At 44.9% G+C, this 144,179-nt stretch overlaps 1 protein-coding gene across 1 annotated transcript; it reads right to left on the bottom strand.

Moving 5' to 3' along the window:
- Positions 1-41,889: 41,889 nt before the first annotated feature.
- On the bottom strand, positions 41,890-114,950 carry LOC115466749 (keratin, type II cytoskeletal 80-like). The gene is given in 10 exon segments (XM_030198218.1): positions 41,890-44,635; positions 45,095-45,147; positions 52,057-52,220; positions 52,222-52,278; positions 52,370-52,495; positions 56,935-57,099; positions 67,105-67,200; positions 73,211-73,271; positions 91,773-91,990; positions 114,496-114,950. Coding segments are annotated over 10 exon segments (1,362 nt in total). The 5' UTR covers positions 114,793-114,950; the 3' UTR covers positions 41,890-44,510.
- Positions 114,951-144,179: the final 29,229 nt, after the last annotated feature.

The following is a 144,179-nucleotide window of genomic DNA, read 5'->3' as shown; positions in this document are numbered from 1 at the left end:
GTATGTTTTGGGTCATTGTCGTGCTGGAAGACCCAGCCACGACCCATTTTTAAGGCCCTGGCGGAGGGAAGGAGGTTGTCACTCAGAATTGTACGGTACATGGCCCCATCCATTCTCCCATTGATGCGGTGAAGTAGTCCTGTGCCCTTAGCAGAGAAACACCCCCAAAACATAACATTTCCACCTCCATGCTTGACAGTGGGGACGGTGTTCTTTGGGTCATAGGCAGCATTTCTCTTCCTCCAAACACGACGAGTTGAGTTCATGCCAAAGAGCTCAATTTTTGTCTCATCTGACCACAGCACCTTCTCCCAATCACTCTCGGCATCATCCAGGTGTTCACTGGCAAACTTCAGACGGGCCGTCACATGTGCCTTCCGGAGCAGGGGGACCTTGCGGGCACTGCAGGATTGCAATCCGTTATGTCGTAATGTGTTACCAATGGTTTTCGTGGTGACAGTGGTCCCAGCTGCCTTGAGATCATTGACAAGTTCCCCCCTTGTAGTTGTAGGCTGATTTCTAACCTTCCTCATGATCAAGGATACCCCACGAGGTGAGATTTTGCGTGGAGCCCCAGATCTTTGTCGATTGACAGTCATTTTGTACTTCTTCCATTTTCTTACTATGGCACCAACAGTTGTCTCCTTCTCGCCCAGCGTCTTACTGATGGTTTTGTAGCCCATTCCAGCCTTGTGCAGGTGTATGATCTTGTCCCTGACATCCTTAGACAGCTCCTTGTTCTTGGCCATTTTGTAGAGGTTAGAGTCTGACTGATTCACTGAGTCTGTGGACAGGTGTCTTTCATACAGGTGACCATTGCCGACAGCTGTCTGTCATGCAGGTAACGAGTTGATTTGGAGCATCTACCTGGTCTGTAGGGGCCAGATCTCTTACTGGTTGGTGGGGGATCAAATACTTATTTCCCTCTGCAGAATGCAAATAAATTCATATACTTTCCACAATGTGATTTTCCGGATTAAATTTGTGATGTGCTATCTCTCACTGTTACCAATAACCTACCCTTCAATTATGGGCTGCTCATGTCTTTGTCAGTGGGCAAACTTACAAAATCAGCAAGGGATCAAATACTTATTTCCCCCACTGTAGATCGCCGGCGACGTTCGATTATGCCCCTCCATGTCAAACGCACTAGACATGTCGAATTGGAGGAGTAGAACATTATTGCCAGCTGCGATAATTTGTTTGAGTTTAGTTAGGAGTGTTAGAAGAACTGTTTCAGTGCTGTGGTTAGCACGAAATCCGGATTGGAACACATGTAATACTGAGAATTTACTCAAGTAATCATTAAGTTGTTTCGTTACTAAGCTTTCCATTAATTTGACTACAAGAGGGATGGATGCAACTGGGCGATAGATATGTCATTTAATTTTTTCTTCTGGTCTTTGGGGATTGGAGTAAGTAATATATTACCTTTGTCAGCAGGAAAGGATCCATGTTGGAACATATGGTTTAAATAGGCGGTGAGATTGATTAAAAAATGTTGAGCAGATTTTATTAAATGACTAGGGCAAGCATCTAGTTTACAATGGGATTTGGTAAATCTATTGATCATTTGGGTGACTATCCTCAGTTAGGGAGTTAAAATTTGTCTATATTCGGTCAGCTGGATATTCGTCAGTAATTGGGTCTAAGTAATCAATAAATGTTTTGTAATTAGAAGAGTTAGTTGATAAGGTGGATCTTAATTTGATGATTTTCTGATTGAAATAAGTGGTTAGATCATTTGCTGATGGAGTATCAGAATTAGTTGAGGTGACCGGCGTAACATCTAGTAGGTTATGAACAGATTGGAATAACTTGTGTAAATCTTTGTAATGTGGTCCAATTTTGGATTTATAGAATGAGCTTTTAGTCTGTCTGATGGTGTATTTGTATTTCCTTAACATTAGTTTCCACGCGGTGAACGTTTGCTCATTTTTCATTTTATTCCATGCACGTTCGAGTCTTCTTGTTTGAGTTTTTAATTTTTTTAGCTCATCGTTGAACCAAGGAAGTGAGTTATGTCTTTGTGATGTTTTTATTTGTAATGGTGCTATTGCTTCAAGTATGTATTTGCATCTGTTATCCCAATTTAGAAGGCATTGGTTGGAATCAGTTTGAGTAATCCAGTCATTCGCATAGAATTTCTACCAAAAAAGTGTCGGATCGTTTTGACCCCTTGTGATGAAAGTTTGTCGCTCCTGCTTCTGGATCATATGTGCCGCAGCACCTGTTAATATCAACAGATGAAAAAAATAACCAGAAGGCAGCCATAATACAGGGGCAGTGTATGTTTTAGACATCAGTTCTCCTATGGCAAGAGCTGTTACGTATTAAAATTATTCAGAGCTATGTTGTAGCTTTATGCTCTGAGACAGGGACTAGAACCTCAGTAACCTGAGACAAAAGGCCTATGAATACTATGATGTCCTAAGTCAAAAAGTTTCTTGTTTTGTAGTTTCCTGTTAAAATTGAATTTGGAAGTGATGTAAATGAAAAGTATATTAATTGTTTTATTTTATTGAAACTTACTATACACTGTCAGTTGTTTTGTAAGGATTGTATGCCACATTGATTTTTAAATGTGGCTAAGGCATGGGCTTGTTGGCTCACTGATCACCTTCCAAGACTGACAGTTTTGCCACAGTTTTTGGATGGTCAAATGCAGTTATGTGAGGCATTCCGGTATTTAGATATCATCTTGGATTCTGGGTTGCATTTGTATCTCGAGTAGTATGTGTGGGTTTCTGTATTTTGTGGATATTACATGCAATGAAGCCTTATTTTGATCATGCTATGTTTCATGTCTTTTTGCTTGCTTTAGTAGTTTCAAAATTGGCCAATGCTAATATGGTTTATGTTGGACTTGCACGTTGCCTCCAGAAGAGGATGCGGACATTGCAGAATGCGGCTATTGGGGGACATAGAGTGGAGATTTCATGTGACCCCTTTGTACATTCGGTATCATTGGCTGCCTATAGAATATAGGTCAATGTATAAGATCTTGACTTTGATGCATAGAGTTTTGCATAAGGGAGTGCCTGCTTATCTGGTACCCATGGTACGTCCTTATGTTCTAGTTCAGACATTGTGGTCTACTACATTGTTGGCTGTTCCTTAGGTGACTTGGGCTTGCCTTATGGTAACTCAAGAAAGGGCATTTTTTTTTGGTAAGCGCCACTTTCGTGGAATCGGCTCTCCCCGGAATTGCGGGAGGAAGTGTCTTTCAGACAGTTTGTAAAAACTGTTTTTTTTTCGACAAGTGTTTGGGTTAGCTAACCTGTGTAAGCATTATTTCAGACCTGCAGGAGGTTGGATGATTGGCCTGAGTTTATTCTGTTTGTGTAAGTGGTGAATGTGTTCTGTCCTATTTTATTTTGGCGTTCTTTTCTGACTTTTATTTCATTTTAAATTGTAAAGCACTCTGACTAGTTTTTTTTTTTTTTAGAAGAGTGGTATATCAAATCTTTTAAAACTATTGAACTATTATAGGCTAATGTGGGATATGTTTTCTCTTACAAACCAAAAAAGAATAGAGTTTTACAATTTTATTATAAATTTGTGCAATTACTACAAATATTCTCACAATTGTCAAAAATCTCTGGAACAGTCAACTATCCGTTTAACCTGTATTGACTCTATAGAATATGAAGTCTCTAAAACCTATCCAAAGCTTTGTTCAAATATTCCTGTATTGATGTGTCCACCAATCATCTTCACAGTCAAAGCCGTGGTGGGGTATGTGCCAGTAAATGTTAAATACATGGGATAGGATGTGGACACTCTCCAGCTTATAATCGAAAGACAAAAACGCCTATATTGCGACCTAAATCGGGAGATAGGCGTTTATCTCCCAAAAACGAATAACGCGGTATAATCGAAAGCCAAACTTGGACGTTTTCAACTGCACTCCATTGCGGAAGCGTACAAAGTTGACAGGGGCGTGTCAGAGGCATGGTGAAGGCGGGACTGGGGCGTGGTTATCACCCAAACAGAGATGGGCGCCTTTCGCCGATAATTGAAAAAAAGTATGCGTTTGTAGCTAGAATTTAGGGCACTTTTCCTGGACCCTGTTTTTTCACGAATAAGGCCCCAAAAAGTGCCCTAAATGACCAGATTACCACCAGAGGGAATCGGGGATGACCTCCCCTGAACCCCCCAGTGGTCACTAACCCCCTCCCACCACAAAAAATGATGTTTCACAACTTTTTATTTTCACCCTCAAATGTCATACCCACCTCCCTGGCAACAGTATGCAGGTCCCTGGAGCAGTTATTATGGGGTGCAGTGGACTTCAGGCAGGTGGACCCAGGCCCATCCCCCCCTACCTGTTACAATTGTGCTGCATAAAGCTTAGTCGGCCAACCCCCCCCAAACCCACTGTACCCACATGTAGGTGCCCCCCTTCACCCCTTAGGGCTATAGTAATGGTGTAGACTTGTGGGCAGTGGGTTTTGAGGGGGATTTGGGGGGCTCAACACACAAGGGAAGGGTGCTATGCACCTGGGAGCTCTTTTACCTTTTTTTTTTGTTTTTGTAAAAGTGCCCCCTAGGGTGCCCGGTTGGTGTCCTGGCATGTGAGGGGGACCAGTGCACTACGACTCCTGGCCCCTCCCACGAACAAATGCCTTGGATTTATTCGTTTTTCAGCTGGGCGCTTTCATTTTCCATTATCACTGAAAAACAAAAACGCCCAGCTCACAAATTGTCGAATAAAACATGGACGTCTATTTTTTCCGAAAATACGGTTCGGTCCGCCCCTTCACGGACCCGTTCTCGGAGATAAACGCCCATGGAGATAGACGTTTTCGTTCAATTATGCCCCTCATTGCCTACTAGTGCCTGATGGGTCTATGCTCAGAACTCCTGTGCTATAGGGAACAGCGCTAAACTTAGCTTCCCGATGCTCAATGCTAATGGTATGCAAATAGTATGTACACTGTGAGACTGAAAGTAAGGGGGAGGAACATGTCTGGTGCATGTGTAGAAGAATGTTTTGGTAAGCACAGCTTTTGTGTGCATTCCCAGGCAAACCAAGAAGTGAAAAACATATCAGCGTCATTCTTCTGCGCCTTTAAATATAAGCTTTTCAAATTTTCACTTGAAAGGCTTATATTTAAGTGCAGAAAACAGGCACCAATGTGTGCTTCCACTTTCAGGTGTGCTCAGACCCACACACATTTGTTTTTCACTCCCAGCACTTAGAGGCTTGAATGGGCTTCCATCTGCTTCTGAAATAAATCAAAACCAGCAGATTTTAAGCTGAAAACAATTAGAAATCCTCTCTTCAAACACCTCAATGCCCAGCTCTGTCAAGAGAGGTTTGCCTTTTTTGTGAGTGAAACCAAAATGTGCAATGGGGTCAGTTCTAGCTCTGTGAGGATGTCAGGAGAGGTTTGCCTTTTTGTGAGTGAAACCAAAATGGGTAGAGACCCTGGAAGGTATAGAAAACAGGCAGGATCTAGTGAAACTTTTAAGAATGGTCTAGAATTTAGTACCTTAAGGTTAAAAAATACAGTCATGCATTTGAGCTGCAGAAACCCATGGGAGCGATCTGGTATAGGGGCTGAAGTTCTGTGCATGAAACAAGGGTGTTCATATGTAATGATCTTAAGGAGGACAAACAAATAGATAAAGCAATGACAAAAGGCAGGATATTTGGTTTCACATGAAGAAGACTGGCCAGCAGGAAAAAGGACGTGATTGTGCTTCTGTATAAGTCTGGTGAGACCTTAGTTGGATGTATTGTTTCCTGTCACGCTTAATGGCGTTCCTTTCTATTTGTGATTTTTGATTAATTTTAGATTGTACACCACCTTGATCTGTATGCCGGAAAAGGCAGTGTAGAATAGTTTTAATAAACATAAACATTGGTACATTCTTTTTCAGTAATTCAAGGCAAATTACATTCAAGTACATTATTTTCCTGTCTTTGGAGGGCTTACATTCTAAGGGGGCAATTCTACAACTGGGTGCCCCTATTTAGGTGCCCAGAGGACACATGGTGGCAGCCTGTCCTATAAGGGCATCTGGGCACCCAGATTCCATTATAGAATACTAGCTTAACTGGTATCAGCACGCTTAACATTTACATGCATGTGGCTTAACTGTAGGTGTGTAAGTGTGGCATGGATGTGCATAACTTACAATATTCTGTAAGGTACACACATAAGTGGGAGTCCCACCTATGCTGTGCCCATGTAAATGGTCCCCATACACTTTTGTATGCAATTCTGGTCACCGCATCTCAAAAAAGATATAGTGGAATTGGAAAAGGTACAGAGAAGGGCAATGAAAATGATAAAAGGGTTGGGGTGACTTGGAGTAGAACAGGTAGACGTGAATCACATATTTACTTTTTCTAAAAATATTAGGTCTAGGGAGCACACAAAGAAGCTACAAAGTAGTAAATTTAAAACAAATCGGAGAAAATATTTCTTCACTCGACATGTAATTAAACTTTGGAATTCGTTGCCAGAGAATGTAGTAAAAGCAGTTAGCTTAGCAGGGTTTTAAAGGTTTGGATAGCTTCCTAAAAGAAAAGTCCATAAGCCATTATTGAAATGGACATGCGGAAAATCCACTGTTTATTTCTAGAATAAGCAGCATAAAATGTACTGTTTTGGGATTTTACCAGGTACTTGTAATCTGGATTGGCCACTATTGGAGATGGGCTTGATGGACCTTCGGTCTGTCCCAGTATGGCAGTACTTATGTTCTTAACAATGATCCTAATTGCACTATTCTGGCTGAGACAGATCTGGTTCCCTCTTCTTCTGGAGTTGTCCTCCAAAAAATCGTGGAGATTGGAGTGTTTTCTGACCCTCATCACACAGAACGAGGGGTCCCTTCTGCACCTCGACCTCCAGTCTCTGGCCCTCATGGCCTGGATGTTGAAAGCATAGAATTTCACTCCTTAAATCTGCCTGAAGGTGTCTTCAGAATCTTGCTTGCTTTCGGGAAAGATTCCACTAAGCGATGTTTTTCTTTTAAATAGAGGAGGTTTGCCATCTGGTGTGATGGCAAAGCCCTAGACCCTCTTGCCCTACACAAAAACTGCTTGAATACCTCCTGCACCTTTCTGAGTCTGGTTTGAAAACCAACTATATAAGGGTACACCTCAGTGCAATCCGTGTTTACCATCTACATGTGGTGGGTAAACCCATCTCTGTACAGCCTCTAGTATGAAAGGTTTATTGTTGACAAAGCCCTTGGTCAAACCTCCTACCACGTCATGGGATGTGAGCTTCATTCTCAACCAGTTTATGAAGCACCTTTTGAGACACTGGATTCCTGTAATCTGAAGTATCTGATCTGGAAGGTTGCATTTTTGGAGGCAGTCACTTCAGCTCACAGAGTCAGTGAGCTTCAGGCCCTAGTAGCTGATTCACCTTACACTAAGTTTCATCACAACAGAATAGTGCTTCACACACACCCTAAGTTCTTTCCTAAGGTGGTGTTGAGTTTCCATCTTAACCAGTCAATTTTTCTGTCAACATTTTTCCCAAAACCTCATGCCATCCTGGCACTGCATACCTTGGACTACAAGCGAGCCTTAGCCTTCTATTTGGAGCAGACTAAAGCCCATGTACAGTTCACCCAGTGTTTTGTTTTCTTTTGACCCAAACAGGATGGGAGTAGCCATTGGCAAATGCACTCTTTCCAACTGGCTAGCAGATTTCATCTCCTTCACTTATGCCCAACCTGGGCTGACTCTTGAAGGTCATGTCATGGGTCATAATGTCAGAGCCATGGCTACATCGTTAGCTCACTTGAGTACAACCTCCATTGAGGAGATAGCAAAGCTGTGACGTGGTCTTTGGTCTACACATTCGCATCTCACTACTGCCTTGAGCAGGATACCAGACATAAACAGCCTGTTCAGTCAGACAGTCTTGCAGAATTTATTTGGTGTCTATAATCTAACTCCTCTCTCATACTCCCGGTTTTGTTCTGTTCCAGGCTGCACCTTCACAACCAGTTTATGTATAGTTTCAGGTTTAATTGACTACAGGGCCCCGATGTTTCGAGTCCCTATTGTCCTAACACTGTTTTTGATGAGTCTGATAGCTAGGGATTCCCACATGTGAGAATACATTGGGCCTGCTTGTCCTCAGAGAAAGCAAAGTTACCTGTAGCAGGTGTTCTACGAGGACAGTAGACCCAGTGTTTTCACATACCCTCCCTCCTCCCCTTGGAGTTGACTTCTGCAGCTATACCATCAGATGGACGTCAGGCAGGCAGGCACCTGCGCATGCGTGGGCAGAGCTTAAAGCTATGCGTGCTAGGCAGCGTCCGCTCTTGGCTTCTTCGGATGATGTCACCCTACATGTGAGAATACCGGGCCTGCTGTCCTCAGAAAACACCTACTACAGTTGAGTTACTTTGCTTTTCTTGGTGGCGTTTCTCAAGTCCTAGGACCTAGGCTGTAGTAGGGTTAGATGGGTAATGGTGGCTATTGCTGTAAATTTTTAATCTTAATGCTATAGTTCTCTTTTTGCTCTTCTTTCTGCTATTTATTTTTTATTCTTTGTTTTTTAGAATTATAAAAAAAACACTGATTTGAGTCACTTCAAGAGGATTGAGTAGAACAAGATTTTAAATAAACGTATTCATTTTCAGGTCTCAAATATCTTCTCGTATGTCTTCTTGCGCAGCCCCCATGACATTTTGACTACCTTCCTCTGAACTACATTGAAAGGTTCTTTTACTAAGCTGCATTAGGCAACTAGTGTGGGTTTTACTACGTGTTAGATTAGCATGGAACTGCACTAATGTCTAATACACATTAAAATAGCCAGTGTGATAAAAATCTTGTGCTAGCTCCATAACATAGGTAGGGGGCAGAGATTGGATGTAACAGGTGGAGCAGAGAAGTAGTCATCAGTGACAGCGCACAGTGCAGTACTGCATGCTAGCTGTCATGACTGCTGATAGCTCAGCTGCACTTAGAGCCACATGAAGAGGATGTACTAAGCACAACCATGCTACTGACAGTCCAATAGCACTGTTGCTGTGAAAACTAGTTCTGTGGTGGTTCCACCTCACTTACATCTGATCCCTCCTACAGCCAACCCCATCCCCCAAGACACCCCTCCCCCTGATCTGATCCTCCCCAAAGACCCAAACCCTGCTTCTGAGATTTTAAAAAACATCCATGCCCCAGAGCTCCTGTCCTTCCCTGACATCCCTGGGATGTACGCGGGAGTTGCATTGGTAAATCAAATGGGACTAGCCAGGAGTGGTGCTCCTCCACTCCCACCCAGGACTGTGCTGGGGTCGACAATGGCATTGATGACCCCTAGGGGTAGTAGACTTCAGTCCCAAGGATCTGTTAAATACTTCCAGAAATTCTCTGACAGTACCTGAATTCAAGAAAGCAGGAGAAATGCACAGAGGATCTCTAAAGGAAAGCAAAGGATTGTAGAGTTGAGCATCTAATGTGGGTAAGCAGGTAGGATAGGCTGTATGGTCTTTTTTGCTGCCTTGTGCTCCATCTTATATTTAAGGATAGAAATAGGTTGAAAAAGCAGAAGATGAGGAGGAGGAGGAGGCTGATGATGAACCATACTATTTGCAACTCCATTATTAGTACGATTTTTCCCCCTTTATAATTTGTCTGAGAAAAAGAGATAGGTATATGTTTTCCTAAGCCTGATGTAGAATGATTTATTCAAAAACTGTACCATCAATACCAGCCTTGTGGCAAGTTCTGTGTACTGCCATTTGGAAGACCTGAGTTCAGTTATTGGGTCAGGACTTCTGTCTCCTAGGCTGGCCATGGCTGGAGATGCTGCAGAGTAAGTGTTCACAACTGAGAGGAAGATCCAGTCACTGCAATGGCAACACCTATGGACAACTTCAAGAGAGAGACACAGTTTATGGACCCTGACTAGAGATTGATTCTCAGACGGGGTATGGAGGCCTGTGAGATCTAGCTTCCATGCTCTGATACTTGATGCATATCTTTTCCACTTGAGGCAGTACAAGACTATCTGCTAGGATCACTAGATCTCATTACTGTCTCAGAAAGGAATGTATGTAGTAGTAGGTTCAGCACTTTCAAAGCCTCAGCCGGTCTTTCTAAGCCATAGCATTCAGCAAGCCAGGGTTACCACAGCAACCTTTCCCTTGTTTGAAAAATAATCCAATAAACAAGACAGTGCAAGGAAAGGAGTTTATCATGAAAGCTGCCCTGAGCTCAAGGATGCACTTACAAAAATTAATTGATCAGTGAGTCATTGCTGACACTGAGCCAGAGAGGTAAACACTGATAGGACTCCAAGGTCACACATTCACAAAACACACCCAGTTCCTCTCTCACACTCACAAGACATATGCAGTTTCTCATTTTTATATGCTTTTTCTCACAGGGCTGATGTTAGACATGTTGGGGACCACCGCAGAATATAGAGAGAAGGCCCCCTCCAATCTGAGGTCTTCCGAAACCTAACCCCAGGTCTTCTCATCGTGGCTTCTTCCCTTCTTTCCCCTAACCCCAACTATGGTTCTTAATAAGCTTCCAACCTGAATCACAATCCTCTTTCTCCTGCTCCCACCTGATCTCCCTGTCCTCATCCACTCATCCCAGGCCCAATGCATATTTTTAGGTGGTGGAAGGTAGTGTCAGGAGCAAGAATGAGCATGAGACTTGAAAGAAAGCGTTCATTCACTGGCCCTGCACTGACTCTGCTTCCTCTTTGCACAACCTTTCAGTTAGAAAGAATCCAGCGTTGATCCATGTTTGTGGTCATGACCTGGGTGGGTGTCTTATAGGGCATCAGTGTACTGCACCACCCAGGGTTCACGTGATCTGGGGTCACAGCCACAGAAAGATTGGTAAGCACTGCTTTAGGGTAGGGTTACCATATGTTCAGGTTTCCACAGACATATCCTCTTTTTGAGGGCAGCATCGGGTGTCCGTGTGGGTTTTAAAGTTTTTCTTATTTTTTCGGGTTTCTGGCAACTCCGCAACAGACACACACATATTCACCAGTGTCACCTGATCTACTGTGCGTGTGAGAGTCGGTCCTGCACCAGCAAGATCCTCATACAGTGCATGCATTGCCAGGAGAGAGAGGAGAGGAAGTGCGTAAATATGTGATGCGTATGTGTGTGAGTGAGAGAGAGGCGGCAGAGGCCGGGACCAGATTTGTCTGCAGATTGCAGGATTTGTCGTCGATCAAAGCTGAAGCAGGTCCAACAGAGAGATGCCGGGACTTGGGAGTGATTTGAAGTGCTCAGCTGCCTGCTGCTGTCTAAAAGCTGCAGGCAGGCTGCAGGCTCAACTAAGCCAAAGACAGAGTGTGGGAAGCTGCCGCTGGCCCTGCTGTGCTGGGTCTTTTGCAGACTGCACACAGCAGACTAGACAGCACAGCAGACACAAGCTTGATTGAAGCCATTAGCTGGGCTGGTTCATTGCTGCGGTGCTCCCCCCTCCTCACCACCAGTGACACACACCATGATGGGCTGGGCCGGGCCTTGCTGAGAAGAAGGATAGGGAAGCAAGCAAGCTGCAACCCCAAGCCAGAGCCTGAAACTCTAGCCAGCCCTGGAGGAGTCAGAAAGCAGACCAACTGAGTTTGACCAGTACTGTCCAGGACCATTCCTGCACTGTTGTGACTCTTGAGAGTCGTCCCCCCCTCCCTTCAGTGACACACATCACAAGGCTGACGGAAGAAGAAGGGAAGCAAACCTGAGCCCTGATATTGTAAAGCCTACCAGGAGCCAGTCCTTCTTCTTGGAGGACCAGCTGACCAGGAGGACCATTCCTACAGAACTCTGCTGCTGCTCCCTCCTCCTCCCTCCCGCACACCACCACCGCAACTGTCTGGCAAAGCACAGCCAGCACACGTAGGAAAGATTGTGATGTGCAGTGCACTCAAGGTGAGGAATTGGGAGATGTTTGGACTCAAGGCTGGAATTGGGCCCGTGGGAGGGGAGGGGAATGGAAGAGGGGTTGAACATGGGTGAATATGTATGCTGGTTAAAATCCAGGATCAGCAGCTGTTCCTTGATACCCAAAGAGTCCACTATGTACTAATTGGACTCATAATTAGGTATCATTGAATGGCTGCTGTGATCCTGTATACTGATTGTGTGATTTTCATAAAAACTTTTAAATTGGTAGAGAATAGTTGAGGATATGCCAGGAGACAGGGATAGGGAGGAGCGACCACACCAGGGAGACAGAGCAGGAATGCTGGACATACAGGGAATAGATGCTGATTCACACTCAAAGTAGGTGCTATAAAAACATAAGCATTGCTATATTGGGACAGACTGAAGGACCATCAAGCCCAGCATCCTGTTTCCAACAGTGGTCAATCCAGGTCACAAGTACCTGGCAAGATCCCAAAAGAGTATGGAAGAAAATGCATTTCTGTTACTTTTGCCAATATTTTCACTGCTTATAGAATCTGGCTTTCTTGGGGGGGGGGGGGGGGGAGGTGACTGTGGGGCGGGTGCAGCATGCAGCGGGACAGGGACGAGATATTAATATTTTGTGTCCTCTCTTTTGTCTCCACAAATATGGTAACTACTTTAGAGAGTATTTTGTTCCCTTCAGCTGTGGACCAGAGGCAGCATACTTTCAGAGATAACAAGATCCTTTGCGGCATGGGGGCCTAGGACTGTTGTCCTGGTTGTGACTCTTCCCTTCCTTCTCCCCCCCCAAAAAAAATACGACGGGTCATATTACAGCACTATGAATAGTCAAATGGATGCACACCAACACACAGCACAGAATCTCAAACACATACAAACATACAAATTCGACATGTCAAGTGCCTTCGACATGGTCGACCACGGAATCCTATTACATATACTTGAATACTTTGGCATTGGAGGAAATGTCCTAAACTGGTTCAAGGGGTTCCTAACCCAATGATCATATCAAGTCACATCAAATTCAAACACGTCTGCTGCATGGACACCTGAATGTGGAGTACCACAAGGATCACCCCTCTCACCAACCATTTTCAACCTAATGATGATCCCCTTGGCGAAACTCCTATCAAACCACAACCTCAACCCATATATGTACGCCGATGATGTAACAATATACATCCCTTTCAAACAAGACATTAAAGAAATCTTCAATGAAATCAACCAAAGTCTACACATCATGAACACCTGGGCAAATGCTTTTCGCTTGAAACTAAATGCAGAAAAAACTCAATGCCTGATACTTCCAGTACAACACAAATGAATTCACCGCTATAAACACACCAAAACTAAACCTTCCAATCTCAGAAATGTTAAAAATCCTTGGAGTCACTATCGACCGCCACCTAACACTCGAAACTCATGCAAACAACACAACCAAAAAGATGTTCTTCTGCATGTGGAAACTGAAAAGAATAAGACAATTCTTCCCAAGATCCGTCTTTCGCAGCCTAGTGCAATCCCTCGTTCTCAGCCATCTGGATTACTGCAACTCACTATACGCAGGTTGCAAAGAGCAAATACTGAGAAAACTCCAAACAGCCCAGAATACAGCAGCCAGACTCATCTTCGGAAAACCAAAATATGAAAGTGCAAAACCCTTACGAGAGAAGCTACACTGGCTCCCACTCAAGGAACGCATTACTTTTAAAGTATGCACATTAGTCCACAAAATCATTCACGGTGAAGCCCCAGCCTACATGTCTGATTTAATAGACTTACCACCCAGAAACGCTAAAAGATCATCCCAAACTTTCCTCAACCTCCACTTCCCTAATTGCAAGGGCTTGAAATACAAGGCGCGGCACGCGTCAACCTTTTCCTACATTACTACTACTACTACTACTATTTAGCATTTCTATAGCGCTACAAGGCATACGCAGCGCTGTACAAACATAGAAGAAAGACAGTCCCTGCTCAAAGAGCTTACAATCTAATAGACAAAAAATAAATAAAGTAAGCAAATCAAATCAATTAATGTGAACGGGAAGGAAGAGAGGAGGGTAGGTGGAGGCGAGTGGTTACAAGTGGTTACGAGTCAAAAGCAATGTTAAAGAGGTGGGTTTTCAGTCTAGATTTAAAGGTGGCCAAGGATGGGGCAAGACGTAGGGGCTCAGGAAGTTTATTCCAGGCGTAGGGTGCAGCGAGATAGAAGGCGCGAAGTCTGGAGTTGGCAGTAGTGGAGAAGGGAACAGATAAGAAGGATTTATCCATGGAGCGGAGTGCACGGGAAGGGGTGTAGGGAAGGACGAGTGTGGAGAGATACTGGGGAGCAGCAGAGTGAATACATTTATAGGTTAGTAGAAGAAGTTTGAACAGGATGCGAAAACGGATAGGGAGCCAGTGAAGGGTCTTGAGGAGAGGGGTAGTATGAGTAAAGCGACCCTGGCGGAAGATGAGACGGGCAGCAGAGTTTTGAACCGACTGGAGAGGGGAGAGGTGACTAAGTGGGAGGCCAGCAAGAAGCAGATTGCAGTAGTCTAAACGAGAGGTGACAAGGGTGTGGATGAGGGTTTTGGTAGAGTGCTCGGAAAGAAAGGGGCGGATTTTACGGATGTTGTAAAGAAAGAAACGACAGGTCTTGGCGGTCTGCTGGATATGAGCAGAGAAGGAGAGAGAAGAGTCAAAGATGACCCCAAGGTTTCGAGCTGAGGAGACAGGGAGAATGAGAGAGCCATCAACAGAAATAGAAAACGGGGGGAGCGGGGAGGTGGGTTTGGGGGGGAAAATGAGAAGCTCGGTTTTGGTCATATTTAATTTCAGGTGGCGTTGAGACATCCAGGCAGCAATGTCAGACAAGCACGCTGAAACTTTGGTTTGGATGCAAGGTGAGATATCAGGGGTAGAAAGGTAGATTTGGGAGTCATCAGCATAGAGGTGGTAGGAAAAGCCATGGGATGAGATTAATGAACCAAGGGAAGAAGTGTAGATAGAAAAGAGGAGGGGACCAAGAACAGAACCCTGAGGTACACCGACAGGCAGAGGGATAGAAGTAGAAGAGGATCCACCAGAGTGAACACTAAAGGTGCGGAGGGAGAGGTAGGAAGAGAACCAGGAAAGGACAGAGCCCTGGAATCCAAGTGAGGACAGGGTATCGAGAAGTATGCTGTGATCGACAGTGTCAAAAGCAGCGGAAAGATCAAGAAGAATAAGGATGGAATATTGACCTCTGGATTTAGCCAGTAATAGGTCATTGGAGACTTTAGTAAGCGCAGTTTCAGTTGAGTGGAGAGGGCGAAAACCAGATTGTAATGGGTCAAGAATAGCATGTGAGGAGAGAAAATCAAGGCAGCGGCGGTGAACAGCACGCTCAAGTAATTTGGAGAGAAAAGGAAGGAGGGAGATGGGTCGGTAATTAGAGGGACAAGTAGGGTCAAGTGAAGGCTTCTTAAGGAGAGGTGTGACCACAGCATGTTTAAAGGAAGCAGGGACAGTCGCAGTGGAAAGTGAGAGGTTGAGAATGTGACAGATAAAAGGAATAAGAGTAGGAGAGATGGCATTAAGAAGGTGGGTGGGAATGGGATCAGAGGAACAGGTGGTACATTTTGAGGAAGAAAGGAGAAGTGTAGTTTCCTCAATAGTAACTTCAGGAAAGGAGGAAAGGGAATGAGGGGAAGGAGAGAGAGGGGAACGGACTAGTGGAGGGAGAGCTGGTGAGGTAGAGAAAGCAAGGTTTATCTTTTGAACCTTGTTGTGAAAGAATTCAGCAAGGGTCTGAGGAGATAATGAAGGGGGAGTTGGGGGAGGGGGCACCTTGAGGAGAGAGTTCAATGTGGTGAAGAGAAGTCGAGGATTAGAGCCAAGAGAGTTGGTCAGTTGGATATAATAATCCTGTTTGGCACGTAAAAGAGCAGATTGGAAGGAGGTCAGCATGAACTTAAAGTGTAAGAAATCAGCAAGGGCCCGAGATTTCCGCCAGAGGCGTTCGGCGGAGCGGGTACAGGAACGTAGGTAGCGGATATTAGAAGTCAGCCAAGGTTGGGGTTTTGTACGCCTTACAGGGCGGGTCATCAAAGGTGCAAGAGTGTCTAAGGCAGAGGATAGAGTATTGTTGTAAGAAGAAACAGCCTCGTTGACAGACGTGGATGGTGCCACAGTAGAGAGGAGGTTTGAAACATGGGAGGATAGAGATGAAGGGTCAATGTCGTGAAGATTCCTAGATAAATTAGATAGGATAGGACGGGACTGGGAGGGAGGAGATTTAAGTGTGAAAGTTATAAGATGGTGATCAGAGAGGGGAAGATCGGAGGCAAGGAAACTAGAGGGTGAACAGTTGGAGGAGAAGATGAGATCAAGACAGTGACCATTTTGATGAGTGGGGGAGGTGGAGCATAGTTGGAGATTAAAGGACGACGTTAAAGCGAGTAACTTGGAAATATAAGAGTTGGAAGGATCATTAGCAGGAATATTAAAGTCACCAAGGATGAGAGAGGGGGAGGAAGGATCATGGAAGAAGGCAAGCCAGGCATCAAAGTCACTGAGAAAGGATGAAAGGGACTTATCAGGGGGACGATAAATGACCGCTATTCGAAGAGGCAGAGGAGAGAAAAGGCGGATAGAGTGGACTTCAAAGGAGGAAAAACAGTGAGATTGAGGTGGAAGAAGGGGTTGAAATCTGGAGGAGGGAGAGAGAAGTAGTCCAACACCGCCCCCACGGCCAGCAGAGCGAGGAGTATGTGAAAATAGATAACCGCCATGGCACAGGGCTGTGACTGAAGCAGAGTCATCAGGGCAGAGCCAGGTTTCTGTTATGGCGAGCAGATGGAGGTGACGCGAGATAAAGAGGTCCTGGATATAGGGGAGTTTGTTACAGATAGAGCGGGCATTCCATAGGGCGCAAGAGAAGGGCAGAGAAGAGGAGGGGAGTAGAGGAATAGAGATGAGGTTAGAGAGGTCACGGTGAGATCTGTAGAGTTTGGATAATAGTTGGTGAGGAGGGCCAGGATTGGGATTGATGTCACCAGCTGAGAGTAAGAGAAGGAGTAAAAGAGAGCGGAGGAGAGTAGGAGAGGTGTGGCCACGAAGGCGTCGAAGGCACGCAGTTCTGGAATTCACTGCCGCGCAACCTGAAAACGATCTACGAGCAAGCCACCTTCTGCAAACTACTGAAGACCCATCTTTTTGAGAAAATTTACGGAAAGAACCAAAACACATAAAGCCCACACTCACTGTTCAATAATGCATCATTACAGCCACTCTGAATTCTTATCCCCCCTAATCTCACCTTCTCATCCCCCGTAATCTCACCACACTCATACCTTTACTCACAGAAAATGTATACCAAATGCTTTCCTGTCATTATATATTGCCCCTTTTAGTTTCCCGTTGTTTCCTTTCCAATGTTTCAATGATCTTTCCCATTGTTATATTCCTTAATGATACTTGACTTTGTCTCACATAACTCCTCACAATGTAATCCATAACTGAGTTGTAACAAACTGTATTTCCATCTTTCATAACGTATTGTAAGCCACACTGAACCCGCAAAAAGGTGGGAAAATGTGGGATACAAATGCAATAAATACATAAATAAATAAATAAATAAATTCACATGGTGATTAAAAAAACAAAAATTGTTGTGGTATTCATTAAGTTGCAGGACCATGGTCATTTACACTGCACCGCAGCCACAGTAACAGACAAATGTGGGACTCCACCCTGGCTGCCAGATTTAAAGAGACTTCTAATGATTAAAAAGCCATCCTAGCCCCCTTAGAAAAAATGTTTCTGGTGGATCATGAACCCTGACCTCTTTCCAACCTTCTCCCATCCTGTTTTGTCACATAAGCTTCACAATAATGTCTTTTTGAAGCCTATTTGAGACTAAATTATAGACTCTACAAGTTCACTTGTGTTTAATTAACAAGAGAAAAAAGGACCTCAGACATCGCAAGATAATCACACCCAACAGGGTAGTTCGATCACTGATCGTATCTTTAGTGACAATTCAATCACTGGTCCAAAAACCCCCTTTTTTAATATTCAAAATCAAATGTGAAAACTTCATACAAACCTGTGCAATTCTCATATTTTTTTTCATTTTCCTGAAAGGTTCATTACCAGCTCCAAGAGGGTTAAACAATGTGGCACTTATCTTAAAGAGAAGATTCCTGTCAGGGTGCTCAGTTTGCCCAATATTGCTTCTTCAGAGATCTTCTTTGAGCTCACCATCCATAATTCAATTCCCTCCTCTCTATCTAAGTTTCTCTCAATTGGAGCTGAATTGCTTTCTTTCCCTGTAGCTTCCTTGAATGTCTCTTACCTTACCAGATAGCTCTTGAAGGGGCAGGAGATACCCCCACTTGCTACTGTCCTGCTGGAACCATCTTTCAAATTGGTGCCAGTTGACTTGTGGCTCCCATGTGCCCCTCACTTGAAAGGCAAAAGGGAACTTCAGGTCATTTGGTTCCATTTTGAAAGATAATGGTGGGGGAGGAATAAGTCCCCACAAGGACCTTTTGGTTATTAGTAATGTGGGAGAATATCTGAGGGGCCAACCAAAATAGCTAGGAACTAGACTTGAGAGCAGAGACTTTTTTAATGACATTTGTAGACCAGAACAGGATGGGCAAGGTGAGGATTGGAAGAAGGGCAGTCAAGATCATAGACTACCAGGAGCATTTTTCCAAGGACATTGGAGACCTTTTTTAATCATTTGTGGCCCTATTAACTGTCAGCCCTAGGAACATTGCCAAGTGCATCAGTTTGGCAATGCTCCTGGTGGAAAGTGAGCTACACCACTTCCTCTGAGGTGTATAAGTGCCTGCAGCAAGGTGCAGCTGTAAATTCCAAAGTCTGTGTTCGCCCTCAATCACACCACCGATGGTCATCCCTCATGATCATTCTCCTGACATCTGATCCCAGCCCAACACCACCACGGCATCCAATTCCTCCCCTCATGGCACTCCTCCACAACAACCCTCCTCCATGCCAGAAATACCCTTACATCAATCTCCCCCCCAGGCTACAACCTTCCAGTGCAGCAACCCCCCCTCCTCTAGTAGTAAACTTCCCCATGAAGGACCCCCCCTCCCCACACATGTGACAACAACTCCCATGACATGGCAACTCACAAGAGCACAATTCCCCCAGGCCACAACACTCCTTTGAGGTGCCCCTCCTGGCAGACCCCTCACCCCCGATCCCCACCCTGGCCTTACTAGGGTGCCGCTCCTGCCACGATGATCCCAACTCTCAAAATGGCCACAGATCTCTGGTGGTAAGGCTGGGATGGGGATCAGGAGGTTGGGGCTAGAGGGATCTGCTGGGTGGAGCTGCTTGGAGGGGGGGGGGGGGGTGGCAGTTGTTGGCACATGGGGTAGGTCCTGCATGGGAGATGGGAGATTATTGCCGTAGGGAGAGGGGGGTTTGCTGCATAAGAGGGTTGCAGCCTCAAGAGTTGATTTAATTGTGGGGGGGTTGCCTCGGCTAGGGGGGGGGGGTTGTTTGGCCATGAGGGTTCATGCTATTGGGGAGGGACAGTCACCCTGCGGTGGTGCTGATACTGGGATCATGGCTCTTTACAGAGGGAGCACCAATTTTAGAAAGCTCCTTCCCTGTTTATGTGGTCCATGGGCCATATTTGGTTTGTGGCTCTTTCTCATGTGGTCTACTGGCAGCCCACAATCAGTATGAGGAGGCAGATGCAGAACACAGAACACCATCCCTGCTCTGCATGCCACTGAATGCCCAGGCATTCTTCACTGCTAAAGTTGGTGCAGTCAAGGATCCTCCTTTGAATTGGCCATACATAGCCCTGCTGCTGCTCTCTCTTGTCTGGCCTACCAGCGCTGCCTTCTAGCTACATCCTGCAGTCAAGCCGAGGTGACAGGCAGAGGCACAAAATGAAGTAGGAGCATGCAGGACATCAAGCCATTGTGCCTATCAATAATACTGCTCTGCACATCACAGCCACTGGATGCTCAATAAGTGTTCTTCAGCCTTCCTCCTGGTGCAATCCCAAGCTGCAGGCCAGAAACTTGTTAAGTTACATGCCGGTATGAGTGCCAATATTACAGAAAGAAAGACTGCAGATAGTCTTTTTAGGAGGAGAGACTCTAGAGACTGCTTTGTGGTGATGGGCGAGAAAGACAGAAATAAGTGTGGGGCGAGAAGACAGAGGGACCACCCACCCCCAAAGTATTGGAAGAAAGGGATAAAATTCCGTTTAGCTTGACAGACAGAATCTATATAATGGCAGACATTGTGATTGCATTTAAACACTGCCACTGTTGATGTAATCATGGGCTGCCTCTCGTGCAAAATATCACGGAGAGCAAAGCACTTGTTCTTCAAAATGTCAGAATTATAAACTAGTCTTACAGGAGGAAGAGGAAAGAGGAAGGTAGAAGCCACGGCCTACTGGCTGTTCTGATAAGCACTGTGCATTTCCAAGCAGATGGTCCCTGGTTCAGTCACATGCATTTACCAGGTTAGCTGTAGATGCTGTGAAGAAGGTATTTACTTCCACAGGGAAGAGGGGGAAAGTTGTGGCCTACTATCTGAAGTGATGCCTAGACAGTTAAATTAGAGCTTGAAAATATACCAGACTTCCACACCCTTCAGGCCAGGATGAAACATAAAACATGATGGTGGAAAAAGATTTTGTTGCTTTTGGCATGATTTTGAATTCTGTGTTGATAAGGCATGAACAAGTAAGGAAAGTAATCAGCAACATTTTTTTTAGATTGAAAATGGTGAGGCATCTTAAAGATTATTTAACACCACAAAATTTTAGAACAGTGATTTCAAAGTATGGTCATGCTGTGCGTTGATTACTTTAATAGTTCATAGGGTTATTAAAGAAAAGATTAAAATCTTTACAAATTGCACAAAATTCAGCTGCTCATGTTCTTTATGGCTTTATCTAGATTTGATCGCATTTCACCTGCACTTATACAGTTACATTGGTTACCAGTGGAATATAGAATTCGGTATAAAATATTGCTTCTTGTGTTTAAAGTATTGATGAATAATAGCTCACCAATTTTTTCTGCTAGTTTGCATATACATCTGCCTTCATGCTCTTCCTAAGTGCATTGTACGTTCCATCATTTCGATTGATTAGGCTTGAGGAATATGGAGCAATGATTTTCTATGTCGCAGGACCTAAACTGTGGAATGAGTTGCCCACTCCATGTTCGCACAGTGCAATCTGTGGGCCCTGTTTACTAAGCTGCACGCTTTAGGTGCACTAACGTTTTTAGCGCACACTAAAAATTAATGCGTGCTAATGGTAAAAACACTAGTTCATCTTAGTAAACAGGACCCTATGTCTGTTTTTAAAAAGATTTTTTTTAAATTTTTTTTCCAGCAAACCTTTGGCATTGACCTTACTGATGGTTTACAAGGGTGTTTCAAGTTTTGTGCCTTTTACCTCTGGTTTGGAATTTTTGGTTGTTGGCTTATTGATGTATTTTAAATGCTATTTTTATTTGTTGTTTTATTTTTGTCATTAGTTTGTGATGTTTGTATTTCTTGTGTTTATGATATTGTGTATGGAATTTTGTAATCCACTTAGAATATCTGAGATAATGTGGAATATAAGATGTGTTCAATAAACAATAAGATGGAAGATTTCTTGATAACGTCAAGAAAACAAACCACAAGCAAGTCTTATATCTTAATGAAAGAGGTTTTTCCACTTATGTATGCAGGGTATTTTTTTGAAACATTATTAATCTATGGAATTAGCAGAACTAAAATATCTAACTTGAAAAGTTCTCTTTCTCTTAGTATTAACCAACTAGAACAATAAGCAGGCTTCAAGCACTCGTCCCTTGTAAATATTAATAATTTTTCCACAATAGGGTAGTTCTTCAAACCCACCTTAATTCATATAAATAATGGTAGAGGCTTCCTACATTGATTAATCTATGGTGCTCCCCACATTTTTTTCCCAAGCCCTCATGCACACAAAGGCAAACAGACCCCCCCCCCCCCCCCCCACACACACACACACTGAACTGTAAAAGAGCATTAGATACAGCCATATCACCAATTCATACAACATTTCATTTCCTTTGATCCCAACAAATTTGAATCTGCAGTAAGAAAAACAACTTTATCAAACTAGCTGTTGAAATGCTGTGAAAACCTAGAACAATTACAACTAAATGATCTAGTGAAGGCACATCATGTCAGAGCCATGGCAACATCAGTTGCACATCTGTATGGATTTCCAGTAGAAGAAACATATAGAGATGTCAAGGTGTAAATTGATAACCATGTTACATCTCTGTACTGTGTAAAAAGTATGCCTGACAAGGATAGTGTATTTGGACAGGACTTTTAAATTAATGGTCAACATCTCCAGCAACATTATTGTCCAGGTACCTTCAGATATCAAAGTAAATCCAATTACATCCCTCCAGGTACATTCAGATATCAAAGAGGCTTTTCATCTGATGAGACAGTAGGGCCCTAAGTCCTTTTTCCTGCCTCACACAAACCTGATTGAGCACCTTCTACATGTTTCAGAGTTATTTATTTATTTGGATTTTGCTCACACCTTTTCAGTAGTAGCTCAAGGTGAGTTACATTGAGGTACATTGGGTATTTCCCTGTCCCTGGAGGGCACATGTTTGAAAATCATGAAGGTTTGCTTTGGTGCCATTAGTGTATATTACCACCATAGTGAAGGTACATACATCTCTGTACAGCCTCTAGTTCAGAAATTTTCAAACTTTTTCTTCTCGTTGCACACTTAGATGGTGCTAAAATTGTCAAGGCAGTCCTCAACAAATAGTCCAGCATTTTACCTTCTACCCCATTTTCACTCCCCCACCCACACATGGTCCAGCATTTTTCCTTCTTCCCTCCCCATCCCTCACCTGTACCCCCACACATGGTTCAGCATTTTACCTTCTCCCTCCACCAAACAGTCCAGAATTTACCTTCTCTTCCACCCCCCCCTCACAAAGAGTCCAGTATCTATCCCTCCTGTTCCCTCTCCAGCCAGCAACCAGGCATCTTCCCTTCTCTCTGACTCCCCCCCCCCCCCCCCCCCCCCATCTACCTTTTAAAAACGTTCTTGTCTCCAGCGGTCGGCACCAGTGGGCAGCGATTCATGCAGGCTATTCGTGCCAGCCCCAGAGCCTTTTCTCTGACATAACCCCACTTAAGTGGAAGCAGGAAGTTACATCAGAGAGAAGGCTCTGGGGTTGGCGCAAGCTGGCTGTATGAATCACTGCTCGCTGGCACTGACCGCTAGAGACAAGGAAACCTTTAAAAGGTACACTTCATTCTGACACAAATTAAGCTGACCGTACTATTAAATGACCTTCAACTCCCGTGGCCCACCTGCAGACCAGTTACGGCACATTAATGTGCCATGGCACACTGGTTGAAAAACACTGCTCTAGTTGTTTGATTTATGCAGGGCTTGCTTCTTCTTTTTAATTTATAGGAGGTCTTTATTAAGTCAGTCAGAGTGACCTTGACATTAGCAAGATCAAAGTATTACAGAAGTAATAGCTCTTCCCTAATAGTTAAAGTAACCTCCAGTATTTTATAGAAACTTTTAAAAATAAACAAAGGATCACAACCCTCCCATCCCCACCTCCACCCACTACATAAAGGTGCTCACTCAAAGTCCCTAGTTATAACAGAGGTTTCATTGAGCAAAACTAGCCTACATTATTATCTCCAAAGGCCTCAGATCTTCTCCAGAACTTATTTTCCCCCCTAAATCATCATGTTTATTTCAGCATCAGTAAACCAATACAGAACAGATTGCCAATATAATAACTTCTATTGAAGCCTTCCATCATGGCACCTGCTATGTCTTGGGACCTCAATGTTTTTTTTTTTTTACTTTGCTGATGAAAACTCCTTGTTGAGCCACTAGACACCTGTAATCCTGGAAGGCCTTATTTTTGGTGGTGGTCACTTAAGCATGCACATCTAGTGAGCTCCAGGTTCTAGTGGCTGATCCATTAACAATAGGGTGGCTCTGTGCACCCATTCAAAGTTCCTTCCCAAGGTAGGGTCAGATTTCTACCTTAATCAGTTAATCATCCTGTCCATATTTTTTCCTCAGCCTTATGCTGCACACATTGAATTGCAAATGAGCATTAGCCCTTAGAAAGTACACCCAACTTTTCACCCCCCCCCCCCCCAAACCAGAAATTATCATTACTAAATGCACACTAATCTAATTGACTAGTGGACTGCATTTCCTTTGCTTTTCCATGCAGGCTTGATTCTTGAGGATCTTGTCAAGGCTCATAGGGGACAATTCTACAACTGGGTGCCTCCTTTGAGGTGCCACAGGGACACATGATGGGTGCATGTAGGCCCCAGTTTCTATTAGAATACTAGCATAACATGCCTGATATAACTGCAGAAGCATAAATGCACCATGAATACGCATAACTTACAATATTATGTAAGGTAGATGCATAAGTGGGAGCCCCAGCTATGCTGCACCCATGTATACACTCCTTGCATTTACGAGTTATGTCATTTATATGCAGCATTGTAGAATAGTGCTTTGGCACCCTGCTGGCACTTTCAGGGGTAAGTGTACACTTATGTGTGTAAGTGCTGGTATTTTATACATTTATGTGCACTGTTCCCTCTAAGCTGAGTGGGAGTCATCCACCTACAGTCCTGCCAGTGGGGGGTGCTGTTTCACTATCACATTTTTCAGTAGTTAAATATGGAAGACACCACTCTCCTTTGTGCACCAGGGAACAGCTGTGGACCAGATTGGCAAAACCTATGCTTGTTTTAACTTCTCCTTTAGCCCGTGGAGTAGGTAGCTAAGACTCCTATGGGCCCCTAGAGTGGGTTATCCACTCTGCACAGCTTTACATCTCTTTACTGGGCTCCTCTGGGGGTGGAAAGACAAGGCTCCTCCCTTAACTCAGAGTTTTATACTTCTCTCTAAAAGCTTAAGCTTCAATGCTATTGGGTCATGTACTCAGAATAGATCTCCTCCTGTTCATATTTTATTGGCACGTTTCTGGAGCAGGGACCCAGAATGTTCTTCCTGCTACTGCATAGGCATATTCAGTATTGGCTCAACTATATTTTTGAACTAAATTCAGTGCAGTGTCACAGACTCAATCTTGAGACTGAATGTTGGTCGTTAGTTTGAATAATACAGTTTGAGTATTCTATGTAGTTGTTCTTTGACACTGTGTGATGCTCGGAGCATGAGGGAGTGGAGTAGTGAGAGAGGGGACGGGGCACCGGAGGAGGCGAAGCTACGTTGCTGGTCGACCTCAGATTCCAACCACTGATACAGCTCTCAGAATTACGGAGTCTCTTTGCCCTAGGGCAACACTACTGAACATCAGACTGTGAGTAAATTAACCATGTCTATTCACTAAAAGAAACCTCAGAAAAGAAAGAGACTTCAGGTGTGTTCTGGTGTACCAATGTTCACTCCAGTGATACTGAGTTTCACAGTGGAACCAATTAGATGCTAGGAGACAAAGAAGAACCCTATCCCGGAGCCACTACTGATCTCAATAACTCAAAGGCAATCCCAAGAACAAAGTCCTATCATGCACCCTATCGAACACAGCCTACTAGCAGCCCAAACTGAATTGATACCAAAATGAATACCATCAAATTATTCCTAGCAATCTACTCCTTATCTCTGATCCATCAAACACTAACCACCCCACTCGCAGAAAATAACGTCATACCCATACTACATAATCATCAAAGACTGATCAGATACTCCACACCTCATCAAACTGACAACAACCAAAACAAAGGAAGAACACCAACATGCGGACAACATCAACAGAAGAGAAAGAAAGGTCATAACAATCATACACTAAAACACACTAACAAAGAAACGACAACTAACAAAAATCCACTCAACACCAAACATAGAAGCCTCATACCAAAAAATTCAAGTGGGCTACATCAACGCCAGATCCGTAATAAAACAACAACAGTACGGAGGCAAAATAGACTCAAAAACATTGTGGCAACAGATATACAATAATGAATGGACAGCACAAACGGACTCCATATACTACCTCTCAGAATGGGATAAAAGATGCAGAAGCATACTAGACGAAATAGCACCCTTATGAACAAGAACCTCACGAAGGCATAACTCGATACCATGGTTCAACGACGAAATGAAAAAACTAAAAACACAATCCAGGAAATCGAACAAGCATGGAAAAAAATAAAAGATGAACACACACTCAACGCATGGAAACAAATACAAAGAAAATACAAATACGCAATAAGACAGACCAAAAGGTCATACTATAAAACCAAAATAGGGCCAGATTACAAAGACACGAAGAAACTATACCGACTCGTAAACAAACTACTAGACACCACCTTGGTCACCACAACCAATACCGACATCCCATCTGCAGACAAACTCGCTAAATACTTCAATGAAAAAATTGCAAACCTACGCAATACACTACCCCAGGAGAATACCGACATCGAAAACTTCATCAATGGCTTGGACCCAATCTGTGGAGAATACCCAGTGGACCAAACCTGGTCAAACTTTGCTCTCCTCACCGCCGAAAGAGTTACCCAGGCGATTTATAGGTTTTCTGACACTCACTGTAAATTGGATACCTGCCCCAGTTACCTAATAGAATCCGCCCCGTCCGCTTCATAGCAGACCTCACATCCCACCTAAACTACATGCTTCAACAAGGTCTCTTCCCTAAGGAAAATGGTAACATCCTACTCACCCCAATACCAAAAGATACCAAGAAAAAAACAAATGAAATCACTAATTACCGCCCAGTAACATCTATCCCACTGGTAGTCAAATTGATGGAAAGCTTGGTAACCAAACAACTCACTGATTACATAAATAAATTCTCAATATTACACGAATCACAATCAGGATTTCACCCCCCCCCCCCCCCCCCCCCCCATAGCACTGAAACAGTACTAATTACTCTTCTAGCCAAATTCAAGCAGGAAATAGCAACAGGTAAAAGCATACTTCTCCTCCAATTCGACATGTCTAGTGCATTCAGCATGGTAAACAATAATATACTACTAAGACTCCTAGATTTCTTCGGGATTGGTGGAAATATACTTAGTTGGATCAAGGGTTTCCTAACCACTAGAACATACCAAGTGAAATCACATTCAAACATATCACTGTGGAAAGCAGACCAAGGATCACCACTATCACCGATCCTTTTCAACCTAATGATGACCCCACTAGCCAAGTCCTTATCCAACCAAGGCCTTAACCCTTTCATCTATGCAGACGATGTCACAATATACATTCCTTACAAACATGATCTGACAGAAATCACCAACGAAATCAAGCTCAGCTTGAACATCATGGACTCATGGGCAAATGCATTTCAACTAAAACTCAATACAGAAAAAACACACTGTCTCATCCTCTCATCTCAATACAATGCGAACAAACCCACAAATATTAACACCCCAGATTACACCCTCCCTATCTCAGACAGCCTGAAAATTCTCGGCATTACAATTGACCGTAACCTTACACTAGACAGCCAAGTGAAATCTACAACTAAGAAAATGTTCCACTCGATGTAGAAACTCAAATGCGTGAAACCATTCTTCCCGAGGGAAACATTTTGCAACTTGATACAATCAATGGTACTGAGACATGCAGACTACTGCAATAGAATTTATGCGGGATGCAAAGAAGAAATCTTAAAGAAACTTCAGACCACTCAAAACACAGCAGCCAGGCTTATATTTGGAAAAACGCGATTCAACAGCGCTAAACCCCTCCGAGAAAAACTGCACTGGCTCCCAATCAAAGAACGTATTGCTTTCAAAATCTGCACCCTGGTTCATAAGATTATCTACGGCGAAGCCCCGGGATACATGACAGACCTCATAGACCTACCAACCAGAAATACAACCGGATCAACATGAGCATACCTAAATCTCCGCTACCCAAAGGACTCAAATACAAATCAACTTATGCATCCAGCTTTTCCTGCATAAGCACACAACTGTGGAACGTACTACCAAAAGCCGTGAAAACAACGTACGACCACCTAAACTTACAGAAATACTAAAAACCAACCTGTTCAAAAAGGCATACCCTTCCGACCCAACCAAAATGCCTAAACCCTGAAACACAACGAAATCAAAGCTAGTAATGGACATAACATAACTCTTCCTCTCAACGATTCCCTAATGTGTCTGTAACACATGAACCTTACCCTACCACAACATCACTTTGTATTTGTTCTCTACCGGAGTTGGTGAACACCTTTACAGTACTATGTAAGCCACATTGAGCCTGCAAATAGGTGGGAAAATGTGGGATACAAATGTAATAAATAAATATATATATTGGAGCGGATGAGATGCTGCTGCCATCTTTGACCAGAAGGAAATGCAATTTTATCTAAATAGTAAATAGATAATGTTTAGCTTTTTCAGTGAAAGAGTGTTTGGGCATCATGCTGATAGCATTTTATGTTTTATGCAGTGGACCAACACCCTGATGCAGGATTTGAAACATTGGCCATGTTGGCGGCTGGTCTGACAATGAAGATTGAGCTGAATAGATTTATTGCGATGAAAAGCTGAGTATTTGAATAAGGACTATGAGTAAATTATACACAGTAAAAATTGACATGGAAAATGTTGTATGAACTATTTGAATTGATTCACCAATGGGGAGAGCAATGATGAGAAAAGTGGTAGTAGGTTCTTTATTTGCTCACTTTAAAATCACCACTTCAGAGGGTTCCCTTAAATATTAAAAGCACTGTGAATAATAATAGATTTGGAAACTTGTGAGTGATAAAATTTTGATACGTTATGCATGATGCGGAATGTATATTCCATTCAATAGTAAATTGTATATAACAGCAAATGTTTTGGATATAAAGGCATTGTTAACAAGATATAAGAGTTTTTATGTGCTAGATATATTTGTGGATATTTTGATTTGAACCCTGCAGCTTAAGAATTATGACCTGTTTAATTTGACTGCGTAAGAAAGAGCATTTTGGTACTATGCTATCTATACATGCAGTGTATGCTTGTTTTTGGTGTGTATTATACCATGAACATTGTCCCCCTAATTCTACAAAAGTTGCCAAAATTTGCATGTGTACATTTTGGGTGTGTGCCAAATTTTAACATACAGTTTAATTGACTAACTAGCTACAGTGGTGGAAATAAGTATTTGATCCCTTGCTGATTTTGTAAGTTTGCCCACTGACAAAGACATGAGCAGCCCATAATTGAAGGGTAGGTTATTGGTAACAGTGAGAGATAGCACATCACAAATTAAATCCGGAAAATCACATTGTGGAAAGTATATGAATTTATTTGCATTCTGCAGAGGGAAATAAGTATTTGATCCCCCACCAACCAGTAAGAGATCTGGCCCCTACAGACCAGGTAGATGCTCCAAATCAACTCGTTACCTGCATGACAGACCGCTGTCGGCAATGGTCACCTGTATGAAAGACACCTGTCCACAGACTCAGTGAATCAGTCAGACTCTAACCTCTACAAAATGGCCAAGAGCAAGGAGCTGTCTAAGGATGTCAGGGACAAGATCATACACCTGCACAAGGCTGGAATGGGCTACAAAACCATCAGTAAGACGCTGGGCGAGAAGGAGACAACTGTTGGTGCCATAGTAAGAAAATGGAAGAAGTACAAAATGACTGTCAATCGACAAAGATCTGGGGCTCCACGCAAAATCTCACCTCGTGGGGTATCCTTGATCATGAGGAAGGTTAGAAATCAGCCTACAACTACAAGGGGGGAACTTGTCAATGATCTCAAGGCAGCTGGGACCACTGTCACCACGAAAACCATTGGTAACACATTACGACATAACGGATTGCAATCCTGCAGTGCCCGCAAGGTCCCCCTGCTCCGGAAGGCACATGTGACGGCCCGTCTGAAGTTTGCCAGTGAACACCTGGATGATGCCGAGAGTGATTGGGAGAAGGTGCTGTGGTCAGATGAGACAAAAATTGAGCTCTTTGGCATGAACTCAACTCGCCGTGTTTGGAGGAAGAGAAATGCTGCCTATGACCCAAAGAACACCGTCCCCACTGTCAAGCATGGAGGTGGAAATGTTATGTTTTGGGGGTGTTTCTCTGCTAAGGGCACAGGACTACTTCACCGCATCAATGGGAGAATGGATGGGGCCATGTACCGTACAATTCTGAGTGACAACCTCCTTCCCTCCGCCAGGGCCTTAAAAATGGGTCGTGGCTGGGTCTTCCAGCACGACAATGACCCAAAACATACAGCCAAGGCAACAAAGGAGTGGCTCAGGAAGAAGCACATTAGGGTCATGGAGTGGCCTAGCCAGTCACCAGACCTTAATCCCATTGAAAACTTATGGAGGGAGCTGAAGCTGTGAGTTGCCAAGCGACAGCCCAGATCTCTTAATGATTTAGAGATGATCTGCAAAGAGGAGTGGACCAAAATTCCTCCTGACATGTGTGCAAACCTCATCATCAACTACAGAAGACGTCTGACCGCTGTGCTTGCCAACAAGGGTTTTGCCACCAAGTATTAGGTCTTGTTTGCCAGAGGGATTAAATACTTATTTCCCTCTGCAGAATGCAAATAAATTCATATACTTTCCACAATGTGATTTTCCGGATTTAATTTGTGATGTGCTATCTCTCACTGTTACCAATAACCTACCCTTCAATTATGGGCTGCTCATGTCTTTGTCAGTGGGCAAACTTACAAAATCAGCAAGGGATCAAATACTTATTTCCACCACTGTAATTAGCACCAATAATTGGCTTTTTAACAAGCAATTATTGGCACTAATTAGATTTAATTGGAATTTATGTGCTAGTTAAAAAAGGGGTGTGTGGAAATGGAGGGGCATGGGCAGAATGGGGTGTTCCTAGCATTGACACGTGTTGTTATAGAATAAGGGAGGATACACGCCAAATTTAGGCACGTACATTTGCACCATATTTCAGTTGGTACAAATGGCCACGCCTGAAGTTAAACGCAATTCCCAGGCCTAAGCGCTATTCTATAAACTGCTCCTAACTTTAAGTGTGGCTTAGAGAATAGTGCTTTTTCGGCACCGATTTTTTTCTGTGCCATATATAGAATTCACCCATATGTGAGTGTGTAGGTGAGGGTTTGTACACCTGATCTGTGATGCATAGGACATGGGAGTGTATCTGAGTGAGTGCGTGCGCATGTTTGTACAATATACATATATGTGTCAACAACAAGAAAGCTAAATCCTTGGTTAAGTTCCCAAAGTGCAAACAGAGCTGAACAAGGAAAAATAATTATATTTACAGTGACAAAGTATTTTATCTCTGGTAGTATCAGGAAATGTACTTTCAGCTAACACCAGGTCACTGATAAAATTCCTCTTTCTAAAAGTGTCCCAGGTCATGGTATTTGCTACCAGTTAATACTAGTTCATATGTCTAAAGTATTTTTATGTTTTTAGGGTGTGCTGTTCTATATACTGTAGTGAGTTTACAGGACAGTAGATGGAGCTGCAAATGTATTTTAACAGTATAGCAGTGCAGAAGCATTAAGAATTAAATATAGGATAAATGGTGTATGCTTCATGCACCCTGGGACAGGTGGGATCTTCCTAATTAATTAAAAGGGGATGTTGAGGAACCTCAGCTTTCTTGTAGTTCTGGAAGAGGGCACATCTCCTTTCATGGCAGCAACAGTATGGATTTTATGGAGGCCAGGGTATAAAATTACTATCAACTTTATTTGCTGATTTATAGTAATTTCACTGGTAGGGTAATACAGTATTACCAGCCCAGCTTCCTATTTTCATGAACTGCTCATCCAATCTTAGTTTCTGAAAGTCTGTGGCAATTACACATACACTTATCTGAATGATCTTGCTTCCTTATCATCCCTCCAGCCCAGTCCAGATATGTGGGTTTACCTTCCTCTGCCAGCAGATAGAGATTTAGAATTACTAATTTCATGAGATTAACCTATGTAAGGTCCTGTGCAGTCCTGTGAAATACTGAGAAGTACTGACTAGCTAGAGACTACACAGGATACTGTATAGGGTGGTTCTCCAGCAGATGGTAGATAGGTAAACCTGTGCATTCTGGCCTGGTCTGGTCAGGTAGGATTTGGGACAGAGTAGCCTTTGCCTCCACTATCCCTTAGGGGCCTGTTGTGTTCCTTATTAAAAAAATAAATAAATAAAGGGGTTGATATTCAGTGTGATGTAAGCAGGCAGAAGAAATTCTTACCCACTTAAGCCACGCTGAGAGGGCTCCCCGCCAATATTCAGTGGCATCTAACTGGGCAGTGCTGCTAAATATCAGCTCAGGCCACACAACCCAAATCCATGTAGTGCTAGGGCAGTCCAGGGGCACAGCCTCTATGCAGCATCGCCACCCACATAGCTAAGTGGCCAGATTGGGAGCCTTTTGTGAGTTCTTTCTTTCACCGCTTAGCTATGCAGGTGCCTGCTCTGAATATTGGTTGGCACCTGCATAACTTCTGGGTCAACATCTGATTCCCTTCCAGTCCTACAGCATGGCTCCTCTCAGCCCTCTAATCTGATTTTCCTCCTTTCTGATCTCCCGATCTAGTGGTAGTCAACCAAGAGGTCTGAAGCTTAGAATATGCCCACCAGATGTGAAAGTACAACCTCTCCCCCCAAAATGCAGATCCCATTTCCGATTTCCTTAGCATGCTCCCCGCCTCACCCCCAAATCTTACTGGATCCAAAGCCCCCAGTAAGTACCTCTCCCAAATCCAAACCATGCCCACATTTTCTACATCCAACCCTCTCTACACCCCTCGGATCACCGTGGCCAGTCATGTCTGGATATTCAATGCCACTGCCCAGACGTATCCCAGCATTTAATATCCTGGTCTAATTTAGCTGTCAGGAATAAGTGATTTAAAAAAAACACTGAATGCTGCTCACTGAACATTAACTTAAAAGAAAACATTAATTTATGTCAGAAAAGTCAGGACTAGAACCAGCGGAGTCACTTCTCATACCTTGGGTGTGCCAAACCTGGTGGTGTTGGATCCTTCTCCCTCTCACCCCAATCTTCCCTTGGGGAGTTCGCTGCTAAGTCCTTGGTCCTTCTCCCCAACTCCTTATAGGGGGCCCTAAGTATCAGACATTCCAAGTCTCACACATTTGTCCTCCTCCTCCAGCTCACACACTGAAGGGTCCTCCTTTCACGTATTCTCTCCCACTTCCTTTGCTCCACTGGACAGCATCTCTCTCTTTTTCTCCCTTCCCTTCCTTCCTCCAAACCCCAGCCAGCCCCTGTGGTCCTCCAGCAGTGATTAAGTTAGGTCCTTTCCTCTGCCACATCCTGCATCCAATGGCACAACTTCTGTTGCTGTATGGGAAAGATTCAGCAGAGGGAAGGCCCTGAGGCTGGCCAGAGGCAACCTGGCTTAATTGCAGCCATGCTAACAAAGACACATGAGTTTAGAGGATCACCAGCAGAGAGAAGGCAAAGGAGAAATGCTGGACTCACATTGAGGGAGGAGGGAGAGATATGATAGACCCATGGAGATAGGGAGAGATGCTGGACCATGGTTGGGGGCAGAGGTCAAGGAGGTAGGGGGAGAGAAATGGTGGCTTCAAAGTGGGAAATGTGGGAGATGGTGACCTGGATTGGTCACTGTTGGAAACAGGATACTGGGCTAGATGGACCATTGTTCTGACCCTGTAGGGCTATTCTTATGTTCTTGTGGTGGATGAAGAGGAAGCATAAGGACTGGAATACAGAGAGGTAATGCTGGAAAAGGGGGAATAGGGACATGGGTGATACTGGTCATGGGGGAAGGGACAGGGACATAGAGGGGTGATGCTGGACATAGGAGGTAGGGACACTAAGGTGCAATACTGGTTACAGTAGGAAGGGTAGAAACACTGAGGGGTGATGCTGGGCACAAAGGAAGGCATAGGGACACAGAGAAATGGCTGAATATGGGGGAAGGATAGGGACACTGACAGGACAGATGCTAAACATAGGAAGAGGATAGGGATAGGACAGATAGGGATGCAGAGGAAAGTCGGATGGTGGACATGGAGAAAGAAGAAATGTCAAATGGACAGGAGACCCTGGAAAGAGAGTAAGGGGGGGATAGAGAAAAGCAGAAAAGAGACACTGTGGCCAAAGCAAATGGAAAAATAAAATGCTCAGACAACAAAGGTAAACAAGAGTATTTTATTCTGAATTGGACTATATCAGCTCTGGGAAATACACATCTCTGATATCTTGCATTTCAGTTTTTATGTCTCTAGTATTGCTGATCTTTTTTTTTTTTTTTTTTAAATCAATGACCCATTTATTATGCAGTTGTCAATTCCACTAAGTCAGTGTTGAAGAGGAGCTGGCTTTCTGTAACAGGTGAGATGGTGAAGGATGCTGCTTGGTTCCATTCTGGGTTATTGTTGTTAAAATACCAGTCCAGCTAGCTTGAACATAAATGAAAAAAGATCCAGTCTCCAGAATCTTTGATGCTCTTTAAGGAGACATCTCTGTTATCCCTTACCTCTGAACTCCATAGGATATTGTTCAGGGTCATTGTGCACTGTTAATGCTGCTGGACTTACCCTGTACATCTGATGTTATAGATTATGACATACTTTTGAGTTAGTTCGAGAAATTAGTCACCTTACTTTCTAACTCTTCTTACTCTTACCTATCTAAATGCTCCTTCTTTGCTTATACCCTACTCCATCTATTAAAATGTTCTATTGCATACTGTGTTGACACTGTAAGTAGTATACCACGTCATACTTTGTATTGTTATTTGAATATTTTTACTGCTGTAATTGTCTGTTGCTTATGTTTGATTTATTCTTACTGTTCACCGCCTTCAGTGAATTCTTTCAAAGAGATGGTAAATAAATCTTAATAAATAAATGTAGGGATCACAGGTGTGGTTTGGAAGTGGTTCTTTGGATTTTTAAGAAGTCACTCTTATTGAGTAAGAAGAGATGGGGAGGTATTTTCTTTATGACATGCAGAATGTGGAGTGTCTTTTTCAGTTCTTTAGGAATTTTGCTATTTTATATGAAGTTATCATTTTATATACTGTATAATATAAGCTACTAGCCAATCAAAACCTCAATCCTTACATTTATGCAGATGATGTCACGATCTACATCCCATCAACCAAAGCTTCCAAATCATGCAGTCCTGGGCGGATGCATTTCAGCTAAAACTTAACGCAGAAAAAACACAATGTCTTGTACTCACTTCACAGCATAATACAAGTACGTTCACCACCATAACCACACCAAACTTTTCCCTTCCCGTCTCAAACACTCTGAAAATTCTTGGCGTTACCATTGATCGAAATCTCACACTCGAAAACCACGTGATGAATACAACTAAGAAAATGTTCTACTCCATGTGGAAACTCAAAAGAGTAAAACCTTTCTTCCCAAGATCCATTTTTCGCAACCTGGTACAGTCAATGGTACTAAGTCACCTAGACTATTGTAACGCACTTTATGCTGGCTGCAAAGCACAGACTGTCAAGAAACTTCAAACAGGCCAGAATACCGCAGCCAGACTCATATTTGGAAAAACAAAATATGAAAGTGCAAAACCCCTAAGAGAGAAACTACACTGGCTCCCACTTAAAGAACGTATCGCGTTCAAGATCTGCACGATTGTTCACAAAATCATTTACGGAGATGCCCCGGCCTACATACTAGACTTCGTGGACCTGCCTCCCAGAAATGCTAAAAGATCTGCCCGCACATTTCTTAATCTACACTTCCCCAGCTGTAAAGGATTAAAATACAGACTAACACATGCGACCAGCTTTTCCTACATGAGCACTCAGCTGTGGAATGCACTACCAACTAGCTTGAAAATAATTAATGAAATTACTAATTTTCGCAAATCTCTGAAAACCTATCTCTTCAACAAAGCCTATCATGAGAATCCATAGCTTAATTGCAACGCTTCAACACTCCACCCTTATTCTGAAAGTCTTCTCTCTATTACTGTTTGCTTAGTTCTTTTTTGTCATCCTTAATCTTTTTGTAACAGCAACTGTATCTCTTACCCTGGAATGGCGTTGCCATAACAGGTCTTTGTAAGCCACATTGAGCCTGCAAATAGGTGGGAAAATGTGGGATACAAGAGCAATAAATAATAATAATAGTATATGTGGATGATGTTCAAATTATTTTTTCAATCACTTCCTCGATATCTGACACATTTCTTTTTCTTAATGATTGTTTTTCTATGACATCTGGATCAATGATCACCCATATGCTTAAACAATGTGGAAAAATCATCAATATTATGATTTTATCAATATCACAAAATAGAAGAACCAATCTCCACAAAGGGTCTCAATAGGGGAAAACACATTGGAAATGACCAAATAACTAAAGCAAATAAGGGTGACCTGGTGTGCTGAAATGATGTCCTTTATTAAAATAAATACACTTAGAGAGGCATTTTCAATAGAACATCTAAATCAGAATTTGGATGTTTTACACAAAATGTCCAAATTCTGAACAGGAAAGAAGGTCATTTTTGAAAAAGGTAGACATCTTTCTTTTGTTTTCAAAAATCCTATGGACGTTTTGTGATTTGTACTTTTTTTTTTTTTTGGGGGGGGGGGGCATTTTCAAAAAAAAAAAAAACCATCCAAGTGCAAAACATCCAAAATCAAGTCATTGGGACATAGGAGGAGCCAGCATTTTTAGTAGACTGTTCCCCCTGACATCCCAGGACAGCAATAGGGCACCCTAGGGGCCACTGCAGTGGACTTCATAAACTGCTGCCAGGTACACATCTGACCATTGCTCCCTTACCTTGTGTGCTGAGCCCCCCAAACCCACTACCCCCAATTGTATACCACTATCATAGCCTTAACGGGTGAAGGGGGCACCTATATGTGGGTACAGTGGGTTTCTGGTGAGCTTTGGAGGGCTCACAATTTCCTCCACAAGTGTAACAGGTAGGGGGAGGTAGGAGCCTGGGTCCACCTGTCTGAAGTGCACTACACCTACTACTAAACTACTCCAGGGACCTGCATGCTACTGTAATGACACTGAGTATGACATCTGATGCTGACATAGAAGCTGGCAAGTAATGTTCTTAATCACAATTTATCTTGGGGGGGGGGGGGGAGGGGGTTAGTGACCACTGGGGAAGTAAGGGGAGGTCATCCCTGATTCCCTCCAGTGATCATTTGGGGCACCTTTTTGTGCCTTATTTGTAATAAAAACAGGTCTAGCTCAAAACGTCTAAGTTTTAGTCTTGGACGTTTTTGTTTTGTCCCATTATGGCTGAAAAACGTCTAAGTCTTTGGACGTTTTTGTGAGATAAACGTCCAAATGCAGACTTATGTCACTTTTTGGATGTTTTTCTCCTTTGAAAATGAGCCCCTTAGTTATTTGGTACATAAATTGGCCATATTTCAGCACTATTGCCTGCATCTAGAGTCGAATGGATCTGGAACTACACCATTAATGAGAATAGTTGTGTGGAAACAATGGACAGGTAATTTCCCTGGACATAAAACCAATAAAGGCAAATACTGTAAAATCAGTAAGCAAATCGCAAAACCTGAGAATCTCTGGTGTTGGCGAACTGTTTGCTGTTGCACTGACTAGTTTGGGTCTCAAGGGAAAGCTTATGCTTGGATGAGCTTTTATCTTAGAAATTGTTTGGGAAGGTCAATTCAAATGTGGTTCCTTTACAGTGTGGTTCACCTCATGTGACTGCATTTTTCTTCATTGTTATTTAATTTGTATATTAGTACTTTAGTTTCCCTAATTGAATCTTATGGTGTCCTGTGCCAATGGTATATTCAATTTTGAGTTCAAGTGAATGACAATCATCCTGTTTCCTTGAGCTTTGTGTATAATTGTTTATCAATAGAAATCAAACAAAATAAAACATGGAAAAGAAAATAAGATGATACCTTTTTTATTGGACATAACTTAATACATTTCTTGATTAGCTTTCGAAGGTTGTTTGGAAGCCTTATCAGGCTGATTAGACAAGACTCAGGGAAAAGTACAGAGCCTGTGTGAAATATAGGGGGAGGCCCTTGGGAAAAGGGAGGGGGAGGGAGCAGGGAAAATGAATATGGCTCTGGGAGAGGGGAGTTAGAAAAGAAGCAAATGGGTCCATGGTAGCGGGCCTAGGTCCTAGTTTAGATTTAAAACTGTATGAGGGAGCATATGTGTTGGGGGACTGAGGAGGGGACTGTGGCTTATGGGAGCTGAAGAATACAACCTCTTGTACTCACCCTCCCCTTCAATGCAGCCTGCAGGTGTGAAGCATGCATTGCACTGATGTACTCACTACAGGTTTTTTTTAATGGAGGCAGGGTGGGGCAGGGGCAAGGAAAGGGGTGAAGCATGGACAGTGACATCTGGTGAATTTTTCTCTTTCAAAAAAAAATGCCAACCCTAAGGGGATAGAGAAGGAAGTTCAGAGATCTTGGGGGGATCCAGAGAGAAAAGGGGAGAGAGTAAGCTCTGTCGAGCAGGGACTGTCTCTTCATGTTCAAGTGTACAGCGCTGCGTACGTCTAGTAGCGCTATAGAAAAGATAAGTAGTAGTAGTAGAAGGTGTCCCCAAATCACTGTCTTGTCCCCACCCTATGGTCCTCATCATTTCTCCCTCTTCCAATCTCCGCCCTGTCCCTCCTTCTTCCTCAGCACATTTCAGATACACTCATATATATCTATTTATATGAACATACCTAAATCTCCACTACTCAAGCTGCAAAGGACTCAAATACAAATCAACCTATGCATCCAGCTTTTCCTACATAAGCACACAACTATGGAACACATTACCAGAAGCCGTGAAAACAACTTATGATCACCTAAACTTCCAGAAATCATTAAAAACTAGCCTGTTCAAAAAAGCATACCCTACCGACCCAACTTAAATGCCTGTACCCTGCAACACAATGAAATCAAAGCTTGTAATGGACATATAATAACTCTTCCTCTCTACGATTCCATAATGTGTCTGTACACACGAACCTTATTCTACCACAACATTACTGTATTTGTTCATACCGGAATTGGCGAACGCTTTACGGTACTATGTAAGCCACATTGAACCTGCAAATAGGTGGGAAAATGTGGGATACAAATGTAACAAATAAATAATTTGCTACATTTGTACCCCACATTTTCCCACCTATTTGCAGGCTCAATGTGGCTTACATTATATTGCAAAAGATATAGTTATGAACAGAGTAAGAGGTTTGCTCTAAATTAACATATTGCTATGTAAGAATTAAGGAAGATATGTCTGTGGAATAATTTACGTAACACCAGTGGCGTAGCCAGAAGGCAATTTTTGGGTGGGCCAACAGGTTGGATGGGTGGGCACTAGAGTTGCCAACTTTTTTGAAAGAGAAAAAACAGCAACCTGATGCACCCATGCTCTGTCCCTACCCCACTCCCCATAACTTCAATGAAGGTTGCAGTGCAGGCTTCAGTGGCTGCAGGCAACTTTGGCAAGATGTACATTCCAAATCCAACATATTATATTCACAACATTGAAAATAAAATAATTTTTATACCTTTTTGTTGTCTGGTCATTTTTTCTCAAATCATATTGGTCCCAGTCTCTGGTTTCTGCTTCCCTCTGTCTTCTCTTAACTCACTTGCCAGGGTCTCCTATTTGACATTTCTTCTTTCTCCGTGTCCATCATCCATCTCTGTTTTCCTATATTTCCTTGTCCAGTATCTCCCCTCTGTTCATATCCCCTCATCCATCATCATTTTTCTGTGCACCTATGCACCCCATGCCCAGCATATCCCTTCTGTGTTCCTATTCTCCCCCTTGTCTGGTATCTCTCCCCCACCGTGTCCATATACCCTCCTCTCCAGCATTTTATCTCTATTCCATATCCCCGTTCCCCCCCCCCCTTGTCAGGCATTACCCCTCTGTGCCCATGTGCCATCTCCATACAGCATCTCACATTTGTGTCCCTGTCCCCATGCTCCCACCTAATGCCCATCATCTCCCTTCTGTATCTGTATACATCCCTATGTCCCCTTTCTCCCTCCTCCACACCAATGTGTCCCTCTCCTCTCTGATCCCACCCCCCAACCAGCTTCTCTTCCTCTTTCCTTCCCCTTATGCATCTGGCTCTTTCTCCTGCAACCTCTCCCCTTCCTTCCAACCTCCCCTCTGCAAATCCCAAACCTCTCCCCTTCCTTCCAACCTCCCCTCTGCAAATCCAAAACCTCTCCCCTTCCCTCCAACCTCCCCTCTGCAAATCCCAAACCTCTCCCCTTCCTTCCAACCTCCCCTCTGCAAATCCCAAACCTCTCCCCTTCCCTCCAACCTCCCCTCTGCAAATCCAAAACCTCTCTCTTCCCTAACCCTCCCCCCCTGGCAAGTCCAGCACCCTTCTGTTCCCTTCAGGCCCCTCCCCTCCCAGCCTCCCTTTACTGGGCCAGTACCCCACTGACTTCCTCCTCACCCTCTCCCACCCCTGCCGCAGCGCTTCATTTAATGCTGTCGGCGCTGCTGTTGCACAGTCTCCCACCCCTGTGGCGGCGCATATACTTCACTATGGCGCTGACAGCAACGCTACAAATACGGCTCCGATGTCCTGCTCCGGGGCCTTCCGCGTCCCGCCTCCGTAAACAGGAAGTTACATCAGCGCGGCAGAGGGAAGGCGCTGGAGCACGTCGGACGTCAGTGCCGCATCTGTAGCGTTGCTGTCAGCGCCATAGCGAAGTATAAGCGCCGCCGCGGGGGTGGGAGACTGTGCAACAGCAGCGCCGACAGCATTAAATGAAACGCTGCGGCGACAGGGGTGGGAGTGGGTAAGGATCTGCTTCTGGGTGGGCGGGCGGGCCTGAGGCTAAACCCAGGCCCACCCGTAGCTACGCCCCTGCGTAACACATAATGAAAAAGAAGAAAAAAAATATGATAATATGGCTAATATAATCAGTTTAGAGGGATTAGTAGGTGGTTGGTATAGATATAGAATAATCAAGTTCTAAGGAGGATTCTTATTGTAAGTTTTTTCAAACAAGTATGTTTTCAGTAATTTCCTGAAGTTTGTTAAGTTACGTGTTATTTTTATAGTGTTTGGTAGTTTGTTCCATGCTTTTGTGCAGAGGTATGTGAAGGTAGATGCATGTATTAATTTGTATTTGAGTCCTCTACAATTAGGATAGTGGAGGTTCAGAAAGGTACGCGATGAACTGTTGATGTTTCGTGCCGGTAAGTCATTCAGGTCTGACATGTATGAAGGAGCTTCTCCATGGATGATTTTATGGGTCAAGGTGCAAATTTTGAAGGCAATACGATCCTTTAGTGGAAGCCAATACAATTTTTCTCTAAGGGGTTTGGCGCTCTTATATTTCGCCTTACCGAATATGAGTCTAGCTGCGGTATTCTGTGCAGTCTGAAGTTTCTTAATAGTTTTTTCCTTGTATCCTATGAAAATGGAGTTACAGTAATCTAGGTGGCTTAATACCAATGATCTCACATACACACATATGCATGGAATGCTCTTGCTTCACCCTGGCAATACACAGATAAGGTGAAAAGCATAAATATTTAGACTAATGTGTATATATGCACTGCTAGAATTCCCACAAGCTATATTCTATAAATATACCCCCTTAACTTACATAGCGCATATCTGCAGGAGGGGTGTACACATGGCTGGAGCTTGGGTGAAGCATGGGCGGGGCTCATGTAACTTATAGAATACTGTTAGCTACATGTATAACTGTAGCATATAGGGACTAACACACCAGTTAATGCATATATGTGTATACACCCAGTTACTATTATTCTCTAAAGAAAAGAAGGAGCATAATTGTAACCATCATTTATTGTGCCAGAGCGGTCAGAAGAAATTTTCAGTTACAATATCAGAGTATAGTGCTGCCGAAAATTCACGGTGAAGGACATATGTTTAGCAGCTGCTGGTAAACATATATTGTAAGTCCCATTGAATATCTGGCCCAATACAGAAAGAATGCAAGACCTTCATGGACAAAATCTCCTTTATTATTGGATTCAACCTGAAAAGGAAACTTGGTACAAATGGGTCAATAATTAGGCAATTCACTCAGCGCTTCTCCTTTAAATGCCAGCTCTAACATAATATATACCTAAATATTCAGCACCAGCAGATATTTGGATATCAGAGTTGAATATGCTGCTATGCTTGTGACCACCTCTGGTACCTGTAATGGTGATATTTTGCTTTCCTGTTAAACCAGGCTTGTCCAACCTTTTTCTGTTAGGGGGAGGCCACGTTTTTTTATTTTGCAACATTCAGTGGGCCAAAACACACACTGTCGTATTTTGTCACATGTTTCGCCAAATAGTGGCAAAATACAATGGTGCATTGTCCCCTCCCGAGCCTTCACCTAATCTCTCTCTCATGTACTCCACAAGTCTTCACCCAGTCTCTGTTGCTTGCTCTTGTGTACTCTTCCTCCCCCCCCCCTCCCCCAGTGTCTTCACCCAGTCTCTTTCCTCTCACTTGACTTCAACTGCAGAAGAAACAGCAGGATTCCTGCTTTCCCACTGCGACACAGCTCTCGGGTTGCTCTCGTGGTTTCAAGTCTTACGAGTCTTGATACTGCAAGACCAACCTGAACTTTCTTCAGAAAGCTGAGTTACAGTATGGAAGCAGGAATCTTGCTGTAAGTACCATACGAATTTCCAAGCTTCCGAGGGCCAGAAAAAGCATTTGATGGGCTGGAATTTGGCCCGTGGGCCGTAGGTTGGACAAGCCTATGTTAAACAGATTTTTATCCAGATAGTGGAGTTGAATATCACCACTGTCCAGGTAGTCTTCCGGTCTATCCAGGCACTGTCCATGGACTGCCCTAATACTATCTGTGCAGGGGCAGTCTGCAATGGTTTTTATGGACAGCAGGTGATGCTACACAGATAAATGATTTTAAATATTGGTCCTAAAAGGTTTCCCCACATATTTAGTTTGAACATTTTTTGGTACATACAAAATTGCAATTCATTAGAAAATTATACAACTATAAAATATAATATGCAGGGGGAGATTTTTGAACGGGATTAATTTTATTTCTCTATGATACATTGACCTCTGACATTACTGAGTCTAAATAGACACAGCAAATCAAACTGTAGCAAGAGTTGGGCTCAACTTTCAATCTACATATTGGCCACAGTTTTGGATAACTACTAGCTAATGTGTTTGCATTTACCATATGAGTTCTTTCTAGGTTGTGTAATACTTTTTCATGGATCAGTATACAACTGAACTTTCTGCATACACAGGTATCTCCCCTTCAATCCTGTGCTGGAAGAGGATTTCAGTGCTTTCTGCATACACAGGTATCCCTCCTTCAGACCGGTGCTGGGAGAGGATATCAGTGCAAACGAATTTTAAACAACTATTCTGAGTAAAAGTAGGTGAAATTCGTACAGGCATAGAAAGTTCCCATCTTCCACACAGTTTTTAATTCCCAATGATTGATTAAACTGTGTGATGAGAGACTCATTTTATCAGAGAATCGGAAAGTGATGCTAGAATCTCTATTCCAGAATGCTATGGGGGAGGGGAGGGGACAAAGGAGAGAAGGTCTTGCTGATATAGTTAAATGAATCAAGAAGATTTGAAAGGCAGTGACAATAGAACAGCTCTAAAAGTCCCATCATTGTGTTACATCAGATTAAAAGAATATCGTGCCCCCATTTTTTTTTTATTGTTGCTGGCCCTTCACATTGAAATTCCCTACCTTCTGACCTTAGTAAGATTGCTAGCTTTGCCCTATTCTGAAAACATTTAAAAGCCCTATTCCCAAATGCCTAACAAGGCTTTTGTTTAATATTTTCCACTTGGTTGCTTCTGCTTTATCTGATATTTGTTTTACTGTTTTGTTGCTATAGGATTTTTAATGTTTATTTTGAAGAGACCGGCATGATTCTATTGTGACAGGGTTTGTATATAATGTCATCATCACCTTATTGTTTTAGTCTCTGATTTATTTTTTTACTTTTTTTGTGTTTGCTTTTATTGTTACCCACCTAGAATGGCAGATAATATGGGCTAACTTTTGTTAAAAAATAAAAAAAATATATTGTTATTGAATTGAATATGCATGAAGTAGCAGCTCTCAGTTTCTTCAGTCCTATCTAGTGGCCTATCAGTGGAAGTTTTAATACTGGCAAATCCTGTTTATCCACATGTTTCTGTTGCTTGTAAGATTAATTTAGGTTCATACTGGAATTTGTTTTCTATTATCGTAACAATTCTGTAAAATAATCAAAAGAAAACCAGGCCTGTCCATTGCTTCATAAAATAGGAAGTAGATTGATAATACTGGCAAATGATAATGGGTAACTAACTCTCAGTAGATACAAAATATGTTGATCCCAAGATACAAGATGATTAAGATACCAGATACAGAATTCCATCTATTTAATTTACCAGATGACTCCATGCCAAATAGGACAAGTTGATCCTATTTTACCATATTGCATGTAGGAAGTTGTAGTGCCCATGTTGCATAGGGAAATCACAATTACATCTCCAGACATGCAAGAAATGACATGGAGTCACCTAGTAATCCTAACTCCAAAGGATGGAGAGTTAGTTGCCTGGTTGCGGTTTGAACTACTTGGAGTGCACCTGCGTGTGGTGCTCAATGGCTTTAATTAAGAGGTTCTTGGAGTGGTTTTTTCTTCGTGGTTCTGGATTTGGTCTTCCTTCCCACTCAGAGGCACGTCCTTTCTGCAGTGCTGCAAATGGAAAGATATCTACTATAATAAAACTCACCCTCAACGTCCTGAGGACACTGACGTCAGTGAAGCCAAGCCCTGACTTCCTTCAAAAAGGTTCGAAGGTTCGTGGTGGTGAAGCCACCAAAATCGCTCCGGGCCCTGCCCTCGAGGGCGGAGCAATGGCAGAACAACGAAGGGGTTGGCAGGGAGGGAGGCAGGGAGGCGGGGGTGGGGGAAATCGCTCCCGCTGTCATGACGTTGGGGGCGGAGCAACGGCAGAACAACGAAGGGGTTGGCCAGGGAGGGAGGGGGGGTGTTGGCAACGAAAACCTTGCTAGCGCCCGTTTCATTTGCTCTGAAACGGGCCTCTTTTACTAGTATATATCTATTAAGGATAGTGGAAGGCAGCTTTAGCAATCAACAATGAACAAAACAGGAAATGAGCTTGAAAAATACGGAGTTTCTGAACACACTTACAGCGACTCGGTCCAGTCTGAACACTGATGATTGCAGCAGTGGGAACTTGCATCCTGTGGAAACAGGGAGAGTGTCAAAGTGCCATAATCAACTCCAGCTAGATTCTGTTTTCTTTTCAAGGTTTTCCTTTCTAAATATCTGCCTTGCCACATACTTCCCCACCCAAAGTGAAAAGGTCAATCATTTAGTATTTTGTTTCTATATCTGTATTCGTATTCTCTTCTCTCTGAGGGGGCAGTTATCAACGTGGGCTACTGTTAAGACACATTATATTGCTGTTAAGCCCGGTTATTAGTAACTAGGTCTCATTGCATAAAAGGAGACCAGTGTTAACAGAGCACAAGTTAGTGGTAAAATAACCCATTTTAATGGTAGCTCAGGTTGATAATGTCCCACCTTAGTCTGATAATAGTGTTACCTCTTGCATGCAGTGCCAATGGACTGCTCCTCTGCACTGCGTAGAGGAGAGGTTTACAAAAACTTTACATCTAAATTTACATCTGTTTTTAGCTTAAGCAACACATGTAAAATATGATTGACTAATGATACTCCTCACTGGATAATAGAGCTGTCAACTCGCAATGCTTCAGCATGAACCTAAATGGTTCCTGTCAGTCTGTCCGGGGGGCAAAATAGCTCCAAAAACTTAATGGAATAGGATGGATCTTGGCATCTGGGAAATACTGGTAACAAGACATATTAAATTCGAAAATGGGCCAAATCAGAGTGCAGGATGTAGAGAAATATATCCCTCCCCCCCCCCCCCAAAAAAAAAAAATATAAAGGTCCATACAGTGAAACATGGCAGTTAGGGAATTCCGCCTTTCACCCTGCCTCTTCATGTTTCTGTTCTCAGAACCTGCCAAAATGCTCCACACCAAAAACTGCCCCCCTGAAAAAAATATCTCCCACAATAGCTCCAATACCCTGCAATCTGCCCCCACTCCCAAAACTACTCCCTGCAACTGTCCCACCATCCCGCAAATACTGTCCCTAAAACTGTCCACAGAAACTACCCCCTTCAACTGCCCCATCACCCTGCAAAATACCTCACCTCCAATACTACCCCTCCAAATTGTTCAACCACTAGAACCACCCCTTGCAACCATCCCTCCAGCTGAAAAACTGCCCCACTCTCCAAAACAAACCACACAACTGCCCCATCACCCCACAAATGTGTCTACCCCCAAAACCACCTATCCCCAAACTCTCCTTGCAACTGCTGTTATCTCCAAAACTACTCTCATAAATGCCCCACCACTAAGCAAATTATCCCACCACCAAACACTACACCACAAACTTCCCCATCCCCCAAAACTACCACCCCACAACTGCCCTATCATCCCAAAAACTGCACCATCTCCAAAACAATCCCTGCAACTGGCCCAGCACCCTGTAAACTTCCCCACCTCCAATAATTAACCCCCAGTAACTGCCATACTGCCCAACAAGCGCTCCCCAAAATAACCTTCTGTAACTGCCCCAACACAAACTACATCCCCCAAAATAACACCCTGTCGCTCCTAAAACCTGCAGCCCCCATCTGCCTCACTCCTGATAACCATCTTCTACAAACTGCCCACCATCCCAGTTACCCTTCACATGCAGAATGCATGCAGGGAACACACTAGAGAGAGATACACATACAAACACATTCACACCACACATTACACATATACACACACACAGGTTACTAAAAATTTCCTAGCTGTGATGTATTGCATTTTAAGTTGTTTCTACTGTGAAATTTTTTGACTGAATTAAACGGCTTATTTTTCATTTTAATTGTACTTCTGTGATTTCAAATGAACTTCAGCGGTATATCAAGATTAATAAACCATGGGCCAGATTCTGTAAATGACGTCTAAAATCTAGATGCGTCTGAAAAAGCACTGTGGTATTCTATGTAATGTACCTACAGATAGGTGTGTTGTATAGAATAGCGCTTAGGGCTGGGGAATGCGCCTATATTTAGGTATGGCCATTTACGCACCTGAAAACCTGGTGTAAATACCTGCGCCTAAATGTAGGTGGGTTCCCCTGAATTCTATAACACACATAATTTTGAGTAATGCCCCCAACATACCCACCATCCTCCCATGGCCATGCCCCCTTTTCAGCTACACACATTAGAATTTATATGCACCTCTTTTTAGAATACACCTAAAAAGCACGTTTAAATTCCAATTATTGCCAATTAGTGATGATAATTGGTTGTTATTGGCCGATTATCATCACTGATAGTAACATAATAACATAGTAGATGACGGCAGAAAAAGACCTGCATGGTCCATCCAGTCTGCCCAACAAGATAAACTCACATGTGCTACTTTTTGTGTATACCTTACCTTGATTTGTACCTGTCCTTTTCAGGGCACAGACCGTATAAGTCTGCCCAGCACTATCCCCGCCTCCCAACCACCAGCCCCGCCTCCCACCACCGGTTCTTGATGGACCTTTGGTCTGTCCTAGTACGGCAATGCTTATGTTCAGGATTCTACTGATTATTACATTTAAGTTTGGAGGCCAGGGGCAATGGAATGCCTTTTTGTTAGGGAGGGGGACCCAAGCTTTGCCCCCAACCTCACTTCAAACTCCACCCCAATCCCAGCATCTTTCCTTACCTACCTTCTCATAGTCCACCCCATGACACCCAGCATTTCATTCCTTCTTTCTCACCCCCATGATGTCCAGCATTTCTGTCCTTTCTTCCTCCCCCATGGTGTCCAGTCTCTCTCTCTCCTTCCTTTCACCTCTCCCATGGTTTCCAACATCTTTCTTCCCCCTCCCCCTCTCGCAACGTGTTTATTTCTTTACCTCCCTTCACAATACTATAATCAGCAGAACAGGCGTCCAGGCTGACTGGCGCGGGATTTTGAGCAGTTGGAGGGGGGTGCAGGAGCCAGCAGGTTCTGAGCATAGGCAGATGCTCAAGGAGCCAAGCCGCCTGGTTGCAGTGCTTCTGCAGTTCTTCCAAATTGTAGTGTTGCTCCATGGGGGAGAGAGGTAAGGAAGGAAACTCTTCATGGGGGGAGGGGGAAATTGGGGCAGCAAGAAGGGAGAGAGAAAGACAGAAAATGTTGTGGGTGCCCTGGCATCCGTGTCTCCCCCCATTCCGATGTCTATGTCAGAAGCTAGAAAAATGGCAAACTTTTCTGGACAATTTTCAGAGTTTAAAAACCTTTATCTTTAGTTATTCATTCTCCCTGCCCCCTCCCCCATGGGGGCGAGACTTGCCCCGGGATAGGTAGCATGGAATGTTGCTACTATTTGGGTTTCTGCCAGGTGCTTGTGACTTGGATTGGCCACTGCTGAATGCAGGATATTGGGTGAGATGGACCATTGGTCTGACCCATTATGGGTGTTTTTATGTTCTTATGTTCTTAGATATGCAAACACACACAAGATACACATGCACTTTCATACACATGCAAAGCGCTTCCACCATTTGTTAAATTCAAGAGAGATCACTCTTATTGGTATTAAACAATCACAGCAAGCACTGGTTTTATAACTCCCTCCTCAAAGTGCCCTCTGCTCCCACCCCCCCTTCACTCTCTCCTCAATCTCTGGCCCACTACTTCCGTGACAAGGTCCAGAAGATCAACCTCAAATTCACCACTACTCCCTCTCCTCCTCTTCAGCCTATATCTCACTCTCTCATCCAACCTACCCAGGCCTCCTTCTCCTCCTTTCCTGCTATCACCGAAGAGGAAATCGCCCATCTCCTCTCCTCCTCGAAAGCCACCACTTGTTCCTCTGACCCCATCCCCACTAACCTACTCAACACCATCACTCCTACCATCACCCTCACCATCTGTCATATACTTAACCTCTCTCTCTCCACTGCATCTGTCCCGGACACCTTCAAGCATGCTGTGGTCACTCCACTCCTCAAAAAACCATCACTTGACCCTACCTGTCCCTCCAACTACCGCCCCATTTCCCTCGTACCCTTCCTCTCCAAGATACTTGAACGCGCCACGCCGTTCACAGCCGCTGTATTGATTTTCTCTCCTCTCATGCCATCCTCGATCCGCTCCAATCCGGCTTTCGCCCGCTACACTCAACAGAAACGGCACTATCTAAAGTCTGCAATGACCTATTCCTCGCCAAATCCAAAGGTCACTACTCCATCATCATCCTCCTCGACCTCTCCGCCGCTTTTGACACTGTCAATCACAACCTACTTCTTGACACACTGTCCTCCCTTGGGTTCCAGGGCTCTGTCCTCTCCTGGTTCTCCTCTTATCTCTCCCATCGTACCTTCAGAGTGCACTCTCATGGTTCGTCCTCCTCCCCTATCCCGCTCTCTGTTGGAGTTCCTCAGGGATCTGTCCTTGGGCCCCTTCTTTTTTTCAATCTACACCTCTTCCTTAGGCTCCCTGATTTCTTCTCATGGTTTCCACTATCATCTTTATGCCGACGACACCCAGCTTTATCTCTCCACACCAGAAATCACTGCGGATACCCAGGCCAAAGTCTCGGCCTGCTTATCCGACATTGCTGCCTGGATGTCCAACCGCCACCTGAAACTGAATATGTCTAAGACTGAACTTATTGTCTTCCCACCCAAACCCACTTCCCCTCTCCCTTCACTCTCTATCTCAGTTGAGAACACCCTCATCGTCCCCGTCTCATCTGCCCGCAACCTCGGTGTCATCTTCGACTCCTCCCTCTCCTTTTCTGCGCACATCCAGCAGATAGCCAAGACCTGTCGCTTCTTCCTCTATAACATCAGCAAAATTCGCCCCTTCCTCTCCGAGCACACCACCCGAACTACCATCCACTCTCTCATTACCTCTCGCCTTGACTACTGCAACCTACTCCTGACCGGCCTCCCACGTAGCCATCTACTCCCCCTTCAGTCCATCCAGAACTCTGCCGCACGTCTTATCTTCCGCCTTAACCGATATACTCATATCACCCCTCTCCTCAAGTCACTTCACTGGCTCCCAATCAGATACCGCATACAGTTCAAGCTTCTCTTACTCACCTACAAATGCACTCGATCTGCGGCCCCTCCGTACCTCTCTACCCTCATCTCCCCTTACGTCCCTACCCGTAACCTCCGCTCTCAAGACAAATCCCTCCGTTCAGTACCCTTCTCCACCACCTCCAACTCCAGCTCCGTCCCTTCATCTCGCCTCAACCCCATGCCTGGAACAAACGCCCTGGAGCCCATACGCCGTGCCCCCTCCCTAACCCATCTTCAAATCAATGCTCAAAGCCACCTCTTCAATGTCGCCTTCGCTCCTAATCACTACACCTCTCTCAGAAACTTATCTACCCAACTTGACATTCGTCCTTTAGATGGTAAGCTCTTCCGAGCAGGGACCGTCCTTAATTGTTAATTTGTACAGTGCTGCGTAACCTCGTAGCGCTCTAGAAATGTTAAGTAGTAGTAGTAGTAGTAGTAGTGTAGTGCTTCCGGTATCCAAGTTCTCCCTGCTGTTTGAATATGAAGCACTAATCGGTCTATTACAAACCCAGCTTTGCCACCCGCACTGGAGAAAGATTGTCCTTAAGCAAAAACACCTTGCTCATACAGTTCCTACTTTTTAGGAATTATCAACTTTTTAGGAAATTATCAAAAATGTTTTTTATTTTGAAAATTGTAACTGTGTAATATGAATAAAATTGTAATTTTATTTACTGTAATTCCTGGAGTATGCTCCAGCTTCTTTTCCTGTACCCCGTATTGAACTGCTGGTATATGCGGGCTATAAGCCATAATGTAATGTATATCTTACAGTGTTGCTTGAGACTGAGGTGCTGTTTGTGACATAAATGGTCTCAAGATCAGGATATTAGGGAAAGGGAAATGGGACTTCATATATTGCCTTTCTGAGGTTTTTGCAACTACATTCAAAGCGGTTTACATATATTCAGGTACTTATTTTGTTCCAGGGGCAATGGAGGGTTAAGTGACTTGCCCAGAGTCACAAGGAGCTGCAGTGGGAATTGAACTCAGTTCCCTAGGATCACTGCACTAACCACTAGGCTATTAAAACTCTCTGGTTGATAAATGTTGCACTGGCATGGCTGGCTGTTGATAGCTCTTTGGCAAATATAGTCCTTATTGTGGAGTAACCAATGCTTAAGGGCCAGCTGAGTGGCAAGTGCTGCATATCCCTCAGAAACAGGGACAGAGATAGTTTTCACAGCCCTCTAGTGGAGGGAGGTCACAGTTCTCTTGCACTGGTGACACCTATTGGTCGAATGAATAGTGGAGTGGAGGAGAATTCTGGATTTAGCACCTTTTCAGTAGTAGCTTGCCTCAAGGTGAGTTAGTCATTAGCCCTGTGGTTAAAGCAGCAGGCTAAGCACCAGGAAAGCCAAGGTTTAAATCCTGTTTCTACTGCTGATATTTCTTGTGTCCTTGGGCAAGTAATTTCACCATTCACTGCTTCAGATACAAACTTAGGGGTCCTTTTACTAAGGTGCGCTGAAAAATGGCCTGCGGTAGTGTAGACGCGTGTTTTGGGCATGTGCAGAGCTATTTTTTAGCACACCTACAAAAAATGCCTTTTTTTTGCCGAAAACGGACGTGTGGCAAAATGAAAATTGCCGCGCGTCCATTTTGGGTCTGAGACCTTACCGCAAGCCATTGACCTAGCGGTAAGGTCTCACACGGTAACCGGGCGGTAATAGGTCTACGTGCATCAGAAAATAAAAATGTTTTCAGATGCACGTAGTGGACGCACGCCAAAACTGAAATTACTGCAAGGGCCATGTGGTAAACGGGCGGTAACGCCAATTTGGCGCGTATTGGGTACGTGTAGATACCTACGCGGCTTAGTAAAAGGGCCCCATAGGATTCCCAGCATAGTGCAAATAAAGTGCTTATGGTACTGGGATCCCAGCACCAGTTCCAATTAGCTGGAAGCCCAAAGGAGGGGGAGAAAGAAACCAACGTTAAATATTTTAATCTATGAATAGACATGAGTACTATGTCCCACCTGCTCTCTTCTCCCTCCAGCAGCTTCTTGTAAGTGACAATCTCCATGTCCAACGACAGCTTGATATTCATCAGTTCCTGGTGCTCCCGGACCTGGCGTGCTATATCCTGTTTGGCCTTCTGCAGGGCAGATTCTAGTTCCGCTAGTTTGGCCTCTGCATCTTTTGGTGGCACTCTCACCATTTTCTTTGGACTCTGTAATAGCATTTTCTAAGTGGATACTCTGTACCAAAAGACAATAAAAAAGCATTGAACAGCTTCACAGGGCATCTCTTAGAGTCTTCCCCAATGATGAAACAAGATTCTGGGCTCACCTGATCCTGCATGGCCAACATTTCCGACCTCATCTTCTGGATTTTCATGTTGAGGTCTGTAATATCACTCCTGCTCTTGATAAGATCATTTCCATATTTCCCGGCCTTTGCTGCCTTTTCATTCAGCTGACAGAGGAGAATTTAGAAAATTTCAGCATCCCTATCTCATAGCAAATAGCACAGAGTTCTAGCATATATTTTTATTTATTGTATTTGTACTCCACATTTTCCCACCTTTTTGCAGGCTCAATGTGGCTTACAGAGTATGGAAATGAAAAACGTCGTTACATGATTTATGTTGGTCTTGGAGAAAAATCTTACTTCTCAACAGGCTGTGATAATTATTTTTGGATCATGATGCAAAAATGTACAAAGATGAACTTTTAAAACCGAAAGGACCCTTCTGTTACTGGCCTTTTTAATTCAGGGGTGGCCAATGGAGGCAGTGCATTCAAATAAATCTCATGCATATTCATTGGGGAAATCCTGAAAACTCGACTGGGTTGCAGCTCTTGAAGACCGAGGTTTGCCCACCCCTGTTCTAAACAGTAAGTCTCACCCCAAAACAACTGGCATAGTAAACCTCCCAAAAATCTGCACCAGCAACAACAGACCCTCTAATAGTCAAAGGTACTTCACAGGCCAGACACGGCTGCTGACCAGCTAAATAGCATATCTGTGCCTAACTGCTAATATTCGATGGGAGATAACCAGTTATCACTGCTGAATATTACTGATTAGCGTCTAGTGCATAACCAGCCATATCACGCGACTTATACGTTTAGCGGTCAAATAGGACCACATAAATAGCCGTCCTATCTTTAACTGCTAAAAAGTTAACCAGTTAGCACTGAATATTGGCATAACCGGTCAACATTTTAGCAGTTAAAACAAACCTGGATATTCAATACTGGTCGCCAGAAACGACCTGACATTGAATATCTGGGTTTAACGTTTGTAGCGGACAGAAAAAGCGACGCCCGCTACCAGCTGAATATCAGACCCAGAATGATTAGGGGGTCTTTTACAAAGGTGCGCTAGTGTTTTTAGCGCGTGCTAATGATTAACACATGCTAGACACTAGAGACGCCCATAGGAATATATGGGCATCTCTAGCATATAGCACACGCTAAAAACGCTAGTGCACCTTTATAAAAGAGCCCCTTAATTATTCACAACAGCATCACAATCAATTTTTTAAAAATAGATCTATTGATAGTTAAATAGGAAGAATGAGCAATTGACATTTCTAGAAATACTATTTATTTTAAATTTAAAAAAAAAAAAAGCAAAACAAAACATATTCCAGCAATCACTAGTGGCTGTTCTGCTTTGTTGCTTCCAGCATTATGAAACTTATTATGGGCTGTAGTTAGTAATGATCATTACTGGTTTTTAGGGCTGGCGTTAGGGGTTGGCAAACAGGGCAATTGCCCTGGTCCTCCATACCATAGGGGCCCCAAACCTGCCTCAAGATAAAGGAGACATAGGTTGAGGGCCTACTTTTCGGCCCCCTCCCTGATTTCTGCCCAGGGCCCCTGAATGTCTAACACCTGCCTGTGGTTTCACATGTATTAACACAGTTAACACATTATTAGTAATCAGGTTCCATTGCATGAAATGGGACTTGTGGCAAGATGTGGAGGTGTATTTTCAAAGCACTAAAACTTATAAAGTCTAAGTGCTTTGAAAATGAGCCCCACTGTGTGTTAACTGTGCTGAAGTATATTAATCGGTAACACAGGTTAGTAACTGCAACTGTAAAATCAGAGAAAGGGGGAAAGGAGCAGTACAGTGCTTACAGGAACAAACAGCTGAAGGAGGGATTCAGGAAAAGAGACAAGATGTGTTCCGAATAAAAGGACTGATATACACACACATGCACACACACAGTGTAGGCATAAGACCAAAAGTCTTAAAACTAAGAAACAGGAAATCTGATTTATTGAGCAGTGTAGCTGATATGGTTGCTTTAAATATAGCAATTTATTATTATTACTAGTAAAAGAGGCCCGTTTCAGAGCAAATGAAACGGGCGCTAGCAAGGTGTTCATCGCCAACACCCCTCCCTCCCTCCCTCCCTGGCCAACCCGTTCGTTATTCTTCCATTGCTCTGCCCCCAACGTCATGATGTTTGATGCAAGGGCGGGGCCCGGAGCGGTTTTAGTGGCTTCACCACCACGAACCTTCAAACCTTTTTGAAGAAAGTCAGGGCTTGGCTTCACTGACGTCAGTGTCCTCAGAACGTTGAGGATGAGTTTTATTATAGTAGATTATTATTATTATTTGATACATTTGTATCCCACTTTTTCCAACTTTTTTGCAGACTCAATGTGGCCTACATAGTACTGTAGGCGGCGTTAGCCGATTCCGGTATGAACAAATACAAGGTATGAACAGTTGCAAGGTGATATTGTGGTAGAATGAGGTACATGTATGCCTTTTCCACCCCAGTTGTGCTCCAGAACACACCCGCATGCATGTCATATAAGTTGATGCAGCATTTAAAGCTGAATACAGATAAAACCAAATTGTTATGGTTTGGTTTAAAGTTTGATGACTCCTAATAGCGGACCCTGCAGAGGGATGCTGGACAGCTAATGAGGGGTGGCAAGCTATTTTTCTGGGGTGGCACATGCCCCCCCCCCCCCCCCCCCCCCCCCCCCACCAATGACACATAGGCATGATTTTTCTCTGAAAATCAAAATCAATTTGGAGGAGCAACTGCTCCCCTTGCCCCCCCCCCCCCCCCCAAGCTATGCCTCTGCATCTAGAGTACTGGGACTAATCCTGGACTCTTCTTTAAGCATGAAACCTCAAATTAATTTACTAAGCAGATTTTTTTAAGCTTAGGTAGTTACATTCAGATTATTCTATTGCAGCTTTCTCACTTTCTTCCTCCATACTACCCAACCCACATATTTTGCCTCTTGATCACTGCTGGGGACACATTAGCCTCTTCTCCTTCCCCCCAGCTGGCTGCACAGCTTATGTGGCCCTCCCCTCAAGTTAGGGCAGTCTCAACTGCTATTGGCAAGTTTCAGTAGCACATGAACAGGTCTCAGGGTGTGGGACAGAGGATATCTAAGAGGGCTGGTAGTTTGTCTCTTGCCTCTCTAACATTTGTCTTGTGGTGCTGCGCCCGCATTGTACCCTAAATTGAAGTCTGACTTGCTCATTTACATTGATAGCACTGGCTGTTATATCTAGTCAGCATCCCAAACAACTCTGAATATAAAAGTTTTATCCATTAACCTGCCCTACTATCTATGTACATTAGCCTCCTTTCCAACCTCAAAATGGGTGATCCCTTTCAATTTTTGTATCTTCACTTTTCTCTCTTTTCTTCTAAGTCTCTCTCTCTCTCTCTCTCTCTCTATGTTTCTTTTTCTTTCTGTTTGTTTATCCCCCTTTGTCTTTCTTCAATACTGTGGATTTGCATCATATGTAGGTAAGTAGATGGACCATGCTGGTTTTTATCTGCTGTCATTTACTGTGGCGCTCAGTTTCAAAAGAGGAAAAATGTCTGAAAAACAGCACAAAGCACCAGATGAATGTTTTTCTCGCCAAAATGTTTAAATCGCGATTTTCAAAAAGACAGATTTGGGGCGTTTGCCACTGAGTTCATTCCAATAGCAAGAAGGGTGTATTGGAGGCGTGTTTTGGGCGGGACGAGCAAACTTACAATCAGGACTTTTTTGGGGGCGATAATGGAACAGAAACAAAGGTCCAGGACAGAAAAGAAAAGACATTTCTTACCTAGACCTATTTCAGTCACAACTAAGTCAGAAAAAGTTGCCCTTACTGACCATCTGACCACTGAAGGGATTAAGGCATGACCCCGCCTTAATCCTCCAGGGGTCACTGACCCCCTTCCACCCCTCCCCCCCCCCAAAGATGTAACAGTGAAAGTAGATCCCAGGCTCTATGACAGCTCCAGATATTATGGCCATACCTATGAAAGCAGCAAACAAGTGGATGGAGTAATCTAGTGATCAGTACAGTGAACAATGGGACTCAGATTCAATTCCCACTTTACCTCTTTCATTTTCATTTGTGAGCCTTCCTGGAACAGAGAAATACCTCCTATACCTAGATATATGTGACCTGCAAGCCTGAGGGCTATTGTAGTGGTGGACCTTTTAGGTTCAGTAGGTTTTCTCTGTTCCAGGAGGACTCACAATACAATGTGAAGGGATTTAGGAGGATTTGTACCTGGGTCCCTTATGTGAAGTCCACTTCACTGACCACTAGGCTGCCCCTCTGTACTTCTAGGATGTCTGGCCAGTTCACTAGGAATACTGCCAGACAGACATCCTTATAGCTTGTTTTTCTACATTTTTCCCTGGGGCGATTTTTTTTTTTCTGAAAATGGTACTTACAGATGGACGTGTTCAGCTTGAAAACGTCTAGCTCGCAGCCATAATCAAACCAAACATTTAGTCATTTTTCTGGTTCGATTATGGCTGTGTGCTAGAAGTTGGATTAAGACTTTTTCAGCAAAACATCTTAATTCCGATTTAGATGCCATATTGAAAATACCTCTCCATGTTACTATATGTTACCTTTGCTTTACATAGAGCTTCAGCGTCCTCTCTACTCTTGGCAGCGATGGCCTCATACCGCTCCCTCACATCTTTCACAATGCCCTCCAGATCCACAGTACATCTGTTGTCCATCTCCAAAACAACTGAAATGTCCTTGATATTGTTCTTCAGGTCCTTCATTTCCTAAAATTACAAGAACAGCAGAGATGAATTTAAAAAAAAATACCATGCCTGTTATTTGGTGTGATTGTATGTGTTGCTAGACTTGGATCATTGGTTTGGGTGCTGTGTGCCGGCTTATTTGTATTTGTCTTTCTCTATAGTCCATGTGTTTCAGTCTTGGTGGCAAGCCTCAATAACCACTGCACAACTTGATAGAACGTCCTTGTGCCACTGAATTTCATGAAAAGGTAGAGAAAGAATAATCTATGGTCAGAGGAAAGGACATTTTCAGGTAATGTGCTGATCAAAAGTTATACAGCAGAATAAAACAAGACATGCTGGTTGGAGCTATAGTAATGTTATATTTGCAATCTCTCCACTTGCTGGATTATCAAAGCAGAAGGGACCAAATTTGAATGTGCAAAAAAGCCTGCTAAAAAGAGACAAACACCTACACTGATCACTCAGCTCTTGGGCCAAAATTGAAGGGGCCCTTTTACCAAGCAGAGGTAAAGCTACCGCACAGGTACCTCGTGCAGAATCAGCACTACCATGGGGCATCCTGAGGCATCCCATAGTAGTTCTGAGATCAGCACTGTGCTGTTTCCAGCACTAGAAAATAATTTTTATTTTCTAGCGTGGGAGGCAGGGAGTAGGTGTTCTCAGCAGTAATCGGACAGTGTGGGCACATTGCCCCTTGCTGCTGCCTGATTACTGCACATATAGTATGTGAACTGTTACCTCCTACTAAATAGAAGGTGGTAAGGGCTCAGATGATAATGGTCGTGCACTAATTTTGAAATTAGCACGTGGCCATTAATGACAGAAATAGAAATTCTGCCATTTTGGAGCTACGCTAAAAAGTAGCCAGAGTGTGCGAGAAGCCCACATGCTAAAACTACTGCCAGACACTTTTTAGCACGGCTTAGTAAAAGGACTTCTAAGTCTGTAAAATTCACTAGATGGGTGATGCCTGGTTTTCTCTTTCTTTCCAATGCTTTATCCTTAAGTGGGCTTTCCTTCTGATTGAGTTCCTGTACCATGAGCTATTTGTCTCTGCACCTCTCTCTTTATAGGGGGTCGATATTCAAAGTGATTTAACAGGCAAGAGAGCCTCCCATCTAGTTCAGTCACTTGTGCCTCCCTATCCGCTAATATTCAGTGCCACTCAAGTGGACAGAGCTTCTGAATATCAGCACTAACCAAGGAGGTTTAAAAAGACAACATGAGCCTATCTGGCATATTATATATGCTGAAGGAACGTATGGGCATTGTTCCCTCTCCCCTCTAGACATCAGGGACCCCTAGTAAGCTTGGGGAGTGTGTGTGTGGGGGTGGGGGGGTGGGGGGGTAGGGAGCTTGCAGTCACAGACCAATTCTTGAGGGCTCAAGGGGTGAGAGGAGTATGGTAGAGGCTTCTGCCCACATGTGAGGCCTCTGGGGTGGATGGGCTGGTAATGCCAGGAGGGAACTGGCAATGTCTGGAGGGGAGCAGATAAATGTTGGGAGGGGGGCTGGTAATATTGGGAGGAGGTTTGATGATGTTAGGAGGGGGGCTGGTGATGACAACAGAGGCTGGTAACGTCAGGAGGGGGAGGTCTGGTGATGGCAGGTGTGCTTAAAGCGGGGGAAGCGCTGGAATTGTGGACCACAAGACAGGATTTAGTGCTTCCCCTGATGCAGGTACCTAGATGTCCCTCAGAGCAGGTCTAAATTCCAACAACTGGTTTTACTACTATAGCGGTGTGTTCCCTGTGTGAAATAGGGAATGAACATCTGGATTGTTGTCCTGCCCAGACCACTCCCTCTCCTCGCCCTCCACTTGCCCCCTTGCACTGAAGAAGAAGGGTTACTTTTGAAAGCTAATCTATCAAGAAATGTAATAAATAAGTCCCCCCTCCGAAGTGACACCACCTTGTAGTGGTGGAGGGGCTTCCGTGTTTCAATGAATCAAAGGGCTATGCTGAAGGGCTACCTATATCAGACAGGCCTCTGAGGAGAAACCAGACAAAGAGTGTCCCAAACTGGGAGAGTGGTGAGATGGTGACCTGGAGTTCGTATGCCCAACGGCCCAGCTGCCCTCTGAGGTTCTTTCTTCTTTATGTGAATTTCCTCTCTGCAGTTGCATTTTCCTTAACTGAGAGGAAGGGAACAACCGGCGGTCAGCCGCTGATGGCCAGCGTTTTGTCCCCTGAGCAGCAAGTGCGGGACTGCTGCGCATCGAACTGCCCACAGATGAAAGGGTTGGCGAGTCCTTTGATTAGCGCAGGCGAAGGAACGTCGATGCTCTTGGACCTGGAAAAACAACTCCATCGCTCCCGAATTATTCAACCACCATGTCCAAAGAAGTGGAGGATTGAGTTAGAGGCATATGCTGAAACAGAGGACGTTTACAGCAGAACCCGAATCGGCGGAACCACTCCTAAACACCTATGAGAAATCAACTTGGAGTTTTTGGCTCCCGTGGAGGTTACATTGAATACCATCTGGAAGGTGCTTCGGGACCTAACAGCAGTAGTAAATAACTTTGTTTCAGATATGATCTTAATGGAGAGTTGCATGGACAATTTGACTGAACCCTCTGAGAGTGAAAAAATTGATATGACAGATGAAGTTCTGTACAAGCAAGAAGTGGTTATGATCTTGAAAATGATAATGGACCAGAAACTTTGAATAATAAGGTGGATGTTTTTGTGGATGTCGAGATTATTGTTTTTCCCAGAGTTCCAGGCATGACTCCTAAAGTTTTCCTCAGAAATATTTCCTTTATTATTACTTCGAAAGGAGTGAAGTCTGTGAAAACTGGGATTGCTTTAATCAGTGGGATTTGAATTAGAGACTTGAGTATGTGTATCGTTAAATAATTTCTGGTTTTTAAAAGAGAAAGAATGTAATCAGATGTATTATTTCTAACTAAAACCTGGACATTAAGTATGTTCTCAATGAAATGAATTGACTATACGCCGTATTTGGTCTTGAGGAAGCCAACCAGATGATCAATGTGGAATAATGTATTAGATGAGTAATATCTGGGGATAATCAGGTTAATACCATGTTTTCTTTTTTTTGTTTACTGTTTAATTGATCTCCTTGTCTTATTTCACTCTCCCTATTTTTCTTTATTTTGTGGTCTAAGAAACAGAAAGATTGTATATAATCCATATATCTAGTTGGGATTATTTTCTTCTTTTCTCCGAGGACAAGCAGGCTGCTTGTTCTCACGACTGGGTGACGTCCGCGGCAGCCCCCACCAACCGGAAGAAGCTTCGCGGGCGGTCCGCACGCAGGGCACGCCCACCGCGCATGCGCGGCCGTCTTCCCGCCCGTGCGCGACCGTTCCCGCCAGTCTTGTTTTTTCCGCACTGGAGAGAGTCGTGCGTCACCGCTCTCTCTTGTCAGCCCCGGAAAACCGTTGCGTTTTCGCGAATTTCGTATTTTTTTGTTTGTTTCTGGTTCCTGCGCGTTCCGGACCTTTTTCTTTTCTTGTTAAAAAAAAAAAAAAAAGTGAACGCGCTTGTTTTCCCTCGTTTTCTAGCGGGGGCGTCGCGTTGCGGCCTTGTGGCCGCGCGGTCGATTTATTTTTCGAGGTGTGATTTACCGCCACCATCGACGACTTTAATTTCGCCGACGCAATTTTTCCGTCGATGTCCTCGAAGGTCCCGAGTGGATTTAAGAAGTGTGGTCGGTGCGGCCGGCCTATCTCGCAGACCGACACCCACGCTTGGTGCCTCCAGTGCCTCGGGCCGGAGCACAATATCAAGTCGTGTTCTTTGTGTCTTGGTCTCCGGAAACGGACTCAGGTTGCGAGGCAAGTTCTTCGGGACCGTCTTTTTGGAACTTGCGCCGGCCCCTCGACGTCGACCTTGACGGCATCGGTATCGACGGCCGGTTCTTCGGTACCAGTATCGATGTCCGCGAAATCGGCACCGATGGCATCGACCCCAGGAGCACAGGTCCCGTCGGCCCGCCGGTCCCCCGGTGAGGGTAGGGGTGAGAGGCCGCGTGGGCAATCGGCCCCGGTCACTCCCTCTGCCCATGGCCCTCGGGACCGAACCCTGTCTGACCCGGTCCCTCGAGCCCGAGGGGGATCGACCTCCTCCTCCTCCATTCCACCTGGCGCCGATGACGGGCACCGCAAAAAATCAAAGAAGCACCGTCATCGGTCGCCTTCGATGCATCCAGCTCTTGGTGCCGGCGAGGAGTCGACGCCGAAGCATCAGCGTCGAGAGGAGAGGTCCCCTTCGGTAGTGGAGGTACCGACGCGTCAGGGTCCCAGCACTTCGGTGCAGTCTCCTGGACCCGAGCAGCTTCCGGCACCGACACCTCTACCGGCCCCCACGTCTTTCCCGACAGCGGGCCTGGACGAGTGCCTCCGAGCCATCCTTCCGGGGATCCTGGAAGGGCTGATGCGCCAGGCTGTGCCGGCGCCGGGGGTGCTTGCGCCCTCGGCGCCGTTTACTGTGGCGCCGGCGAGCTCTAGCCCGGTGCCGAGGCCTTCGACACCGCCGCCGCTTGCGGCACCGGTCTCGACCGCCACGCAGGTGGAGTCCCCGTCGATGGAGGGAGCTTCGTCCCCGCCGGCGCAGGAGTCCACCGCTCGACGACACTGAGGCCTCGGTGCCTCAACGTCGAGCCGGGCCCGGTTAAGGACTCAGCTACATGAGCTTATGTCCGATACCGAGGAAAAGGCCTCGTGGGGGGAAGAGGAGGACCCCAGATATTTCTCCTCAGAGGAGTCTGTGGGCCTTCCCTCTGACCCCACGCCTTCACCAGAGAGGAAGCTCTCGCCTCCTGAGAGCCTCTCCTTTGCCTCCTTTGTAAGGGACATGTCCATTTGCATTCCCTTCCCCGTGGTCTCTGTGGATGAGCCGAGGGCTGAGATGCTCGAGGTCCTCGACTATCCATCACCACCTAGAGAGTCCTCCACGGTGCTGCTGCACAATGTCCTCAAAGAGACACTGCTTCGGAACTGGATGAGACCATTATCTAATCCCACCATTCCCAAGAAAGCAGAGTCCCAGTACAGAATCCACTCGGACCCAGAGTTAATGCGGCCCCAATTGCCCCATGACTCGGCGGTCGTGGATTCTGCTCTCAAGAGGGCACGGAGTTCGAGGGATACCGCCTCGTCGCCCACGGGGCGGGAGTCTCGCACTCTGGACTCATTTGGGAGGAAGGCCTACCAATCTTCCATGCTCGTGACCCGCATCCAATCTTACCAGCTCTACACGAGCATCCACATGCGGAACACTGTGAAGCAACTGGCGGACCTGGTTGATAAGCTCCCGCCGGAGCAGTCCAGGAGGTGGTCAGGCAGCTGAAGGCGTGCAGAAAGTTCCTGTCCAGGGGTATCTATGACACCTGTGACGTGGCATCTCATGCTGCGGCCCAAGGTATAGTGATGCGCAGGCTCTCATGGCTGCGTGCCTCTGACCTGGACAACCGCACCCAGCAGAGACTGGCCGACGTCCCTTGCCGGGGGGATAATATTTTTGGTGAGAAGGTCGAGCAGCTGGTGGACCAACTGCATCAGCGGGAAACCGCCCTCGACAAGCTCTCCCACCGGGCGCCTTCAGCATCCACCTCAGCAGGTGGACGTTTTTCCCGGGCCCGGCAGGCTGCGCCCTATGCTTTTGCCAAGCGTAGGTACACCCAGCCGGCCCGAAGGCCTCGACAGGGACAGCCCCAGCGCGCTCGTTCTCGTCAACAGCGTGCGCCTAAGCAGCCCCCTGCGCCTCTAAAGCAAAAGCCGGGGACGGGCTTTTGACTGGATCCACGGGAACATAGCCACCCTCAAAGTGTCCGTGCCGGACGATCTGCCGGTCGGAGGGAGGTTAAACTTTTTTCACCAAAGGTGGCCTCTCATAACCTCCGACCAGTGGGTTCTCCAAATAGTGCGGTGCGGATACGCCCTAAATTTGGCCTCCTTTCCACCAAATTGTCCTCCGGGAGCTCAATCCTTCAGCTCCCATCACAAGCAGGTACTTGCAGAGGAACTCTCCGCCCTTCTCAGCGCCAATGCGGTCGAGCCCGTACCACCCGGGCAGGAAGGGCAGGGATTCTATTCCAGGTACTTCCTTGTGGAAAAGAAAACAGGGGGGATGCGTCCCATCCTAGACCTGAGAGGCCTGAACAAATTCCTGGTCAAAGAAAAGTTCAGGATGCTTTCCTTGGGCACCCTTCTGCCAATGATTCAGAAAAACGATTGGCTATGTTCCCTGGATTTAAAGGACGCATACACTCACATCCCGATACTGCCAGCTCACAGACAGTATCTCAGATTCCGCCTGGGCGCACGGCACTTTCAGTATTGTGTGCTGCCCTTTGGGCTCGCCTCTGCCCCACGGGTGTTTACAAAGTGCCTCGTGGTGGTGGCGGCGTATCTACGCAAGCTGGGAGTGCACGTGTTCCCATATCTCAACGATTGGCTGGTCAAGAACACTTCGGAGGCAGGAGCCCTCCGGTCCATGCAGTGCACTATTCAACTCCTGGAGCTGCTGGGGTTTGTGATAAATTACCCAAAGTCCCATCTCCAGCCGACCCAGTCTCTGGAATTCATAGGAGCTCTGCTGAATACCCAGACGGCTCAGGCCTTCCTTCCCGAAGCGAGGGCCAACAACCTCCTGTCCCTGGCTTCGCAGACCAGAGCGTCTCAGCAGGTCACAGCTCGGCAGATGTTGAGACTTCTGGGTCATATGGCTTCCACAGTCCATGTGACTCCCATGGCTCGTCTTCACATGAGATCTGCTCAATGGACCCTAGCTTCCCAGTGGTTCCAAGCCTCCGGGAATCTAGAAGATGTCATCCGCCTCTCCACCAGCTGCCGCACTTCACTACTCTGGTGGACCATTCGGACCAATTTGACCCTGGGACGTCCATTCCAAATTCCTCAGCCCACGAAAGTGCTGACGACGGATGCATCTTGCCTGGGGTGGGGAGCTCATGTCGATGGGCTCCACACCCAGGGTCTGTGGTCCCTCCAGGAAAAGGATCTGCAGATCAACCTCCTGGAGCTCCGAGCGATCTGGAACGCACTGAAGGCTTTCAGAGATCGGCTGTCCTGCCAAATTATCCAAATTCGGACAGACAATCAGGTTGCAATGTATTACACCAACAAGCAGGGGGGCACCAGATCTCGCCCCTTGTGTCAGGAAGCCGTCGGGATGTGGCGTTGGGCTTGCCAGTTCGGCATGCTCCTCCAAGCCACATACCTGGCAGGTGTAAACAACAGTCTGGCTGACAGACTGAGCAGAGTCATGCAACCGCACGAGTGGTCGCTTCATTCCAGAGTGGTACGCAAGATCTTCCGAGAGTGGGGCACCCCCTCAGTGGACCTTTTCGCCTCTCAGACCAACCACAAGCTGCCTCTGTTCTGTTCCAGACTTCAGGCACACGGCAGGCTAGCGTCGGATGCCTTTCTCCTTCATTGGGGGACCCGCCTCCTGTATGCTTATCCTCCCATACCTTTGGTGGGGAAGACATTACTGAAGCTCAAGCAAGACCGCGGCACCATGATTCTGATAGCGCCCTTTTGGCCCCGTCAGATCTGGTTCCCTCTTCTTCTGGAGTTGTCCTCAGAAGAACCGTGGAGATTGGAGTGTTTTCCGACTCTCATTTCGCAGAACGACGGAGCGTTGCTGCACCCCAACCTTCAGTCTCTGGCTCTCACGGCCTGGATGTTGAGGGCGTAGACTTTGCTGCGTTGGGTCTGTCGGAGGGTGTCTCCCGTGTCTTGCTTGCCTCTAGGAAGGATTCCACTAAAAAGAGTTACCTTTTCAAGTGGAGGAGATTTGTCGTTTGGTGTGAGAGTAAGGCCCTAGAACCTCGTTCTTGTCCTGCACAGAACCTGCTTGAATACCTTCTGCACTTATCAGAGTCTGGCCTCAAGACCAACTCAGTAAGGAATCACCTTAGTGCGATTAGTGCTTACCATTTTCGTGTGGAAGGTAAAGCCATCTATGGAGAGCCTTTAGTCGTTCGATTCATGAGAGGCTTGCTTTTGTCAAAGCCCCCTATCAAGCCTCCTACAGTGTCATGGGATCTCAACGTCGTCCTCACCCAGCTGATGAAACCTCCTTTTGAGCCACTGAATACCTGCCATCTGAAGTACTTGACCTGGAAGGTCATTTTCTTGGTGGCAGTTACTTCAGCTCGTAGGGTCAGTGAGCTTCAAGCCCTGGTAGCTCATGCTCCATATACCAAATTTCATCACAACAGAGTAGTGCTCCGCACCCACCCAAAGTTCCTGCCGAAGGTGGTGTCGGAGTTCCATCTTAACCAGTCAATTGTCTTGCCAACATTCTTCCCCAGACCGCATACCCGCCCTGCTGAACGTCAGTTGCACACATTGGACTGCAAGAGAGCATTGGCCTTCTACTTGGAGCGGACACAGCCCCACAGACAGTCCGCCCAATTGTTTGTTTCTTTCGACCCTAACAGGCTAGGGGTCGCTGTCGGGAAACGCACCATCTCCAATTGGCTAGCAGATTGCATTTCCTTCACTTACGCCCAGGCTGGGCTGGCTCTTGAGGGTCATGTCACGGCTCATAGTGTTAGAGCCATGGCAGCGTCGGTGGCCCATTTGAAGTCAGCCACTATTGAAGAGATTTGCAAGGCTGCGACGTGGTCATCTGTCTACACATTCACATCACATTACTGCCTCCAGCAGGATACCCGACGCGACAGTCGGTTCGGGCAGTCGGTGCTGCAGAATCTGTTTGGGGTGTAAATCCAACTCCACCCTCCAGGACCCGCATTTATTCTGGTCAGGCTGCACTCTCAGTTAGTTGTTCTTCGTAGGTCAATTTTTTGTTGTATCCTCGCCGTTGCGAGGTTCAATTGACCTGGGTTCTTGTTTTGAGTGAGCCTGAGAGCTAGGGATACCCCAGTCGTGAGAACAAGCAGCCTGCTTGTCCTCGGAGAAAGTGAATGATACATACCTGTAGCAGGTGTTCTCCGAGGACAGCAGGCTGATTGTTCTCACCTATCCTCCCTCCTCCCCTTTGGAGTTGCGTTTCATCATTTTTGCTTGTCATTCAACTGGCGGGAACGGTTGCGCACGGGCAGGAAGAAGGCCGCGCATGCGCGGTGGGCGTGCCCTGCGTGCGGACCGCCCGCGAAGCTTCTTCCGGTTGGTGGGGGCTGCCGCGGACGTCACCCAGTCGTGAGAACAATCAGCCTGCAGTCCTCGGAGAACACCTGCTACAGGTATGTATCATTCACTATATTGTATTAATGTGCAATCAATTCTGTATTACTGTTTGCAAGTAACCCTTGTAAAATGAAAAATTATAAATTAAAAAATTAAAAAAAAAAGTAAGTCCAATAAAAAAGGTAGGTATCATCTCATTTTTTGTTTTTTATGTTTTGATTTATTTCTATATATTGTCTGTCTTAAGCAACTGAAACTCCCTTTTCACCTGAGAGTAAAATTTAATCACAACAAAGGCCATAAAATTAATAGTAAAAAAAAGCAAGAGATTAGTTAAGGACCTAGTTAGGAGCAAAAAGAGATGGACAGTCAAAGAGAAGAGCCACTAAAATGGAGATCAAAGAAAGAACAGTTTAAAGAAATGTTAAAGAAGAACCTGAAAACTAAGAGGGAAATATTCAGCCCACAGCAGTTTTTAAGCCACTGACCGCCATGGGCAGAACTGATACTGGATATTCAGTGCCGAGCCATGTCCAAGCTCTGGCACAGAACATCCGGGTATATACAGTCACCTGGGAGTTAACCAGCACTGGCTGATATTCAGACTGGTGCCTGGTTAGCTTGGTGGATAGCCTGTTAGCTGACTGAATATCACCAGTAACCAGTTAAGAACCAGTTCTGCCTAAGCTCTGCCCACAGAGCACCTCTGTAGTAACTGGACAGTGCAGGGGGTGGTCTGTAATTGGGTAAAATATATGAATGCCTATATGGAAGCCTGACTCATAGCGGTAATATTGCGCCTAAATACATGGAGGAGAGCAAAGAGTGCAACAGCTATACATCCAGATAGTAGTCTGCCAGTTGGAGATCCTTACCTCTTCATAGATGGATTTCATTAACTGGATTGTGCCCTGGACCTCATTCACTTGTGTTTCCAGCTGTGTATTGTCCAGGGAAATTGAATCTAGATCCTTTAAGATAAAGAATACAGATCAACACTATAATTCCTGACTGGCATTTTATATCCTGGTGAGCATTTTCCCACAGTTCCCACAATTAGGATTACCAAGACGCATCATATTATAAGAGATAGGTTAGCCAGTCCTAATTTTACACCCCATTACATCTATGAATTTCTAGTTCTGGATATTCAGCACTGGGCCATAACCAGATTTTTGGGTATAAAGTGGCCTCAAAGTAGCTGTCCCAGTTTGTCCAGATAGTTATCTGGGTGTTGGCACTGTATTAGTGATACCTGGATAACTTCTGGCTCTGCCTTGGCTTCACCCTGGACTGGCCTGGCACTATCTAGATAGTAATCAAATACGAACTACAATAGGAAATAAATAGAGAGATCAAATATAATAATATCCTAGACTGCACCAACTTGACATTTCACCCTTTAGATTGTAAGCTCCTTTGAGCAGAGACTGTCCTTTTTGTTGTTAAACTGTACAGCGCTGCGTAACCCTAGTAGCGCTTTAGAAATGTGTAGTAGTAGTAGTAGTAATATCCTAATACAGAAAGGTCTTTCTCAAAAAAGAAGTAAGACAATTCAAGCTGATTCTTACTGACAAATTACAAAATATTTATTCAAAAACGTTAAAAAAGGGAAAGGGGACTTGATATACCGCCTTTCTGAGGTTTTTGCAACAAAGGGAAATGGGACTTGATGTACTGCCTTCCTGAGGTTTTTGCAACTACATTCAAAGCGGTTTACATATATTCAGGTACTTATTTTTGTACCAGAGTCACAAGGAGCTGCAGTGGGAATCAAACTCAGTTCCCCAGGATCAAAGTCCACTGCACTAACCACTAGGCTACTCCTCCAAGACATCCAATCTCAATAAAGCTTGCTTGTATTCAAAAACATCATCTTAATAACATTGTTAATGCTTTGTCTTCCTAGCGATATTCATGCCTGTAAAACTTTAAAATAAAGCTTGCTTGTTTCCAACAGTATTCTACAACTTTCGAAGATCTGTCACAGCTGGCAACATTTAATCCTGTGCATTGTATTCCTTTATCAATGGCATTTCATAGTAGACAGACTTTGAGGGGCATAATTGAACGCGAACGCCCATCTCCATGGGCGTTTATCTCCTACGACGGGTCCGCGAAGGGGCGGGCCAGACCATATTTTTGAAAAAGATGTGTGTCCATCTTTTGTTTCGATAATACGATTTGTGCCAGGCAAATGCATCGCATTTGGGCAGATTTGAGCTGGGCGGTATCGGTTTTCAGCGATAATGGAAAACGAAGGCGCCCAGCTCAAAAACGAACAAATCCAAGGCATTTGGTCGTGGGAGGGGCCAGGATTCATAGTGCACTGGTCCCCCTCACATGCCAGGACACCAACCGAGCACCCTAGGGGGCACTTGTAACAATTAAAAAAAAATTAAAATACCTCCCAAGTCCATAGCTCCCTTACCTTGGGTGCTGAGCCCCCAAATCCCCCCCAAAACCCACTGCCCACAGCTCTACACCATTACCATAGCACTTATGGCTGAAGGGGGGCACCTAGATGTGGGTACAGTGGGTTTTGGGGGCGGTTTGGAGCGCTCCTATTTACCAGCACAAGTGTAACAGGTGGGGGGAGATGGGCCTGGGTCCACCTGCCTGAAGTCCACTGCACCCACTAACAACTGCTCCAGGGACCTGCATACTGCTTTGATGGAGCTGGGTATGATATTTGAGGCTGGCACACAGGCTGGAAAAAAAAGTTTTTAAAGTTATTTTTTTTTTTTGGTGGGAGGGGGTTAGTGACTACTGGGGGAGTCAGGGGAGGTCATCCCCGATTCCCTCCGGTGGTCATCTGGGCAGTTGGGGTACTTTTGGGGGACTTGTTTGTGAAAAAAAGGGTCCAAAAAAGTGACCCAAATTCTCGCTTCTGGCGCCCTTCTTTTTCCGTTATCGGCCGAGCGCACCCATCTCTCCTCGGCCGATAAGCACGCTCCAGTCCCACCTTCACCACGCCTCCGACACGCCCCCATCAACTTTGTCCGTTCCCGCGACAGACTGCAGTTGGAGGCGCCCAAAATTGGCTTTCGATTATACCGATTTGGGCGCCCATGAGAGAAAGGCGCCCATCTCCCGATATGGGTCGAAATATGGGCGTCTTTCTCTTTCGAAAATAAGCCTGTTTCTCACTCTGCAGTTTGTTGCACTTAAAATTCAAAATATAGCTTGAAAGCCATCCGGGAAATAAATGCAACTTCAGCAATCTTGTGTACAACAGCAGGAAGTACAGCTTCAAGCCAGGTATTTGTGACCTGGATTGGCCACTGTTGGAAACAGGAAGCTGGGCTCGATGGACCTTTGGTCTGTCCCAGTGTGGCAATACTTATGTACTTAAGCGCCGTGAAACGCTACTTAATGGCAGACTTCTGGTTCACTGTTTATTGACTCATAGATACTATTAGGCTCATTTTCGAAAGAGAAGGACGCTCATCTTTTGACATAAATCAGAAGATGGATGTCCTTCTCCCAGGGTCGTCCAAATCAACATAATCGAAAGCCGATTTTGGACGTCCCCAACTGCTTTCCGTCGCAGGGACGGCCAAAGTTCAAGGGGGCGTGTCGGAGGCGTAGCGAAGGCGGGAGTTGGGCATGCCTAACAGTTGGACGTCCTTGACCCATAATCGAAAGAAAAACAAGGACGTCCCTGATGAGCACATGGACGACTTTACCTGGTCGTGTTTTTCTTACGACCAAGGCACAAAAAGGTGGCCAAAATGACCAGATGACCACCGGAGAGAATCGAGGATGACCTCCCCTTACTCCCCTAGTGGTCGCTAACCTCCTCCCACCCTCAAAAAATATCTTTAAAAATATTGATTGCCAGCCTCAGATGTCATAATCAGGTCCATGACAGCAGTTTGCAAGTACCAGGAGCAGTTTTATTGGGTACTGCAGTGCACTTCAGGCAGGCAGACCCAGGCCCATCCTCCCCCTACCTGTTACATTTGTGGAGGAAACAGCGAGCTCTCCAAAACCCACTGTACCCACATCTAGGTGCCCCCCTTCACCCGTAAGGGCTATGGTAGTGGTGTACAGTTGTGGGTAGTAGGTTTTTGGGGGGCTCAGCACACAAGATAAGGGAGCTATGTACCTGAGAGCAATTTATGAAGTCCACTGCAGTGCCCCCTAGGGTGCCCGGTTGGTGTCCTGGCATGTCAGGGAGACCAGTGCACTAAAATGCTGGCTCCTTCCACGACCAAATGGCTTGCATTTGGTCATTTCTGAGATGGACGTCCTTGGTTTCCATTATCGCCGAAAATCAGAAACAAGTCTAGGGACAACCAAATCTAGGGATGACCAAGTTTAAGGATTTGGATGTCCCTGACAGTATTTTTGAAACAAAAGATGAACGTCCATCTTGTTTTCAAAAATATGGGTTTCCCCGCCCCTGGATCGGGATGTTTTGCGAGGACGTCCAAATCAAAACATGGATGTCCCTTTCAAAAATGCCCCTCCAAATCACCCATGCCTATGGGACCTGTTTCGCAAAAAGCTTCATCAGGGTCTATGGGTATTTAAACAACGGGCACTAACTTTCTAGTGCTCTGGTTCTGGCTGTGAGTCGAGCAGCTGTTTCAAGAAAAGGCGCCGTAGCCTTTCAAGAGTATTCGTGAGGAACATGAGAGACTCGAGGCTTTCCCCAGAAACTAATCCTGCCACCTGATGTCATGAGGAGTCCAAACTGAAGGTGGGACCCTTTGGAACTAATACAGATAAGGTTTGGGAAGAGAAATATCTTTTCACAGGAGAAGAGTTCTAAGTGAGTGAAAGAGAAGTGAGGGTGTGGAGATTAATAAGCTGATCCTAGGAGAAAGAAGGAGACTGTCTACTTGAAATACCTTGAACGCAGTGTAAGTACTGCTAGGAAGAATATACTGTACAACAATGGCTAGTTCAAGTTTATTCAGTAAAGTGGAGTGCTGTGAATTTATTTTCTAGCACCCCCCCCCCCCCTCATCCAGAGTGGATGAGAACTGTAATCACAGTGTCGGTAGTTGTATAGCGCCTTAGAGAAGACTCTTTCCACTATGCCTGCTGTGCCCAACAAAATACAAAAATTTGTTCTGTAGGCCCACAAATCTACCTCACCAATCAGGGGGTTCACTGGGAACCACCTACACTTATACCAAGGATGCTGCTAGCAGTACGCTGGTGATCCTTGATAGCTGAATCGGAGGTATCTTCCTTTTGAATCAAAAAGGAAGATACCTCACCATGACCTGTAACGTCACTTGTTTCTCTCTCTCATTACCCAGTCTCTCTCATTGTCTTTCACAGTGCCCTCACCCTCACTCTCTTTCCCGGACTTCTCTGCCCTTACCCAGTCTTTCCCTCTTTCTCTCTCTTCTCCCACACCCTCTTCTTATGCAATCTGTTTCTTTCATCCTGGCACTCACTTTTCTCACTCCCCAGCAATCCTAATCCCCTCTCATCCCTACCAGTCCTAACTCTTTAACAAGCTAGTCACCCTCTCCTTTACCTCCTAGGTACACCCTTGGTTAACCAGCAGGCATGATGTACTCCCCTTCCTATTGCTGTGAGCTTCACCACCAAAGGAAAAATAGCTCTTCCTCATCTGCGTGCACAGCGCTCATTAAGTTTAAGATGTATAATGCCATAACTGTAGATAATACGTGTACGTGAGTGTAACGGGGTTTATAGAAAACTGCCCCTCACCCTTACAAAAAGTCCCTCTCTATCTAGCCTGGGCCACCTTAAGAGCAGTGATCCCGCCCCGGGAGGAAGTGAGCTAGGAGGGGCGGAGTCAATACCTCGGGGGGGGGGGGGGGGAGGGGGGGATTTAAAAGACAGGGCCAGGCTAAGGTTAAGGAGGCCCAGGGAAGGAAGAACTGAAGCCCAAGTCTATGCCTTTACTGAATACATTTTTATCCTCTGTAACTTGGCAGAGGTAAGCCAACTTTGTTTCTTGTTCAGACTTACAAGCCTTGTTGAGATCTGGCTGAGGCCAGACCTGAGTCTCAGAAGACCGGAGAGTTTGCAGGCTGTGTTTGGGACAGGGCAGCCCCACTAGCCACAAACTGCTTGGCATGCTAGACAGAGGCCTATTTGAGTCTGTTACTAAATAAAAGAAACTGTTGCATCTGATGTTCCTGGCCTGTGAAGCAATACATGTGAATAAAACATTTATTTTCACATTTATATACCTTGTCTGGCTGAGTTATTCCCAGGTCCACCCCATAACCCTTGCCCGGGGTATCACAGTGAGGAAGAGCTGATTTTTTTTTTTGGTATTGGCTTTAAAAACATTGCAGGCACAAAATCACTAGTGGTAGGGTTACCATATGGCTCCAGAAAAAGGAGGACACATTGATCCAGTCCAGGTTTTGCTTCTATTGAAAGCAATGGAAGTAAAACCCAGACTGGCTCAATCTGTACTCCTTTTTCTGGAGCCATATGGCAACCCTATGTAGCGGAAAGGTATTATTTTTAGGCACCATAGCGATCTGGTGTCTAGCACATGTCAAACTCTGCCTTAATGAATATAGGTGATATATATTTGCATACCTTAGAGGCAGTGAGAACATATTTATCTCATGCATATTCATCAGAAATATTCTGAAAACCTGACTGACTGTGGGGGAGGGAAGAGGATGTCTGAGGACTGTTTGAGCAGTACTGCATTAAGCCAGTTCTCTGACCTGACCTAGTGGGCACTAACCAATCAGGTTTACAGAATATTTCATGAAATTCATGAATATGCATGAGGTTGATTTCCATTGCATTCAAATTTATCTCATGCATATTCATTGTGGATATCCTGAAAACCTGACTCGCCTAAGACACATTTAGAACCACTGTACATTAGGCAATGAATGTGGCCTTTGCTTGACACCTACTGCTGTTATTTGCATGAAGTTGGTTTATTGTAATAGATAATTACAACACATACAGTATTAGGATTACAAAGGGTGGTTTTGGACAGTGTTTCTTTCCATTTACCTTTTTCAGCTGTACGAAAGAATATTCCAGGTCTATGCGGGTGTTGAATTCATCTTCATACCTGAAAATTGAAAATGTGACAGTGATTTATAAGGCAGGATGATTGGGTGTAAAGATATTAAAATACATTCTTAGCTTTTACTACTATGTTAGACCAACTGGGCATGTCCCGGGAGTAGGGGGCAGGGGATATTTTCATTTTTGCATTTTTCTTGAGTGTTTTTATCTGACAGAATCCACTGAGTCCTGAAAATGGTTAACAGATGAAACATTTTCATTGCCTGTTACCAGGGCTGTTAGAAACAGTGATAACTGAATAATAATAATTCTTGTGTGCAGTGCTTTTTTTGTGCCGGTATGCGCCGGTACGGTGTACCGGCACCTTTTTAAACTAGTTGTTCTCAGCTGACAGCACTCTCACGGAAGTCCGAGTCTCCCGCTAAGCAGCTCCGCTGTGGCGGCGGCTGAATTGAAGTTCAACTGTAGCTTAGTTACCATACCAACCTCCTATCAGCTTCGGCAGGCAGGCCCAGCAACAGCACGCACCTGACAGCAGGGCTGGCCCAAGCTCCTAGATGCCAGCCAATGGGGGGGGGGGGTGTCCTCTGGCCTGCCACCTGCTCAGTGCCTTCCCACAATGCTGCACGCACCGGCGTGCGTGCGCTTTACACCTCGGCTCCTCTCAATGTCACGACGCCCCTGCGGCACCCTGTGCACCACGAGTGCCAGTGGTAGTAGCCGCGTCTCCTCGAAACAGTCCTCCGGCGCCGGGTCACATGGTGTTTACTTGGCTCCTCGCTCCTCTCTGTCCCAGCTGATTGCCTGACTCAGACTGACTGCCCTTCGGAAGCTTCCGCCTGGCCTTCCTGCACTGGCTGCTAGTGCACTCTCTCCACTCCTTCACCCCTGCCAGCCACCAGTCGGGACCCCAGAGCAGAAGGGAAGAATCTTTTTCTTCACTTCAGTTCTTCTTGCCAGGTAATGGCCCCGCGGCACAGATCTTTTATTTATTTAAATTGCATTTGATTTTCTGCTGCTGCAATCAGTGCACTGCTGCTAGAAGTTTGATGACAAGAGCAGCAAGCTGCAGCCAGGGTGGGGGTGGGGGTGGGTGGGAGGTTTACGGGGTCATAATGTGAAAAGGAAGGGGGGGCAAGAACACTACTCTGGTGGATGGGAGAGAAAGAGAGCATGATGATGATGGATGGAGCATGGAGGAGGGGACAGACAGAGGGGAGGATGGCGCTGAAAATCATGAGAGAAGGAAGGGCAGACCAGACACTGGATGGAAAGGGGCAGAGAGAGAGGGGAGTATACACAGAACGCAGGGAGAGAACGGGCAGACACCTATGCGGCTGGATGGAAAGGGGCAGAGAGAGGGGGTGCCAAGGGAATCGCTGGGTGGGTATGGATGGCTGGAGGGGGGCAGGGAAGCGAAGGGAATCACTGGGTGGGTATGGATGGCTGGAGGGGGGCAGGGAAGCGAAGGGAATCACTGGGTGGGTATGGATGGCTGGAGGAGGGGAGGCAGGGGAGCAAAGGGAATCGCTGGGTGGGTATGGATGGCTGGAAGAGGGGGCAGGGGAGCCAAAGGAATTGCTGGGTGGGTATGGATGGCTGGAGGGGGGGCAGGGGAGCTAAGGGAATCGCTGGGTGGGTATGGATGGCTGGAGGGGGGCAGGGGAGTGAAGGATGGCTGGAGGATGGGGGCAGGGGAGCAAAGGGAATCGCTGGGTGGGTATGGATGGCTGGAGGGGGGCAGAGGAGCCAAGGGAATCGCTGGGTGGGTATGGATGGCTGGAGGAGGGGGGCAGGGGAGTGAAGGATGGCTGGAGGAGGGGGGCAGGGGAGCAAAGGGAATCGCTGGGTGGGTATGGATGGCTGGAGGGGGGCAGAGGAGCCAAGGGAATCGCTGGGTGGGTATGGATGGCTGGTGGGGGCAGGGGAGCCAAGGGAATCGCTGGGTGGGTATGGAGGAGGACCCAGCTTTTACTTATGGATGTAGGGCAAGAAATGAAGAAGAAAGGAGGAAAGTAAAGAAATGGAAAGGAAGCCCTGGAAACGGAGTTAAGGGAACAGAAAGAGAGCAGCAGAATCAGAGACTGGGACCAATATGGAAAGAAAAACAAAGTCACCAGACAACAAAGGTAGAAAAAAATCATTTTATTTTCATTTTAGTGTTTGAAATATGTCCAATTTGAGAATTTACATGAGCTGTCTTATTTTGCAGAAATTATTTGTAATGAAAAAAAAAATCACATTTTTTTTCTCCTATATTAGTATAATATTTTCAGTGATGTCTGTTTATATGCGCCATAGCTGGTATAAGGGGTGTGGTTAATGTGGGTGTGGCAATCATAGGTGTGGGGCCATATGTGGTGATCAGCACCTTTTTTTCTACAAAAAAAGCACTGCTTGTGTGAGTGGGAGAGCAGAAATATGTTGTCTCCCTGGTACTGTTTTGCAGTGCTGATAACTTGACTCTGAAAGAAAGTGGGGGAGGAGATTACAATGGACCATATAGTAAACCCTTCTGCCAGGAAGAGAGGAGTAGGAGAGATTTAATCTGGAAATGAATCACATTTAAATATTTCAGTATTTCTGACTTATGTAATATCATCAGTGTATGCCCTGTGGTACAAGAAAAATTCCAGGGTCCCAATTTCCTTAACCCTAAACAGCACCAATTTAAGAGTCTATTGTACCAATGTGCGTTAGCATACATTAACACATATGAATTTGAGTTAAATGCATAGTCTGTAAATAAACTGCACTGAGAAGAATAAGGCTTGCATATTTAATATGTATTTACATAATATTAATGTGTATTTAACATGTTAATACAAATTGGAACAAGGCCCTAGGTTTGAGCATGAGAAGAATAATTGACTTGCTCACTGTCATAAACCCTCTCATTCAATTATAGTCTGCCAAAAGTTAGGTGCCAATTCAGCATGTAACGTCCATGCTACATTGGCAGTTACACATCAAAATGCTGCTGAAATGGCAGGTATGCTTATAAGTGCACTTAGGTGCTATTCTGTAATTTCTACTGTGTAATTGCAAGGTGTTCATGTAGGAGAGGCATGAGTAGGTCATAAAAGCATAAGCATTGCTATAATGGGCCAGACTGAAGGCCCCTCAAGCCCAGCATCCTGTTTCCAACAATGGTCAATCCAGATCACAAGTACCTGGCAAGATCCCAGAACAGTAAAACAGATTTTATGCCTCTTATCCTAGAATAAGCAGTGGATTTTCCCAAGTCCATCTTAATAATGGCTTATGGACTTTTCTTTTAGGAAAGTATCCAAACCTATTTTAAACCCTGCTAAGCTAACTGCTTTTACCACATTTTCTGGCAACAAATTTCAGCAATTAATTACAAGTTGAGTGAAGAAATATTTTCTCTGGTTTGTTTTACATTTACTACTTAGTAGTTTCATTATGTGCCCCCTAGTCCTAATATTTTTTGAAAGAGTAAACAAGCAATTCACATCTAACCATTTCACTCCACTTATGGAATACTATCAGTTGCATGGGCAGGATGCCACATTTAGGTGCATGCATTTACACTGGTTATTGACATAGCATAAAATGTTGGTGCTTAACTTCCGACACGCCAATATTCTCTAATGGATTTGGCGTACAAATTTGCCATTATAGAATGCTAGCATAGTGCTCAGATTATTGGCACCTAACTTTTAACACACTTTATAGAATTGCTCTCATAGTGAATGGTGGTTGTTAAGTTTTGATTGGAAAGAGCCCATAGACCTCACTTAATGGCAAGCATGCTATTTAAAGGTAATGGTAAAAAGCAGTGGTGGCCCTACCAGTCCAACTGAGGCGGAGGCCTCAGGCAGCACTAATGATGGAGCAGCATCTTTCCCCCTTCCTTCCTCAACTCCCCTCCACAGCCTACCTTCTTTTTTTGTTTTTCTAAAGTCAGAGGCAGCAGTGATCCCCATACACAGCCCTGCCACTGGCACCGGCATCTCCTGTACTTTGGCCTGCCTCTCGGATGTAATTTTCTGTTTCTTCTGAGGCAGGCCACAGTACAAAGGAGATGGCGGTGGCAGCGCAGCGTATGGGGATCGCTGCCACCTCCGACTTTTGAAAACAACAACAAAAAAAGAGGGTAGACTCGGGCGGGGGGAGAGATTCTAGACCGCGGATGGAGGGTGAGAAGGAGTTAGCAGGGGGGGTTGCGATACTGGGGGGCCAGGGCGCCATTTCATCCTTACCTCAAGTGGCAAATTGCCTTAGGCCACCCCTGGTAAAAAGTAATGTTTTTGATATACCATCTTTCTGTGGTACAATCAAAGTGGTTTACATATTGCAGTTTGGCACTTTCTCTGTCTCTAGTGGGCTCACAATCTAAGTTTTTGTACCTGGCACAATGGAGGGTTAAGGACTAGATTCTATGTATCGCACTTAAAAATTTGGTGCCCAAATGAAATTCGCGTAAATGTATTCTATAATGTATGTCTTAATTTAGGCGTACTTTATAGAGTAAGCCTAAATGTCCACATTATGTATAGAATACACCAAGCGCTGGTTCATGTGATTAAATTTAGTCGTGGCAATTACACCAAGTAAACCCTGGTGTAAATCCTGACGCCTACATTAGGTATGGAGTGGGTGTATTCTTTATCTTTAGATATGCCCACAACCCTCATTCCACGCCCATGGCCATGCCTCCTTTTTTAAGTATGCAACTTATATTTACGCGCACCGCGTTACAGAATACCCTTAGCAAGTAGTGTGCATACATTATAATTAATGGCAATTAGTGCTGATAACTGGTTGTTAACATCCAATTATCAGCACTGATTAGCTTGTTAACCAATTAGTTTATATGCATTGTTATGGAATATGTTTGATTTCCGCTCTGAAATCTTGGCACAATATGTAGAATCCCAGGGTAAGTGACTTGCCCAGGATCTCTAGGAGCTGCAATGGGTTCTCAGCTCTCATAGTGAATGGTGGTTGTAAGTTTTGAGCCAGTGTTTCCAGGTTCTTTGTTATGTGTTCTGACTTGGACATGAGAGGAGCTTTTTTGCTAAAATGTATTTTCGATGGGAGATGATTGTTAAAGGAATAAGGTCAAGTCAGCAAGATGCCTCTAAAACAAAGAATCAGGCCTGGAGAGTTTATCACTTTTGCATGTAATATTTAATAAAAATGAATCAGTTATGAGAGAATTCAATTCAAGGATTTGTGCTTTGGATAGAGGGCTGCATATAAGGAAATGAATCAGGCTGGGAGAGGTTTAAAAAACAAAATAATATGGGCTGAGAACTTCGATTAGAGATGTAAATGAGGCGGGTTGGGTGATGTCTCTATTTCAAAAATAGACTAAGGTGAGGCTAATAGGAGTTTGTAAGTTTTCTGTAAATAGACTGTTTAGGCCTGATTTGTATGAATCAGCTCTCCTCTATTAATTCAATCCTGCTATTTCCATAGCCAGGAGTTCTTCAGCTCCATTAAAGACAATTTTCAAAGGTATTTACCTTGTGAGAAAATTGCCCTGTTCAGAACAGCTAAATATAGTTGACTAATTTTACAAGGTGGATATATTTAGTCACTGTATGGACACATACTTTGAGTCTTTGGGGAAAAAATACTTAATAGATAGGGCTCATCGTAAGCATTTCCAGGAGAGTAACTTGGTCTGGAGGGAAGCTGCTTTTGTACTGAATATTCCAATAGATGCATATAGTTTCATAAGAACATAAGTGTTGCCATACTAGGACAGACCGAAGGTCTATCAAGCCCAGTATCCTGTTTTCAGCAGTGCTCAATCCAGGTCACAAGTACCTGGCAAGATCCCAGAACAGTAAAACAGATTTTATGCTGCTTATCCTAGAAATCAGCAGTGGATTTTTCCAAGTCCATCTTAATACTGGCTGTTTTATTTTAGTAAATTATCCAACCCTTTTTTAAACCCTGCTAAGCTAACTTCTTTTATCACATTCTCTGGCAATGAATTCCGGAGTTTAATTACACATTGAGTGAAGAAAATTTTCTCCGGTTTGTTTTAAATGTACTACTTAGTAACTTCTTTGCGTGCCCCCCAGGTCTTGTATTTTTGGAAAGAGTAAACAAGCGATTCAAGTCTACCCGTTCCACTGCACTCAGTATTTTATAGACCTCTATCATATCGCCCCTCAGCAGTCTCTTCTCCAAGCTGAAGAACCTAGCTGCTTTAGCCTTTCCTCATGGGGAAGTTATCCCATCCCCTTTATCATTCTCGTCGCTCTTTCTCCTTCATAACCCCAGCTGCAGATATAGGAGGGGCAGATAACTAAGTCCCTCATAAGAATCAGAAGTTTGTAGACTAAAATAATGTTAGCGGACATCATTCATTGCATTTCCACTGTAATCCTACAGGAGTGGAAGCATGGCCTACTGGTAATACGATGTAAACACAGAAGAATACAAGTCTTCGCACACTCAAAATCACAAAGGACACAGTGAAGATGACACAAGAATATGGTCTCTAGACAATGTTTAAAAAGTCCACATTTATTGTGTAGCTCAAAAGTCCAGATCTATTGTGTAGCTCAAAGTTGAAAATAAAAAGTTGACCAACTGTATCGCACAATGCTCATAAAGCAACACTTTACGTTTTAGAGAAGGCAACTCTTGATTGCTGATCTTGCAAGGTGTTGCTTTTTGAGCACTGTGCGATACAGTTAGGTGGCTTTTTTATTTTCCCGCCAAATGAGAGGGTTTTCCATTTGTAGTTCCATGTACAAGGTTTTTGTTTGATAGTATTTCAATAGACACGTGGTTGTTCCATAGACACTCTTAAAAGACTGCAAAGACTCCTGAGGCAGGCCAGTTGGCGAAAACACTGTCGTGTCGAGTCTTTTGAGCTACACAAATAATCTAAACTTTTTGAGTCTATTGGTTATAGCAGCAGGCTGAGATCCAGGGAGTACAGGGCTCAGATCCTGCTTCTCCCATTAACACTTGTGGAGATCTTTGACAAAGTTACTTTGGGAGCCTTTTACTCAGATGTATAGCTAGGTGGGGCACCAGGGGCATGACCACACCCCCAAATGGACTTCCGATGGTGCTGGCACCTATTTTTCAGCAGTCTGTCGTGCCTGCGTAGTGTGTGCACACACCTATGCAGTCCACTCTCTGCTTCCCTTGTCGTCACAACTTAGCTATGCTTCTGCTTTTACTATAGTGTGTTAAGCACTTACCTCCTAATTAGCGCATAAATTTACATACTCTGTAAGGTCAGTTGCGAGTGCAGCTTAAATTAATAATTGTTTATGTTTATTAGGCTAGATATACTGCAAATTCCAAACATACTAGGATCTCAGCGGTGTACATGCAAAAATTAAAAACATATAAATAAAAATAGAAAAGAATGCCATTAAGCATAGGAGAGAGGACAAATCAGTCAATTAGAGGAGCAATAGTAAAAACAAACCCTGCATAGCAGATCCCGACTCACAACTGTAAGGGACTTATTGAAACGCTGACTGAAAGAAATGCGCTTTCAGAAGAGTTTTAAATTTGGTTGTTAATTGAAACCAATTAGCAGTTGTGCACCCCAGCTGCCCTTATGGGCTCTTTTACTAAGCTGTGGTAGTATTTTTAGCTCAAAGTAGAAATCAGCTGGCGGTAAATGCTGATTTCTACTGCGAGCTAAAACTCCTACCGCGGCTTACTAAAAGAGCTCATTCGTTTTCTATTCCAGAACTTTTATGTGCAAATTCAATTACGCAGAACTTCTGGTGGGGGGGGGGGGGGGCATGGACAGGCTGGGGCACATTTAGGAGTAAAGCATGCAGGTTATGGAATACAAGGAGTTACGCGTCTTACCACCAACAGTTGTGTGTCAGCACTCACACCAGCCTTTGATGTTGCTCAAGTGCTTGCGCCTAAAGTTAGATACAAAACTGCGAATTTACGCTAATATTCTGTAATTGCAATTCTGTGTGGAACTGCTGTTATATGCTGGTATATTGGTGTATAAGGTATTAATTGTGACTATTTTATTTTTACTTATTTTTTTTCTGTGTGTTGTCAGAAAATTATGGATGACAGACAGAGTCGGAGTCTTCTTGAGTCAGAGAGTTGTGGTACATATTTTAAAACAATTTTAATACCTTGGTGGTCTATATGTTTTTTTATTGTACATTATATTTTACACATCACTTTATTGTATTGTATATCTTTTCATTTCATTTTTATTTTATTGCATATATGGGTTACAGAGTAATAGGGGAATTTGAAAGTACTGAATCTTTTCTTAATATTTTTCCTATATTCTCCTTTGTTATGAGAATTGGAACTACTAATTGTAGTGGACTTGAACTGAATAATTTCTGGGGAGGGGAGGTTTCATGATAGCATTGTGCTTATTATTTCAATCAGTTTTTTTGTACAAGTTTAGCTTCATTTGTCTTTATTTGAAATTTCATAAATAAAAAAATGTTCTAAAAATGGAATAATCTTATCAATGGGGTGGAGCTAGGGTGGGGGCGGGGCTACTGTGGGAGTGGGGCTACAGTAGGGCGGGGCTAGGATGGGGCCCCACCAAATTGGTCTGCATAGGGCCCCGCACTTGCTAAGACCGGCCTTGCTTCTTGCTGCCTGCTTCCGGGTCTGTCCTTCCCTGCTCCTGCGTGCCACCCGGGCCCCAGATGATTGTATTAGTGTGATAGCACGTTAATGCAATGATCGGGATCCTGACTCCCAGCACGGACAGGAGCAGGAGAGGACAGACTGTGGGAGCAGGCACACAGGAAGCTGCTTGCTGGTGTGGGTCCTCCCCCTTGGAGGCATAGACAAAATGGTGTGGGGGCAGCAGTGGGAGTGGGAGGGGGGGGGGGCGGTGGGAGTGGGAGGGTGGCCTTCAGCAGTCCGGTTCTGCCCTGGGCCCAGCCATGTCTCTCGGCAGCCCTGCTCATGCCCTGCCTATACTGTAGAACCTGCCTTGCGTCTTACTTGCAACTAAATATATTCCATAACAATGCACATAAATTAATAAGGACCCTGTTTACAAAGGCACCCTAGCAAATTAGCATGCTCTAACCATGAAGATGCACATAATATTCCTGTGGGCATCTACATGGTTAGCACGTGCTAAAACGTTAGTGCGCCTTTGTAAACAGGACATTAGTTAACAAGCTAATCAGCACTGGTAATTGGATGTCAACAAGCAATTAGCACTAATTGGCATTAATTCAGATTTACGCACACAACCTGCTAAGTATATTCTTTAATCTGGTGTGCTTAAATTCTAAGTCGCATACTTGAAAAGGGGGCATAGTTATGGGCGTAGAATGGGCGGGGTGTGGGTGTTTCTACAATCTATGTGCATTATTACAGAATGCACCCGCTCTGTGTCTTATTTAGGCATCAGGATTTATACCAAATAACATGTGGCCTAAATGGATGTGACAAAATTTGGTTGCGTAGAGAGCTGCTTGGCGTATTCTATACACAGTGTGGAACTTTAAGCCGATTCTATAACATATAGGCGTACTTTAGAGAATATGTCTAGGCGTATTTCTTTTCTACTTGGATTTTTCAGGTGCCATATATAGAATCTAGCCCAGTAACCCCTAAATTCTAGAAATGGCAGTTTTTAAATTGCGTGTGCAAATGTGGGCACATTCCCAATTTCCACACTCAATTTACTAGAATAACAAGCGACTTAGCGCCAATAATTGGAATTGTAACAAGCAAATCATTTGGTGCTAATTGGCTAATTTAGGCACAGATTCTGCGCGGGTACAGAAATGGATGCGGCTATGTGAGGGTCATGTGTGGATCAGGGACGTTCCTTTAATTTACATGCCTAATTTATGTATGGGGATTTACAACAGGGTTTCGTTAGTGTAAATGGTCGTGCCTAAAAATAGTCATGGTTACCAGTGCTAAGCGCTATTCTGTAAAGGCTGCCTAACTTTGAGCACCATTTATAGAATAACAGCGCCTTTGTGGCGCAAATGTTTTAGCCATTATTTATGGAATTTAGTCCTAAGCTCTTAGACTACCGCTAGCACTTACATTTAGGTGCTAAGGTTATAGAATTGGAGCAGAGGTTTTCAACCCAGTCCTCACAGCACACCCAACCAGTCGAGGTTTTCAGGATATCCCCATGGGGATATCCTGAAAACCCTGACTGGCTGGGTGTGCCCTGAGGACTGGGTTGAAAACCTCTGAATTGGAGGTTGGGGGCAATTCTATAACTAGGTGCAACAATTTAGGAGCCCACTATACGCAGGTCTTGAGACTCTTCTAAATGTCAGCTCCACCCATGCTGCACCCATGTGATCACCTCCTTTGATTTACATGAGTAACATAGTAGATGACAGCAGAAAAAGACCTGCACGGTCCATTCAGTCTGCCCAACAAGATAAACTCATATGTGCTACTTTGTGTACACCTTACCTTGATTTGTATGTGCCATTTTCAGGGCACAGACTGTAGAAGTCTGCCCAGCACTAGCCCCGCCTCCCAACCACCAGCCCCGCCTCCCACCACCGACTCTGCCACCCAAGCTCGGCTAAGCTTCTGAGGATCCATTCCTTCCGAACAGGATTCCTTTATGTTTATCCCATGCATGTTTGAATTCCGTTACCGTTTTCATCTCCACCACCTCCCGCGGGAGAGCATTCCAAGCATCCACCACTCTCTCCGTGAAAAAATACGCTTCTTGCCTGTAATCCACTGCTGCTGCAATAGTTTGGCAGGACTTATCTCAAACATTTAGTGTGATTTGAATAAAAGGATTCTGCAGCTTCAATTTGAGATGAAAAGTTTGGCAACCAGACCACTAAACTAAAGTGGGACCTCCCCCACCTGGGCCTGCTTAATCTGGACCCATTATTTTACCCTCAGAATCCCTCTCAATTCAGGAGTGCCCAAAATTGGGCTGCTACATATTTGGGACACCTCATCCACTCTGTACCTTAAAAAGGCTGGCAAAAGACAGTTCCAGATAGTCTAGGAGATTCCCCCCCCCCCCCCCCCCCCCCAAAAAAAAAATATAGCCAACTAGAAGCAGAGTGGTGGCCTAATGGTTAGTGCAGCAGGCTTTGATCCTGGTAACCTGGGTTCAATTCCCAGCACTGCCCTTGTGACCTTGGGCAATTCACTTAACCCTCCATTGCCACAGATACAAAAGCTTAGATTATGAGCCCCCTAAGGACAAAGAAAGTACCTGTGACTAATGTGCACAGTGTTGTGTACATCTAGTAATGCTATAGAAATGATTAGTAGTAAATATCCTTTTCTGTATAGCTTTAAGATCAAGAAAATATCAAAAGTATGCAAGTATACCCCCCCCCCCCATAATATTAGCGTGCGAAGAGTGCAGCGTTTCAAAATGAGTGGGGATGCCAAACACAATGCAAATGACCCCTTCCTGAACATAGTGAATGAGCTTGATCAATATTTGAGGTGCTCAGCCATCAGCACTCTCTGATACCTACAGAGCTGGCTTAGTGTAAACAGAGACAGATGACCACCTACAGATTCCTTCAGCTCTCCACCCTGTTAAGGAATTTATGCCTGTTTCACCAGCCTACATTTTAAAGATTAGCTTGTGTGAGAAATGTCTGCCATTCCAGTTTTTCTAGCTTTTCATTTTGATTCCTAAATCCTTCCATCAGCACAATGGGACCGTGCTTAATTACATCTTTATTTAAGCACAGGCAGCAAAGTGTAAGCCTGAACTCCAGGCTACAGTGGAATCATCCTGGGCTGATACAGCTGTGTTTTGCATTTTGAACATCAATGGCTTCTGGTCATTAAAGACCAGGGGCCCGGCCCAATAGCCAAAGGATTTATGCTACTAACTTTGAGAGAGATTATCCTAACTGGGCCCAGGGCTGAGTGCCTAAATTTATACTCAAAATTTCACTGAACTCCTAAATTTAGGAGCTTAAAAGTGGCAGAGCAGGAAAAAAAACTTAGAAATAAATAAATAATTTATGAGCCTGTTGCTGAAAATTAGTGCTAAGCTTCTTTTTTTTCCTGCTCTAAATCCCACATTTTCCCACCCATTAGCAGGCTCATAAATCCAGGCAAATGAATGGGAGGAGCCTCACAAATGCAGCAGCATAGACAGAATAGTGAAGCACAAGAACTAAGAATTAAGAACATAAGAATAACTATACTGGGTAAAACCAATGGTCCATCTAGCCCAGTATCCTGCTTCCAACAATGGCCAATCCAGGTCATAAGTACCTGTCAGAAACTCAGTAGCAACATTACATGCTACCAATCCCAGGACAAACAGTGGCTTCCCCCATGTCCATCTTAATAACAGACCCAGATATGCTAACCACTGTTAGTTGATGCTAATTTGCACACGAAACGGACTTATGCCCCTATTTTATAAATAGTGAACTTAACTTCTCTCGCAAACAAATGCAAAGGAGGGCTGATGTGGAAAGGGGATGGGCGTGTCAGATTCTATTGGTGTTCCGACTATTCTTGCACACACTTTATAAAATAATAGAATTTATGTGCCATCTTTTACGTCAGCCCTAAACACGGTGTAAGTGGTTGCGCCTAAAATTTGGTGCATGACCTGGAATGTTGTTCTGTGCATAAATATTGGCCTTGCAAAACTACCTTGCGCAGAAATTTTTTGTGTGACTGATATTTATGTGCAGAAGAACATTCCAGTTCATGTGCAAGATGTGTGCTGGCATTTTTGTTTTTGTTCAGACACACACAGTGATGTTTACCCCTGTTCTGTCTTTTAAAGTTGTAGGCATGAAACTGGCATTAAGTCGCTGGACCTGGTGATAATTTTCTGTGCTGAGCATGCGTTGAAACGCTGTTTATTTCTGTGCCTTTTGAAGAATTAGCTAATGGAGGAGTAGCCTAGTGTTAGTGCAGCAGCCTTTGATCCTGGTAAACTAAGTTCAATTCTCACTGTAGCTCCTTGTGACTCTGGGCAAGTCACTTCACCCTCCATTGCCCCAGGTACAAAATCAATACCTGTATATAATATGCAAACTGCTTTGATTGTGACCACAGAAAGGCAGTATATCAAGTCCCATCCCCTTTCCCTTATTACTTACTTATTCTAATATTGTGTGCACCCATGTCTACTGCGTGAGTTAGCTAGTGAGGTGAACTCCTTTCTGCATTATGCGGCCAGTAATGTGCACGCAGAACGCTCATTAACCGCATACCTTTGCCTGTGGTAGCTTTCTGTATTGGCCTGTCAGTTAGAGAAATGCTAGGACTGGGGGCATGCAATGAAGCTACAAAGTAGTAAATTTAAACTGAATTGGAGAAAATATGTCTTCACTCAACGTGTAATTAAACTCTGGAATTCGTTACCAGAGAATGTGGTAAAGGCAGTTATCTTAGCGGGGTTTAAAGGAAAAGTCCATAGACCATTATTAAAATGGACTTGAGGAAAATCCACTGCTTATTTCTGGGATAAGCAGCATAAAATGTATTGAACTTTTTTGGGATCTTACCAGGTATTGTGACCTGGATTGGCCACTGTCGAAAACAGGATGCTGGGCTTGTTGGACCTTTGGTCTGTCCCAGTAGTGTGGCAATACTAATGTACTTATGTAATGTTTCCTATTGTCTTCAACAGCTGTCTGCCCCAACCTCTACTAGGAGGAGGGGGTATTATGGAAAAGATGAGGGCCATGTATGCTGTGTGCTCCTCTGTGCTGATGCATATTAAGACAGCAAGCAGCCATTAAATACAGCAGGCGCGGTTGAACTTACCGATTCGCAAACAGTGACCAATGCATAAAAGGAATCGCATACAAATGAGATTCACAGAAATTCTGCGAGAGAAAGCGCCTAGTGCATACACCGGATAGTCTATCAGTAAGTGTCCATGTTCTGTGCATGCCCAGAATTAGCTGCTGCACGCTCTGCTGGGTGGGCTCAGATCCTGTCTGTGCCAAATCTGGGGGTTCACTTTGTGCCTGTGCCTAGGCTGGGTGGGGGGGGGGGGGGGTGATTGGGAAGCAGAGGCTGAAGGAGAGAAGAGAACTGGACTGGGATCAGCCCGGAGTGGCCCGCGTGGCTACCAGATATGAGAAGGGCTTCTCTCAGACAGTGGCTGTGTTTTATATGGCTTGTGGCAGTTCCCCCACCCCCACACACTCTTGGGTTATCCGCTTCCTCCAGATCTGTGGGGGTGTTCTTTGTTCACAGTCCCAGGCTCGGGATCAGTTACACGAGGACAGCTCCTGACCTGCTATAAAATTTTGCACGTTAAAAGTAGGCTCTCCATTCTGTGCATTGCATGAAATGCTCATTTTAATACTGATGAGCTTGTTGTAATATATTTACATTGCATTATCAATAGCTGCTACGGTGAATGGTTAAAGACATGCAGAACCCCTTTGTGCATTAAACGCTAAATAATGTTTGCTTTTGACTGGCTATAACTGGTCTAAAGCAAATGTTGCAAGCACGGTATGCTTTGAGCATCTCCCCCTCAGTGTTTACAATGCCCTGTCTCTTCATCCAGACTAGCTCTAACTAGCAGTGTTGGTGGGGAGAGAGGTGTGGATCCCAGAGATGATGGGATAAGGAGTAAGCCACAGTGTTAAAGAAGGGAGTCTCCCTTTCAGAACAAACATCCCTCTATTGTGAACCCATGATTACAGCTTCCTCCTGACTGTGGGAAGGAGAAAGTAGGAAGAAAAAGAAAAACAGTTGCAAGGTGATTTTGTTTAGGTAGTTTTATCCAGTCTTTACAATAAATCATTTCATTTGTTGATTGAAAAGCCAGTTTAAATTAAGCACTTTCAGGTCTGTCTTCAAACTAATTTACATTTGTAACTTCCAAAGTCACATGGATAAGTCATTGCTTTCAAAATCTTGCCCTCAAAATGGATACCTTATAGCAGTGGTTCCCAAGCCTGGTCCTGGAGGCACCCCAGCCAGTCAGGTTTTCAGGATATCCACAAAGAATATTCATGAGAGAGATTTTCTTGCACTGGAACCACTGCTTTATAGATAGATATGTTAATTTGTGAACAAAGTGTGGATATAGCAGGATGGGATTAGAGACATGCTGAGGATGGGACTTTGGCTCTCAGATTGCCTGATATTCAGCCACCATCCAGAGAACTTATTCATTAGCTTTGTATGCTTCATACAGGTAACTTATCATATCAAGTTAGGACTGCATAGTCCGCAGTCTGACTTACATAGAGAGGCTGGTTTAACTTATAATAGGGACCCCAAGGAAACGCAATGGGAGCCTATTCTATAAAGACCTTTAATATGTTCATGTGTTTGACATCCTGCTCAATATTGACCCCTTTTGGGTCAATATTCAAACACTGAGATCAGCATGTTTTTTAAATGGTAGCCATGGTATTTAAATCTATTCTGTGTATTCAGTGACACTGTCCCAGTAGCATAGTTATGTGGGGCCACTGGGGCCTGAGCCCCCCCCCCCCCCCAAAAAAAAGTTGCTGTGGGCCCCTAGTTTGGCTGGCTGGGGTCCCCAACCCCCGCCTTCTGAAGCCTTCGTCCAGCACTGGTCTCTGGCGCTGCCGCATTGCCTGCCCTGCTCTCTCTTCCCCTGACATCCAGCACACTCCTTTTAGTGAAATTGAGAGTTTCACTAAAAGAAGCGTGCCGGACGTGAGGGGAAGAGAGAGCAGCACAGGCAATGTGGTGGCGCCAGAGACCAGCGCTGGACGAAGGCTTCAGCTGGTGGGGGTTGGGGACTGAAACTGAAAGAAGCCAAGAGAGTGATACGTCTGGCAAAAGCGCAAGCGGAAGAACAAATGGCTAGAAATGTAAGGAGGTGTGACAAAAATTTCTTCAGGTATATTAGTGAAAGGAGGAAGACTAAAAAGGGAATTGTGAGACTGAAAGATGCTGCGAACCGCTATGTAGATAATGATGAAGAAAAAGCAAATTTGCTAAGTAGATACTTTTGTTCTGTTTTCACAAAAGAAAATCCTGGAGAAGGACCACGATTGACTGGCAAAAGCACAAATGAGAATGGAGTGGATAGAGCACCGTTCACTGAAGACAGTGTGTATGAACAACTTGAAAATCTAAAGGTGGACAAAGCCATGGGACCAGACGGGATCCACCCCAGGATATTGAGGGAGCTCAGAGAGGTTCTGGTGGGTCCTCTTAAAGATTTGTTTAATAAATCCTTGGAGACGGGAGAGGTTCTGTGGGATTGGAGAATGGCGGATGTGGTCCCTCTTCACAAAAGTGGTGATAGGGAAGAAGCTGGAAACTACAGGCCAGTAAGCCTCACTTCGGTTATTGGAAAAGTAATGGAAGTGATGCTGAAGGAAAGGATAGGAAATTTCCTGGAAGCCAATAAGTTACAAGATCAGAGACAACATGGTTTTACCAAAGGTAAATCGTGCGAAATGAATCTCATTGAATTCTTTGACTGGGTGACTGGAGAATTGAATTGTGCTATAGGCATAATCTACTTAGATTTCAGCAAAGCTTTTGACACGGTTCCCCACAGGAGGCTCTTGAATAAACTTGACAGGCTGAAAATAGGACCCGACGTGGTGAACGGGATTAGGAACTGGTTGACGGACAGACGCCAGAGGGTGGTGGTTAATGGAATTCGGTTGGATGAGGGAAAGGTGAGTAGTGGAGTGCCTCAGGGATCGGTGCTGGGGCCGATTCTGTTCAATATATTTGTGAATGACATTGCCGAAGGGTTAGAAGGTAAAGTTTGCCTTTTTGCGGATGATACTAAGATTTGTAACAGAGTGGACACCCGGGAGGGAGTGGAAAACATGAAAAAGGATCTGCGGAAGCTAGAAGAATGGTCTAAGGTTTGGCAATTAAAATTCAATGCAAAGAAATGCAAAGTGATGCACTTAGGGAGTAGAAATCCACGGGAGATGTATGTGTTAGGCGGTGAGAGTCTGATATCTACGGACGGGAGAGAGGAATCTTGGGGTGATAGTATCTGAGGATCTGAAGGCGACAAAACAGTGTGACAAGGCAGTGGCTGTATCTAGAAGGTTGCTAGGCTGTATAGAGAGAGGTGTGACCAGCAGACGAAAGGAGATGTTGATGCCCCTGTATAAGTAGTTGGTGAGGCCCCACCTGAAGTATTGTGTTCAGTTGTGGAGGCCATATCTTGCTAAGGATGTAAAAAGAATTGAAGCGGTGCAAAGAAAAGCTACGAGAATGGTATGGGATTTGCGTTACAAGATGTATGAGGAGGGACTTGCTGACCTGAACATGTATACCCTGGAGGAAAGGAGAAACAGGGGTGATATGATATAGACATTCAAATATTTGAAAGGTATTAATCCGCAAACAAACCTTTTCCGTAGATGGGAAGGCGGTAGAACTAGAGGGCATGAAATGAGATTGAAAGGCGGCAGACTCAAGAAAAATGTCAGGAAGTATTTTTTCATGGAGAGAGTGGTGGATACTTGGAATGCCCTCCCACGGGAGGTGGTGGAGATGAAGACAGTAACTGAATTCAAACATGCTTGGGATAAACATAAAGGAATCCTGTTCAGAAGGAATGGATCCTCAGAAGCTTAGCTGAGATTGGGTGGCAGAGCCGGTGGTGGGAGGCGGGGCTAGTGCTGGGCAGACTTCTACGGTCTGTGCCCTGAAAATGGCAGATACAAATCAAGGTAAGGTATACACAAAAAGTAGCACATATGAATTTTATCTTGTTGGGCAGACTGGATGGACCGTGGAGGTCTTTTTCTGCAGTCATCTACTATGTTACAATGTTATTATATCATGGACAGCTACCAAGAAAAACAGCTGGATCCTGGACCAGATCAAACCTGAACTCTCAGTTGAGGCCCAAATAACCAGATTAAAACCTATTTTGGACATATTGGGTGGATTCAGAAACTGGCGCTCAAAAGTTGGCACTGAAAAAAAATAATTGCTGAATGGTGTTCTATAATGGGTGTTCTGTGATTGGCGCCCTTTATAGAATAGTGTGTAACACCGGTATCCGCACATGCTTTGGGTATGAGGAGTTACACCAACACCATGTGTAAATACCGGCATGCAAGTTGGATGTGGATCCGCACTATTCTATAACACTGTGCTTATTTTAAGGGAACACCCCTGACCTGCCCATGCCCTTCCAATGGCCACATCCCCTTTGTAAATCAGCGAGGAAGCAGTCACTATTCTATAAATGGGCGTGTAACTGTGTTTTTGCATGGATCTGCCATTTTTGCCTTGTTTCGGCACCTCACATCTGTTAGAATACTTTTCCACACTAAAAATTCAGCACAGAAGTAGCACCTAACGTTCAGCACCAAATATAGAATTCCCCTGATTATGCGCCAACCAGAATCCTTAGAGAAGAGCTTTATGGGTGGCGAGGTTGGGTCTATAGTGTAATATTTATTTTAATGAACCATGTTATATAGAGTCTACAGTGTTCTAGACATTACCCATCATGGAGCAGGAACATTTATATCATGATTTTTGTTGCACTGATTCTATGTCATAGCCCAGGCAATTTATACGTGCTCCTGTTTTGCAGACAGGATGACACCACGTCAGAGTCTTTCTAGTAGGACTGGAATGATCCAGAATAGATACTTACTTGTCTTTGAAGTCATCGACAGAATCCATCATGCCCGTCAACTTGGACTGAATATCATTATTCTCTTTGTTGATTTTAGTCACATCTTTAAGAAGTTTGCTGATATATGTCTGGTAGAGGGGCTCCATGTCTATCTGGTTGGACTGAGAGATTTCCTGTTCTTGCAAGTGGGTCCATCTGTCTTCAAGCATTTGCTTCTGCTGCTCTAAAATCTGTAACTGCAGTGCCAGAGACAGAGAGAAAGAGAGACAAAGAGAAGAATGTCACTGGTAGAATGTTGATTGAACAAGTAGATAATTCTATAAAGAGCTGCCTAAATTTGGGCAGTAACACATGTAAATACCACTGTTCTAAAAAGAGCATGAAACATGCAGTTTGCTAACAGGATGGCTAACCCCAGTGCATTTTGTCTAGCAAAAAAGGTGCCGATACTCAAATGCCAGGCCACCCTTCAGGGGTGGAGTGATCATTGAGGGACCCACCCTACAACAGCCAGGACCTCTGCAACCAGTCATAGAATCTATGACAAGGCAGAATTTGTATGTAGAACCTGAGCTCTTTCATTAAAATATGAGAACCATGGGTCAAGTTTAGCAGACAGTGGAAAAGGTGCCGGTACTCAGTACCCCCAAGTACCCCCTCAAAAAAGCCCTGGCTAACCCAGACTATGGGGAGCTATGAAAAATCTTACAATTTAAACAAACGAGGTCTCAAAACTCAAAGACCAAATGTGTCAGTCTATCCTCAAAGCGGTTCCCAGATATTATCATTGGCCTCACTAAATTATCTATCTCCAGAAAAAAAGAGAGCAACAAAACAAAAAAAAAACAAAAACTGAGAAAAAAGTTGCTAACTAAAAAAACTGGAGAACAATAGCCAAAACCCACACAGTCTGTTTTACTCATCAAAAAAATCCCCCAAATATCCACATCAAATCCCCAAAGTTCCAACACACACCACTAGTAGTTCATGACTTATATCAAAATAAAGTCCCACAAATACTTAGCTTGACTGAAGAGATATCTTTTCCCAATATCAGCTCCTCAAATTGCCTCTATTCCAGTGCATAAAGGAACTCAAAGTGTTGCAGAATATGGACAAGTTCCAGCAGTTCAAAACCCTGTCAAGGGCCACTTGCTTCGCGAACCCACTGCTTCAGGAGGATGATTTTCTATTTTTACTCACTTGTGGCTTGCATTTTGTTGAATTTTAGTGAGTATTGTGGTGCCATTTAAAACTTGTAGCCATTTACATACATATGGACATTAACTTTATTTTGTGTGGATATTGTATGGAAATTTTGAATAACTTGAAAAGTGACATTAATAAAATTGAGAATACTGTGGCAAGGAATTTTTTCTGACGAATGATGTGCCTTCTGTAAGGCTCTCTGATACAATATTTTGGGTCGGAAGCAGTCACTGAAGTCTTTTTCTCCTTGACCATTAATTATAATCTCTCATATAGAATAATTGGATTTTCTATTTTTACTCACTTGTGGCTTACATTTTGTAAATGGCTACACCCAATTCTGTAGGTGCATGCTTTTCTCTGCAGGTGGGATTCACATGGGTGGAGTCGGGGAACAGATTCCATAAAATGGTGCTGAAAAAATCAGCACTGAAAAATTTAAGCATTGAGCATTATTCTGTAGAAGATCCACATCCTTTATAGAATAACACTAAGCACATAAACAATGTCTTACTTTAGGCACTGGCAATTATGCCTGCTGAAAGCAGTTATAAATGCTGGTGCCTAAAGGCCCCTTTTACCAAGCTGTGGCAAAAGAGGGCCTGCATTGGCATCGGTGCATGTTTTTGATGTGTGCCGAGGCCCCCTTTTACCGCAGCAGGTAAAAGGTAGGTCTTTCTTTTTTCAGGAAATGGCAATGTGGCAAGTGAAGCATTTGCTGTTCGGCTGTTTCAGGGGGAGCCCTTACCGCCACCTATTGAGGTGGCGGTAAGGGCTCCTGCGCTAACCCGGTGGTAACCGAGCAGCGCGTGGCACTGCCTGGTTATCTCTGGGTACACACCAGCGCTACAAAAATAAAAATATTTTTGTAGCACTTGATATGACGTGCACTGGGGTAGCCCAGTGGTACTTCCTTTTTAGTGAGCAGTAAGCCCGCATTGAGCTTACCGCCACTTTATAAAAGGGGACTTGAATTAGGTGCTGATCGTCTATTCTGTAACAATGCACATGAATTCTGGAAATGCCCCCCCCCCCCCCCCGAAATGCCACTGCCCACACCTCCTTGAAATTATGCACTATAAGAATTCCACGCACAGCGTTATAAAATACAATGTGCATGTATCTCCCAGCTAAGGCCAATTAATGCCAGTAATTGGTTATTAGCAGCCAAACATTGGTGCTGATTGGCTCATTAATCAGTTAAGTTGCACGTGCAAATCAGCAATGAGCACTGATTTGCACGTGCAACTTCAGTCACCTTGGACCCTGTTTACTAAGCAGCGTTATAGGTGCATTAACATTTTTAACGTGCATTAAACATGTACATGCCTACAATATCCCTATAGGCGCCTACATGGTTAGCACACACGCTAAGTGTAGATGCGCTAAAAACACTAAAGTACCTTAGTAAACAGGGCCCCATATTTATTTATTTATTGCATTTGTATCCCACATTTTCCCACCTCTTTGCAGGCTCAATGTGGCTTACAATACATCATGGATAGTGGAAATATATTAGAAAATAGACAATTAGTGTTGATAATGATAGAACATGATAGTAGTATAACAAGCAGGAGTTCTAAGACAGTTCTGAATATATGTGGAGAAGTTGAGTATGTTCACATTGGTTGATCTTTGTGGTATGCCTTGTTAAAGAGATGGGTCTTCAGCAATTTGCGGAAGTTCGTTAATTCGTAAATCGTTTTTAGGTTGCGCAGCAATGCGTTCCATAACTGTGTGCTCAAGTAGGTAAAGTTTGACGCGTGCATTAGTTTGTATTTTAGACCTTTGCAGTTAGGGAAGTGCAGATTAGGGAATGTGCGGGATGATCTTTTGGCATTCCTAGGTGGTAAGTCAATCAGATCTGACATGTAGGCTGGTGCATCTCCGTGAATGATTTTATGGACTAGGGAGCATATTTTGAACGTGATGCGTTCTTTAAGTGGGAGCCACTGTAGTTTTTCTCGTAGGGGTTTTGCACTTTCATATTTTGTTTTACCGAATATGAGTCTAGCTGCAGTGTTCTGGGCTGTCTGAAGTTTTGTAATTATTTGCTCTTTACAGCCGGCGTTGAGTGCGTTACAGTAGTCCAGATGACTGAGCACCAATGATTGTACCAGGTTACGGAAAACAGTCCTTGGGAAAAAAGGTCTTACTCTTTTTAATTTCCATATTGAGTGGAACATCTTTTTGGTTGTGTTTTTCGCGTGGCTTTCGAGTGTTAAGTGTCGATCAATGGTAACTCCAAGGATTCTTAGGGTGTCCGAAATTGGAAGGTTCAGATTAGGTGTATTAATGGCGGTGAATTTGTTCTTGTTATGTTGAGAGGTGAGTATTAGGCATTGGGTTTTTTCTGCATTAAGTTTCAGCCGAAATGCATCTGCCCATGAATGCAAGATCTGGAGACTTTGGTTGATGTCATTGGAAATTTTCTTTAGATCTTGTTGAAATGGGATGTAGATCGTTACGTCATCTGCGTATATGTATGGGTTGAGGTTTTGGTTTGATAATAGTTTGGCCAAGGGTATCATCATTAAGTTGAATAGAGTTGGCGAGAGGGGAGATCCCTGTGGGACTCCGCATTCAGGCATCCATGTGCCTGAAGTAATCGAGTTAGATGTCACTTGGTATGATTGTGTAGTTAGGAATCCCTTGAACCAATTGAGAACGTTACCTCCAATTCCGAAGTACTCAAGGATATGTAGTAATATTCCATGGTCGACCATGTCGAAAGTGCTTGACATGTCAAATTGTAGAAGTAGTATGTTTTTTTCCATTTGCAATCATATGTTTGAATTTGAAGATAAATTATAAAATGCTATAGATTATGTGCCTATCTCTCGAATCTGTGAGTAAGCATTTATACCAGCTCTATGGCTGGCATACTGTAATTGCTCATACCTAAACACATATACCTGTATATTTATTTATTTAAAATATTTCTATTCCGCTTAGTCCACAGTTCTTAGTGGATTACAGTAGTAACATACACAATTAAAATAACCAAATACTTAATATGTAATAAAAGACGTACAATGAAACAAATTCACAAGTCATACAAAACAAACTCCACATCATATCATAACAATTGAAAGCTAGTCCCAGCCTTTACTCAGCTCTTATGAAAATGCCTTGTGAAATAAATAAGCCTTAAGCTGCTTCCTAAAGGAGAGAGATGGATCAATTTTCTGTAAGTCAAATTGGCAATGAGTTCCATAAGGTGGGACCCAAATTTAGAAGACCTAAGGCCAAGTAAATTAACAGTAGGAAAACTAGGAAAGTAGGTACCTTGTACCTGCATATAATATATGTAAACTGCTTTGGTTGTTCCACACAGAGATGGTATATGAAATTCGTGATCATTTCCCTTGTATAGAACAGGCTTCTAATAGTACCGTTTATAGAATTGCTCTCCAAGTGGATTATTTTATAACTGAGCACAAACCTAAAGAGTACATGCTTATTTCCTCCTGGGCAGATACCAGTGAATTTTTGAAAGAAAAGCACGTAAAAGTTATGTAACATAACACAGAGGGGAATAATCAAATGGCGCCGGCGAAATTGATGGCCGGCCATCTTCGGGCCTGGCGCCGTAAGTGGGCGGAGCCAAGCGTATTTTCGAAATACACTTGGCGCTGGCCAAATCGCTTGCCGGGTTTAGAATAGGATCGCTGAGTTTAGATGAGATGGCCGGGTCCGATTTTCAGCCATAATGGAAATCGGACCCGACCATCTCAAACCCGGCGAAATGCAAGGCATTTGGCCGTGGGAGGAGCCAGCATTTGTAGTGCACTGGCCCCCCTGACATGCCAGGACACCAACTGGGCACCCTAGGGGGCACTTAAAAAATCTTAAAAAAAAAAAACAAAATTAGCTTCCAGGTGCATAGCACCCTTCCCTTGTGTGCTGAGCCCCCCCCCCCCCCATATCTCTAAGGGGTGAAGGGGGGCACCTACATGTGGGTACAGTGGGTTTGGGGGGGGGGTTGAAGGGCTCAACATTAACCACCACAAGTATAACAGGTGGGGGGGATGGGCCTGGGTCCACCTGCCTGAAGTGCAGTGCACCCACTAAAAACTGCTCCAGGGACCTGCATACTGCTGTCAGAGAGCTGGGTACGACATTTGAGGCTGGCAAAAAATGTTTAAATTTTTTTTTGTGTGTGGGAGGGGGTAGGTGACCACTTGGGGAGTAAGGGGAGGTGATCCCTGCTTCCCTCCGGTGGTCATCTGGTCAGTTGGGGCTCTTTTTTGGGACTTGGTCCTAAAAATACATGGACCAAGTCTGCCCGACGAAATACTTGTTCGACCCGGCATTTTATTTTCATAATAAGGTGAAGCCGGCCATCTCATAACCCCACCCCGCTCCGCCCCCTTCCCATCTTCGCTACCGTATCATCACGCCCCCTTGAAGGTTGGCTGGCGCCGCGACAAAAAAGCAATTGGGGCCGGCCAAAATCGGCTTTCGATAATACCGATTTGGCCGAGATTGAGAGATCGCCGGCGATCTCCCGATTTGTGTCGGAAGATCACCAGCGATCCCTTTCGAAAATAAGCCTGATAGTAACATAGTAGATGACAGCAAATAATGACCTGTACGGTCCATCCAGTTTTAAAATTGAGGTGCATATGGCAACATACTTCACTAGTAGAGCACAACTTATTACAAATTTATTTCATTTGTGTAGTTTCAAATATTTTTGTTTTTAAAACATTTTTATGTTGTTTTTTCTTGTTATTGTAATTTCTTCTTTATCTTTGCCTTTTCTTCTTTCACCACTGTTATGTTTTCTTCTCTCTCTCTTCATCCATCATCCAACTCTGCTATCCAATTATCTCAAATCAGAAAGACCAACAATTTAGTCTTGTAAGTCAGGCTGGCTGAACATTAGGCAAAACTAGGCATTTGCCTAGAGAAGCAGCTTCGGGGAGGGGAGGGGGTACTAAAAAGCTGCTGTACTGAAAGCAAAACAGTATGGTTTATGGTTTATTGAATTTACCAGTGTTTCATAAAAATATAATAAAACAGTACGCAATCAAAAATTACTAGAACGAGAAAAGAACACTATTTCTTATAGAAAGGGGAGTCAATACCAAAGCAATAAAACATTAATGGGCCCTTTAACTAAGCTGTATTAGATGCTAACACATGTCTAATGCAGTTAAAAATTCAGTATCACAGGATGCGCTCGGGTGTGCTGCAGTAACTTCCAAAGGTGCAATGCATTAATCATGCAAAAAAAAAATTTTTAGTGCATGGATTCCGTGTGAGCCTCTACCACCTACAAACCATGGCCATTAATACAAAAAATAGAAAACAGGCCATTTTATAGCCATGATAAATATAGCCTTAGTTTGTGACAAAGACCCACATAAGGGCATGCTAAGGTCATTTTTTTACCAAAGCTTTGTAAAAGGACCCTGAGAGACTGAGACTGCACAAATTCAAAGAAATGAGGAGGTACTTTTACCAGCAGGAGGAGTGAGCAGTTTTGAAATAGCCCATTTACCGACATTATTCTGGGAGGGGTGGTGTTGGCAGGGGGCCAAGGAGCCTTAAAGTTAATTGGAGGGGGCACAAGGTTAAAGGTTTGCCTAGGGCACCTTACACCTGCCCTGTGTGCAGCCATAGAATTCGGCCCGTAAGGGAAAAAGCAAAGGAGGTTGTCAAGGGGAGAGCAATTTTCAAAGCAATTCCGGTAAATTCAGGTAATTCAGGTAAAACAGTCTTTTATTTGCAGAAATGGGTTCTTCAAAAACAACCCACTCTAAGTGGGGGTGATTGTAGGCTCTTTCGAGCAGAGACTGTCTCTTCATGTTCAAGTGTACAGTGCTGCGTACGTCTAGTAGCGCTATAGAAATGATAAATAGTAGTAGTAGTAGTAGTAGTAGGTATGCACATTGTTTCATAACGTGTGTATACCCCCACCGAGGGGAGACATTCTTGGGATAGGGTTAGGGCACAGACCAAAGTATGTGCATATGTGTATTTTCAAAAGTGCCCTTGTTTTGATGGGATAAAGTACCCCCAGAAAAAGGAAGTGCAGGTATCATTGACCAGTTTATCATTTGGCAGTTTTAAAATGAAAACATAGAAACAGAGAAAAATGTAGGCAGATAAAGACCATATAGCCTATCCAGTCTGCCCATCCATGCCATCTAGTCTCCCTAACACTCCCTTAGAGATCCTATGCACTTGTCCCAAGCACTCTTGAATTCAGATACTGTTTTCAACTTCACCACTTCCATTGGGAGGCCATTCCATGAAGGGTTACTTCTGAGTCTGTCCCCTTTCATCTTCATCCTATGCCCTTCATTCTAATATAAACGTGTGTATTTCCTTTAAAAAATTGGTAAAAAGTCTCCAAGTACCCTCAGACTTTGCAACAATGCGGGCAGTATGAAAATTGCAAAATACAAATATTATTTATTTGGATTTAGCTCACACCTTTTCAGTAGTACTATATTTCCTTGATTCTAAGATGCCCTCCCACTTTGTATACAAGGGGGAAAAAAAACACTCGCTAGATGTGGTGTATTTGGATTTTAGCAAAGCCTTTGACACGGTTCTGCACAGGCGACCGATAAATAAACTGAGTGTCCTCGGTATGGAACCTAAAGTGACTAAATGGGTTAAAAATTGGTTAAATGGAAGGAGACAGAGGGTAGTGGTAAATGGAGCTTACTCTGAGCAAAGGGATGTTATCAGTGGTGTACCATGGGGGTCGGTCCTCGGGCCGGCTGTTTTTAACATCTTTGTGAGTGATATTGCAGAACAGCTGTCTGGTAAGGTTTGTCTCTTTACAGATGATACCAAATCTGTAATAGGGTGGACACCTCGGAGAGTGTGGATGACATGAGGAGGGAACTTGAAAAATGGTCCAATAATTGGCAACTAAGATTTAATGCTAAGAAATGCAGGCTCATGCACTTGGGTTACAAGAATCCAAGGGAACAGTACAGTATAGGAGGTGAAGTGCTTCCATGTATGAAAGAAGAGCGGGACTTGGGGGTGATTGTGTCTGATGACATTAAAGTGGCCAAACAGGTAGAAAAGTGACAGTCAAAGCCAGAAGGATGCTTGGGTGCTTAAGGAGAGGGATGACCAGCAGGAAAAAAAGAGGTGATAGTGCCCTTGTATAAGTCTCTGGTGAGACCCTATTTAGAGTACTGTGTGCAATTGTGGAGATCGCACCTACAGAAAAATGTAAACAGAATGGAGTTGGAGCAGAAGGTGGCTCCACAACTGGTAAGTGGTCTCAGTCATAACACATATAGGGACAGGCTTATGAACCTCAACATGTATACGCTGGGAGAGAGGCGAGAGAGAGGGGATATGATAGAAAATTTTAAATACCTCAGTGGCATTAATGTACAGGAGGTAAGCCTTTTTCAAATAAAGGAAAACTCTGAAATGAGGGGGCATACAATGAAGTTTAGAGGAAATAGGCTTAGGAGGAATATATGAAAATACTCTTTCACGGAAAGGGTGGTGGATGCGTGGAATGGCCTCCTGGTGGAGGTTATGAAGATGTGAACTATGTCAGAATTTAAGAAAGCATGGGACAGGCATGTGGGCTCCCTTAGGAAAAGGAAGAATTAGTGGATACTGATGATGGGCAGACTGGATGGGCAATTTGGCCTTTATATGCTGTCGTTTCTATGATTCTAAGATGCCCTTGATTCTAAGAGAACTACCTTCATTTTCAAGTGAAGTACAATGGGAGTTGTACTTCTTGGGTGGCAGCATGGTTGGGCCTTCATGCTACAAGCTCATTCATGCAGTAATACTTCAAGAATGATCTGAATAGAAGCGCTTAGTGGGATATTACAGACAGTGTTTGTGGGAAAAGAAAAACTGGGAATATTTTCATTATGCCTTGTGTTCCATATAGAGCTTGAATTCTGAAATGCCAAACCCAACAGTGTCATGGTAAAGCACAGAGGTTATGCCCCACTGTGATAATGGCACATGTGTTTGCAACAATCTCTTATTTCACGATCAGGTTCTATCCTCAGGTGAATGAAAAAAATACTGTCAAAGAATCAACATTTATACTGCAGAATAGAAAGGTGGCTTTGTACAAATGTGCCTTAGGTGTATAAACCTTTGCTTCTAGAAAATATTTCTTGACTAGGACTACCAATATGCAAGTCACTTAACCCTCCATTGCCCCATGTAAGCCGCATTGAGCCTGCCATGAGTGGGAAAGCGCGGGGTACAAATGTAAAAAAAAAAAAATGTTTCAAGGTATCAGGGACAGGTGGAGCCAGTCTGCATTGCAGCTTTAGATCTGTAATTCTTAGTTTCATAATAAATAGAAATAAAACAAAACATAGAAAAGAAAATAAGATGATACCTTTTTTGTTGGACTAGTAATACATTTTTTGATTAGCTTTTGAAGGTAACCCTTCAGATCAGAAATCATAAGATTTCTCTGCATCTTTGCTGAATACTTGCTACCTTTATTACTATATTTAAATGTGCTGTGCACTGGTGTCTATGCAAGGCTTTGCCAATGGTTAGATTCTGTTCAAAACTCAATTTTGCATTGTGCACCCAAAGAGCTAAAGCCTAGCTAACCAGTGTGCAGAGCCTAGTAGACTTTACCGCATGGAACAGATGGGACAGGAAGCACTGAAAGCAATCCTTGGCCTCAGCAGCATTCTGTTCAGTGACTGCCTTGGCTACAAACCTATGGAAGCCATTTTAGAAGCCTTGCACTGCAGTTCTAGATTACATATGTGTGTAATTTATTTATTTATTCACTTAGTTTATCTAGAGCCTTGGTCTTCATTCCCAGTTATTGAGCCACCAATGAGTTAGGTGAATATGCATAAGAGAGATTTGCAGACAAGGGTGGCAGTAGAGAGTGGATGCCAAGATGGTGTCCTAGACAGTCACGCTACAAGGAGCTCTGAATTTTTCTGCTATTATTGCCTTACTCACTGTTGTTGCAGGGTTAAAAAAAAAACCTTTAAGATGGTGAAGCAAAAGGGGAAGGCAAGGATTTTTCATAAGAACATAAGCATTGCCATTCTGGGACAGACCGAAGGTCTATGATGCCCAGTTTACTGTTTCCAACTGTGGCCAATCCAGGTCACAAGTACCTGGCAAAATCCCAAAACAGTAAAACAGATTTTATGCTGCTTATCCAAGAAATAAGCAGTGGATTTTCCCAAGTCCATCTTAATAATGGCTTATGGACTTTTCTTTTAGGAAAGTAGCCAAACCTTTTTAAACCCTGCTAAGCTAACTGCTTTTACCACATTCTCTGGCAATGAATTCCAGAGTTTGTTTATACGTTGAGTGAAGAAATATTTTCTCCGATTTGTTTTAAATTTACTACTTAGTATCTTCATTGTATGCCCCCTAGTCCTAGTATTTTTGGAAAGAGTAAACAAGCAAATCACGTCTACTCATTCCACTCCACTCAGTATTTTATAGACCTCTATCATATCTGCCCTCAGCTTTCTCGTCTCCAAGCTGAAGAGCCCTAGCTACTTTAGCGTCTCCAAATAGGGAAGTTGTCCCATCCCCTTTACCATTTTTGTTTCCCTTCTCTGTACCTTTTCTAATTCCATTATATCTTTTTTGAGATGTGGTGACCAGAACTGTGCACAGTATTTGAGGTGCAGTCACACCATGGAGTGATATAAAGGCATTACAATTTTCTCAGTGTTGGTTTTTTGTTACATTTGTACCCCGCGCTTTCCCACTCATGGCAGGCTCAATGCAGCTTACATGGGGCAATGGAGGGTTAAGTGACTTGCCCAGAATCACAAGGAGCTGCCTGTGCCTGAAGTGGGAATCGAACTCAGTTCCCCAGGACCAAAGTCCACCACCCTAACCACTAGGCCACTCCTCCACTCCTTTCCACTCCACTCCTAATAATTCCTAACATTCTATTTGCTTTCTTAGCTGCCGCTGCACACTGAGCATGGAGTATCAATGTATCATCAATGATGACACCTAGATCCTTTTTCTGGGCAGTGACTTCTAATGCTGAATCTTGCATCATGTAACTATAGTTCAGGTTCCTCTTTCCCACATGCATCTCTTTGCACTTGCTCACATTAAACGTCATCTGCCATTTGGATGCCCACTCTCCCATTCTCATAAGATCCTCATGCAATTTTTTAGAATTCTTTTGCAACTTAACAACTTTGAATAACTTTGTGTCATCAGCAAATTTAATTACCTCTCTAGTTACTTCCATCTCTAGATCATTTATAAATATATTAAAAACAGCAGTCCCAGCACAGACCCCTGCAGAACTCCACTATCTACCCTTCTCTATTGAGAATAATGACCATTTAACTCTACTCTATCTTTTAACTAGTTTTAATCCACAATAGGACATTACCTCCTATCCCATGACTTTCTAATTTCCTCAGGAGTCCTCACCAGGTGCAATATCATCAATTGAAAAATGTGTGGTCCACGCAGCAGTAACTTCTTCTGAAGCTGATGCTGGCATTGAGGCAGCCTTGCCGGATCTCGTTGCAAATCTCAGCCCAGAGATACGACTTCTGCCCCTTGACCTAGACAGGCTTCTGAGCCACGAATTATTGTTACTGATGCCTGCTTCAGATCAGTTGCAGATGCACCTGGAGTCAAATGAGGGATTTTTTTTCTTTGGGGGGGGGGGGGGGGGGGGGGGGCTCTGTTGAAGCCCAGAAGGGCAGACAGGCTGCTGTAGGAGGAAACCAAGTGGCATTAGACTCACTTTCTCAAATTAAGGTAAGGGCCCTGGAACAACAACAACGTTTGGAGGCAGGGAGCAAATGTGAGATGCAATTGCAGGATGCAATTGTGTCTGTTGAGGGCAGATTGGCGCATCTATGATGACTCCTTTGGTTAAATCTGCCAATGTGACTCTTGACTCTATCTGGGAGGCCGTGGCTTGTTTGGAGACACTGTTTTTGAGTACAACTAATATGGATCTTTCCTTACAAGATTGTAAGTCTCGTTTTATTACCCAAGAGGCCAGAAGGTTTGAACTAGGGAGGAAATTGTGCAGTTTTCAATGCAAATCTTTGGATAGGCAAGCAAAGGGACCAGCTTTCGGTCGCATTATTGGTTAGTTTGGTTATTTGAAAACTTTGCTAGAAGATCTAGTTTGTATTGTGTCAATTTTCGTAAATCTGAGAACATTGCACCCATGGAGCTCTTTAAAACAATACCTGTTGGAAATATTGGGGGTGCCAAAAGAAGTATTACCACCAACTAGTCGGATGTACTTTTTGCCAGAGAAACAAATGTCAGGAGAACAGATGGGAAGAAGAGCTATCTGAGGATAGTTTAAATGTTGCCCAAATGTTAGAGAGATCTATGGAAGAAGAATGTGTGAGGTAGGAGGAGGGACGTCCCGTGGAGAATTCTTAATGTGGGATACTGAGAGCAATGCTGGGAGTTGCCTTGGAGGATTGCAGACTGAGTGGGGATTGTGCCTATTCCTGTAGCCTCCTCCCTTCCCCTTTAAGGCCCCCAATATTACGGTAGAAATGATTTGATCTGCATTGGTTAGCATGCATGATTTAATTCTTAATACAAGTAAGGACGTTGCTGTGTTTAAATCTACAACTAAGAAATTGACCCATGTTCACATTGAACATTGCCAGCACCCGCATAACCGCCGGCTCCTCTTCAAAACTGCCCCCTGTACTGCCCACTTTTTTTGCACCAGTCAGAGGCACTATTAAGCGGCATTGCCTGGATAAATGCCACATGTCGGTGAATGGGTGGCCCCAGGTTCCTGCCCGCTTAAATTGCTTTGAATATCAGCCAGTATACGTTTTCTTTGACCCGCAACAGTTGAAGATTTTTTTTTGGCAAAGTAAAAGAGTAACTAGCTCAGGGGGTTTCTGATGGTACTTCGGAGCCTTGATGAGGTAGAAGCCATGGCACTCTAAGTCTATCTAATGTGATTTTATTTTGTATTCCCCTCCCCCCCCCCATGTTGAGGTCTAAGAAAGTATAGCTATCCTATACTGATAATTTTGATGGAAATATTTCCTAAATGTTACTTTGGATATGACTATATCTTGTTTCCCTGTAAGGAGAATCTTTATGTATTTTGCTGGAAATTGCAATAAAAGTAAAAGGAAAAAGTAAATTAGGACTCTGGTTTTTCCTCACTGTAAGGGTTTAAAACGTGGACTGTGAATTTTTCAAGGAGGTGTAAAGGGGCAGTTATTTCTTGAGGAGGAATGTAGAAAAACTAGAGGCTTATAATCTCAAAGATCATGTGCTTTGTCTGTGCTTTCTTGAAGCATGAAGAGATGAGGCTCTCTATCCTCACTGGAAAGGTATAGAGCAGTAGAAAGGTGTAGATAAAGTCATGGTTACACTCACTGGAGGGATGCAGAAGGGTCAGTGTCTGTCTGTAGTGATAGGGCATAGGAGAGGGCCTGACTGTTCTCACTGGAGGGATGCAGAAGGAGATCCCCCAACTCTCTTCTTCATCATTAAGGTTTTACTACTACTACTACTGCTTAACATTTCTATAGCACTACTAGACGTACGTAGCGCTGTACACTTGAATATGAAGAGACAGTCCCTGCTCGACAGCTCATAATCTAATTAGGACAGACAAACAGGACAAATAAGAGATAAGGCAATTACTAAGGTGGGGATGATAAAATAAGGGTACTGAACAAGTGAGTAAGGGTTAAGAGTTAAAAGTAGCATCAAAAAGGTGGGCTTTTAGCCTAGATTTTAAGACGGCCAGAGATGGAGCTTGATGTACCAGTGCAGGAAGTGTATTCCAGGCATATGGTGCAGCAAGATAAAAGGAACAGAGTCTGGAGTTAGCAGTGGAGGAGAAGGGAAGGTTTAAAGTGATTTTAAAGATTCTTCATGCTTTAATGTCTTTCTCTATTTATTGGTGTCTTGAAATTCTCTGTGAAATCTCTTACCCTAATGTTCACTGCAGATAGAAACATGACGGCAGATAAAGGCTATATGACCCATCCAGTCTGCCCATCCTTTGTAACCCCTAATTCTTCCTATTCCTAAGTGATCCCATATGCTTATCCCATGCCTTTTAAAATTCTGGAACAGTCCTCGACTCCACCACCTCCACCGGGAGGCCATTCCATGCCCCCATCACCCTTTCTGTGAAATAGTACTTCCTTAGGTTACTCCTAAGCATATTCCCTCTTAACTTTGTCATATGCCCCCTCATTCCAGAGCTCTCCTTCATTTGGAAAAGGCTCTCTTCCTGTACATAAATGCCCTTGAGATATTTAAACGTTTCTATCATGTCTCCTCTCTCCCTCCTCTCTTCCAGCGTATACATGTTGAGGTACCTAAGCCTGTCCCTGTAATTTTTGCATTCAAGACCGCTTACTAATTTCGTAGCCGCCCTCTGGACCGACTCCATCCTGTTTATATCTTTCCATAGGTGCGGTCTCCAGAACTGCATGCAGTACTCCAAATGAGGCCTCACCAGAGACTTATACAATGGCACTTCACTTCCTTTTTCCTGCTGGTCATGCCTCTCTTTATGCACCCAAGCATCCTTCTGGCTTTGGCCATTGCCTTTTCTACCTGTTTGGAAGCTTTAAGGTCGTCAGACACAATCACCCCCAAGTCCCGCTTTTCCTTCGCACACTGAAGCACTACACCCCCTATACTGTACCGTTCCCTCAGATTTTTGCGACCCAAGTGCATGACCCTACATTTTTTGGGATTAAACCTTAGTTGCCAAATATCGGTCCATTCCTCAAGTCATTCACACCCTGCAGGGTGTCATAAGTACATAAGTAATGCCATACTGGGAAAAGACCAAGGGTCCATCGAGCCCAGCATCTTGTCCACGACAGCGGCCAATCCAGGCCAAGGGCACCTGGCAAGCTTCCCAAAAGTACAAACATTCTATACATGTTATTCCTGGGATTTTGGATTTTTCCAAGTCCGTTTAGTAGCGGTTTATGGACTTGTCCTTTAGGAAACCGTCCAACCCCTTTTTAAACTCTGCTAAGCTAACTGCCTTCACCACATTTTCCGGCAATGAATTCCAGAGTTTAATTATACGTTGGGTGAAGAAAAATTTTCTCCGATTTGTTTTTAATTTACTACACTGTAGTTTAATCGCATGCCCCCTAGTCCTAGTATTTTTGGAAAGCGTGAACAGACGCTTCACATCCACCTGTTCCACTCCACTCATTATTTTATATACCTCTATCATGTCTCCCCTCAGCCGTCTCTTCTCCAAGCTGAATAGCCCTAGCCTCCTTAGTCTTTCTTCATAGGGAAGTCGTCCCATCCCCGCTATCATTTTAGTCGCCCTTCGCTGCACCTTTTCCAATTCTACTATATCTTTCTTGAGATGCGGCGACCAGAATTGAACACAATACTCAAGGTGCGGTCGCACCATGGAGCGATACAACGGCATTATAACATCCTCACACCTGTTTTCCATACCTTTCCTAATAATACCCAACATTATATTCGCTTTCCTAGCCGCAGCAGCACACTGAGCAGAAGGTTTCAGCGTGTTATCGACGACGACACCCAGATCCCTTTCTTGGTCCGTAACTCCTAACATGGAACCTTGCATGACGTAGCTATAATTCGGGTTCTTTTTTCCCACATGCATCACCTTGCACTTGCTCACATTAAACGTCATCTGCCATTTAGCCGCCCAGTCTCCCAGTCTCGTAAGGTCCTCTTGTAATTTTTCACAATCCTGTCGCGAGTTAACGACTTTGAATAACTTTGTGTCATCAGCAAATTTAATTACCTCGCTAGTTACTCCCATCTCTAAATCATTTATAAATATATTAAAAAGCAGCAGTCCTAGCACAGACCCCTGAGGAACCCCACTAACTACCCTTCTCCATTGTGAATACTGCCCATTTAACCCCACTCTCTGTTTCCTATCCTTCAACCAGTTTTTAATCCACAATAGGACATTTCCTCCTATCCCATGACCCTCCAATTTCCTCTGTAGCCTTTCATGAGGTGTCCATCCTGTTGCAGAGTTTAGTATCATCCACAAAGAGACAAACCTTACCAGACAGCCCTTCCGCAATATCGCTCACAAAGACGTTAAAAAGAGCCGGCCCTAGGACCGATCCCTGCGGTACTCCACTGACGACATCCTTTTCATCAGAGCAAGCTCCATTTACCACCACCCTCTGTCTCCTACCATTCAACCAGTTTTTTACCCAATCAGTTACTCTAGGTCCCACACCGAGGGCACTCAATTTATTTATCAGTCGCCTGTGCGGAACTGTGTCAAAGGCTTTGCTAAAATTCAAGTATACCACATCAAGCGCCCCTCCCACATCCAACTGTTTGGTCACCCAGTTGAAGAAGACAATCAGATTCGTCTGACACGACCTGCCACTAGTGAACCCATGCTGCCTCGGGTCCCGCATTCCATGTAGTTCAAGAAATGTCACAATCCTCCTCTTTAGAAGCGTTTCCATTAGTTTACTCACCACCGAGGTCAGACTGACAGGTCTGTAATTCCCAACCTCCTCCTTACTTCCACTCTTGTGCAAGGGAAACACGTCCACCCTTCTCCAGTCCACCGGGACCACTCTAGTTTCTAAGGAAGCATTGAAGAGGTCCGTCAGCAGAGCCGACAGAACTTCTCCAAGTTCCTTAAGCACCCTCGAGTGTATCCCATCAGGCCCCATCGCTCTGTCTACTTTTAGTTTGGCAAGCTCCTCACGAACACAGTCCTCCGTAAACGGGTCTTGGTCTACCATACATCCATCCCTTTAGCCTTTGTTTTCTGCAGCCCTACCCCCGGTCTTTCATTTGTGAACACAGAGCTAAAATAATCGTTAAGCAGTTCAGCTTTATCCTTATCCTCTTCCACATATTTCTCTCCCTCAGCTTTGAGCCTCACAATGCTATTATGGCACTTCCTCTTGTCACTTACAGCAGAACCTGAAACCTTCATGATTTCATCCTGCTTCCCTGGTTTACATTTTAATATGCAAAAGAAGAGTCTCCTTTAGGCCATTACGGGGAAGGGGAGCAGGAAGACTGACTTTCCAGGTATCCAGCAGGAGAGGAGGTATTTGCCACTCTTTTGAGTCAGTCTACTAGTCGGTGAGCACACAAGCTTGAAAAGGACGTGGGGCGCTGACAGCAACCTTTGCCAAGGGTGCCATTTTGTGCATCAAGAACCCTGGATGTCTCCTTTCTTACTCCATATAGTAGTATCCTCTACTACTACTACTATTTAGCATTTCTATAGCGCTACAAAGCGTACGCAGCCCTCTATTGTTTGCTCTCAATTGTAGCTTCAGTTCTATCTGAACAGAGGGTTATCAATCACTGTGTTTTCTGAATCATGGTTTCTATGGCTGTTTATGTTTTCTTCTCCATCTTTTCACTTGGAATTATATGTAGGGCTATGAGGGACTTATGGAAGGATGTGACTTTTGTAGTTAAAAAGATTTAGCAGTAACTTATGGTGGGGGAGGGGTGGCTTGGGGACAAAGAAGTAGAAGACATTGAATTGGAAGCTCTAGAGGAATGGCAGATGGAGGGCAAGAAGAAAAGGAAGAATTTGGGTCACTGGGTACCTAAATACAGGTGCAAGATATAGTGAGGAAACTGTGAAACTAGACCAAGGAAGTGATTTAAGGGATCTACAGGTATAAACAGCATTTTCAGCAAGCTGTCAATTACAACTGTACATCTCTGGAACACAGAGATTTCAAGGGAGCGTGGCCTGGGCATCATTAGGGTGGACAGAAAAGAATATAGGGTCAATATTTAGCTCTTGGCGGTAAATGGCTGCTTAGCTACTTCCAGCCTTGGGCTGGGCTGAACTAACCCTGGACATTCAGTGCCAGGTTTTGTGCGGCTCCTGGCATTGAATATCCACTCTCTCATTACCTCTCGCCTTGACTACTGCAACCTACTCCTTACTGGCCTCCCACTTAACCATCTATCCCCCCTTCAATCCGTTCAGAACTCTGCTGCGCGTCTTATCTTTCGCCTAGACCGATATGCTCATATCACCCCTCTCCTCAAGTCACTTCACTGGCTTCCGATCAGGTACCGCATACAGTTCAAGCTTCTCCTACTTACCTACAAATGCACTCAATCTGCAGCCCCTCATTACCTCTCTACCCTCATCTCCCTTTACGCTCCTACCCGCAACCTCCACTCTCAAGACAAATCCCTCCTTTCAGTACCCTTCTCCACAACCGCCAACTCCAGGCTCCGCCCTTTCTGCCTCGGTTCACTCCATGCGTGGAACAAACTCCCTGAGCCCATACGCCAAGCCCTCTCCCTGCCCATCTTCAAATCCTTGCTCAAAGCCCACCTCTTCAATGTCGCCTTCGGCACCTAACCATTATACTTCTATTCAGGAACTCTAGACTGCCCCAATTTGATTGACTGCACTTTTTGTCCTTTAGATTGTAAGCTCCTTTGAGCAGGGACTGTCCTCTCTTTCCTCTCTGAGCACACCACCCGAACTCTCATCCACTCTCTCATTACCTCTCGCCTTGACTACTGCAACCTACTCCTCAATGGCCTCCCACTTAGCCATCTATCCCTCCTTCAATCCGTTCAGAACTCTGCTGCACGTCTTATCTTCCGCCTAGACCAATATGCCCATATCACCCCTCTCCTCAAGTCACTTCACTGGCTTCTGATCAGGTACTACATACAGTTCAAGCTTCTCCTACTTACCTAAAAAAATCCACTCAATCTGCAGCCCCTCATTACCTCTCTACCCTCATCTCCCCTTACGCTCCTACCCGTAACCTCCGCTCACAGGACAAATCCCTCCTCTCAGTACCCTTCTCCACCACTGCCAACTCCAGGCTCCGCCCTTTCTGCCTCGCCTCACCCTATGCTTGGAATAAACTCCCTGAGCCCATACGCCAAGCCCCCTCCCTGCCCATCTTCAAATCCTTGCTCAAAGCCCACCTCTTCAATGTCGCCTTCGGCACCTAATCATTATACTTCTATTCAGTAAATCTAGACTGCCCCAATTTGATTGACTGCACTTTTTGTCCTTTATTGTAAGCTCCTTTGAGCAGGGACTGTCCTCTGTGTTAAATTGTACAGCGCTGCGTAACCCTGGTAGCGCTTTAGAAATGTTAAGTAGTAGTAGTAGTATGACCTCCGACCCGGAAGTTAATATTCAGAATGGTACCCGGTGAACTTGCTGCATAAAGTTAGGATAGCTGTTTTGCTATCCTAACTTTATGAGGTTACTTAGCTGGTTAATGGAGTGAAAATCACACTAACTAGCTAAGTTTCTGCTTCGCCCTAACTCTGCCCCCGCCCGAACCACCCACAAACTAGCTGGTTTTAGCATAGCTAGTGCAGATTATAGAATCACAGTGAAGGTGACAAATAGAAGCTAGATGATGTTCAAAATGTTAAAACAGCTCATTAAAACATTCAGGGGTCCATTTACCAAGCTGCGTGAAAAAGGGCCCTGCGCTAGCAGTGGGAGCTGTTTTCCCATGCACCAAGGCCCTTTTTACCACAGTAGGTAAAAAGACCACAGATACACATGGCCATGCGGAGAACTCTTACCACATGGCCATGCGACGGGAAGCCCTTACCGCCACCCATTGAGGTGGTGATAAGGGCTCCCGCCCTAACCCAATGGTAACCAGGCAGCACGCAGCGATGCCCAACTACCGTCAGGTTACCACCATGCAAGACTCCGGAAATGGTGCGCTCGTGGTGAGACTACCACTCCCAGCTGCGTTGGGCCGGCGGTAGTCCCAGAAGAGTGAGCTGTAAGCCCGCGTTAGGCTTATTGCTGCTCAGTAAAAGGGCCCCTCAATGACTCGACACATCTCAGCACTAGAGATTTCTTTAGCTCACAAGCCTTTTAGTTGGATTTTCCCAGGTTTTTTTTCAGTTTTCAGTGCATTTTTTAGCAGCGGATTATAACTTATTGATAACATCTTATGGAGAGTCCTGAAGCAGGCCATTGCAGCCGAAACATGGCTCGTGTTGAGTCATTGGATGTTTTGATCGTCTAGCTTCTATTTCTTTGTTGCCTTTGCTGTGTTTGACGTGACTTCGAGACTGCGAGGGTCCCTGTTCTTCTGTTGGTATTGCAGATTCTAGACTAGCACATACGCCTGGGACTCATGCCTAACTTTAGATGTGCCAACTAATTAATTCAAAACATGCCCAGCACCTTCAACTCTCATGACAATGTAACATTGTCCCTTATATCCTTTCAAAATCACTGTATATACACATCCAATCTTTTCTTCATTTTTTCATTATAAATAGATTTAATTTGGTTAAAGGACCTCATTAGCACAATGAGTGTGGCGGAGGCAATTCAGTTGTCAAGAGACCCGATTGTTCTCAACTCTTGACACGCCATTGGCTCTTCATGGGTCCTCTCATAATTCAATGTTATTTACTCATTCTTAAATAAAGTATTTACTCATTTAAAATGATTGAATTATTTAGAATTTAGCTTTTAGCAGTTAGTTAGTAGTTAACAGGACCAGTAGTAAACAGGACTGGCATGCGGCATGTTTCGCAGAAGCTGCGTGAGGGTCAGGTCCATATCAAAGATGCCATCATCAAACTTGGCCAACTGAAATGTGGTGCAAATCCTTGCACCTAAATTAGGGGTGTATCCCCCTTAGTCTATGACTACATGCATAAATTCGAGGAACACCCCCGATCCACCCATGACCCTCCCATTTCTACACCCTCTTTTCAGACTCACGTGGATCCGCGCCTAAATTTTAGTATATAACCGCTAATTAAATCCAATTACTGCTTATAGTTGCTTGTTAGGATGCCAATTATCGGCGCTAATTGACTTGTTATTCAATTAAGTTGTGTCCGCAAATCAGGCATCTGCCCAAATTTACGCACGCAATTCAAAGCACCATATATAATCCAGGGGATAAGTGCCAGCGCTTATATGTGGAAGTTGCAAAATAACCACTTCTGCATACAGTCTCTGGCTCTTATACATGGAAGATGTTGAATGATGCTATTCTTTCTTCCTATTTGCTTTTATGTAAAATTGCTGCTTTCGCTGGACACGCCAAGAAATACGTGTGTTTATCTAGATATTTTACAAAAGACTCTGGGATTAATAGTCAACCAGTGGCAGTCAGTATTTTTTAAATGCTGACCACTGCTACTGAAATTATGCCCAGATATTTAATGCCGGGTATATATGAACGGATGGTACTTAACCAGTTAAGGGCTGATTATTGCCATTATTATGTTAGTGCCTTGAACTGCCAACACAATAGCCGGTTTTAGCAGCGAGATGTCCAGTGGTACTATCCGGGTAAGTGCCGCTGAATGCTCCCTCAGGGCCTGGTCAGCATGAGTTAACCAGATGAGCCTCTCTTAACCAGTATACTCACTCTCTGTGTTCAGCAGAGCCTTTTGTAAAATACTGTGGAAATGTGAATGTCTGAAGGTGACCCTCACTGTTCCCATGTTTAACCTCTACGCAAAATGGACCTGCAGGTGCCACATTCCTAACTATTTATGGAGAGAGAAAACCAAGATGCTATACTGGTAGAATGTGTTAGGATATTCTTGTAGTTTACCCGATCGATACTCAAAACTGTTTGGCACCTGGCTGGTTAAATGGTACTTAACCGGCTATTCACTGATATTCAGCGGGAGATAGCTGGCTGTCTCCTGCCGAATACTCCTGGTTAGTGCTTAGCAAATAGCCAGTTACAGTATATTGCATGATATAACCAGCTATCCACCAATTTTCAGCGCATTGCTGGCTAAATTTGGTGGACAAATCTGTGGCCACATCAACAACAGGTCTATCTTTGGCTGCTATGGACTTACCCAGCCAGCACTGAATATCGACTTGGCCAGCTATGTTTTAAGCAGCCAAAAATAAACCGGTTATTCAGTGCCGGTCACCGGAAATGGCCTGGCATTGAATGTCTGGCATCACTGCCAACTGCACCGGCTAACTCCTGTGGTCTGAATATCAGCCCCTATATACATAAGTGAAGCCCTCCTTTCCTTCCCCCTAGGGGACAATTTCTCTGCAGAGGCTTCCAAATCAGATGCTTGAAAGCTGTATTTCCTTGATGAATATGCGTGAATTGTATTGCATACGTCACCTGCATTGTGTGCAGATATATCCATACATATTCATTGTGGACATCCTGAAAACCAGACTAGTTTGTGGCAGTGGTGTTCCTAGGGGCGCTGACACCCGAGGCGGATCGCCGATGCGCCCCTCCCCCCGGGGTGCAGCGCCCCCCCCCCCCCGGTGAAAGGACAACCCCCCCCACCCCGGCGAAAGAACCCCCTCACCCCTGGGTGCACGCCTCTGGGGGGGGGGGGGTGCCGCGCGCCGGTCAGCGTCGTTCGTTTCCATGCTCCCACCGCCCCCCACCCCCCGGTACGCCACTGGTCCGTGGTTCTTTAGGGCAAGATATGGGAATCCTTGCTGTACTGTGTAGATCTGAGAATTTCCCTCCCCCTCCCCCCCATCTTTTTTTTGGCAGAGGTTTCCTACTTCCTTTATGCCTCTGGGTCATTTCTTATTCTCTACTGTCCTTACCTTCTCAGTGAAGGAATTCAGCTTGTCATTTAAGCTCTCAGTCTCTTCTGTCCCCTTCTCCTGAATTGTCACACGCTTTGTGGAGGACCTCTTCTTCAGGGAGGATTTCAGCTGAGTTTTGTGTTCTGTCACGTGCGTGATGGCTGATGAGTGACTGTATGTGGAACTCCTGGAATCAGCTTCACCATTAACACTGGCTCCGGCTGTATAACCGTTGCACATCTCAGGAGTGGAAGTGGTAAAGTCAGAAAGGTTTCTCCTCTCACTAAACGCCTCACTCTCTGAGAAACTGGCCATTGTGGCTTGACAGCTCAAGGCCTTGCAGGTGAAGGACAGGGCTATTTGCTCTGGCTGAGGGACTGCGGGAAATCTAGTTGCCCGAGAGAGTACTTCTGTGATTTCCCTCTCCTAGGAGTTAAGCTTAGCTAATGAATTCCAAACACTTCTCTGGCGTTTTCTACAACCGCAGAGAGAGGGTGTGCCTGTTGTTATTATAATCCAGATCAACCAGTTGTCTTTTTTATATATGTATGTCTCTCTCTCTATATATATCTTCATATTTCTCGTGTAATTTGGGAGGAAAGATCAGCTTTAGTGTAAATGAACAGTCACAGGCATGACTCAGTCCTACAGCCTACACATGCCCTGCATCCCTGTCCTTTCGAGTTTGGTGACACTGATAACTGCGCCATAGAAGGCAGTTATTGGGCTGAGAGGAGCAGAAATCCTACAGCACCAGCACATTGTACACAAGCTCTGGCAAAACCTCAAGGAATATTTGTAAACCTGTAGTACATTGTAATAGCATTGCTCACAAACTCGGACTTCTTGAGGATTTAATTGATAGGTTAGCAGGTGGGGTTTCAATTGGCAAGAAAGAAGAGGTGACTGGCTGATCAGCACGTCAGCTCTGCATCACCAGACAGAGATTAGCTAAGCAGGGTGGGACTAGCAGTGAGTTACTGGTGCTCCTGTGTCAGTAAAACTATTCCCACTAACTTGGGTGCTGTTTCAATTAGAGGAGTATGTTCAGCCATTAGCTGTCCTCCAGATAATTTAGCTGAGCAGGGAGGGGTCTACTGCTTGGCTGCCACCTGAAGAGGGGATGAAAGAACTGTCACCCGCCACAAAGAACCTCACTTTGGACCATCTCTATCATCTTTTGCAGTCTCCAGCCAGCAATGCCAGAACATGCTGCTAAACTCAGACTGAGATCACTGCTGTGAGGAAACCCATAATTAACTGGCTCCGGGTTTGATCCAGCCATGAGTTCAGCCCGTCTATAGTCTTGCTTTTCTTAGGGAATGCAATGGGCAAATCAGAACTACTGGATCAATGCTTCAGGTAAATCTGAATTCAGATGTAAACCCTACTCAAATCCCACCCACAGGGCACTGCTGTGAGGAAGTTCACATTACTGGCATTCTGGCTGGCACTGGCAGGCTACTGCTGAAATGAAACTACATTACTGGAATCCCTGCTGATACCCAAAGGGGCACTTCTATGGGGACTCTCCCTATTATTTTTTTTTTTTTAAGTGAGAAATGTTGTACTTTGCAGAGAAGGGAGACAAGGAAACTAAGCCTGGGCAGAGCCTGTGGGAAATGTATTCCTACTACTACTACTTAACATTTCTAAAGCACTACTAGGGTTACGCAGCGCTGTACAGATTAACAAAAAAGGACAGACCCTGCTCAAAGGAGCTTGCAATCTAAAGGACGAAATGTCAAGTTGGGGCAGTCTAGATTTCCTGAATAGAGGTATAATGGTTATGTGCCGAAGGCAACATTGAAGAGGTGGGCTTTGAGTAAGGATTTGAAGATGGGCAGGGAGGGGGCTTGGCATAAGGGCTCAGGGAGTTTATTCCAAGCATAGGGTGAGGCGAGGCAGAAAGGGCGGAGCCTGGAGTTGGCAGTAGTGGAGAAGGGTACTGAGAGGAGGGATTTGACCTGTGAGCGGAGGTTTCGGGTAGGAATGTAAGAGGAGATTAGGGTAGAGAGGTAATGAGGGGCTGCAGATCGAGTGCATTTGTAAGTAAGTAGGAGAAGCTTGAACTGTATGTGGTACCTGATCGGAAGCCAGTGAAGTGACTTGAGGAGAGGGGTGATATGGGCATATCGGTCCAGACGGAAGATAAGACGTGCAGCAGAGTTCTGAATGGATTGAAGGAGGGATAGATGGCTAAGTGGGAGGCCAGTGAGGAGTAGGTTGCAGTAGTCAAGGCGAGAGGTAATGAGAGAGTGGATGAGAGTTCGGGTGGTGTGCTCAGAGAGGAAAGGGCAAATTTTGCTGATGTTATAGAGAAAGAAGCGATAGGTCTTGGCTATCTGCTGGATATGCGCAGAGGAGAGGGAGGAGTCAAAGATGACTCCGAGGTTGCGGGCAGATGAGACGGGGAGGATGAGGGTGTTATCAACTGAGATAGAGAGTGGAGGGAGAGGAGAGGTGGGTTTGGGTGGAAAGACAATAAGCTCGGTCTTGGCCTTGTTCAGTTTCAGGTGGCGGTTGGACATCCAGGCAGCAATGTCAGATAAGCAGGCCGATACTTTGGCCTGGGTTTCCGCAGTGATGTCTGGTGTGGAGAGATAAAGCTGGGTGTCGTGGCTTGCTGTAAGGAAGTGACAGAAGCAGCAGTTTCCTAGTTGTTGCTGTGGATTTGTTTTGCTGTTGCCTTGAAATTGGAGCATTTGTCAGTGAAGTGGGCTGGGGCCTTGGGCTGGGGAGGAGAATGAAACTGGCATGTGTTAGCCTGTATTACCTGCTTGACATCCTCTTTTCATGCCTTGGCACGGGAATCAGCATTGAAAATAAAACAAGCACACTGTTCCGGGCCTTGCATTGTGCTCAGAGTGTGCCAGAAACTGTGGGTAAAGCAGTGTTTTATGCACAGAAAGAGGCTTTTATAAAACTGTGCCCCCAATGTGTGCATAAAATTATGTGGATACCACATGTTCACATAACTTTACTCAGACATAGTAGGTGTTTGGAGGGGGAGGTTAGATAGGAGTTTGCAGTACCTATATACATTTTATTTATTTTTTTTAATATCTTTATTTATGCAAGTGTATGTGGTTACAATAATAACAGGTAGTCAACAGTCTTATCATTTATCATTTTGTCATAACACCCATATTACACTTGCTTAGGTTCCCCCCCCCCCCCCCCCCGAAAACTAAAATAACCCAATCCCTGAAAAAATCCTCCCCCCCCCCCTCAGGTTCCTTCTCCCACTCCCCCTACCACCCTCTCCCTCCCCTGGAGGACATCAACCATTCAGAATTCTGCTCCGAGCAGTCGGTGTTAACGTGTCCCAAAAAGGGGACCAGCATTGCAAAAGACGATCCCCTCGCTGGGAGTCCAAATCCCGAACATCCCTGCGCTCTATTGCACTCAAGGAGATCATAAGGGACCACCACTGTTGAACCGAGGGACCGATCGGGAAGTAACCAGACACTCAATATGTTTTTTTCCCCATCAGAACAGCCCGCCTTAAGAAGGTTGTCAGGCCTGCCCTGCAGGATCTCCCTATATGGTACACATCAAACAACAATGAGGGGGAGGGTCGCCACTTAATCCTCCAAATCCCAGACACATGGGCACAAAGGGTTGTCCAGAATGCCAGGACAGGAGGACAAAGCCAGAATATATGGCCAAATGGGCCCCAGTTCCCACACACTTCGGACAATCATCTCAGGGGCGCAGGGTAGCCCTAAAGGCCCTATGCGGTGAGATGTATAGGCGCATAGTAAATTTATACTGCAGCTCCCGGATATCAGCACTCCCAAAAGCCCCTTAACAGGCACGTAAGCTAATTTGTGCAGTGTTTTATCTTGTATCTGGTATCCCAATTCTCCAAACCAATTCTGTGCCAGGTCCCCATAGCACACCTCATGCAACGCCTCTTAATTGACTATGGAAATATTTCAAGGGAACTGCCAATTGTACTTCTAGGTCATATAGCTCAACTAGTTGTTCCCAGTTTGTCAGAGACAAGGAGGCCTGTGGCAACGAAGCAATATAGTGATGCAGTTGTAGATAGAGGAGAAAGGCCCGAGGGGTCAGATGCTTACTAGTACACAAATTCTGGAAAGCTTTACATGTGCCATCTTTGTTTAAGACTTGGAAGAGAAAAATGGTCCCTTCCTCCCTCCACCTGCGGAAAACCTCCGAAGACTTACCCACAGGGAAGTTTGCATTCCCCCAAATTGGCAACAAGGGGGATACATGAGATCAAGGTTGTAAAGTTTGCAAATCCATTGCCATGCCCTCCACAGGGGAAGAAAGAGGGGGGCAAAGCTCGGCCTCATAGCTGCCCGACCAGGGGCCGCGTATAGCCAATAACTAAAATGGTGCGGGCTCATCACCATACCTTCAGTAACCGGGAAGGGAAAAAGGTCGTACCCCTAAACCAATCACTCAGATGCCTCATACAGCCAGCCACTGAAAACACTTTAATACTTAGCGCTCCAAGACCACCTTTGGCCATAGGAAGGTAGGTCTGCAAAAGAGAGACTCGAGCTCGCCGTCCATTCCAAAAAAATTTCATCAGCAGATGATGCAACAAAAGTTCATCGCGTTGCAGAAAAAAGAGGGACAATACTTGGAAGACATAGAGCCACTTTGGGACTACTATCATATTGTATAAGGCAATCCTTCCCCACAGAGATACAGGAAGATATTGCCACATCCCAAGAGAAGTTTGGGTTGATGTCCACAGCGGAGCCAGATTAATATCATAGAGTTGTTTCAAATCCGCTGGGACCCTAATGCCTAGGTATTTGATATGGCCAGCTGCCCATTTTAATGGGAAGGGTCCCTCCCAAGCCTCCCTCACTGAAGTAGGGATCAGTAGGGCCTCCGATAATATCCATATTCTGTGATAACATCCAGCACAAAGGTCAACGAGCTCTGAGGGTTCGTAATGGTAAGCAATATGTCGTCTGCAAATACCAACACCTTAATGGAGAGTTGGGGCAGTAGGACTGCCGTGATGACCGGATCCCTTAATATGGTGTGGAGAAGCGGTTCTATATATAGCAAAAACAAGAGAGGAGACAGCGGGCTCCCCTGTCGGGTTCCCCTACCCACCCGAAAACTGGGAGAACACAGGGCATTCACCAGCACACAAACCACCGGCTCCATATATAAGGTGCCCACTGCCTGCAAAAACCACCCCTTCATCCCTACATAACACAACACCTCAAAAAGATATTCCCAACATACACGATCAAAGGCTTTCTCCACATCTAGTCCAACAAGGAGCATCGGTTGCCACGAGGCCCCGCCCTGGGCCACTGCCAACAACGCTCTACGAACATTCAGGCCTGGGTGTCACCCTCTGACAAATCCTACTTGATTGTCTCCCACCAGGTCAGGAATATGTTTAGCTAGCCTATCTGCCAGCACTCTTGCCAAGATTTTCACATCCACATGGAGCAACGAGATTGGGCGATAAGCCTCAGGGGAATCAGGAGCTTTACCTGGTTTGGGGATGAGCACTATAAGTGCTTCATTAGCTCGAGCGGGGAACCCCCTGAGATCACCTCCTTATAGAATAGTGTAAGCGGTGTGCTCACTTGCTGGACTAGCAACTTGTAGTATTCTGGAGAGAATCCGTCGGTTCCCGGGGCAGTACCCAATGTCAGAGATTTAATTATCTGTTGGATCTCACTCGCGCGCAACGGGGCACTTAAGTGGTTGCTAGTCTCTGGGGAAAGAGTTGGGAGACCCGAATCCACAAGATAGTCTGCTAGGGAGGGTCCCCCCCCCCCCCCCCCCCGTTCCAAATCCGCTTGGTACATCTGTGAAAAATAATCATGAAAAATTTGCATAATGTCGGTGGGGTTAGATTTCCTAGATCCATCAGAAGCTATCAGCATAGGAATGAATGTTCTGGCAGACCACACTTTCATAACCCGGGCAAGTAATTTACCCGGCTGGTTACAAAGCTTGTGAAATTGGCAACGTCGAGAGAATAGCTGCTTTTTCATTCGCTCATGAAGCAGAGAGTTCAGAGTGGCCAGAGCAGCTTTCACATTCTCAAAGGTGATTCCAGACAGGTGTTCCAAATGGGCCTTCTTAGCTTGTTGGTACCAGCGTTCCAACAAAAGAATCCCTTGGGTGATTCTCCTATTTCGGGCACTCACTTAGCTAATTATCTCACCCCGCATCACTGCCTTTGATGTTTCCCAGAACAAATCTGGGGTCTCCCTATGACTAGTGTTGGTTTCCGCGAAAAGGTTCCATTTCTGAACCAGAAAGTTCTGGAAATCAGGATCATCTGAGAGGTGAAATGGAAATCTCCAGATACCAGCTGCACCTACAAATCAGAGGATAGGATGCTTACTCCTTACGGGACAGGTCGCTACCAAGGTCATAGAGGAAACGGAAGGGATGACCTGAAAATAGAAGGTCTGACACTTGCAGTATTGTCCAAGTTGCAATTGGAGCCTACGACCTTGAACCCACGAGCAAAGTCCACGACTGACTGTCCTCGAACCACATCAACATTCCAACATACACTCACCTTCGTACCTTCACACACTAAACGGCACAATTACCAGTCGACTGGATACACTCTTGAGAAAAAGAAGCAGAGCATAACTGGGTACCATATCATCATCATTCTCATACTTTTACACGCACACTCCTCCTTTACTTCACGAACTTAGAGAAGATAAACCTCACTTCATAAAAAACATTACCCCTAACAACACTCCACTCTCCCCCACGAGTTCATTCTTAGAAGTCATTTAACACGCAACAAATCACATAGGATCCCTGAGAAAGTGCAAAACCGAAAGCACTCACTATTATACAAAGGAGCCAGAATGAACGTATTGAAATTACTCCTAGGAATCTATTCCTTAACATTGGTCCAAATACTGTTAGCCACACCTCACAATGATTATAACACCATACTAATACTACACAGCCGATTCAGGATTACCAGACACACCAACCTCAACCAAACCGGCAACAGAACTTACAATAGCAAAACATTATCCCACAAACAAACTGCACAACCAACACAAAAAAGCTCTAATAAATCCAAATCGACATACAAACGACAACTAATAAAGATTCACACTTTCACCATTACGGAAAATCCATACCTTACAATTCAAATAGGTTACATCAATGCCAGATCAACAGTAAACAAAACAGAAATGATAAAAAATTGGATCACATCAGAAACCTTAGATTTACTCTTCATCAGTGAAACCTGGATCCATGACCAAAAAGATCTCATAATACTGGACTTTTGCCCTCCGGGATACAACATTACACACTGGACCAGAATAGGTAAAAGAGGTAGAGGCATTGCCATAATCTACAGATCCCATATCACTTTAGAAACCACTGCTGAATTAAATACACCTCAACTAGAAATTGCCTCAATCAGATTGCAACATAAAAGTGTAGCTGGCAATCTAAATTGCGTCCTATTCTACAGACCACCAGGCACTTGGAGCGAAGCATATATAACCCTAATGGATTTCATATCGGCCACTTGTACATCTAACTCAAACATACTAGTAATTGGGGACATAAACCTTCATTTAGAAGACCCAAACTCAACTGGTGTCCAAGATTGTAAGGAATTCTTCCAACTATGGGATTTCGAATGGCCACATCCGAATGCCACCCACAGAAAAGGCCACACACTTGACCTGCTAACCCATAAATTCGCATCAGACCAAATCATTAAAGTCATTGACCACAAATGGATGGAAATTCCATGGTCAGATCACTTCAAATTAAATCTGACCCTACATTGGCTGAAGAATGGGCATCTCAAAATTGATGAAAAAAAATCTTACCAAACCAGAGGTAAAGTGGACACAACTGCATTTTGGCAATCAATTTATGACAACAATTGGTCTATTCCATCTGATTCTATCAACTATCTTACAGATTGGGAATCGAGACGTATCACCATTCTACATGAATTAGCTCCTTTACGAACAATAACCATTCACAAACCAACGAAGCTTAAGTTCTCAAACCCAAAATAGGCTATTTTATAAATAGTGCTCAGCCCAGAGCACCCTTTATAGAATAATGCTTTGTGCACAGTTTTCCCAGTCCCTGAATTTGAGTGCCATTTACTGAATATGACCCCAAGGGGGAGATGCAAAGAACTCTGGTGCTGTTCTCTACAGCACTGGAAAAAAAACAAGTGCAGCACCGATTTTTATTTTTTAGCGGTCAATGCTCAACACGAACAACATGCTAATTGTCTGCTGTAAAGAATATGTGGAGAATAGTAGAGAGCAGGAAGAAAAGGGGGGGGGGGGGGAACGACCCTGCAAACCCCAAAAAGCCCCAGAGGAGTCTCGCCCTTACAGGCAGATTTTCCCCAGGAGAAGACTTCAAATTAGAAACTACAACTCCCAGCATCCACCTTGGGTACAAGGGAGACAAACCAGGGCGTACTCCCATGAGGCGCCAGAAGGGGGCTGCCAGGGAAGGAGAAATACTAATTCTACAACCTGGGGGAGGGGGAGGTGGAACAGGTGGGAAAAGGTTAATGAGGAAAAGGAGGAGCAGCTGGGAGAAAAAGGGGGCGAAGAGAGCATGGACTGGGCTCCTGAGAAAGAGGAGAGGGAAGGGGGGCCTTGGGAGATGGAGGTAACCGCCCAGGAGCAGGCCCTGGAGGAGCCCATGGACATTTCTGCCCTGGCCCAGAGGAGGGCATAGAAGTAAGAAGGGCCCTGGAAAAGAGAGGATCCGGGCCAAAGAAAGAGGGGTCAAAGCGGGAGGAGGTCAGGTGAGAAAGAGAGACTGACCAAGAGGGAGGGACCCCAGGCTTTGAGTCCACACTGGCTACATGAACTGTGGATTTAAAAGCCAAGTTATATTGAACTGTTTTGAGAGCTTGGCTACATGAACTGTGGATTTAAAAGCCAAGTTATATTGAACTGTTTTGAGAGCTTGGCTACATGAACTGTGGATTTAAAAGCCAAAGTATATTGAACTGTTTTGGAGAGCTTGGTTACAGGAACTGTGGATTTAAAAGCCAAAGTATATTGAACTGTTTTGGAGAGCTTGGTTACAGGAACTGTGGATTTAAAGCCAAGTTATATTGAGCTGTTGTGGGCCAGCCGTACTTGCCGGAACTAGGCTTAGGGAAACCCGGCTGGAGGGGGGGCAGTGTTCTGATAAACCTGACCGGCCCGAATAGGGTTTCTTGATGGGTCCGCTGCTTCTCCCAAGACTAAGGGGGAAGAGGGGAATCAGCGGCGGAAGCCCGGGCTGTGTTCTACCAAGCTGAAGGATAAAAATAAAAGGAAAAAGTTATTGTTTGATCCTGTGGTTTTCCTGTTTTTTTTTTGGAGAAGAAGTGTATGATAGAGGAGGCTGAGAAAGGCGAATAGTCCCAGAGGCGGAGAGACGCTCAGCACCTTTACAAGTGGTGTCAGGAGTGGGATCAAAAAAAAAAAAAAAAAAATTTTCTGCTTCGGACCTGTCGCTCGAGGAGGTTGAGACCAGCCCAGCTGAGAAGCCCGACGGAGGGGCCAACGCTGATACAGAGCAGGACAATGTGGATGATTTCCTAACAGCATTTGAAAGGGTGGCCGTGGCGGCTAATTGGCCTCACGAGCAGTGGGCCGTGCGGTTAGTCCCTTCCCTATCAGGGGAGGCCCTGGCCGCATTTCGGGACTTGTCTCCTGATGATGCTGCCCACTATGGAAGATTAAAAGAAGCCATTAAGGACAGATATGGGCTTAGTACCCAGGCGTATAGGAGGAAATTTCGGGCCACTAAATGGGAAATGGGGGAAACCCCTAAAGCCGTGGCCAATAGACTAATGGACTTATTAAAAAGATGGTTAGAGCCTGACCACCACACCATCGCGGAGATTCTCCAAGAATTGGTGGTGGAGCAATTCCTCCAGGGCCTGCCCGGAGAAATAAGAGCAGAATTGGTAAAAAGGGGCTGTAAGACAGTTGAGGGAGTGACTGCTGGGTTGGAGTGGTATCTGGAAGCCCAACATTGGGGAGGAACCGAGAGGGAGGGGGGAAAGCCCCGACCCCAGGGGGGTGGGGGTTCCAAAGGTTACTCCTCCAAGTTGGGGCAAAAGGAAGGGAAGCCGGACGCCACTTGGCTGGGGAAAAAGCAAGGGGGGCTCCCTGGCGAGGAAAAGAGGGCAGTCTCTTATGGAGTAAAGCAGTGTTATAAATGTGGGAGAACGGGGCATTTCAGGAAGGATTGCCCGGGTCGGGAGGGGTGGACCTCACAGGTTGAAAGGGGGTTTAAACCCCGGTATACGGCCCCTTTAGAGGTAGAAGGTTTACCGGTAGTAGCCATGTTGGACTCTGGGGCAGACCAGTCCATGATCTCCCGGCGGTTATGGGACCGAATAAGAGAGAGGAGGAATAGAGGGAGGGATACCTATGAGGGAGCCGTAGCGATACAGTGTATACACGGGGCCCGTACACGGTACACCCTACATAGAGTAAACCTAAAAGGGCCCACAGGGGAGATAGAGATTGCTGTGGCCGTTCTTCCCCGGTTACCCCAGGAGATGATTCTGGGAAGGGATTGGCCCCCTTTTTCCGAATGTATTAGAGAGAAAAGAGTATGGGTAACTACTCGTGCCCAGGCTCTTCGGGACCCCGAGGTTCCGGAAGAGGGAATAGGAGGCATCTTTCCTTTCCAGGGCGAGGTCTTAGGGGAGCCGGGGAAAGAGAGAAAAGCGAAGGCTTTGAAAAAAAAGGAGAAAAGGGGTAGACGGGAGGCCTGGGAGCAGCTGAAAGCGGAAAGCTATCTACCTGTGGCCCCAAAAGAACTTAGGGAACAGTTTCCTCAATTTCATAGGGAACAGGCCAATGATCCGACGTTAGAATATGCCTGGGAAAGGGCCCGCCAGGGGGAAGACCAAGGGGCTCCAGGGTTCCTGATAGAAGGGGACATACTCTATCGGCGTGTGCCGAACTGGGAGAACACAGAAGGAGGGAGGCAGCTAGTAGTTCCCCAGGCTTTCCGCCCTCTGGTAATAAGGCTAGCGCATGATCACCCATTAGGGGGACATAAGGGCACCCAGGCCACCTTGACGCAGATATTGGCGCGATTTTACTGGCCGGGAGTATAAAGAGAGGTGGAGAAGTATTGTAAGTCATGCCCCAACTGTCAGAAGGTGGCCGACCGATTCCCTCCCAAAGCCCCTTTAAGTCCTCTTCCTAGGGTGGACCAACCAGGGAAAAAGATAGCAATGGACATTATTGGTCCCGTAACGAAATCCAAGAGGGGTTTCTTGTATGTGTTGGTGATAATGGATATGGCCACTAGATATCCCTGGGCCGTGCCCTTAAGAGGCATATCCGCACAGGGTATTGCCCGGGAGCTAATAAAAATTTTCTGTGAGGTGGGGTTTCCCCGAGAGGTTCTGACAGATAGGGGGTCCAACTTTATGTCCAGTACCCTAAAGCAAGTGTGGGAGGCTTTTGGAATACAACATGTCCGTACTGCGGCCTACCATCCGCAAACTAATGGGATGGTAGAACGTTTTAATAAAACCTTAAAGGGCATGTTAAAAAGAGCTTTAGGGGAAGATAGGACAGGTTGGGACCAACTGCTGCCTTTTGTGTTATATGCTTACCGAGAAAAGGTACACGACTCCTTAGGAGTGTCACCTTTTGAACTAATGTTTGGCAGGAGGCCCCGGGGCATTTTGGACATACTGCAAGAACAGTGGGTAACCCCGGAAGCCACTGATCAATCAGTCGTCGAATACTTGCAGGATCTGAGGGCCAGACTAGGTAGGATACAGGAATATTCCCAGGAGAGGCTAGAAGAGAGCCAAAAGCTACAAAAAGAATATTATGATAAAGGTACGAGAGAAAAGGAGTTTCAATCCGGAGATAGGGTTCTCATCCTAATCTCAGAGGACCCGCATAAGTTTGCCTCCAGGTGGAAGGGACCCTGGGTGGTGAAGAAGCGACTAGGACCCCTCACGTACGAGGTGGAGAACGAGAAAGGAAGGGTCCAAACCTTCCATGTAAACCTTATAAAACCCTGGATAGCGAGAGTAGGCTTTCAGGCTAGGGTGGAAGAGAAGGAGGAAGAGGAGTTGGGGCCCCAAATAAGGGATATCTTCAAACCCGGGGAGCCCGGGGTTAATCCCCGTTTGACACTGTTACAAAAAAAGGAGCTAGGAAGCCTACTGAGAAGATTTAAGGATGTCCTGACAGCTTGCCCAGGGAATACCCGGCTAGTGCAGCATGACATAATAACGGAGAGGGGAAAGTTAGTTAGGCAAAAACCCTATAGGCTTTCCCCAGTGAAAAGGCAAGAGGTGATAAAACAGGTGCAGGAAATGTTAAACTTTGGGGTGATTGAAGAATCAAATAGCCCCTGGTCCAGCCCCGTGGTGCTAGTACCTAAACCCGAGGGGGAGTGGAGGTTCTGTATAGATTTCCGCCAGCTGAATACCCTGTCGCAGGCAGATGCCTATCCTATGCCCTATATTGAAGAGCTGGTGGATAGGTTAGGGGCCGCCCAATATCTCACTACCCTGGACTTAACAAAAGGGTATTGGCAAATTCCACTTACTCCAGGGGCGCGGGCAAAGACAGCTTTTAGCACCCCAATGGGCCTGTACCAGTTCAAAAGGTTGCCTTTCGGCCTTAATTCAGCTGCTGCGAGTTGCCAGAGATTACTAGACCGGGTGCTTAGACCCCATCAGGCCTACGCAGCAGCCTATATGGATGATGTGGTCATACATAGCGGGGAATGGGATACTCATTTGACCCAGGTAGAGGTGGTTCTACAGGCTTTTAGGGTGGCAGGACTCACCCTGAACCCAAAAAAGTGTTATTTTGCACAATACAGGGTGAAGTATTTGGGCTACAATGTGGGCCGAGGGGAGGTACGACCATTGTTAAATAAGGTTAAAAGCATACAGGAGTTTCCACGGCCGAGCACCAAAAAGCAATTGCGTAGATTCCTGGGGATGGTAGGATATTACCGCCGTTTCATCCCTCAATTCTCCACTATTGCCACCCCCTTAACGGACATGCTAAGAGGGAAGAACCCTGATCCCTTAAGGTGGGGGGAAGAGGAGAGGACGGCTTTTGCACAGATGCAGAAGGCCCTGTGTCAAGAGCTGGTCTTGAAGGCAGTGGATTTCGGGAAACCCTTTATCCTGCAAACAGATGCTTCGGGAAGGGGGTTGGGGGCTGTACTATCCCAGGAGCATAACAGGGAAGAGCATCCAGTGTTGTATTTGAGCCGGAAGCTATTACCCCATGAAGAACATTACTCCACTATAGAGAAGGAGTGTCTAGCCATACGGTGGGCAGTACAGGAATGTAATGTCTATTTGGAGGGGAGAAAATTTAAACTAGTAACGGACCATGCTCTATTGAAATGGCTGAGCATGATGAAAAATAATAATGGTAGATTCATGAGATGGTATCTAGCTTTACAGCCATTCCAATATGAGGTGGAGCATCGTCCCGGGAGGTGTTTGGGTAATGTGGACGCCCTATCGCGGGTAGAGGAAGAAAAAGGGGCCAAGGAGAGAAAAGGGAGAGAGATGAGTTTAAGGGGGGGGGGGTATGTAAAGAATATGTGGAGAATAGTAGAGAGCAGGAAGAAAAGGGGGGGGAACGACCCTGCAAACCCCAAAAAGCCCCAGAGGAGTCTCGCCCTTACAGGCAGATTTTCCCCAGGAGAAGACTTCAAATTAGAAACTACAACTCCCAGCATCCACCTTGGGTACAAGGGAGACAAACCAGGGCGTACTCCCATGAGGCGCCAGAAGGGGGCTGCCAGGGAAGGAGAAATACTAATTCTACAACCTGGGGGAGGGGGAGGTGGAACAGGTGGGAAAAGGTTAATGAGGAAAAGGAGGAGCAGCTGGGAGAAAAAGGGGGCGAAGAGAGCATGGACTGGGCTCCTGAGAAAGAGGAGAGGGAAGGGGGGCCTTGGGAGATGGAGGTAACCGCCCAGGAGCAGGCCCTGGAGGAGCCCATGGACATTTCTGCCCTGGCCCAGAGGAGGGCATAGAAGTAAGAAGGGCCCTGGAAAAGAGAGGATCCGGGCCAAAGAAAGAGGGGTCAAAGCGGGAGGAGGTCAGGTGAGAAAGAGAGACTGACCAAGAGGGAGGGACCCCAGGCTTTGAGTCCACACTGGCTACATGAACTGTGGATTTAAAAGCCAAGTTATATTGAACTGTTTTGAGAGCTTGGCTACATGAACTGTGGATTTAAAAGCCAAAGTATATTGAACTGTTTTGGAGAGCTTGGTTACAGGAACTGTGGATTTAAAGCCAAGTTATATTGAGCTGTTGTGGGCCAGCCGTACTTGCCGGAACTAGGCTTAGGGAAACCCGGCTGGAGGGGGGGCAGTGTTCTGATAAACCTGACCGGCCCGAATAGGGTTTCTTGACGGGTCCGCTGCTTCTCCCAAGACTAAGGGGGAAGAGGGGAATCAGCGGCGGAAGCCCGGGCTGTGTTCTACCAAGCTGAAGGATAAAAATAAAAGGAAAAAGTTATTGTTTGATCCTGTGGTTTTCCTGTTTTTTTTTTTGGAGAAGAAGTGTATGATAGAGGAGGCTGAGAAAGGCGAATAGTCCCAGAGGCGGAGAGACGCTCAGCACCTTTACACTGCTCACAGTTAGTGTTGAGAATTGAGAGCTCAGAATTTCCTAGCACATTCCCAGGAGCAGGCCTAAGACAAGATGCCGCCGAGATACTGCCTCCCCCCAAGCCAAGATACCACTGCCGCCTCATCCAGACTGAGATGCCACCATCCCTCCTCCGGCCAAGTTAACGTATGTCCAGTGAAGGGGGTGGGGGGGGGGGGGGAAACAAAAAAACTTTTCTGTGGTAGCTGGAAGTAGGAAGCGATGAGGTAAGTGTGTGGGGCAGAGAAAAAGCTGCTGCTGTCCAGGGCCGTGCCGATGCGGTAAGCGAGGTAAGCGCCGCAGGGGGGCGCCCACCTCTGGAGGGCGCCGCCGCGGTGCTTACCCTCGCCCCGCGCCGCAAAGGCCTTTAAATCTTTTACCTGGGTCGCAGCAGCGTCAGTGAAAGCGCTGCCGACCAGCAAGGGCGGGGCGGTGGGGGCGGTCCGCCCCGAGTGTCATCAGAAAGGGGGGTGCCGCCGCTCCCGCTGCTCTTCTTCCTGGCAGCCCCTCCCCCGCACCAGCCCTTTAAAAATAAATTGCCGACGCGAATAGCGAGCGCAGCACCTCGTGTGCAAGTAAAAGAAGCGGATCCGATCATCTCATTGGGCCTTCCCTCACTGTCCCGCCCTCCTCTGACGCAACTTCCTATTTCCTCTAGGGCGGGACAGTGAAGGAAGGCCCAATGAGATGATCGGATCCGCTTCTTTTACTTGCACACGAGGTGCTGCGCTCCCTATCGCGTCGGCAATTTATTTTTAAAGACCGGGTGGCAGGGAGAAGACGAGGCAGGGTGAGGGTGGGGGACAGATGGGGTGAAGGTGGGGGGGACTCGGATAGCAGAAGGGACTGGGTGGGAGACAGATGGGGTGAGGGTGGGGGGCATTTGGATAGCAGAAGGGACTGGGTGGGAGCCAGATGGGGTGAGGGGGACTCGGATGGGCAGAAGGGACTGGGTGGGAGACAGATGGGGTGAGGGTGGGGGGGCACATGGATAGCAGAAGGGACTGGGTGGGAGACAGATGGGGTGAGGGGGACTCGGATGGGCAGAAGGGACTGGGTGGGAGACAGATGGGGTGAGGGTGGGGGGCACTTGGATAGCAGAAGGGACTGGGTGGGAGACAGGTGAGGGGGACTCGGATGGGCAGAAGGGACTGGGAGGGAGACAGGGTGAGGGTGGGGGGCACTTGGATAGCAGAAGGGACTGGGTGGGAGCCAGATGGGGTGAGGGGGACTCGGATGGGCAGAAGGGACTGGGTGGGAGACAAATGGGGTGAGGGTGGGGGCACTTGGATAGCAGAAGGGACTGGGTGGGAGACAGATGGGGTGAGGGGGACTCGGATGGGCAGAAGGGACTGGGTGGGAGACAGATGGGGTGAGGGTGGGGGCACTTGGATAGCAGAAGGGACTGGGTGGGAGACAGATGGGGTGAGGGGGACTCGGATGGGCAGAAGGGACTGGGTGGGAGACAGATGGGGTGAGGGTGGGGGCACTTGGATAGCAGAAGGGACTGGGTGGGAGCCAGATGGGGTGAGGGGGACTCGGATGGGTAGAAGGGACTGGGAGGGAGACAGATGGGGTGAGGGTGGGGGGGCACATGGATAGCAGAAGGGACTGGGTGGGAGACAGATGGGGTGAGGGGGACTCGGATGGGCAGAAGGGACTGGGTGGGAGACAGATGGGGTGAGGGTGGGGGGCACTTGGATAGCAGAAGGGACTGGGTGGGAGACAGATGAGGTGAGGGGGACTCAGATGGGCTGAAGGGACTGGGTGGGAGACAGGGTGAGGGTGGGGGGCACTTGGATAGCAGAAGGGACTGGGTGGGAGCCAGATGGGGTGAGGGGGACTCGGATGGGCAGAAGGGACTGGGTGGGAGACAGATGGGGTGAGGGTGGGGGGGCACATGGATAGCAGAAGGGACTGGGTGGGAGACAAATGGGGTGAGGGTGGGGGCACTTGGATAGCAGAAGGGACTGGGTGGGAGACAGATGGGGTGAGGGGGACTCGGATGGGCAGAAGGGACTGGGTGGGAGACAGATGGGGTGAGGGGGACTCGGATGGGCAGAAGGGACTGGGTGGGAGACAGATGGGGTGAGGGGGACTTGGATGGGCAGAAGGGACTGGGTGGGAGACAGATGGGAGAAGGGGCATGGATCTGGAACTGGGGTCTGAAAAGTGAGCAGGAGGGAGAATGGGGTCATGCCTGGGGCAGGGGTGGATGGGAGAATCAATGGATCTGGAACTAGGGGCAGCCGCAGGTGGGAACTGGGAGCTGAAAAGAGGGGGCATTGAGAGAGGGGGGATAGATCCTGGATGGAATGGGGAGTGAGAGGGAGGGCAGACCCTGAATGGATGGGAGGGGGAAAGAGAGAGGGCAAATGGTGAATCGAAGGAGCAGAGAGAAAGGGCAGGCAGTGGATAGAAGGGAGTGAAAGAGCAGACAGTGGATGGAAGGGGCAGAGATAGAGGGCAAATGCTGGAGGGAAAGGAGAGAGAGAGGGCAGATGGTGGATGGAAGGGGGAGCGAGAGATGGCAGACTGGGGCAGATGGTGGATGGAAGGGGCAGAAATAGAGGGCAGATGTGGATGGAAGGCACATTAGAGAGGGCAGACACTGGATGGCAGAGAGAGAGCGAAGACAGATGCTGGATGGAAGGAAGACGGTGAAAAGAAGATGAGGAAAGCAGAAACCAAAGACAACAAACTGTAAATATATATTTTTATTATTTTGCTTTAGGATATAGTATTTTAGCTGTGTTAATAAATGTTTATAAATAGAACATGTAAATAAGGTAATCTTTTTATTGGACTAATTTTAATACATTTTGACTTAACTTTCAGAGAACAAAACCCCCTTCCTCAGATCAGGATAGGATACTGTAACAGCACTATACTGTATTGACCTGAGGAAGGAGATTTTGGCCTCTGGAAGTTAAATGTATTAGTCCAATAAAATGGTATTATTTTATTTTCTGTATTTGTTTTATTTCTATTTGTTAATTTGTAAAGTGGTGATTGGTATTTGTTAGTTTTTTCAAATTTACATCTGCTGTCTTTATATTTTGCACAGTACTAGGAGACATTTTTTGTTTCTTTGGCGTTGCATTGTATGCAGAGTCTGGCATCGGGGGTTCAGTTTAATTTTTGTCTAAATAGAAAGTTTATGATTACTTATTCTATAGTGGATTAGGGTGTATCTGTGTTTGTGAAAAAGACATGGCTTTCAGTTGGCATTGACTGTGCAGGATCGACGATCTGTACTATTCTGTCTGGTTTCGTTTTACAATAGGTGAATTGATGTTCTAGTGCTCACTGTAGTGCTTAAGATGCTTTCCTTTTTCTTGTGTGACTCATAGAAACGACTGCTTATGGTATGGTAAAATTGCTCTATAGGTCGTGTTTTGTATTCTCGGTATGCCTAGTACTGGATTTGGGGGGGGGGGGGGGTGTTAAAAAAATGACCGGCCCCGGGTGTCAACTACCCTAGCTACGCCACTGCTGCCGACGTCTCCCTTCCCTTGCACTCGTTGGTTCCCTCAGTGTCCCGCCTTCTTCTGACGTCAGAAGAAGGTGGACACTGAGGGAACCAAGAGCGCAAAGGGAAGGGAGACGTCGGCAGCGCTCCGCTTTCACTGACGCTGCTGCGACCGGAAGTAAAAGATTTAAAGGCCCCAGGGCGCGGAGGGAAGGGCAGAGAGGCATCGATGGGAGGGCAGGGCCCAGGGAGAGGACAAATTGCTGGAAGGGGAGGGGAGAGAGGATTGCTGGCTATGGATGGAGGAGGAAAGGGCAGAGAGGGACAAGGATGGACATGGGGGCCCAGGGAGAGGACAAATTGCTGGAAATGGAGGGGAGGGGAGAGAGGAGGATTGCTGGCTATGGATGGAGGAGGGAAGGGCAGAGAGGGACAAGAATGGACATGGATGGGAGGGCAGGACCCAGGGAGAGAGGAGAAATTGCTGGAAATGGATATAGAGCAAGAAATGAAGAAGAAAGGAGAAAAGTAAAGAAATAAATGGAAAGGAAGCCCTGGAAATGGAGTTAAGAGGACAGATAGCAGCAGAATCAGATACTGGACCAGCATGATTGAAAAAAGAAAGTCACCAGACAACAAAGGTAGAAAAAAAATCATTTTATTTTCATTTTAGCATTTGGAATATGTCCACTTTGAGAATTTACATCTGCTATCTTATTTTGCAATGTATACCAATTTGTTTCTAAGAATATTGCTGACAATTCCTTTCAGTGTGGCAAGTGGTGAGCGATCATTTCATGGGGGGGGGGGGGGGGCGTGATCATTTTCACGGGGGGGGGGGGGCGCCAATTGATAGTCTGCAGGGGGGCGCCAGAGACCCTAGGCACGGCCCTGCTGCTGTCGCCTGAGAACTTAGGAGGCAAGTGCAGCTGTAAAAGTCACTCTGCCTTAACAACTAAAACCTGCTGACAGTTCAGGAGCTGTTGGTAGGTTTTAGTTGATAGGGTATGCAGTTTCTGTGCACTGTTGTTCTGAGCATTGCACAGAAATGCTAATGAGCTCATTTTAACAAGTGAGCTCATTAGCAGAAGACTTTCAGTCACAGCTTCCATAGCGTGCATGGTAAAGCAGTGGCCAAAAGCCTCTGTGCATTAGCAACAAAAAAAGTTGAATTTAGACTGGCTAAAACGAATCTAAATGAAATGTTGCAAGCCTGGTTTGCTTTGAGCCAGTGCTGTACCTACCTTATATGGCTCCCGGGGTGAAGCACCCCACCCCCCTCCTCCAAGCAAGGGAGGGCATGGTGCAGGTGCACGGCTGTTGGCTCTACCAGTCTCCTGCCCCCTCTGACATCAACTTCCTGTTCTGACAGTTGTGCACCTGCTCGCGCACCCTCTTGCTGCCGGCACCCGCCCTAACTGCCCCGCCCTAGATACACTAGAGCTTTGCGCATCGGGCCCTGAATGTACAAATACATATGGAATGATGTCTGATGCAGCAAAGTACACAAACTTTTAGCGCAGTTTTTACTCCAGCTTTGCCATGAATCTTTACTTCAATCCTGCAGGTGAAGTAGAGGTTTTACAGTGGATGTTTTAATGCAGAGATGAAGAGCAGATTAGTTCAAGCTGAAGACTGACAGGAGATACAGAGTAAAAAATCCTTTTTCTTTACCACACAACACTGGTAGTGGCAAGAACAGGTGCCCTGCTGTACTCCTAGAGCCACATCGATTGCCGTGAGTGGCATGTGTAGTATAACCTGAAACCTAGCTAAAAGAAATAAAATGCATACACTTTTTATTTAAGAGTTCATTTTTTACCTGAACTGTTAAAAAAGTACCTTGTTCGATAGAAAAGTAGAAATGGAAAAGCAGTTCAAAGTCCACGGGCCGTTGCATGGCCTGTATAATTTTAGTTCAGATAGCAGTCCATGGATTTTTACAGTCAGTTGCACCCACAGTGATCATCAGCAGCAAAGAGTATGTGGTGGTAAATCAAATTCACTCATAGTAAATGACAGTAAATGATGGCAGATAAAGACCTGAACGGTCCATCCAGTCTGCCCAACAAGATAAACTAATTTTACATGGTATGTGCTACTTTAAATGTATACCCGAGTTTGAATTGTCCCTGCCTTTCTCAGGGCACAGACCATAAAAGTCCGCCCAGCACTGTTCCTGTACTAAAAATTCTGAAGCTACTCAAAAGAAAGAAAGCTGAGTAGTGGGGTTGCTCTAGAATCCATACTGGGGTCGATTCAGTTCAATTTTTTTGTGAGCAGTATTGCCGAAGGATTAGAAGAGAAAGTATGCCTTTTTGCAGATGACACAAAGATTGGCAACAGAGTGGACGCCTCAATAAAAGTGAAAAGCACGAGGAGTGAGCTACAAAAATTAGAAGGATTGGCAAATGCTTGTGTTATGTCTGTACTCACCTTGCCCTCTGGTGGCCAGAACCGGTGGCTGCTATGGACTATCACCCTTTCCAGATTTCAGCCCAGTCCGGTCCGGATCTTCCAGACTGCCAGACTTGTTCCTTTTGTTTGAACCTGCACAACTCCCGTAGTTGCCTGGTGATTGCTGCAGCTGAGCCTCAATTGCTGCTGGGCTTATTAGCCATTTGGAAACTCTCTGCCTTTGCCTTTGCATGTCTAAGGTCCCTGGTATGTTGGTGCGTTGCGCTCTTCTGCCTAGTCTGGTTTCTTGTTTTAGCTTCTTGCCTGATTCTGCTGTTTGCCCAGACCTGGCTTGTTTCCTGGTTTTCTCTACTGCCTGCTGCCTGCCCTGACCCGGCTAGTATCCTGGTTTTCTCTTCTGTCTGCTGCCTGCCCTGACCTGGCTTGTTCCTTGGTTTATTCTACTGTTCTGTGTCTAGTTATTGGTTCTCTGTGTGTCTTGTTTAGTGGCTGCCCAGCAGCTTTCAGTCCTATTTCTTACCTGTTTGTGTTTCTTGTTTAGTGGCTGCGCTGGCAGCTTTTAGTCCTACTCTGCTGTGTGTTGCCTGTTGGAATCCTGCCCCTGCCCTGTCCTGCAAAGCCCTGCCGGCTACCTGCACCCAGGGGCTCAACTCCTGGGGAAAAGCGGCTAAGCGCAGGTGAAGACTAGGGTTCCTGCTCTGCCTTTTCCCTGCTTGTTTGCCTCTGCTGCAACCCCAGTCCGGGGTTCCAGTCCTGTTCTGCCCTGTCCCTGGTTTGAGTGTGGTTTTGCCTACCGCTGCCGCTCCTCGGAGTGTGGCCCAAGGGCTCACAAACCCAGTTTCCAGCTTTGAAAACGTGACAGTTTGGCAGTTAAGCTCTATTGTGAAGAAATGTAAGGTGATCGATTTGGGGTGCAGAAACCCAAATGAGTCAAAGGTGATAGAAGATGAGATGCTGATGTGCTCAAAACTGGAAAAGTAGCTAGCGGTGATAGTGTTTGAGGATCTCAAGATGGTGAAACAATGCGATAAGTTAATGCCTGGCTGCATTAGAGAGGCATAACCAGCAGAAAGGAGGAACACTAGAAAGACAAGTAGGCCCAGAAGGGACTACCTTGACAGGGGAGGGCAGGGTCACTCCGTGGGGGGGGGGGGGGGGTGTCTTATTGCCGAAGGCTTGGGGAGGGGGCATTGTCAGGGGGTGGGAGGGGCTCGAGGCACTTACTACTACTACTACTATTTAGCATTTCTATAGCGCTACAAGGCATACGCAGCGCTGCACAAACATAGAAGAAAGACAGTCCCTGCTCAAAGAGCTTACAATCTAATAGACAAAAAATAAATAAAGTAAGCAAATCAAACTAAGTTAACTCCCATGGTCTGAATATCGGCGGGCCCCTAAGAGTCCACAAGCTCAGCCTTTGAGGGCTGCAGTTATGCTTTCAGGCTCTCCCTGACCCACGTGCATAAGACATACAAAGAAGGTGGTATGCATGCAAATGCTCACATTCATGGCGGCGGCGGCGGCAGCAGCACTCCCCCCCCCCCCCCAGAACTGAACTTCTGCACCTATTACAGGATAACCAATTCTTTTGAGGCATAAGCTTTCAGCCAAGAGTCCACTTCTGCAATGAGGTAGCTGATCTCAAGCAGAGTAAATTTTACACTACTAAAATGTTGATCTTCTGATGGGTACGCTACTTTTCATTCAACAACTTGTGAAAATAACAAATAAGATATTATACAGGTCCCGGCCTGATATTCAGTCAGGCTGTTTTATAGAGGCCCCAGCTGAATATTGGCCAGGACTGCATAACTTCCTACACCTAGCCCACCCAAAATTATCCCCCAGTATTCAGTGTCAGTGCCTGGACGTGACCCGGCACTGAATATCGGGGGATAATTTAGCCGGTGATGATCAACAGCTGATCAATTTTTTAAAACTCTGACTGCCGCCGGCTGAATATCAGGGGATTGGATTAGATTGGATTTATTACTTGTAACCCTCCCGTATCCAGGGCAGTGAACAAAAATACATAAAATCACATAAAAACAATTACAAAACAAATTCTTCATAATACTCAATTAAAAAACAAAGCAAGAGATAATGTCCAGGTCCCCTAGATGGACAGAGAAACAGCTGAAATCAATGCCAACTAAGCGTATTCTATAATCTAGGTGCCAATTATAGAATAAGCTTAGTTGATATCTCAGCATCTAAAACTATGCACATCCATTTACACCAATGAAAATGTGACGTAAATCCCAGTGTGTAGATGTACGCTCACTGGGCCATATTATATAACTACGCATGTAAATTTCAGAACATCCACGAAACGCCCATTTCCCTGCCTATAACCACACCCTTCTTGCCTGCATGCTAGAAGTTTGGCGCACTTCATTACAGAATACGCCTAGTGAGTTGTGCGCGCAAATTCTAATCAGTGCCAAGTAGTGCTCATTTTTGCTTGTTAAGTTACACACATTGTTATAGAATCAGTGCGGATCTATAGGCGCGCTGTATAGAATCCGGGGGAATACGCTAGGCATAGCAAATGTGCTTTTGATGATATTAAGGTTATATTTGAAAATAATGGTGTCCCCCTCCCCCCATTCATAGAGAGGAATATTAGAGGTTAAATGTTAGTATAGTAAATAAGATGGAAAATTACTAAATGCTGTCTTTACCAGATGCAGGAAACTTTTATTAGACATAAACAAGTTTGGAAGAGAAGAGGGGAGTGAATGTCTGAGCATACAGATGATGCATGAAATAATGTATGTTAGTTACGCATTCCTATAAATGTTAGATTTTTACTGGAACTATTAGCAGTTTTTGAAAGTACCCTGAACCCCTGAACTTGCAGATGTAAGCAGAACATAATCTAGTCAATGATTTTTCAAAGTTTGTGTCCCATGATTTTTGATATAACCAGTTAATTTATGACTTAATGCATTCTTAATAAAAAAGCAGAGGATCTGAGGGATTTTGAGACAGTTCTGGGTGGCCTCACTTCCATTATGTGAGACCCTCCGTTCTCTCTCCCAAAGGCCTTTGATCTATATTTTTTTATTGGTGATGTGTGTGTGGATTTCTTTCCTTTGGCCTCCTAGAGATTGAAGTAAAGAGCCAGGTATTTGTCCTGCCCTGATGGGGTCTTAGGCAAACACTTTCAGTTGTCACTTAAATGTTTGTATATGTTGCTAATTTTTAAGTCCACTTGGCAACTTATTCCACTCCAACGGTCCAGTTACTGAAAAGCTTTCTCTTCTAGTTATGTCCAGACGTACTCTACATAAAGCAGGCATTACAAGACATCAATGATCGTAAATGGTGAGACGGAACATATTTTTTTACAGCATGCCATATATATAAGGAAAACTCCAGTGCAATAATAAAAGTAATTTATATCTTACACGACAAGCAACTGGTAACCACCTCAATCTTTTCAAATATACAGTAATATGTACAAACCTCGGTAAATCAAAGAATTAGCGAACTGCTGAGTTCTGAACTATCTGCACTATCTCCATAGGTTTAATACAGGCAGCAGGTAAACCCAAGTAAGCTATGTTACAATTATCAATACCACTCAAAACCACAGCTTCAACAACTCTTAAGATCCAGTTCTGGTAAAAGTCTCCACAATTGACTCAGTAAATAAAGTTTAAAAAAAGATTTGCATACCATTTTTCTGAACCTGGGTCCTGAAAGAAAATTGAGAATCAAACAACAACCCCAGGCTCCTCACCTGAGTACATACTTTCACAGACACTCCTGATAAAGAAACAGTCTCAGGAAAAACAGATATAGAATTCCCACTTACACAGAGCAATTCCGTTTTATTAACATTTAACTTCAAACGATTCCTCATCAACCTCTCTAGAAAAAGCATCAAAAATAGTCTGTAATTTACACACCACATCTGAAACCGAATTTGTTGTTGGAAAAAAAAACTGAATGTCATCAGCATAAATACGATAAGATACCTGCAAAGAATATAACAATCGACACAAAAGAGCCAAATAAAAGCTAAATAGTATAGCTGATAAGGCATGAACCTTGTGGAACTCCATACACAGGGGTCACATCATTGAAATCTCATTTTTAAGACATGCTTCCTGTTGCCTGTCAGTCAAAAAAGATTTAAACCATGACAAAACATTGCTCTTTATATCATAATCTTCCAAACGTTTCAATACAATGTCATTTTGCCGTTTATCAAGACCTAATCTGATTTCATCAATAGTAGCTGCTGTAAGAATTTCAGTACTATGTGCCCTCCTAAAACCATATTGATTCTCAACCAATACTGACTATCTTGACAAAAAAATCTTTCAGCTGTCTATCTGCTCTAAAACTTTGGCAAGCATTGGCAGAAATGAAATAGGATGATAATTTGCCAAAACCTCACTTCCTACCTTCTTGTCCTTTATCACTGGTCATACAGTAGTTATATTTAATTCCTTGGGAACCAAGCCTTCTTGCAAAAGCAAATTCACAACCGTCCCCCAGAGCTCTTATCAAAACAGAGGAACAAGCATCCCCTATTGCATCAGTTGGCTGACATTTCTGCAGATACCTTTTAATCTGTGTAGTAGTTACCTCTGAAAGATCATTCCCCCTCCTCAACCTCAATCGGATCATACTCTATACCAACATTACTGGGAAATGTCTCAACTATTTGTTGTATTTTTTGCACAAAATCCAAGTACACATCAGGTGAGAAAGGTGATTGCAAACACCCTAATCTTCCATCCTCAGTCAAACACCGCACTACGGAGAACAACAATTCGTTTGGGCGAGTTAGGGATTATGTATTGTTGCAATCCACTTAGAATTGTAGGTAATGTGAAAGAAATAAAAGCAGTATCAGGAAATACTTTTTCATGGAGAGGGTAGTGGATGCCTGGAATGCTGTTCTGTGTGAGGTGGTAGGGATGAACATGGTGATGGAATTCAAAAAGGCATGGAGTATGCACAGAGGTTCTCTATCTAGGAAGAGGATGGGATAAAAGTGCAGAGTATTTCCGCTCAAGTAAAACATAAGTGACTTACACACACACACACAAATGAGAGAAAGAGAGCATAGAGAAGAGTGACTTGCATGCAGTGGCAGGTGCAACCCTAACAACAAAGGAGGGAGAGTAACATGCACAAAGAGGCAGGTACAACCCTGGCCACCTTTCTGGGCAGGCTGGATGGATCATGCTGATCTTTATCTGCTGTCAGTTACTGTGTTACTATAAGAACTGTATTGTTTACTGGGCACTTACTATACCCAGGGGCAGACTGAGAGTACTCTGGGCTCCCGGGCACCACCACCACCACCCCTGCCTCCCCCCACACATGCTACTGCCTTCCTCCATGTCCAGCAGCATGTCCTCCGATCTCCCCTTTCCCATCTTCTTCCATCCCTGCTGCTGCCCACAGCAGCTCCACAGTTTAAAATGGTGTCTGCGACCTCTTACGGTAGTCTCGTGAGAGTTTGCAGCCACCATTTTAAACCATGGAGCCAGACACAGACAGCAGCAGTGTGCGGAGGCAGCGGCGGTCAAGGGCTACCAGGCAGAGCCTCTAGGCTCCCTGGAGCTTTTGGGCCCTTGGGCACTGCCCAGTTGCCCGAATGGTCAGTCCACCCCTGACTATACCGATGGCAGTGTCATCACTATAAAGCCGTTACCCCCAGAATATATATATGGCGCCTAAAGTGAATTGGTTAACAAGCCAATTGGTGCTAAGTGGCCACTAACATGCAATTATTGGTACTAATTAGAATTTACACATAAAAGTTTCTAAGTATATTCTGTAATGTGGTGCGTGTAGATTCTAAATCGTGGCTCTCAAATGGGGAGTGGCCATGGGAGAGACATGGGCAGATCATGGGCGCTCCTAAAAATCATGCCCCCTGTTATAGAATATGCCTGATTTGTGCTTGTTAGGTGCGGGCATTTATACCAGGTTTGAGATGGCATAAATAATCATGCCTAAATTTTAGGTGCTATGCGTATTCTATAAACTGCGCCTAACTTTAGGCGAGGTTTACAGAATAGCATTGTGTGGTTTTTTGGCGCCATATATAGAATTCACCCCTTACAGGCCAAATACAGCTAGAACACAATGCCAATTACTTTTTTTAATAGGATAAAGGAAACTGAGAAGGAAACAGGATGTCACAGAGAACAGATTTGAACCCAAGGCAGACACACCATTTCTTCCAAGACCCGGTGCTGTATGATCAGTCTATGGTGAGTGCCAAAGTAAAATAATGGGTCTTTAGGCCTACTTTGAATTTTGTATACAAGAGCTCAACTCTGAACAGTAGTGGTAACGAGTTCCATAAGGTCGGTGTGTTAGATAGCAAAAGGCTGAAAAACAGGTAGAGTCCAGATATGCCTTGGGCGGAGTTGGTAGAAAGAGTTTGTACAGTACTATAAGCGAAGCTCAGTACAGTGGAGAGCCAGTATGGAGTGCTTTGTGGGCAAGAATGAGAAACTTGAACTTTAAAGTGATTGCAATGCCCCTAACCTGGGCGCTCCTGGATTCAGGGTCTGACCTAGTTATAGCATCCTGATGACAGTCTCCATTGGTCCTTTACTTGCTTGGTGCTCAGTGCCTCCGCCTGGGGAAATAAGCGTTAACAGGTGGGATTACCCTTTTCTCACCCAGGAAACCCCAAAAAATGCAAACTCCAAATAAACTGTAGGAAATAAAACTGACTGTTAGATTAGCAGGCTTGGTAGACATTTATATACTCTGAAGTCCAATGAGCACACTGAAGTCAGCAGCTCAAGCAAACTCAAACAGTTTATTTTTCAGTTCTGCAACAGCAGGAACATCAATCTATTTCAACTCTCCAACACTGAATGCAAAACTTTTAAAACTCCGATCCTTCTGGTGTTCCACAGGGGAATTCCTGTATTCTCCTCACTTGGATATATTTATGGGTTCTTTTCAGCAGGACTATGTACACTTTTTACAGACTCCTATCCATTCTTATCCCAGAGAATAGTGGTATGAGTAACAAATGTATCTTCCTTTTCAGCAGACAACTCAACTGTTAACTATGTATCACTTCCAGTACTGTTTCTCTTTAAATAACCTTATTTAACTTATCTGTTCCTTGCAGGAACCTCTTTCATCAGAATGAAACGATTATCAGATACGTTTTTACCCAAACATTAATTCACAAATTCCTCAAACTAAATGTTGAATATTTTTCCCCTTTTACTAGAATCCTCAAGAGTTTGATTCTTTGTGTATCTTTTTCTTCTTACAGAGACTTTCACATATCCATCCACTTCCATTAAGGAGTTAGGTAAGAATTATTTTAATTTAATGTCCCCTATCCTATTCTAGTCATTTTCTATCAAAACTTTTCCCTGTTTTCAACCAAGTCACTTAGCTGATGTAGTTGTTTCCCTCCAGCGTGAAGTGTAGACTTTCTTGCATGGGGGCCCGTGATGTCCTCTGAGATTCGTCTGTCCGGTCTTGTGCAGTGAGTGCTTCCTCCTAAACCTTTCTCTTAAATAAATAAAATTAAGGCAAAACCCTGTCTCCCTAAATTTTGATTGAAGATTCTCAACCTAGTGGACAACTTAAGCAAATATACTGTGACCAAGTAACTCTATCAAAATAAAATTAATTAAAATTCCCTTTCTCTCCAGGCCTATTCTATTTATTTTTGTATTTTATACCTCCCTCAGCTATGGAAGAGTGACTGACAACCTTTCACTCATTGCACATCCCTCAACATTCCATTGTCAGCACCTGTACCAACATTCTAGCACATTTCTCACCATACATTCCCCCAGCATCTTCACTTTATCTGTTTTGTAGAAGTTTTCATTCTAGATACACAAATGGATTATTCTGTGTTGAGCATGTTTCAGAGACAAGCGGTTTTATAATTAAAAATAAATATTTTGTTTCATTCTTTTGTTTAAACATAACTAAATGGGCTATAAGCCCCCAATTCAGTCCAGTCATTTTCTTGTATTTTGTTCTTGTGATGACTTATACTAGGTGAAAACATCTCTGCATGAATACCGGGAATCCCTATAACCAGCTCCTCCAAATGACACAATGATTTACAATTTAGAAATAATTACTACTCTAACCAATGTACATCTGTATGCTGCACAAGCTGGCATGTGAAAATATAAGTGAAATCAAATTAAAATGCTACCAACAATAAAGAATGACAATGTGGATAGAGCAGCTCATAGGTTTGCTTGCTTTGTTTTGGGTGAATGGGGATGACAGCTGTGCGGAAGAGAGGGAACGGGATATCGGGGACTAACCTAAGTGTCTTCAACTTTTTGACATCATGTCGTCTCCTGTTCTCAATCAAACTTCCTTGCCTCTCACAGCACATTTGTTCCTGCCTCCATGTTGAAAAATGGTGGTGTATGACCCTGGGCACTCCCGAAATGCTTACACTATATGGGATCAGATACCACCATTTTTCAAGAAGGTGGTGCAGAGGAAGGAATGAGAGGGTTCAACTTAGTGTCAGATCTTTCTGTGCCTATCTAGATGGGATGACGGGAGGCACTGCCTCCTTCAACTGCTAGTAGGAGGTTGAGGAGTGGAAGGAGGTAACCCCAGTGGGCAGTGGTTCTTCCATTAGAAGGAGGAGAAATGAAAAGTGGTTCTGCTCCATATCACTTTCTTTTTCTTCAACAGTATCAGGTGGTTTTGATTCTTTCAACTTTATCCTCAGCATATCAGCTGATTAGAACTGGCTCAGCTTTTATTTAGGCTGATGGGCTACTTCCTGCTGTGCTGAAATTAGGGTGATGCATCTTTTCTGTACTCCATTGGGGGTGGGGAGGGAGGGTTTGCTTGCCTCCTCATTGAGAACCTCTGATTTAGTGAAAGCTTGGGGATGGAAGCTCCTGTCACAAAACTGCATATGCAAGATTACAGAGAGAGCTATGAAGAGAGAATTTATAGTCCGCTGTCCCTGAAATTTGTCAAACATATTAAGACCACAATTGCAGTAATAAATATCTTTCTGTGGATAGCTAGGAGTGTCAAAGCTTTTAGACAGGTGAGCTGAGGCGCTGCAGTGAGGGCAATTCAGTTCACTGAATATTCACTCCAGCAGCAGGGATTTAAAAACTGTGGAGAGTTTTTGAATTGTTCTGGAAAACT

Source organism: Microcaecilia unicolor, chromosome 3, assembly GCF_901765095.1.
Source record: "Microcaecilia unicolor chromosome 3, aMicUni1.1, whole genome shotgun sequence".
Lineage (NCBI taxonomy): Eukaryota > Metazoa > Chordata > Amphibia > Gymnophiona > Siphonopidae > Microcaecilia > Microcaecilia unicolor.
Note: the sequence above shows the minus strand (reverse complement) of the source record. Positions and strands in the feature narration are given on the sequence as shown.